The sequence below is a fragment of the Amblyomma americanum genome, chromosome 2, assembly GCF_052857255.1.
Source record: "Amblyomma americanum isolate KBUSLIRL-KWMA chromosome 2, ASM5285725v1, whole genome shotgun sequence".
Lineage (NCBI taxonomy): Eukaryota > Metazoa > Arthropoda > Arachnida > Ixodida > Ixodidae > Amblyomma > Amblyomma americanum.
Window position 1 is genome coordinate 94,557,837 of NC_135498.1, and position 143,831 is coordinate 94,701,667.

The 143,831-nt window shown below is 48.6% G+C and overlaps 3 protein-coding genes, 1 long non-coding RNA gene and 2 pseudogenes across 4 annotated transcripts in view; all 6 read right to left on the reverse strand.

Moving 5' to 3' along the window:
• l(3)80Fj (lethal (3) 80Fj) overlaps positions 1 to 7,994 on the reverse strand; it is a 114,590-nt gene extending 106,596 nt beyond the window's left edge. The window contains exons 1-7 of the mRNA XM_077654937.1: positions 7,923 to 7,994; positions 7,703 to 7,802; positions 4,651 to 4,846; positions 4,082 to 4,190; positions 2,827 to 2,925; positions 1,778 to 1,906; positions 426 to 494 (exon numbers count right to left, since the gene is read on the reverse strand). Of these exons, the coding sequence (XP_077511063.1) occupies positions 426 to 494; positions 1,778 to 1,906; positions 2,827 to 2,925; positions 4,082 to 4,190; positions 4,651 to 4,846; positions 7,703 to 7,802; positions 7,923 to 7,937 (717 nt within the window). The 5' untranslated portion in view covers positions 7,938 to 7,994. The remainder of the gene's footprint in view (positions 1 to 425; positions 495 to 1,777; positions 1,907 to 2,826; positions 2,926 to 4,081; positions 4,191 to 4,650; positions 4,847 to 7,702; positions 7,803 to 7,922) is intronic.
• Positions 7,995 to 25,858: 17,864 nt separating this feature from the next.
• LOC144119903 (uncharacterized) lies at positions 25,859 to 29,128 on the reverse strand. Its single transcript, XM_077652411.1, has 3 exons — positions 29,118 to 29,128; positions 27,094 to 27,490; positions 25,859 to 26,005 (listed from the first exon to the last, which is right to left on the reverse strand). Exons 1-3 carry the CDS (start codon positions 29,126 to 29,128, stop codon positions 25,973 to 25,975), a joined length of 441 nt encoding a protein of 146 aa, XP_077508537.1. The 3' UTR covers positions 25,859 to 25,972.
• Positions 29,129 to 44,860: 15,732 nt separating this feature from the next.
• Positions 44,861 to 92,054, reverse strand: LOC144119904 (uncharacterized; annotated as a pseudogene).
• LOC144118827 (uncharacterized) lies at positions 45,791 to 51,104 on the reverse strand. The gene is made up of 3 exons (XR_013312158.1): positions 51,017 to 51,104; positions 48,975 to 49,001; positions 45,791 to 45,933 (listed from the first exon to the last, which is right to left on the reverse strand). It is a non-coding gene; the product is annotated as an uncharacterized LOC144118827 (long non-coding RNA).
• On the reverse strand, positions 61,918 to 69,151 carry LOC144118420 (uncharacterized). Its single transcript, XM_077651361.1, has 6 exons — positions 68,536 to 69,151; positions 66,139 to 66,417; positions 64,274 to 64,318; positions 63,300 to 63,410; positions 62,456 to 62,479; positions 61,918 to 61,985 (listed from the first exon to the last, which is right to left on the reverse strand). The coding sequence occupies exons 1-6, from the start codon at positions 69,089 to 69,091 to the stop codon at positions 61,918 to 61,920; spliced, it is 1,083 nt and encodes a 360-aa protein (XP_077507487.1). The 5' UTR covers positions 69,092 to 69,151.
• A 21,005-nt stretch (positions 92,055 to 113,059) lies between the features above and the next one.
• On the reverse strand, positions 113,060 to 115,155 carry LOC144119905 (uncharacterized; annotated as a pseudogene).
• Between the last annotated feature and the right edge of the window lie 28,676 nt (positions 115,156 to 143,831).

The window sequence follows — 143,831 nt, forward strand, 5'->3', positions numbered from 1 at the left end:
ATGGCACTTTGTGATGATGCAGCAAGACATATCAGCTGTAATACAGACTTGATTAGATTACTTCTGACTGTATACAAATTGTTGCACAAAGCGTTTTTCTTTTTTTTTTTCCATGAGCCTGGCGATGGAGGAGGAAAAGGGAGATAAGGTAAATCCTGGATTTCTAAGCGATTTCTAGACGACCAGCTAACCTCTCTGTCACCAATGCATGGCAGCATCTAAGAGATAAATTTATACACCTTTCCAGCTCCAAGGATGCAAATGCCCATCAGCTGGCCTCTTCCTATGATGTTTAGACATTGACCGTCAAGCCATTTATCATAGTCTGCATTATAAAGCAGCACATAGCCTGCATTTCTGAGTCATTAATGCATCAACCGTATCGCCGAAACATATTCTCAAACATATGTGCAGTGCCAACTTACAAGGACATGAGTTGGCGGCGGCGTCTTGCTCATCAGGACAACAGTCTTGAACACCTCCAGAAACTTTGCCTGCAAACATAACGAAAGCTCCAGCAATGTTCTGCTTCCCAAAGATTTTCATTTGTATTTCATGCCCTAAATGGAAATTGTTCTCCTGTGACACTAAGAGCAATCTGCTGAATCAGGACTAGTCCCAATAAGGTTGTATTTTGTTGACATGTTTCTCAGTCAGTGGAAAGCAAAGGAAAAAGTGAAGAAATGTGCGTCATGGAGATGTAGCCCAAAACCTTTAAGAGCAGTGACATAAGCTGCAGCTGGAACTCAAAGCTTTACAGAAATTGATGTCCTCAATGCTGAGAGATTTAAAGGAAATCATCAAATGAACTTACAGATTGCACTTCTTTTGAACTCCTGGAAAGCTAGCTACTGTCAGTAATGCACAAAATACAGTCACCGACCGATATTTCGGACTCGAAGGGACCCGAAAAATGGTCCGAATAATCGAACAGCCCAAAAAATCCGTGAAGTACAAAAAAGTCACTTTATTGAGATGAAATCGGCTTAAAAAAAGTCACTGATTTTAACTTGCGGAAAATTTCTCTTGCTGGCAACGATATGCGCCTGTATTTGCGCTAAACTTGTGCTTTCACAGTACACACTAGACAGCAAGGTCACGGGGTTACAGCACCTCTCTCTTCTTTCACTCCCTCCTTTATTCCTTCCCTTAATGCCCAGTGTCAGGTGTCCACCTTCCCCCAACAACCAATTTTCCAATTTTCAACGTATGAGACAAACGATAACTACCTGCGACAATGTTAGCGACAAAAGCAAGTTGACGGCGATTACGATCCGACTGCCACCTCGAAGTGTCAGGGATCACAGGGACCTCTACTGGTAAAAATGAGGTACCGAAAGTATGTCAAGCCAATCCAACTCCAGAGTAAATCCACCTCAATCCAAGATGGCACCTTTTGCGCTGGCGAAAAGCCTATAAGATGGCTGATTTGGGTCCGCAGACGACTGAAATTAGTCCGAAAAATTGAACTTTCGGACTTTTAAAGTCCGAAATATCCGTTGCGAATATGCATGCACTTCTATGGGGTGACTGACGGTGCTTCACCGAAGTCCAAAATATCCTACAAGTCCAAATTATTGGAGTCCGAATTACCCGTCGGCTACTGTACGGTGTGGTTACCCATACCTGCCACAGTGAGTGCGCAGGTAATATTCCATGCAAGTTTTTGTTCTGGTAAAAAAAAAAGAGCAAATATCGGAGCAACTCGGCTCTCCACTCGATTTTTACGCTACAGTAATAGCATAACAAGGTATAGAAAAGTGCTAGAAGACACCACCTTGTGGCTGTGGATGACGTCCCGCTGCTTCTGGGCATCCAGGTAAGCGATGAGGAAGCACCACGTGAGCAGCACTGCGCATGAGGGCTCCAGGCTGCTCAGCACCTCCACATACGAGTTGGTCGAGACCTGCACACATTTACGTGTGGCCCCACGGTCCATGGAAGAGACCTCAGTCATGTGTGCACTGCACTGACATAGTTCGGCTCATCAGGAGAAAGGTGAACGGGTGCTGAACATCCTTCCTCGCTTTCTCTGTCCCTTCTGTCACCTGTGCGGCCTTCCCAGTTTAGTTTTCACAGCACTGTTCGCATTGCATGCTATCCACGAAGCAACGCTCGCTTATAAGAGGGTATGACGAGAAGCAGCAAACAGCTCCCCTAGCACCATATGCAGTCTGTATTCCAGTGGTTTCATCAGAACTTGTCATTACGGGTTAAAAGAGCTTTGAGACTTAAATTCACCGTTTTTTTCCCTATTGTTATCAACTTGCCAAGAATACAGAAATGAAGTGAAAACTGTATGTCTGACGAACCACTGAAGAAGCACCCAATAAAGCTTGCCATCTCAAACCTGCTGCTGCTGAGAACTGCCACTGTGTGCCGACACTGCCAGCTAGAGAAATCCACTTCTAACCCAAGATAGAGAAATCCATTTCTAACTCAAGATGAAACACTAAAAAAACTAGGGAGGAACTTAACGTACCTCAAGAGTGGAATGTGATAACATCAGAGATCTCCATTTTGCTACTTTGTTGTTAGAACTGGCTCTAACCAAATCTTCCTGCCATTTTTTTTCTTGCTTCTCTTTCTTTCATGGGCCGGTTGTGATGACATGACAAGGTCATGTGACCTCTCTCAGCCAATCACCAGATTTTGCAACACGTCGCCATTTTTGCAGAATGTGGATTCTTAAAGCTACCACATTGAAATATTGTGATTTTTGCAATCCCCCGCAGGGGATGGCACACTGGAAACAATAATAAAAACCTGCCTTTATTTTTAAGACCGACCACATTGGTGGGAAGCATAACAATAACGTTACATTACCTGTCTCCACAGGTAGTTGATTTTCCTCTTGGCTTTCTTGTTGAGCGTGGCATTGCATGCCGACGACACAGACAGAAGCAGGTTGGTCTGAGCTTCCACCTGGAACAGGGCATGTCACGTGTGATTAGAACACCGAGAATAAAACCACCACAATGAGACAACGAGAGGCAAAGCAGTCATCACTGTGACTCATCAGCAACAACACATAACATTAAACTGCTCTCACAGTAAAAAAAAAATTAAATCATTGCCATATCCAGCATCCCAACCTGACAAGGGTAATGAAAGAAACTGAACAGAAAATTTTCATCACTGGTTCTGCATCAATGAACTGATGGAGGTGCTAAGATGGAGGTGAGAAGCTTGTGATGCCATTTTCCCCTCATCTATGGGTGGATAATTTTCCATTAGACTGTTTTCATGTCAATGTGGATGCCATCATCGCCAGAACAAATATAATTAACAACTGTCACTTTGGCAGCACAAACACTGCTGCAAACTTGCAAGCCACAGGCTATGATCAATGTCAAACTTTGTCAGCAAGAAACCAACCGACAAGGGCTCCCACAACTGCAGCATTAATCTCCGGAAGGACTAATGCAGAACTCTAAGGCAAAAGCAGCTAAAAGCAAGAGTTCGATTTCAGTTATGGTCACAAACTTGACCAAAAATATACTCAAGAGCAAGCACACATTAAGCCAGATAAAGGCTCGTTGCTTCACTTGACAGTGGAACTGTGACAAATATGAGCGACAGTGATAAAATTTGAGCAATTGTACAATTTGTTGCAGCGGATGTGCTGAACAGTCCTTTCCGTGAATCTTGATCATGCATAACCCATGTCAACTCACAAATTCCGTCTAAATTCCAATGTCATCTTATGACCAGAAGCACAGTCATCATCAATAATGCAGCACAATTCCGCACATGTTCAAAACAAACTGGCAGTTCATTTTGCAGCATTTTCTGCTGCACAAAAGACAGCCACGCTATGGCTCCGAACAGATCACAAGGCAAATGCAGTGAACCACTGAGTACCACAGAAAGAAAATAAGGCTGCTGACTATTCACTCACATTTGTATTTACCTCTGGTTTTGCGGCAATGGTAATAAGAATGTATGAGAGAAGGCAGCCTAGAACAAGCACGACAGTGGCCTTAACTTGAAAATATTGGTTCCATGGTGTCGGACGCCGCAGTCAATGGAAGCAGCAGCTCCCACACCCTTCGATCACCTGCAGGTGTCATTTACTTACCAGATCCCGGATCTTCTCAGGTTTGAGGTCTCCCTGATTGACCAGGACCTGGTGGGCTACTTTACAAGACCAACTGAACGCCGTGAGGCAGGTGCGAGCCAGGTTCTTCCTGCAAACAAACAAACACACACACAAGTAACCCATTTGCACCAAGTGGCAGCCACTACAGGACATGTATTCCAAGTCTCTGGAACACATATTGACAAAACTGCACGGACAACAGTGAGGAACACTAGAACTTTGTCCATTCATAATAAATTTTTGTCGTGATCAGTCAAGCTTGAAAAGAATCATCATCATGTGCAAAAGCAGTTTGAGTCATTTGATTTCCCCTGAACAATGAATAATTTAAGTGTCACACCAACATACTATACGCTACTCTGTGTGGTCACCTAATGATAACCCAGTCAATGCTTGCAGGAAAACGGTTGGTTTTTGAGGTCTACCACCAATCAGGTATAGAAACAACATATGTTTTTCAGAACCAAATGATCATACTGAACAGGATAATGTGACTGAGGTGAAAAGATATCTCGGTGGTTGCGATTTAATCAGAAGGGAACCCTCACGTGATGAAGAGGGACTTGTGCTCGCGGGACACGTCGAGGATGGTTGCAATGAGGTATCCCGCACTGGAGGGGTGGGCTGCAAGCAGGGAGCCCACAAACTGCTCCACAAGGTGGCGCGAGGTACTCCCATTGTAGCGGGAAAGAGTCAGCCGAAGCACTTGGCACAATCCCCGCACAATGGGCTCCGTCAAGGATCCTGCAGCAGACATCACCACCACGTGACACTCGACATATCCCTGAAGAACCACTAGAGTCAACCCAAGACATATACAAACGAGTGCACTGTGAAGTGAATCAGATGAAAGGCATCCCGTGGGTAGAAATAAATCTATTAAAACTCCCACAGATATTGCTAGGTACTAATACGTCTTCCTCTTTTTGTGTTATTCTAGAAATAATTCATGAACATGGAAGGTAAAATTATCGGCAAGTTGGCGCATTGTATACGCCTCAATCTTTACAAGTTTTTATAGCCAAGTATTCCATACATGCAAGATAAATTGTGCTCTCTTTTAATGAGAGTGCAGGAGTCTCCAGGTGACGGATAAGATGAAAATGTATTGTCAAACCTGCTAGCTGCATTTAGTGCAATGTGCCTAAGGTGATTTATATGTGGCTAGTAAGCAGATAGCAGCATCAGGTACTATGGCAGCATAACCCAACTAGGAATATGCTCTGGCGATGCACTTATGACGTGCTGTTTGGCAGCCACAAATGATGACAATCTGAGCAATGATGATGCATGGCTGGCTGTAATGCCTCCGAAATGAAAAACAGTTCAATGTAAACGCACAATGCTTGTTATTTCAGCATAACAAGCGGCATGAATTGGTGACGGAGCCATAATATCCTTGCACACATGCATCTCTCATATCTGAGCTCAGAGGAACAGCATCCACAAGTTGAGAACTCTGCAGCAATACTAAAGCTGTGCAAATGATCTTGCGACTTCAGCATACACTTGCCTCTGCACAACATTTGAACCAAGTGACTGTGTTATGAAAGTGTCAGCTTAAATAGCTCACAATGTGCCAAATACTGCCGTATTAGACCTGAAAAGCAATGTCAATATATCATTCAGCTCAATACTATGAAGTCAACAAGAACTGCTAATACTTTCCTAACGTCAGAGACTTTATAAAACAAAGAAGTGGAAAAACAGCACAAGTAAGATATTTATTTTTTAGCAAATACCCCTGCTATGTTACCTTGAACGCAGTTTGTAAGCAAAGGTGTTGCTCAATTATGGTTATGGCAGCTAAAAAAAAGCATCCGCAGCTTCCTCTGTTCTTTCCTAAGAGCCCCGAAAACTGGCTCAGATGGTCAACATTATTAACAACCACACTAGCTTCCAGCACGCAATCTACAGCATTATCTGTGTCATCTTGTGACACCTGTTGTACACCGACAATAAGCTACAGAAGGCTCTCTTGTCAAACATCGGCCCCTCCAGTCTGTGGTGACAACGGTGCTTATGTAGTCACAGGTCACGCTTGATGGCGTCACGTTAAGATGGTGAAGCTGTTTTTGTTGTATGGATACAACCTCCTCAAACTGCTGCTCGAGGCTGAATAAGCAAGAACTTGGCATGTGCAAAAATATTTTTCCATTACAGCCGAGCCTCGTTATTATGGAGATTTTGGTTTCCAAGCAAAACTTCCATAAAGCAAATAATCCATAATAATGAATCGCAAATAAAAAATATTCAGAAAAAAAAAGCTTACCTCATTCCAGCCCCTGTTATTAAGCAAACTGCTCCGGCCCAACGCTAAGCTCCCCTCTAAAGGAACTTATAATGTACGCATAAGACCACTGCAAAAGTTTTCATATGAACCGAACGTGATCCGACAGAGGTTAATTAGTTTTCCCAACTTGCGCACGAGACCACCTTTGCGAATTTTCCACCCCTTTTCCACCTTATTTTTTGGGAGAGCTAGGCAAAATAAGGTTTCTTGCCCAACCTTCATTGCCAAAATTGAAATGGCAAGTTTTTCATACAGCGGCTAAATGCAGTGGAGTTAGAACACCTTAAGAAAAAGGTGAATTCTAAAAAAATCAGGATTCTTTAGAACTAGCATCACACTGCCAATGAGCAAGACATGAACACAGACAATGCCCTACATCCCGTTGCAGGACTGCACAGCAGGTAAGCATGATGAAAGCCATGAAAACAATGGCCATCAGTAGCTTGCAAGTCAAAGTGAGGGATGAAGATGGGATGGGCCCTTTTTCATGCAGCCCTCCACATTTGCAAACAGTGAATCAGCTGCACCAAACCTCTGTAACAATCCAGTAACCCAACGGATATGTATTACATGCAATCGCAAACGAATTCAGCAAAAGTTTCAAACGACACATCCACGAACCCAGAGACAGGCGAGACAACTAATCGGCGAGAAAATGCGAATTGAGAGAAGTTTTGGCCATCGGATGAATACTAACGGTACATTCGTCACATGGAAGCTCACGTTAGCGCGCTCTCATCTAGTTCAGTCACGTGGTGTTCGCTTTGCCAAAACACGCCGGCCGGTACTCATCGCCGGCGGTTTCGACATCAAGTGGAAACCGCCCACGGTGAACGTTACAGTGCCTGATCCGAGACCTCTACTGCGGAACCGCAGGCCGAGGAATGCAATCGCTAACCGCGCCGTTAAGTAAACAGACCAAACTGCGCACCAGGCTAACGACATCAATCGGTTGCCGCAAAGCACGATCCAGTAACAGGTACCGCCGGCTCGAATCGTCATCGTCTTTGAGGCAAACTCGGTACGCGAGTCTGTTCATGCGGACGGTGAAAGTTTTGAAAAAAAAAAGAAAATTGTTCACGTGAATGGGAAAGAGCTGGCGAAGGTCCACAGACTGGAGAAAGCAAATCTTGATTTTCGGGAACACGTGCATATATCGAGGTCGAAGCCGCATTTCGACGATGCACCGTTAAGGTGAACTGGGCTGACTTTCGCTGACATGCTGTGACACGTCACATGAATGAGATTCTAACCATAGATCGCGCAGCTCCCGCCCTTGTAAAATCATAGCCAGAAGGAAAGTTTACCGCTTTTCGCCGCCTCTTCCAGCTGGAAGAAGATATCCTTGCGAGTGACAAGCTTCGACGTTTGCACCTTCACCGGAAGGTCTTTAAATACTGAAGGAACCTGGAAAACAAATCAAAATTTAATAGCGAGGCCTGAGCCCCCCTCTCCGGAAACTTATTAAATGCGTAAGCCCAACATCGCGTAGAAAACTTTCAAATTCTGCGGAGTAAAAAGACTTACTTCCACCCCTGCCATAACTTCTGCCAGTGCTACCGTGCTACTGCTCACGGCGTGGAAAACATGACGTGCGATGGTGGCTACGGCGATGCGGAAGGTGCCGGCGCTGGAAACAAGAACCAATTTGCAGTTCACAGTGATCATTAAACCACCCATATAAGACAGAGGGTCTAACTCTGCCATAATTTCACTTTATTAACTGTACATATTCGTGATAGCAGATGTGTGTGACAGAAGAAATCCAAGAAAACACATCGCGAGTATCGCGTGTGAGCGTACTTCTTGATACAGCAAAAGGAGCGTGAAAAGACCCCAACCCTTTAAACTGTTTTGTTCACAAGTGCTTCACGCAACCACACTCAGCAACACCTAGCTGTCCTCAAAACATATGTAAAACATTGTTACCCTAATTACCAAATTCACGACAACTTCATACACATATTTCAAGTGCTGACTTCCATGACACAGCTTTATGTTGTTTAATGGTTTAAGTGGCGCTTTCAGATGACATGCTTTATTTATTTTGTTCTATAAAACTGATAGAAACCCCTCAGTATAGTCACAACCGCCGTAATGACAAGATAGAAACCAGAACCATGGTCAAAGTCAAAAGCTGCTTGACATATTTTGTTACCTAATGGCTACGAACATCATCAGCTGGCGTGATGGAGGCGGTTTTTTCGCGTCGTCATAGTACAGTAGCTAGCCACTGTAGCCAGTGTAGTCATAGCTCGAAGTTCGTACTTTGCAAGCGTGTGTGTGTCAGCACAGTCTGTTGCCCGAATTCTGTGCAAGTCCCTTAAGTCTGCGCCTAGAACAATAGTGGTAGCTAGTTTTAATGCGTAAGCATTAGTTGTCTTATGCGTGGCGTGTACAGGAAGTGTCCACACTTCCTGCCCGAAAAGTAACTCGGGTAGGTTCGGAGGAGCGTCGCGCCATCTGCACGAGCAGTTGCTCAGGAAGGGCAACTTATATCGCATAATCTCTACTGGTGGCTGTGACAGGAATTGCCACCTGCCACTGCAGTGGCCCATCGCTTAATCGCTGCGCCACTGCAGTGGTAGTGGTGGGAGGACTCGCCGCTATCTACGAATGTTAAGTAGAAAATGATCAGTTTTGCATATATGGGCATTAACCCACGGAGGTCCGAATGGTGTGCGGTTTGGTGGCCAGCGCGAACTTAAGTTACACAAATGCATAGAATACCACAGACATAATCAACAACTTGCAAAAACATTTTGGCGCAAAAAAATCACATACACAAAAGAGATGACGGACAGGCGCCTGACCGCCGTCTCTTTGTGTATGTGGTGGTGGTAAAACTTTATTGGATGCCCCGGGGCGGGTTTTAGAGGACAGTGGAGGGTTTCACCACTCCCTTGCCTGGGTGGTAGTCCTCATTCCGGGACAGCATTGGCGGTAGCCGCTTCCAGCGCTCTTTGAACCAGAGCCCTTTGGGACTCGAGGTACAAGCAGTCGGAAAAGGTCGCCTTCCAGTCCTCTCTCGTTGGCTGGTTTACTCCCTTTATTTCCGAATTTTTCTGGCAGGTTCATACCATATGATATGCGTCGGCCCAAATCTCACAAAACTTACAGTACCCCGAAAAAGTCGGGTCTATGTGTTTTAGAATCGCAGGGCTTAGAAACGACCCCGTTTGCAGCCTTCTGAGCTATCGTTCCTCAGTTCTATTGGTTCTATCCAGGCCCTTGGTGGGTTCTGGGAACGTCTGCCTACTGAGGCGCAGATATGTTGTAATGTACGCAAATGTGGTAAGCGGTACAGAAGTCCCGACAGAGTCTGGGAATTCAGTGGAACTTCGGGGGAGAGACGCTCGGGTGGATGTGTGAGCAGCTTCGTACCCTTCTATTCCCTGGTGTCCGGGCGCCCATACCAATTGTTTTGTTCTCTACATTGAGCCATGTTCCGCGTTTGCTAAAATTTTGCTGGCAAGCGGCGCTATTCTTCCCCTTATATAATTTCGACAGGTGCGTTGACAATCAGAAATTATGTGCGTGGCGTCAGAGTTAGTGGCTGCCAGAGCTATCGCCACTTCCTCGGCTAACGCAACTTTACTAGTTTTCACCGAGAGTCCATCCACCTGCTTTCCCTCGTGTATGACCGCGACGGTGCAGATGCCCTCTTGCGCAGGGCCCGCCGCGTCTGCATAATAAGTGCCATTTTTGCTGCCGTAATACTTCTCTATAGCTCTATCTCTGGCTTCTCATGTGAATTTTTTACGCCAAGGTGTTTTCCAAGTTTCAAGATGCTAAACCAACTATCCCGGCAACATGCTTTAATAATAAACTACAAACGCACCTACGGAAACAGCAGTAGTGCACAATGCTTTTGCATTCATAGCACTCAAGAAGACTTAAGTGCCCCCGGTACGTTTTTACGACTCTGCTGTCAGCTCGTTATGTCGTAGTCCAGTCGACGAGTCAGTTGCCTTTGCATGGTTCTGGAAGCTAAATTTCCTGGGCCATATTATCAGTTCACGCAGGGGACAAGCATGAGGTGCAGCGTTCTCACCCAGGATAGATAAAGGTGAACCTGGCAGAATTCGGGATTGTCGTATTGGCAGCACCGTAAGACGCGCAATGCTGAACGCCGTACACTTCTTTGTTCAGGTGCTACTGATCGGATGCAGCGGAACGGGCTATAACCACCAGTTATACTGTGTTCCTGTTCTTGCTTCTTATTCATTCTGTGCTATTTATATGTACGCGTGACTTAATCCACTCCTGTATGAGCCTTAAGAAGGCTCACAGTATTTCTAAATAAATGAACAAAAATCCGACGGAAGAGAAAAGGCGACGTTTTCAATGCAACAAGCGCTGCAAGATTTCAGAGCTCCACTGCGCAGATGTTTTGAGCGCCTTAAGCACTGATGTGAAACTTGCCCGGGCAGAGATCATGCATAAGGAGACACACCAGTACGTTTACTGGAGCTCGTTGTAAAAGATTTGAAGTTGAGAAACGACACACTTACGGATTGGAGGCATTACATCCGTAAGATATCTACTGCTATGGAAGAGTTCATGGCGCAGCCGCCTACGGGAGTTGCTGGCCAGCAAGTGTCAATTGGCGAATGCCTTTTGTGGGCAAAACGCAAAGCAAAGCGGGAATATTGTTTCACAAGCAGCGCGATAGGCGAAAAATGGCGGAGTAGACACCACAGGCGCCCTGCTTGTTAAACTTCTTGTATCACAACCCACTCGCAAGATGTTCTTTCTTGCAAGCACGTACTTTCCAGTGATACTCAGTGACGGGCAGTGTTTCAAGTCTGGAGCTCTTCTCGGGTGGTCTAAGACCCCCCATACTGACATGCGATATGAGACCCACGTGCTAGCATGTAGGTGCTTCATGAATCCGAAGCAAGCAACTTTTTTTTTTTACCCGCCGCGGTGGCTCAGTGGTTACGGCGCTTGGCTATTGTTCCGGAGTACCCGGGTTCGAACCCGAATTCGGCGGTCGCGTTTCGATGGAGGCGAAACGCAAAGGCGCCCGTGTGCTGTACGATGTGTGATGTACGAAAGAACCCCAGGTGGTAGAAATTATTCCGGAGCTCTCCACTACGGCATCTCTTTCTTCCTTTCTTCTCTCAGTCCCTCCTTCCAAGCAAGCAACGAACCTCCCCATGTGTGTCCAAAAAGGATGGAATGTCCCAGCCCCAGTACAACAATTATCAAACATTTCCAGACCGTAGAGGCAGGACATAGAAACACAAGTAAAATGGCAGTGCTCCCACTAAGGGTAATAATAATTGGTTTTTTTGGGGGGAAAGGAAATGGCGCCGTATCTGTCTCATATATCTTTGGACACCTGAACCGCGCCGTAAGGAAAGGGATAAAGGAGGGAGTGAAAGAAGAAAGGAAGTAATAGGCGCCGTAGTGGAGGGCTCCGGAATAATTTCGACCACCTGGGGATCTTTAACGTGCACTGACATCGCACAGCACACGGGCGCCTTAGCGTTTTTCCAAAGCTTTTCAGCAAGAAATAAAAATCGACTCCTCGCTCTCTTCTCTCTTTCCCTCGCGCAACAAGCTGCGGGGAGAGAAAGTTTTGCTCTTGCACTCGTCGTTTTGAGAGATCAAACAGTTCGCTCGAACAGCCGGAGGAAGCAGTTAACCCCGCATCTCTCTCGGCGCATGCGTTTCTCGTGCACGTGGGCCGTCGGCTTCATTCTGCAGGCAGGCGACGGCAGTCTGCCTTTTCATCGCGCCGCCGGATGCAGCGGTCAGCAACGTGCCCGTCTTCTATAGTGTTTCCAACTTCAACACGCTGCGGCGGTCCCTGCAGGCACCTCCAACTACCAGCAGTCCTCGTTGCGCCGCTGTCTAGCAGAGGCGCAGTAATGAACCTCCCGTCGCTCGCCCGGCTTCCTCGCTGGACGGAAGCCATCTTGCGCTCACTTATTCGCGCAGCCCCTAGCCGTTCGCGTGCAAGCCCTAGCGCGTGGCAGCTCTTGCTCTCATCACGGGGCTGTCGTGGACTTCGTAGCTACGGATTCACGGCAGCTTGTCCGCGCACCTCGGCGTGCCCATATAACTCCTTTGGGACTGATGCAGCGGCGGCGCATCGCAAGTCCTTTGCGCAGCTTCACGGCCCTACTCCATGATTCCGCTGTTCCAGGCAGCGTTCGCGGCGGCGGAGTTTCAGGCAATGGGCGACTCCTAGCACGCACTCCGCATTCCTTGGCGCCTCCGACGACTGCGGCGTGCTGGTGGTGGCAGCGTGGCCGTCCACTGCGGTGATAGTCGGGAGGGACCTTCGGAGGCCCACCAGACTCTTGCTGCGAGTGCCCATCGATTAATCTGCTCTACCTACATTGCCGTCTTATCGCGGCGGTATAGTTTGTGTTGTGCTCGCGTCGCTAGTGACCCCCAACCCCCACCGGACTATTCGTGCCTTGATAATTAAAGTTGATCTCGCCTCCCAAGCCGTATTGTGCAGCACCCGCGGTCTGCTGCACCATGGGTGCGGCGCGCCAGGGCTCCTACCTCAAGACGTCCCCCGTTCCCGTCTGGCTCCAAGCAGTCTTATCTCCACACTTAGTCACAAGAATATAAAACGGGGTGTAACGAGGATGTAATGCGTATATGTTTGAGCGTTCGCTGTGCTGTGAGAAGGTGCAGGACCGAAGGCTGCGTTGACTTCATGGTTGCAGCTGTCGCAACCTTTTATTTCATCCCTGGGTTTCCGTTGGCAACGTCGTCAAGGTATGTTGGTTTATTCTTTTTTTGTTTTCGCCTCGTAGAAGTAACTTTTTTTCCGGTTTTGATAACAGATCGCTGAAGCTTACTCCGAGGCTCGTGCTTGAGGCAAAGCGTGAGGGAGGTTTCAACCTGCAGAAAATCCGTGACCTGAAACCGCGTATCTGCAGCGTACGCCCATCTCATCTTTTCGTTTGGCACCCAGGTTGCTCTTTACATGCGTTTGCTTTTGCGCGTGCATATATGCTTTTGTATCCTTTAGAATGTTTGCTTAAGGTGCATCAACTTTCAGCCTGTATTATGTTTTTCCTGTTTCATTTTTCAAAGTTCGCAAAGATAGAGAAAAAGTCGCCATCATTATATGCTGGTGCCGCAGTGCTATGTACATTGCGCATTAAATGGTGCATACATTTGCGTCTTCTGTTTGTACTCATTTAAATGCAAAAAGCACATCTTGTAAACTGAAATGACATCTGTATTGCGCTGATTTGTGTGTAAAATGCTAGCATATTTCAAGTAAAAAGGCAAGTCCAGGACGGCTGAGCCAGCATGCATTCACACGAGTGGATATATATATATATTATACCACCTACAGCGTAAGCATGTGCCTGAAATTTGACACATATGTGCGGTTAGATGCCTGAAGGCTGCATGAAAAAGGAGAAATAATTTTATTGAGCCAGAGCCGAAAATCGATCATTAACCTTTTGGGGCTTTCCCTGGGACGCACAACTTTTTGGACACTGCTAGTTGTGGGGATGTTTTTTGGATGTGTTCGGGAAAAATGAGCGCCTCCTGGGGAGATTCCGAATTTCGCGATGGGCTATTTTTGGGAGATATTGAGGAGGTTTTGCGTTTGTTGGGTTTATCCCTTTCCTTACGGCGCGGTTCAGGTGTCCGCCGAGATGTGTCAGATACTGCGCCATTTCCTTTTCCAAAAACCAAAAACCAATTAATTTAATCTCACCAGAAATAATAAATCAAAATTAATTAATTAACAACTAATTAATTTATTTGATTTATTTGCCTCCAAAATAATTAATTCAATTATTTCCCCTCTTTCTATCAGTGGTGGTTGGAACATTCTTTCTCTATCGTTTCTAAAATTTATATGTGATTTTTAGAAAGGACCATGAACATGTTTCCTAAAACCCGAGACGGAGAAAAATACAACGTCGGCAGCACTACACAATAAAAGGAGAAACCCCGTGCCCTATTACTATACGAGTCAGTCCAGAACTGTCCGCTCTGCTCCAAGCCTGCACAACAACAACGAGCACGCTGACAGCGCCTGCAGCTGTGATCACTTGCTTCAAGTCTGTGAGATAAACTTATCCGACAATAATAATAATAATAATTGTTTTTTTTTTTTGGAAAGGAAATGGCGCAGTATCTGTCTCATATATCGTTGAACACCTTAACCGCGCCGTAAGGGAAGGAATAAATAAGGGAGTGAAAGAATAAAGGAAGAAAGAGGTGCCGTAGTTTGCTTGGCTGACCTGTTTTGCTGACTGTTGCTGTTCTCTGCTTCTCCTGGTGGTTTCGGCTTGTTCATCATTGGTGATACGTTGGGGGTTTTGGCCAAGGCGTAAGTTAAGACGCAGTTCATGTGAACCTGAGGGTTCGTTTTGCTGAGAGATGCCGTTGACGTCCCCAGGTGGAGGGTTGGCAGCTTGGTTTGCCAGCTTGCCAGCCCAAAGCCTGCCGCTTGAGTCCTTCCAAAAAATGGCATTGATGCAATTCCCGTGGCTCTCGTCCAGATCGGTGAGGGTGCGATCAAAATTAAAACCCCCAAACTAATTCAACAGGAGTTAAGATCATTGACAGCCCATTATCTGCAGACCTCTGAAGTGCGTCCATTTGGCCGTTGAGACATTGTGTGCAAGTCCTCAGACATCGCTTGTGTTGCTGACTTGCTTCAGTGCAAAATTTCCAGCTCATTGCCGGTGAAACCACTCATTCCAGAAAAGCTTGCATGTGCCAAGGGTATCGTACGAGGTGTCGACCCAGCATCGTCCCCACAAGAAATTCTAAATGAATTTCAGGATGCAGGAGTTGGGGTCCTTTCAGTCTACCGATGCAGTAGAGAGGTAAGCGGCTCGCGTGTTGCTACTGAGTCTGTAATAACAACTTTTGCTGGCTCTTCCTGCCCTGCTGAACTAAAAATCTGGCCGATTGTATACCGTGTGGACCCTCTAGAACCCCGCCCTCTTCAATGCACCAACTGTTGGCGGTTCGGGCATAGCGGCAAAGCATGTAAGTCGGAGACCCGCTACCGTTTATGTGGAAATGGTCATTCTGCTGATAACTGCACCTCAGAGCAGCTTCATTGTTGCCTCTGCAGCAACATTCACTCAGCTGATGATGCCAACTGCGCAAAATTTAGTGAAGAGCGTAGCTTGTTGGACATTATCAAAGAAAAGCGGTGCTCAAGAGCCGATGCTTACGCTGTTCTTAACAGGAAAAAAGACTCATACGCTAGTCGTGTGTGCGCTTTTGCTGGAGACATTGAGTCCAAATTGACTGCCTCAATTGTGACTGCAGTAGAAAAAGCCCTTAATACTGTGGTTGAATGAATGCTAAACACTTTTTCTGAGGCGTTGGCTCAGTTTGTTGCAGTTCAATCTGTGTCACCATCAACATCCGTCCTGGTTGCTAGCTCAGCCATTGACTTAACATTATCAGCAGGTAGGCTAGAGGTGACTGATTGGTCGACAGAGGATTCGGGTACATCTAGTGATCACCTTCCTATAACATTCACTACCCGGTTATCTCCGCTCAAAACTAGTCGTGTAGCCCATAAATTTGTCAACCATAATATTTATAAAAATCTGATGTCCGCCTCATTTGCCTCTATAGTTAACACAAGCCGGGATGACAGAGCTCAGCAGACGGTTTCATTTTTGCAAAATGCAATAGACCACTCAATATTCGCTGTGCCCGCAGCAGCCTCTACTAAACAGCCGTCTCCTTGGTGGACAGAAGAATGTGAGAAGGCCTATCGTTGCAGAAAAGCGGCCTGGAAGAGGCTGTCCTGCAACGAGAGTCCGGCTAATTGGTTAAATTACAAATTCTCTGCATCTTTCGAAAGAACACTTGCAAAAGCCAAGGAGGAGTACAACCAAAATTTAAACACATATCTTTCAAATCCTCGTAATCGGAATGTCCTGTATAGATTCATGGAACGTAACAAGAGTTCTGCAGTCTCTCTCCTCACTAGTTCAACAGTGTTATCTCCACAAAAGGATCAGGAAACCCTGGAGCGTATTGCTCAGGGATTGGAGTTACGTTTCCAGACGCAGAGAAACGTCCCTTTGTGCACAATTCTTCGAATTATAGCGAGGTTGACGCATCAGAGCTCCTATCAGTCCTGGCAATGTTGCATCCTGCAGCTCCTGGACCAGATAGTGTCACTGTTAATTGGTATAATTAAAATTTTAGCCCAGGATTTTACAAGCGATCTTTTAGATATGGGCAATGCTTCGTTGGAAAATGCATGGATTCCAAGCACTTGGAAGACAGCGAAAATTATTTTATTGATGAAAGATGCAGGAAAAGGATACGTCTTAGATAACATTCGGCCAATTGCGCTAGCTTCAAATTTAGTCAAATTAATAGAAATAATAGTACACAGTCGCCTCACAAAACAGGTTCATGATGTCAACGGTATAAGCTCAGACCAGATTGGCTTTCGTCGCGGATGCTCTATATGGTCCGCGCATGTGGACCTAGAGAGCAGAATCCGGCTATCGCTACGCAGAAGGGAAGTTTCAGCTTTGGTCACTCTTGATGTAGCAAAGGCCTATGACAGTGTAGAACATACTGTTTTACTTATCAGACTTGCTCAGTTACATCCTCCAACCTATACATTTATGCGTGGATATCTGAATTTCTGAAGGACAGATGCTTTTATTGCACTGAGGGAACCCTATGTTCTAACACATATCAATCAAGAGGTGTTCCTCAAGGATCGGTGCTATCCCCTATGCTTTTTAATATTTTGGTCAGTGGCATCCCCATTCGTCCTGACATAACAGTTTTTGTGTCTGCAGATGACATAGCTTTTTTCGCCTCGGCCAGGGATATCCACTCCCTTTGCCACATTCTGCAGGGATATTTAGATGCTCTTGGAGTATGGTTGCAGGGTATTAATTTATCCCTGAATGTAGGCAAATGCGGAGTTTTGGTATTTCCTCCAGACAGGCCTTTGCGCATTTCATTAGTTCATCCCTCTAACCAGATTCTACATAGAATCCTTAAAATATCTAGGCGTTACTTATCACCCAGCATTAGATTGGAGCCTTCATATAAAGAGCAATGTGTTTAAACGAGAACGCGCTCTAGGCCGGCTGACAAAAATCGCGAATAAAAAGTTTGGGATGCGCCGCGACACATTATTGTTACTATACAAAGCCTACGTAAGACCTATACTTGAATTTGGTTGCATTCTGTTCTCTGGTAGCGCAAACTACAAGATTCAACCCTTAATCTTACTGGAAAGGAGCGCTCTACGTCTCTGCCTTGGTCTCCCAAAATCACTTTCAAACGCCCTGCTTTATCTAGAAGCCTGTATCCCTGATCTAAATTCCCGCTTTCAAATACTCACGGTGCGGGCCTTACTCAGGTCGATGGACCCAGTGGCTGATGTCAGTACTCCTATTTTTGTGTCTCAGCCGGCCTTATTCTTTTCTCATCATTGGCCATGGTATATGAAATGCCACAAATTAAGTTAGCACAGAACCTTTTAACAACGATTGGTGTTGATCTCAGTTCTTTGCAGTGGGTTGATGACACGTCGGCAGCAGTGGAATTCCATTTTGACCACATCTTCCCATCTCATGCGAAACACATGCCAGCAAACATTTTAAACGGTCTTCTCTCTGATCAAATAGAGGAATACGCCCATTATATGGTGTTTTCTACCGACGCCTCCGTCAACTGCCAAAAAGCTGCTGTTGGCATCTTTTCACAGGATTTGGCATGGAGCTATTCTGTCCGCATCCCAGATTATATTCCTATATTCTTTGAGGAATTTTCGGCTCTTGGCATGGCCCTGCACAAAATTCCATGTCATGTGTCTCACGTTATTATCCTCGCTGATTGTCAGTTTTAGTCTCCTTGAAACTTCACAAAAAGATTTTTTGAGCCGTTTCCTGCGATTTCTTGTCCCATGCACTTTGAAGGAGGTACGTTTTGTCTGGGTCCCTGGCTGTGCCGGTATTCATTCAAATGAGGTGGCTGCTTACTTAGCAAAGTCGGTTCTTTACGGCTCAGTGACACATCCCGTCCCGAGTATCAGCCTGCTGGCGATTTCCAGGTTTCAGCGGTTCCAACACATATATGCCAGGTTACGTGATCTCTTACTAAATACCACTGGTTATCAGCACTTAACTTATAATTGTAACGTCCGTTTGTGTAAAACCAGGCTGTGTGAGGTAACAATGACGCGGTTGCGGTGCAGGATTCCCGGTTTGAATTTATATCTATGCAGTTGTGGGTTGACACCGACAAACCTATATGTGTGACGCATGCGGGGAGGTTGAATCTGGAGGCCATTTTCTCTTCTCCTGTCCAAAGTTCGCACTTCAGAGAAAGATTTACCTGGAGGTCCCTCTCTCCAGGTTAGGGCTCCCGTTATATCATCCAGTGTTATTATCGTTTGGTGCGAGCGCCAAAGGATTTGCATTGGGTTCAACTTGTGGGATTCTCCATGATTACATAATATCAACCGGTAGGTTGATTTGCTAATTCTTTTAATATTCTTCCAGCTCTTCTTTTCCCACCAAAATTGTGTCTGTTATTTAACTTTAAATAATCTTCTGTCGTTTTTATTGATACATTTTTCAAAATTTACGCTTGTTGATAAAATTTTGTCGTAATCACCTTTGGAAATTTCTTTGTTCATGCAACTACACCTTGCCGGATCACCCCGCGTGGGTATGTGCCATGTTTAGTGAGGTAAAGAAGAAGAAGGAGAGGGCTCCGGAATAATTTCGGAATAATTTCAGCCACAGATCTGTTTGTACCGCTGTTCAAAATTTCCTGATAGAATCTCACCGACTGCCTTGCTAAGTGTTCCAACCTTTTCTTTTCTATCAATTATTACATTTTGACTAAATCATTAATGTTTAATTCCTCTCTTTATTATTATTCTTAACATTTTAAAATCAAAACACTCATCCCTTTTCTGTTCATGACGAAAAATTAACCGGTGTTGCGCTCACACGTGCTTTTCCTTTTTGTTAACTGCGTTCAGGTGAAAGCCACCCGATTCTTGGCCGATCCACCAGTGTGGGTATGTGCCATCTTTTGATAGGCTAACAACAACAACGACCACCTGGGGATCTTTAACGTGCACTGACATCGCACAGCACACGGGCGCCTTGGCGTTTTTCTTCCATAAAAACGCAGCCGCCGCGGTCGGGTTCGAACCCGGGAACTCCGGATCAGTAGCCGGGCCCCTAACCCCTGAGCCATCGCGGTGGGTGAGCAGACAACGGCCTTTTAAAAAAATTGGAGGACGCTTAAGCTTCGTCTTCAAGAGTGAGACGCGCGTTGCCAAAGAGTGCATGGAACGCCATCGCCCGTACGGCGCGACGCGTGGCCCGTTGGACAATTTAAGGAAAGGACGCCTGTCTCACATATCTCGGTGGACACCCGAACCGGGCCGTAAGGAAAGGAAAATTAAATGAAAATTTGTTTTAAGGAAAGGAAATGACGCCTGTCTCACAATTCTCGCTGGACACCCGTACCGCGCCGCAAGGGAAGGAAAATCCCTTCTCTTAAGGCGCGGTTCAGGTGTCCACCGAGGTGTGCCATTTTTCGCTCACGGCCAACGCCTCCGACGACGCCGGCTATTGTATAAAACGATGTGTAAAATAGACCTCTTTCTCTCTCTCCCTCTTTATTTCCCTGCCCACCTTTGCTCGAATTCCTAAAGACCCCCCTTCGATGGAGCCATACTTTCAGCACTGGTGACAGCGCCAAGGTACAGTGAACTAGAACATTGGGATATTCTAGTTCACTATCGCCAAGGGGAGACGAGAAGTGGCAAGCGAGTGGAAAGTCTTCTGGATCCGGCCAGCCGGCTAGCCACCTCTTGGTGAGCGACGTGAGCACCTCCTGTGGCAGGCAGTGAGGGAACAGAAGGGTAATAATTAAAGCGAGCTTATCTTTGGTAGATCGCTTTTAAATTTCCGTTTATTCGTCCTGAAATCGCCACATAGCCATTGTGTTTTCTTCTATACTCTCCAAAAAGAAAAATATCACATCAGTGAAATTTGTGCCCACTTATCACGTGCACAGGAATATACGAATACTGGTAGCCGCCGCGGTGGCTGAGTGGTTATGGCGCTCAGCTGCCGGCCCGAAAGACGCGGGTTCGATCCCGGCCGCGGCGGTTGAATTTCGATGGAGGCGAAATTCTAGAGGCCCGTGTACTGTGCGATGTCAGTGCACGTTAAATAATCCCAGCTGGTCGAAATATCCGAAGCCCTTCACTACGGCGTCTCTCATAGCCTGAGTCGCTTTGGGACGTTAAACCTCATAATCATATACGAATACTGGATGGCAACGTGACCTCCGTATACTATCCCAGTGCTCTGCTTTTCGGGACGCCTTGAACACTAAAACTGCACTGCTCTGCAAAGATCACGAGAGAGATTGCATCATCAGAATGTTTGTTTCTAATTCTCAAAAGTACAATGTTGGCTGTTTACGAAAGGAACAATCTTCGGCTGCTTGAGAATATATCTAAGGATTTTGCAGAACACTTTGAAACAATTGGCTCTACTCGACTACGTATATATGCTACTGGCTAACACTTGTGCTTGCAGCAGCAGCAGCTGTAGGATAGATGTCCGGAGCGAGTGCACTCTGGTGCTGAGTTTTAGCACAGTCAGTACTCGGGCCAATGCCACTTCTTTATATTTCCGTAGTGTCGTCCCCACAAGTGCTTCCGCGGTTTATTTTAGACCAGCAGCGTCTAGTTTCTGTCGCTCTAGGCACATAGAAACAGTGTTCGTGCCAGTTTCCCGTAATTAAATACAGTGTGGCGGCCACAGACTAGCCAATGTTTAAAACCCACTTGCACCTTTTCACTCGAAGAATTTCCTCCTTGATCTCCACTATACAATGGCTCGGGGAAGACACAGTCAGGAAAATCTGAAAGCACTTGCTCGCGCGTGACATTTTAAAGGTATTTCAAACTGAATGAATCATTGAGAAATCGGAAAAAGTTTCACTTCTTTAAAAAAGTGATTTGCACTGTATCGCAACCCGTCTACAGCGGACCAACATAATTGGTAAACCCGAAGAAAGCCTCACTCGAATAAACGTCCGCAGGAAAGGGTCACGGTGATCTCGAATAAACCTAAATCTTGACACCACTTACCTCAGATACAAGTGCGGCAAAAGACAATACCCCTTTTCCCAAACGTGCGAAAATATTACCACACTCAGTCTTCTCCCATCAGGACTGCCAAACAAAAACTGCGAAGAGACGATGAAACTTTGGAATGCTAAGCCGAGAGCTCAAAAGGACCTTAACAAAAACCCACTCTTTAGAAACCAAGAATTGCTTGCGCAGAATTAGACAGGTCCCTTCACAGCCATTTCTGTGAACGTGTCAACACTTCTCAAATTTTTTTCCTTCCAAAAGTCATCGTTATCTCAATGCCTGTCGAGAAGAACACCTTCGTAATTGGAAAGGACATGTGACCATTTTACGCATGCATGAAACTATATAGGCGCTGATGCCCAGTGATGAAGATAATGCCAATTTTAGGCGACTCGCAATGTTCCAAATCCCTTTAGAAATGTCTTTGACCGTGCCGGCCACAACATTCTGTTCAAGATCGTCAGACATGTCTGCTCTGGAGAGGTAATATTAAAAGCGGTTGAAATGGCGCATCGCAACTGCACCACGAATCTGGTTGTTAACCGAGCGCTTAGAGACAGAGCTGCGGTTAGAGCATCCGTTCGGCAGGACTGCCCATTGTCACCGTTATTCTTCGCGATGTACAAGCTACTTTGCCTGAATGTAATGAATGAATGAATGAATGAATGAATGAATGAATGAATGAATGAATGAATGAGTTATTTATTTATAAAGAGAGGCTCAAGGTGGTTTGTTGGGGAATTGGGTTGTTAAGCGAGGGAAATATAGTAAAAAATTTAATCAATAGCACCCGTGTGTGCGCATTTGAACATGAGGCCTGCGAAATTAAAGTATTGGCTTATGCAGATGATGTGACCATTTTTTATAGCTACCAAAGCAGCATATATAATATGCGATGTCAGTTGTTCGCAGGTATTGTGATGCAACAAACAGCATATTGCTAATCTGGACAATTGAGCGGGTCTTTGGCATAGAAGCTAGCCGGGACGACTAGGATATGGTAGGGTGAGAGCGAATTGATCAATAACTCGAGCTGGGTACAGTGTTGGCCAAATGCTTAAGGAAATCCCCCATGGCGGAGTAGATTTGTATTAAGAAATTTTTATACTTACTGGCGAACATCGCAGCTTTCGTAATGATTTCGTTTGTAGCCATCTGGCTGCATTTGGATAGATGCCAGTGAGTAAATACTCCTTATTACAAATCTGCTCCACCTTGGGGGATTCCTCTAAACATTCATAACCATCACTAATCTCCGGGCCCGGGCAAGAAAGAGAAAGAAAGAAAAAAAGATTATGAACAGTTTTGAGCCGTTCTAGATTTGGAGAGGTTGCAAGCTTTCTTTACTCGTGAAGGTTGCCGGGAGGAGACTTTGCACTATGCTTTTCATTGTTATTGGGTAGCCATGGAGCTGAGTGGCCAGCTCTGGACTGACTGGTGGTGTGTGGTCAAGGGATTCCCTTTTCTGCCAACCTTTGAGTAGTACTGCAGACCTTTCATTTTTCTCCCTCTGAACTTTTAGAAGAATAAAAAGGTTAGTGATTCATCCTAAAAGTCACGGTGAAATTTTTGGAGCGATAGAGAAGAATTGTTTCGACCACCAGTGAAAAGAAGGAATAAAAAATGGTTGGGTTTTAACGTAGTTAAATAGAGTACTCGTGCGAAAGCATGTGCTTAGCCTGGTATCCTCATGGTTTTGCTTTTCTAGGTAGTCGGCACATCTGGCGACGATATTAGACTAAGGTTAAACTCTGATCGAGGTTAAGTTGATCTGTTCGCGCCTCAGATGGAAGATGATGAAGACGACGATGTGCAATGCACAGCGCAAGTCTGTGTTGGAGTTTACCCCAATAACCCCTGTGTGGGCATGTGCCATTTTATGAGGATAACAACAGCAACAATAAGAAGAACGGCTGCTGCGGTAGCCTAGTGCTCTGGTACAATGGCCAGCGAAGCTGATCTGTTCGCGCGGCCGTGGTTTCGAATCCCAGTCGCGGCATTGCTTGAGTTATTATTTATCTATTTATTTCCCTTGGCACAAACCCACAAACATCGCAAGATCTTGTTCGGAGTTCACCCATCAGAATATTGCTTTCGTCCTAAAAATGGCTGCCTGCTTCGGATTCATGCAGTCTCTACATTCTAGTGTGGGGGGTCTAAGATGCCTTATCAGTACTGGTGGGGCGGATCTGAGACCCCCAGAGACCCTCCTGACAGCAAGCACTGCCCGCCAAAACCTGAATCGGCGAGCGCATACCCCCCTACCACACAAGAATCTACGCGGGATGAAGCGGTACAGTTTGGAGGCTGCAGATGAACACATCCGACACTTTTTTGAATTGAAGTTTATTTCGGAACATTTATACAACGAATATTTAAACAACATCTGGATCCCTAGCTAAAAGCTAGTTGGGATCCATGCAAACCATATAAAATGATACTAAGTGCAGGCATTAGAACAAACTATTTACATTACAAATGATAAAGACTCTTGCATTCAAATAGAAAGTTTAAATCTTCTTAACCTCAGAAGGCATAAGCTGAACAAATATGCATATACACACAAATACGAAGTCTGTACACAATCCGGCATACAAAGAAAAAACAAACTGCAGAGAAAATACACTCTTATCACTCTGATTTATAATATTTTTCTAACAGGAGTGGACAGGAGCCTATCACACCACATACTCCCCACATTATATCCAAACACATGCCCGCTAAGCGGTGAGCGCAGCACACCCTATCACACTACTTGTGCTTGCTTTTTATCATGCAGGCGGCTCGAAAATCTCCAAACTCTCATCATAAAAGCCATGCTGTCCTGCTCAAGCCTAAAAGACCAAAGACAGCTGGGGCGCAGCAAACAGCTAGGGCCGCAGGAGCCATGAAGTTATGCCACTCCCACCCGCTGTAAACGCACATCGGTACCATAACATGTTGGCCTGGCTATCCAAATACTTCGATTCGCAAGTAGTGAGGTTTTCTTTTCACTGTGCAGTTTCATAGCGAGCGCTGTCGGTGCCAGTTTGTCAAGTAATCTTCAGCCATTGTATTCGTTTTCTTCCACAATTTTATAATTTATTCAACATACCTGTGTAGAAGTCGTGCAACACGTACTAATAACACCAATGTCCCCACTTCCATGTCCCATTCTTGTTTAGATCTTAGGCTTTGTTTTATCATACACGCGCATAACGCGTCACATCGTCTCCTTTCACTAGAAAAACCGGCATAAGTTGACGCTATTTTTACCCTAACAGATTCGATTTTATTTTTAATCGTTGCAGCTATAGCACGAAACAGGCACCACTGAAAGACTGTCTGCTGTGACGCATCTGCAGTTATAGCCTCCTAGAAAGCACTCTCATCGAGCTTGCTTGTAGACTCATTTCATATCCAACCAGTCAGGCACGTACTTGACCGGACACGCGAGCCAATAGCTATAAGATGTGCATGCTAGTGCAGGGTTCATTAAGCATGTAACTACAACCATTTTGTTTTATATTTTACGTAGATACCCATATGGGTCCCGAAGCGTCCTTTGTTTTAGCGCGTTAAAAATGAAAGCATCCTCGGGAAAAAAATGTGTCGTCGGTGGTACAGATCACCCACTAGCTCGAGGGATGTACGTCACCAGACTGGAAGTTTTTCATTGGCTGGAGGGAAGTGCCGTCACTTCCCGCGAACGCATCAACAGCTTCTATTGTTATTGCATTGCCATCCCAATGTAGTTAGGTGCCCTTTGGAATTTTTGTTTATTCCTTTTTTTCGTTTTTCCAAAACCTCATGCCTTTTGCTCGCAGGCGAAACCTGGACTGTTAGTTTTGTTAAAGTACTATTTTTTCGCACATTAAAAAAAGTCCCTCATTATTTAAAACCTGTCACGTCAATACCCGTTCCGACATCAAGTATATAGTCACTTTACACGTCATGTAACCTTTAAACGCGCAACGAGTGAAGGAACTCAGAGTAGGCCGCCAGCAACGGCGATGGCTCCGCGCATTAATAGCGGGGACTTCGTTTTGTTAGAATCAAGATTCAGCGCGATTATGCCGTCGTCTGTTTTACTGCACAGCGTAAATCATTCCTCGTATTCTAAAGCGAGGAAGCAATGTTACAGTACACCATAGGAGGTAAGCATTTTGTCCTTTGTTTCCATAAATCACACATCGTTTCGTGCTTAATGGCATATGCTATCACATAATTCAAAATAACCAATATTTTAAATCAGCTTGCACAATATGCGCGCCACCAGCTTCCGCTGAGTCCACACATTGGCCTCAAAGTTCATCGTTATCGTTGTATCTTGTGACATAAAATAACGAAAAATAAAACGATATAGATAAAAGTAAAATGAAAGATTGTTGGACAACTGGAAGTCGCAGGGCCGCCTCAGCTTGCAGATCCCGTCGCCCGTAGCGTCAAAGCGTCGGCTGTTCTAAGGAGAGTTGGCGGGTATTTTCACCAGCATCTACAGAAAAAGAAGAAAACATCTGATTAGGTACAGGAATTACATACCGGCAGGTTCGTTTTGTCAAAATAATACAATACTTTTTTTTTAAACTGGGAAAGGAAATATTCACTGGGAGAAATTCAGGGAGGCAACGTGGAGCCTTGAAAAAAAGGCAGTTTTCATAATTTCACGCCAGGCGTATATTTCATTTAGGTAATGAAGAAAATAACGCTAAGAGGGGACAGGGTCGAAGGGTTGAAAACTTAATCGAAGCCCAGAAAGAGGAAATGAGATGTTCTAGACTTTATTCGTTTCAGCAGATCTTGAGAATGCACGAGAAGCGTAAGCAGATCTCTGATTACACGACGTAAAAATGCTTCAGATTTATTCTTTAAAATAGTTAACCACTTGATGCAACATGTACAGAGCAGTGCACATGGCCAAGTCGCCGCTTTTGCCGAGACATACTTGAACACTTGACCCCAATCTGAATCTTCTGATTTCTGCGTAGTAAGAATTGCATGCAATGTTGCATGGCGTGACAGAAGTTTATGCATGCTACCAGCCAATGACGTGTCGAGCTGTACTGAGCAGTGCGCAGCACTTTTTTAAATTGCTCACTATTACTTTTGTCTTAGGGCTTTGATGGGCAGCTTTGATGAATTTTTCGAAAAAAAGTGCATGGTGCGACGAAGGAGCACGCCCACAAGATATTTTTTATTTATTTATGCATACTATAGCATTTCAAACTGAACCATGATAGGAAAGAGTACAAGCATCAAATTCTGCTATATGAAGAATAAGGCGCTCAGTCATCGTAGATTCTGTGTTCCCATAATCCGCGTAGAATCAGGAAACGAGATATTTTGCGGAAAGCATGTATCAATTACGCATGTTCCAGCACTGAATACTGCGCGAAGGATTGTTTTCTTTGTTCCTTAATCCTTTCGCTATACTTAAACGCCTCCTGATTTATCTTTATCGACATAGTTACCGGGCATTTCTCGTCCTTATTAAAGACTCGCATTTTGTTGTTATGGCGACAAGGTTTCAGGTGGACCGTGCGGTGTGCCTTCAAAGAGACAAAAGGCAGCGGCCGCGCTCACCCGAACATCGTATCGAGCAGAGACAACGGGAGAATCAGGCCCCGGCCGCGGGTCGCAGCCCACTACGCCGCCATCTTCGACGACGGATCCCAGTCCATTGACGGCGAGGTACCCCACAACGAGCGCCCCGTTGTGGCGAGCCCTGGCCGCCAGGAGCCACTTGTTGGGAGCCACGTGACCAACGACGACGACTGCCGTCGCTGGGGCCTCGCCCTCGGCGTGTGGAACCAGCCAATGGGAGCCGGCGCCTAACGATCGCGAGAGGCGCTGCCAGCGGTAGCGAGTGCCTCTGCTCTGCGCCAGGTATTCGAAGGCGGAAGCCAGTCGGCAGCGGCCCTTGGCACGATCCGCCACGAGGCAGCCGCGGCCGTCGGCGAAGCACGGAAGCGTGTCGCCCCTGCAGAGGCAGCAAACGCCGTTTAATGCGAGATCATTACGTGGGCCATGACGGCGAAAACTGTACGCGCGGACATACCAACCGTGCCAGGTGGCGCCGCACTCCACCTGCCATAACAGCGACTGTAATGACACACCGACTATATATGTGGAAACAGCCGCTATAATGAAGCACCGGCGATAGCAACCTGGTAAGGATACTTTGTGACAGGTGATATTGATGGGGTTCTTGTAATGACAGTGACTTGGGTAAGTTAAGAGTTGCAGTAGTCGTCGGAGGTACAGTTCATGCTGCGGGAGGCAGAACGACAGCGCAGATGAAGAGAAAGAGTAGAATGCTCTCCAATTTCCTCATCATCAATTCTCGGGCCTCAGTTTTTGGTGACCGGGATTTCTGCCGAGGTCACAATCCTACAGCGACAGCTGTTAAAGACGCGTATTGCCCATTGTGCGCTGTCGTTACACAAAGGTGTACGACGACGTAAAGGGAGAGGGAGAGATACTCCAGGTGCAGCGCTCTACCTTGATTAGTTCTCCCCGTTCCCCGCCATTGTTTCGGTCGTGCCGGTGGCATTGCCTCGTATGGATGAATAGTGAGTGACGCACGCACACAGCGTGGTGAGGCTTGACGCTCGCCAACCCTACATCTCTACCTTCCACTCCAAACCAGAGTTGTTAAACACTTCCGACTTGCACCAGCAATTCGCACCTTCCTGCGTACACATCGCTGAAATTGACCTTACTACAGAGGAAAGAGGGGGGCACAAACGCCCAGTCAATTTGTGTGAGCGAAGAGCTAGGTTGAGAGTCGGGAGGCTCGCCTTTCAGCGTGAAATATTTCTCCTCAGAATGCTGAAATCTCTCTGCACGACCGTTTCCACATTTCTTCCTCACTGTATTGATAGGCGAGCGCCACAAGTATACAGCTGTCGAAACTTTAACCGAATTGTTTAGCTTAGTGCGAGCCGCATTCCGCTGCCTTAACCTGCTTACGCGTGGACCCTGCTGTACCCACGCAGTAGTGTGCTCCACTCAGGGCCTCCTGCGCAAAAGGAGATAGCGCCCCGCGGTAGCAGATTGCAGTAGCGGAACACGAATCGCGCGCTGCTGTAACTGTCTTTTTCCACAGTGACTGAGCGCCACATTTGTTGCACTAATGTAAGTTCTTCTTTCGCGCTTCACTTCGGGCCAGACTGTGGGTGGCATAGCATCGGTGTAATCGTTGCGTCGTAGCAGCTTTATTGTGAATATCACCGGTAAAAAAAAAGGCCTATACTGCGTCTCTGAGCCAATCACAAGAGGTAAAACAGCGTATCTAAAAGTTGCTGAAAAAATTGGAGCACGCTTAAGCTTCGCCTTTAAGAGTGGAACGCGATAGCGTTATCGCACCCCGTTCGCACCGCCCACTCATTCGCTCGGCATGCTGTTGAGTCAGACAATGGCATAGTTTTCATAATACAACACTTCTAAGTCAACAGCACAACCTTTTCTAATTATTTGTTCTAACAAGTGCTTCTCACTTTCTACATTACTATACCGTGTTGTGCACATTACAACGTTTCTTGCCCGGCTGTTCCTTTAGCGTTCACACGCACTGAGTATCTCGCTCACTCAGCACACACACGTACCACACTGGCATGTTCCCTCATCATAGTGTAAGTGATTGTGGACTCCTTCAAATCGCTCATCTGGCATGAGACACCTTGATGAATGTCGTCCCCCCTATTCAAGAGCACTTTCATCAAACTATGACAGCGATGGTGTCAACAGCACCCGTATCAGCAGCATTCGCGTAGGCATGCCCTCTCAATTCGTCAATTGGTACATCCTCTGGTCCGCGTTCTATTCCTTGTTCTTGCCCCCTTCGACTTGTTGCTCTTCTGCTGGCTTTTTCCGCCCGACCGCAAGAAGCATCGCCTTATGGTCTGTGAAATGGAAACTGCAGTACTTCAACTCTTTAACCATGCAGTGGCTATGGAACGAGAGATCTATGCACGTATGGCGGTTGGTCGAAATTGCGTTCATAGGAGCAGCCATCTCCAAACCAGCCCGAACGTGTAGCATGTCCGGAAATGTTCTAGATATCCGAACAATATGATTGAAATCTCCGACAACCAACAACGTCTCCTTCCCAATCCAGGGCTGCAGCTCTCTCACGATAAGGTCTGCCGCTGCCGTCTCATCGGTTCCGGGCGCGATCTATTTACACGCAACTACAACACTGCCAAATCGCACAGAACAAACTTCATCGTACTCGAAGACCTGTTGGAGCAGGAAAACGTCCTCCGCCTGCACCTCTCGTTTGACATAAATGGCCACACCGGCAGCTCAGTTGTCGGAGCGCTTCACCGCGTTGATGCAGTGATACCCATCGATTTCGTAGGGAGACTTCGGGCACATCCAGGTCTCGGTGAAACACAGCACGATAGTGTTTGCGAGAACAAAATTCTTGGCGACGTCCAGAGTGTGCGCACCCAGGGAGCGCACGTTGGCACAGCCCACGGTGACAAAGTACTCTGCCAGCATCTTATTGCACTCGGCAGTGATGGTGTGGAGACGATGGTTGCCGAGTCTCCTGAACTCGTCGCCAAGAGCGCGATCCGGGTTGTCCTTGAAATTATGGAACCGATGGTCGTTGTCCTTGTTCGTCAGGTACAGCCCGTCGAGGTGGCAACCCTGCTGAGAGCGACGTATACGAGCTTCTGATTGTGCAACTTTGAGTAATAGACCACGCCTCATCCTAGGTGCCACCCTGAGTCTTGTGAATGGTTATGGTGCTCGCTTGGACCACGGGGAATTGCTTGCTCCTGACAGTTATGTGGCCCAGGCCATTTCCCTTCAAGTGGCACCTGATGGTGATGAGCTCGATGGGAACCCAACTACCGCAAACGTCGGGATCGTTGACTACCATTGACGAGGCTGTCCGATACGTCGATGTTCCGTATGACCATTTAGGGCTTCTCAAGGCATAGCAGGATGTTAGGGGCCAAGTTGCTCATCTCAACTTTGGACATGGTGGCGACTGTGGCTTTGGCGTGCGTGTAGTCCTCGCCGGACCTTTGCCCACAAATAGTGCCTATAGACGGACAGCGTATCCCATATTCGGTACAGGCCTCGGCGGTCGCGATGCCAGAGGCGTCAGCATCTTTGTTTTGTGCAGAAGGGGCGCACTCCGAATGGGCACTTGGCGTCATCTTTGGTGGTCACAAAGCGGCTTTCCAAGAGAGACACCTCGTCCAGAGCGAGCCCTATACCGTCCCCGATCTTGGTCAGTATGGTGGCAAACCTCTCGTCGCTCTGGCGCACAAAATCTTTGAGTTGGAAGTAGGAGAGGTTATGCCACAGTATCAAAGACACTCTGGTGCAATTTAGACCTCCTATGCACCTCAGCTGCTCTGAACGCCGAAAGCTGCCTCAAGTCGCCGCATAGAATGACATCGAATCCGCCAAAGGGTTCCGTGTAGCTTAAGGGAGATTGTGCGAAGTTTCCGATCAATCAGAACGAGCGTGTCCGCCGACATTATACTGATTTCATCGACTTTGATACACTTCACGTCTTTGAAGATGCAGCACAACACGTACGTGCTGCTCTCATCCAACCCATCACGATCCATTAACTCCCGACTCTTGTGATGCGAACTCGTTCCTCCGGCCACGAGGTGTTGGCTATGACCCCGACGCGACTCGCGTGCGACATGCCGAGGCCGAGCAGATACCAGGCCGCCTCCTGCTCCGAGGTCTCGGCTGCTTTCAGCATCTTCACGCTGAGTTGTCGGAAGCCTTGGGTGTAGGTTAGGCACGAGTATGGGGATTCGCCCACGACTGCACGGAGGTCTTTGTGCAGGTTCGACATGCCTAGGTTTGTCTTGTTCACATCCTCGACCATGTATGCCGCACACGCGTACACATCTAGGACGATCTGTAGGTCAATGTTAGAGTTCAGTACAGACGCTATCCACGGGTTAAAGAAATTGAAGTTAACTTCATCACAATTCCGTTTCAACATCAGAGTCGGGCGGGAAACGTCGGCACGTACGATTGCAAACTACTCTTAGGCATCTGCGACGTTATTGTGGCGGCGCATATCCTCGATCGATTCTTAGACTTGTTGAAAGGGCGTCTTGGATTTTGTAGTACCTCTCTAACTTTTTGTGAGACTTCTTTTCTTCTTCAGTATGGGCAGGCGGCAGCGGGATGATCACTCATTAAGGCGGAAACTTGGGCTAGTTGGAAATCATTTGAAATAATTTTGCTAGCGCTTTTGTGTCTTTTGTCTGGTGTTCTTTGTGTTCTTTGTCTTGTGTGTTCACTAAGCGCAAGCAAAATGATTTCGGATGATCACTTGAGTTTCTTCCATGGGCCAGAAAGGCGCATTAAACCGACATTTTGTTCTGCCGTTCTTGTAACACGTATGCGTGTGCTGGTGCGTCTGATAGCGAGATCTATGAAGGCTTTCGGCGTCCAGAGATATTAAATGTTCGGCCATACGGACTGTTTCGGGCATTTACGGGCCAAGCTCCTCGTTGGGCGCATTATCGAGCCAGAGCAACAGATGAGCGTGAGCACTGCCCCGATGTTGGAACTCAATGCGTTTGAAGTACTCCTTGACCACAAAGGGGGTGAACGGAGAAACTGTCTTGTGTTGGAGAACCTGCATTATCACCCGCACTATGTGATCGAATTACACTGAGGACACCAACGGGTCATCGCTCACGGGCCCCGCCGCGGTGGCTCAGTGGTTAGGGCGCTCGACTACTGATCCGGAGTTCCCGGGTTCGAACCCGACCGCGGCGGCTGCGTTTTTATGGAGGAAAAACGCTAAGGCGCCCGTGTGCTGTGCGATGTCAGTGCACGTTAAAGATCCCCAGGTGGTCGAAATTATTCCGGAGCCCTCCACTACGGCACCTCTCTTCCTTTCTTCTTTCACTCCCTCCTTTATCCCTTCCCTTACGGCGCGGTTCAGGTGTCCAACGATATATGAGACAGATACTGCGCCATTTCCTTTCCCCCCCAAAACCATTATTATTATTATTATTATTATCGCTCACGAACACGGACATCTCACAGAGGCGGAGCTGTTCGAATGGCACTTGCGGATGGCTTGGATCTATGTGAAGACGTTGTAGGAGCCTCATCAATCCGCCCCAGTGTATTTCAGAGGCAGACAGAGTAAGGAACGCAGTTGGCTTACCGAGGTGGCGGATCATAGCGAACACGTTCTGCTTGCGTCGGTGCCAGTACTGTACCTTGTTTGGCACATCGTTCATGAACGCGATGTCATGATCCACCGCGTTCTCGACAAACTCTCGGTCGTCCAGCTGAGCCTTGGTTACAAAGGCCATGCCAAATGTGTTCCTGAAGAAGACGTTTACCGACAATGCAACTCGCGTGCGCATCACTTTGGCTGCCATATACAGCACGTGGTAAGCTGTCGCACCCCTGAGGTCAGTTCTCCGACATTCGCTCGATGCCATGGTGTAGACACTAGGCTTGCTATCAGGGCTGATATTTCGAGGCTCACCGAGGTAGATTTGTGGAAACGGCAGCTCCTCCGCGCGGTGATCATACACAATGCTCACAGGTGCTATTCCTTCAGTTCGCGCCATAACCAGAACGTTACTGCCGTCGATGACGAGTGTCTGTTGACTGAGTGACATGTCCAACGCTGTCTGCATCGGATTATGGTGGTCTACAGGATCGTCTAAACTTTCGACATTCTCGTCACTTGGCTCTGCCAGGTTAATTGTCGCACAATTTGCCTGCCTTCTCTCGACTGATTCGAATTCCATAGTAGCGATACAACGTAGACTTCTCCAGGAATACAAGCCAGGGAAGCAACTCAGCCTTCTTGGCCATGCCACGAATGTACACACTCTTGTATATCATCCGGCGCTTGATGTGACCACACAGCGCTTGATCTTCTTCGACATTTCGAGGCAGCATTTGGACCGTTGTGTCGACGTTGACAGGCACGTTTACAACCGGCCCTCTGATGGCGAACTGGCCGCTGTCGCTGTACAGCAACCTCCGGATGAGTATAAAGGGGATCCGCGGTGACACAAGTCGCTCACTCACGAGATGAATGTTTGGTAAATGCGCCGGCTTTCGTGAGTGCGCATAACCATCTGTAGTGGAGAAGTTAGGAATGCGATTTCACCGGATGGTCTGCATGCAAGTGCGACATACCTCGAACCCAGAAACATCCGTCCGAAATGCGTCGGCAACCACTGTGGCATGCGCTTCTGGAAGAGGCTTTAGGTCGTTCTTGTGCTAAAGCAGATCGCACACAGAGCAAGAGTAGCCAAATGGATTCAGTGTGAAGCGTTTGTGAAACATGTTTGTCGCACTCTCATGCTGGCTTAACATTTCCCGCGCTTGTTGTTCTGCCTTGGCTCGTCTCCTTAGTCGCTTGACTTCGGCTTCCCTGGCTCGAATTTCTGGACAGTCTTGCCGCTGTTGTCGTCTGGCTTCGGCCTCCCTCGTCCGCAACTCCGAATTTTCCTGTCGTTGTTGCCGTGTGGCCTCGGATTCACTTGCTGTAAACTCGGGGTATGCCTGCCGCTGCTGACGCTTGACTTCAGCTTCACGCGCCCTCAAATCGGGATTTTCTTGCCGCTGTTGTCGCCTGACCTTATCTTCCCGCGCTCGTATTTGTGGATTCATGTCTCGGCGCAGGCGCTTGATCTCCGCCTCCCTGGCTCTCAGCACGGCGTTTGATTGTCGTTGCTTCCATTTGGCTTCGGCTTCCCTCGCCGTTCGGTATGCATCTTCGTCACATTTAAGCCGCATTGCCTCGGCCTCCCTTGCCCTGAATTCCTGGTCCACGGTCCGCCGTTGCCGTTTCGCCTGAACCTCTCGTTCCCGCCATTCAGCGTTTCCGCGCCGCTTTCGTCGCATAGCCTCAGCATGGCGAGCTTTGGTCTCCACCTTCTGTGCCTTCGTCTTTTGCGGCCTTCCTCGTGGTCGAAGACCAGTTGACGGAGATGGTTCGAGGAAGACACAGCTAAGCAAGACACTGTAGTGCGCCCGGCACTGGCAGACTGCACCGCTCCATCACACGCGTCTCAAGAGCGAGCGCTTAAGGCCCTGCAATACAACACCCGTCCACCCGCCAAGGTGTGTAAGACAATGAGCTACGGCTCAGCTATCACTTGCGAGGCGCCCCGCATCGGACTTTGCACCCAACAATCACGCGGTGAGCGGCGAGCAACGCAGCGTTCGGCCCGGCAACGAAACGTGCGCCTGAGCAAGCGGAAGGAACGAAGGAAGTCGGTGCCTCGGAGCGAGAAAGGGTCTACGCGAACCAAACGTCGGGATCGGCACGGACAGCCGGGCCGCGCAGCGCCATGAAGGCGGACGCGGTCACGTGGCTGACGCCCCGATGTGGTCGTCCTCTATCTCGCTTGGGACCACCACGCACACGCATGAGTCCTCGCCAGCAGCACGGCACACATCGCAGGGGACGCTTTCCCACCAGACGCGCAACGGCGCAGCGATCACGTCAGAGGCGTCCCGCATCGGATGCTGCACCTTGAAATCGCGCTGTGAGCGGTAAGTGGAGCCGCGTCACCTAAACACGAGGGTGCGAGTGACGCACGCTGGGAGTTGGAAGGGGAGAGAGAGAGAATAGAAGCGCTGCCAGGCGCCTTGCCGAAACGCGCGGTACGCAAGTTGCAGTCGTAGTTCGTCGGCACATCTTTCTCGACAAACCCGATGCCACGAACGCCAGCATAGCTTCCGCGCCTAACAAACGGGCAGCAAGCCGCAAGCTTCGTAGTGAACTCGCTTTGGATGTGCGCTGCGTTGTTCGCCGCTCACCGCGCGATTCCTGCGTCCCCGCACGGCCCCACTGCGCCGGAACGAGACGAGCGAGAGGCGCTGCCGTCGCGCGCTATCTGTTGGGGCAGTGGCGTGCATTTCAAGGAGGAGGAGGAGGAGTAGGAGGAGGAGGTTGAGATGATTTTATAGCGAGAGCATTACTGGCCGCGAACTCGCTATTTCGCCGTGGCGGTGCTCCGCGGTAGCACATGACGCCACAACGTGCGCCTAGATGCGGATATTTCTCTCTCGCTCCCTAGTCACTATTGCGCATGCGCCACTAGTAGCACCGAGCCACAGGTGTTCCGCCGCTGCGCAGCGCTGCGCCTATCCTCAAAATCCAACTTTCAATTTTCGGCCTTCTCTTTCGTCTTTCCCTCCCTCCTTTATCCCTTCCTTTACAGCGTGGTTCGGGTGTTCACCCAGATGTGTGAGACGGTTATTGAGCCATTTCGTTTCCTCAAAAACAAACAAAACAAGGGAACCGACGGCGTTCATAGAGTTCCTTGGCGTTGACAACTTTGTTAAGGCCGTTCATTTTCACGAAAGGAAAGGCGCACAACCGGCTCCGTCGGTCAGTGGAGACCTCAATCTCGATTTCATGTACATGGCGTTGGTGTCCAACTGCAAAAGCCTGCCTGGATCGCGTTCCGCACACTGGATAGGCAGCGCGCCCTCCCTGCCACCCTGTCAGGTGGCATGCAGTTAATGGTAGATCGCGAGAGATTGGTCACCAAATGAACGCTGCGGCCTAGCTATTGCTGCGCTGCCGCATGTCAGCCACAACGCAGCCAGCGCTAATGCATGCAGGTCACATCTCTCTCTCACTACCGCCACATGTATCAAAGCACGAAAAAGGCGTCCGCGTATGCAGGGAGCCAATTATGCACCCTTCCTTTGCTCAAAAGCCATCGCCGTCTGGAACATTGTCAACGCCAACGCCAATGAACACAGTGAACGCCGACATCTTATGCTTTGTATATCCTGGATTAGCTGAGCTAATCAACATCAATTTTCGTGCCTTAGACCACTTGGCCACAAAACAGCGCGGACTAACACACCTCCTTTTTTTTTTAGCACACGACCAACCTCGCCGACGACACCGACTTTTCTGCGAGACGAGCTCCTTAACGCTGTCGCGGTAAGAAAAAAGCAAAAAAGGGTGAAAGGAAGGAAATATGAGGATGCACCAAGTAGCTAACTATGCGTTCTCTGTTTTACTGGACATAAAAGCTATTTACAAGAATGACTGCGAAATAATAATATCGTGTAGCAATATCTGTCAGTGTTCCTTCGCAGATTGTTGTCCATCTCTTTTCCACCACTCCTCACAAACTCTGGAGGATCGCCAGGAAGACCAGCCAGTCTTGATATACCAGGCGCTTGCCATCGTCATGAGAGGCATCTCCTTTATGCTGACTGTAAGTGATTCATTGCCTCTGTGGCACACTAATACGCACGAACTACACACTCATGAGCGCCCAATGCTAGAATGAGCGAAGGCATTCAGACAGCCCGTGCCTGGTCACCGTGCGGCCCACGATCCGGCCGACAGCCTCATCCGCTCCGATCCTTGCGGGCCACAGAGTCGCACTGTGAGGCAGCACTGCGGGCAGCCATCGCTCGACGGGGAAGGCGTCCAGCCGTTTGCTCAACACCTGCAGCGACCGCGACGGAGGCCTCACCACGCCGTCCGGGCCGGACAGCACCCGCCGCGCTGAAGACAGCAGACCGCCGGACGGGAGGCTGTGCGGCGTCGTAAGAACGATGATGCAACCGCAGCCAAAGCAATTCACATGCACTGTCGTGCGATGCAATTTGGCATAATTATTAAGCAACCCTTTAGCTTTCTTGTTGGCCCTTTCATAGCCTCGAATGTTCTCATGTGTAGCAGTCCGCAAGAGACTGCAATACACGAAAAGTGGAATAAACGCAATTTACTCTCAATCAGGTGGAATTTCTCATGTGGTCACCCTTTCGCGCCACCACTCTCATATTCCAAAACGGACCAGCATGCCCAAGTATCTACTCTGGCAACTTTTCATTGCCAATTTTTTTTACTTCGTTCTGTGCACTGTATATTTTTAGCCCAGGATTTTTTGCGCTGCCATCAGAGTCCTGACTGTTCAAAAGACGCACCCTTCGTCTTCGTACTTGAGCTGCCTGGCGAAGAAGATGACGTCACCCAATGCGGCGGGGTCTGCCCTGACCGCGTTGTCCGGTACACTGCCATGTACACCTACCGACACCCAGGCGAGCACCAGTCCCTCGGTCTCCAGGAGGTATTGGAAGTAGCTGCTGCGCACCAGGCCGGAGCTCAGGCTGGACACGCACGTCGGCCTGAGGATGGAAGTCAGTTTTTTATTGTTCAGAATGTCCCCAAAGGCCCTCACTGCGAGGGCACCTTACCAATGAGGGCCGCTGTAGGTAATCCGAGTGTTTTCGGGGTGTTAGCGGAGGGAGGGGACAGCACGTACATAGAAAATAGTTGTGTGCCGTCTGGTCGTGTCTGGGCCGACGAGCCCACTTTCAGGGCTACACAAGTGGTTATGTGTATGTATTTCTGCGTACAGCACAGCCTTCCATCTATTGTATTGAGGGATACGGGAGTGAGAGGTGAGACCAACGCTTGGGATTTTCGGACATCGTCCGTTCGCAAGCAGAAAAGGAATTCGAATGGTTTATGGTTTATGGTTGCTTAACGTCCCAACGCGACTCAGGCTATGAGGGACGCCTTAGTGGAGGGCTCCGGAAATTTCGACCACCTGGGGTTCTTTAACGTGCAATGACATCGCAGCGCACGCGGGCCTCTAGAATTTCGCCTCCATCGAAATTCGACCGCCGCGGCCGGGATCGAACCCGCGCCTTTCGGGTCAGAAGCAGAGTGCCATAACCACTTAGCTAACTCGGTGGCTTACGGATTCGAATGTTCTCAGAGAACATACATAAGTTTGTTGCACACTCAAGTGCATCTCTCAGCGACAGCTGCACGTGTGACTTTATCACGGGTAGAAAATGTACTTCCCTCCCACTGAACAGCAACTACAAACACTATCGTCTGTTCTCAACACTCCTTGCAAAGCATCCTTCCAGCTTCTCATTAACGCCTCGCCTCACCCGAATCGGCGTTGCGATCGGACAAGGTGTCTTCCATTATCCATTTTAATTCGGTCGCACAAATATAGGGAAATTGCTCGCTTGCCTGACTCCCGGCAGGTCAGCTGGATCCTGGGGCGAGAGGATGTCCCTCCTGTTGCCCTGCCTCCCCGTGTGTCAGTCGCCCCTTCGTTCCAATCCTCGCTTTTTCTCTCTTCCCTGTCACATGCTTCTTGGTGTGAATGACAAACGCAGGTGAGCTGAAGCACATTACTATTCACCGTTCTTACATCCTCAGACCGTTCAGTGCACGGAATCTTGTCTTTCGGCTTGCGCAGACCTCGGCGCAGCATACTACGTGATCGACTCGCGACGCTCCTCACTGGCCGGCCCTTTCGCGTCGTACCCCTCCCTTACCATGCTCTAAGCTCTGTCTATCCAACATTGTATATAGTCTTTAAGCCTACTGCTTCTCACTCGAAAATACATCGTTTATACCGACTGTATATGCCAGACATCAGAGCCATACAGAGGAACTTCCTTCTCGACGATCTCCACTAAGACCTCTTTGCGGTCCTGGACACTCTCTCTCCCTCCTCCGTTAAGGTGGTATTGGTACCTGGCCACTCTGGAATTGTATAGGTAATGAGCTGACGCGATAGCTTGCCTGCGACACTACCCGCCGGGCGTCTGCGATTCCCTGGCCATGCCCCACCCACCACGGAGTATGCATTACGCTACCGGCGGGCCACACGTCATACTATACAAAGGCCTAAGAAAGTTCCTATATGCCGTTCTCCTCCTCCCCCCCCCCCCCCGCCATCTTTACGTGGACACTTCCAGGGCCCATCTTCTGCGTTAAATCCAGCCCAATAATGTCATTACCCTTGCCCGTTTCCGTCCTTATCGCCTCCACGCGATCTCTCCTGCCCTTAAGCCAACCGCGAATGCTGTCTTTACCAGTGTATAGCGGCAACTCAATCCCCTCACATCCCTTATCCTTCCCCTCCCACTTGGGCAGTTGGCTCGGGTCGGACCGCCTGGACGACCGGCGCGCCCTTGTACTCAAGGCTTAACATATCGCAAGCTCTTGATTTGTTGCCGCAATTAAAGTTTCACACATACAGAGACAAACAATTTGAAGGATGTCGAAACTGAGGACTCCCGAGTGCTAGCCGAAGAGAGTATGTGCAGCGGAGAGGGAGTGACGGGTAGTGTACAGCTATTACGTGTTCAGCTGTTCGCCTAGCAGTGCACCCAAAGGGCCTAGAAGTTTAGCGTGTAGGCTTCATGAGGGGGACAACTGGACACCCTTCCCCCCTCCATGCATAAAGCCTACACTTCCTGATGCAAGGCTCAAAGGCGCGGAATTCATTAAAAAAAAAACAGTAAATGACAGTGTTTACAAAAACCGCACGAAAAGGGTATTAAGTCTCAGAATTCCACGCTCCGACTTTTAGAGGCATTAATAGGCAAACACCTTACATTTTTCTTTTTAAAGGTGCCCTGCTATGTGAAATAACCATTTGGTCTTTCTAGGTTCTATGCATAGTGTGGTACACTACGATGCCTAACGCCAAAGAGATCGCCGAAATCGCAATACTTAATATTTTAATCTTCTCCAGAACTACTCGTTTCTAGGCGATGGTGTCGAAATATAGCAGTGACTTTTGGTAGCGGAAATGAGCTGGAAGCCAGATTGGGCCATGCCTTTTTGAATGGTTGGGAATTCATATAGTTCATATAGAACTCAGTCCTTTATATCCGGGAAACGTATCCGGAACGTGATGTCTCCGAGTGCTGAAATCTTTTTCGCACGGTGAAAAATGGAAAAGTAGTAGTTAAAGCAAACAAAACTAATAAAAATAACGATAGGGGCGCCACTTTTTAGCTGGCTTCAAACTTTCGAGGAGGCGAGCGCTGCTGTTTAAACCGCACCGAAAAGGCAGCGATAAGAAACGGCTATCGACGCACCTTGGCCAAAAATGTCAAAACAAAATTCGGACAAGAGGCGAGGCTTGAGAAGGGTGGTCCTGATGTTAGCCATCCAGTGCTACCCACAGAAAAAAAAAGGGGAGCTTCTTCAGCTGAATCAGTCGCCAACAACGATGGTCGTCGCCCTGCACTGTCTGTAGCACGTACGCGAAGGGACGGTGGCGTTAAAATGCGCGGCTCTGTTGCGCCCTGGCAAGGCTACAATTGCATGCAAGCTTCCGCTACGCGTTTCCAATGTGTGGATCTGATGGGTATTGCCCAATTTCATTACTACCCGGGTGAGTGAAATAAGCGAGTGAGACGCGGTTTCGTCTGATCTGACGTTGATCTTCCTAGCTAGAATAACTTTCGTTTGAACCCACCGATTTCCGTAATTCTTTTGAGGAATTATTTTTGAAGAAACATAAGGAATCCATTTAACCCAAAAAAATCAGCTCTTGGAAGAACGTAGCAGTGCTGCTTCAACCCTCCCCTTTCGGGATAGACCCAAACTTGTCGCAACGCATATGAAATGTTCCCGTGACAGGGACACGAATTTCTTAAAGCAGCGCAGAAAAGCGAAGCACTGCGTCGGCTACGCATTCTCGGCAGCTTACTTGGCCTTCGGAGCAACTAAGCACGGCGTCCAGGCGTCTCCCCGGTCGGCGCGGCCCGCGTAGTACAGCGAGTGGCCGTCGAAGCCAGCGGCCACCGACGACCGCGGGTGGTGGGCTTCGGCGACCGTCAGCCAGTGCACTGTGAGGGCAAGACAAGCGCAGAGCTGTCGACTTTTCACGGGTGCGTCGGCTGCGGTTAGCTGTTTACGAAACGTGGTCGCCACAGCGCCTGACAGGTAGCGCCATCAGAGGCAGGGACAAAGCCATGCATGGCCACACATTTCACACACCGACTACGTCATACAACTGTACTAGACTAGTTAAAGAGCATTTAGTCAAAGTTACAAGGCGCACCTTCTTTTTAAAGTCGTAGGTCATCCGTCACGTCGTTTTGATTTCTTGTTTTTGGAGAAAAAGTAAGCAACTGTAAACCTTCTACAGCCATTTAAAGGTGTTAAAAGGGCAGGTTAGTTCCTATCGCAGCACATCCTGGGACGGTATCTCTTCGTACGTCTAGCGGGCCTGCTCCAAAATGGTTTCGAGTTATTTTGTTCAACAAATTCCTTAAGACTAGCTCTCTGCCTGCGGGGCAGAGAGCTAGTGTTGTAAATTACAGGCCCATTTCCTACACTTGTATCTGTTGTAGAAATTTAGTTTTCTGACCAAACCGCTCGAATGAAATAAATTCTTCGCCGAATCCCAACATTGTTTTTCTGGTGGCCGTTCATGTACAACGCAGGTGAATTCACTCATGACCATTTTCCCTACCTTCGACAGCCGGGAGTGGGTTGACATGCTTATTCTTGGATTTCAAAAAGGCCTTCATCGCATTTCCCCATGTCGTGTTACTTCATAAGCTATCGTTTCTTGGCGTAACAGGCGAAGCATTTCCCTGGATTAAAGATTATTTTGGAGGATGCAAGCCACGACTCTTGATCAACGGCCCCTTTTCTGACATAGCAGCAGTCACTTCTGGTGTTCCACAGGGATATGTGTTAGGGAATTTGCCGTTCTTAATATATGTCAATGACAGTGAAAAATGTTTTTTACCAGGAGTGGTTGCACTCGGATGATTGTGTTTTGTACCACTCAATTAAAGCCCCATGTGACAGAGATAATCCCCATCAAAACTTGTACCGAATTCAACGCCGCTGTGAAAACTTAAACATGATTTTGTGGTGGTAGGTCCACATTTATTGGGCATCCCTGTAGCCGCGGCTGGTGAGCCGGCGGAGCGGGATGTTGACGTGGCTGGCTGGGTCGGTTGCCCAAAATCATTCTGAACTGCGCGAGCCAGGTCGCGCTTCAAGCTTCGTCCTCATCAGCGCCGCAGGCGATACCAGCGCCGCTACAGATGCCCCCCCCCCCCCCCCCCTAGCGCGATGCGCGATAAAGGAAAAAAACGGCATGTACAAGTTTGTACAGGTGAATCAAGTCCAGGACACGGTTAGGTTCGTGAAGGCCGCCGGGTGGGTGAAACAAACTCAGGCGGTCGAGCCTGGCTGCCTCGTAGAGGGCGAGGGGAGCCAGAAGATGAGGATGACGGAAGCACAAGGCGGGAAAAGTCATCGAGGAATGAGAGGCGAGCTAGGCATTCTTCAGTCAGACAGCCTACGGGTGGGGCCGGTGGTTGTGGGGCAGTTTTGCGCTGGCTCAGTTGGTGCGGACGAAGATATAGCGTGGGGAAGACATAGAAGTGGAGCCGATGCCTCGGCCGCGGGCAATGGCGAAACAGCGGCGGACGGCGCCTAGCGTGAGGTCTGCGGCGTGAGGCACGTGCTGCCTTGTTAGGTAGTAGTAGAAACGGGCGACAGGGTGTACCGGATGGCTGCAAAAGTAAGCTCACCGTGGCGTTTGGACCGGTTGTTGGGGGCACAAGAAGCAAATCCGGGGAGTATTTGTAGGAATGGGAAGGATACGGTAGGGCGGAGTCCATAGAAGGTGTTGAATTGGGCACGCTGCAATGCATCGCAAGCATGCCACCACCTGCTGAGGCTGTCTCATCTGTCACGGAGGCACAGGCACTGGAAAAGGCGCCAGGTGGGCAGGGATGTGCGGCAGGCGTTTCAGGTGGCGCGTTAGGCGCGACAAGGCCCTGGGGAGGCGTCCATGCGTGCCGCGCGACAGGAAGGGCAGTTGAGCTCACTGTGGTGGGGCTTGAGGTAGCAGGCGAATGTGGGACTAGAGGAGAGTCCAGGCCCGGGTCGAGAGAGGGTGCTGCTGGTGATGGCCGAAGGGTAGGCGCCACAGCTGGGAAGCAGGGCTGGACAGGAGGCGCCGTGGGACGGGAGATCACAGGTGGATGGCCGTCCATAGGGGCCGGTGGAGCAAACTTGAGAGAGATCGGGGTGTAGTTTGAGGCAGCTGGTTGAGAAGGTTGGCAAGAGATTGGCGCGTCCTCGCGTGGCACTTGCCGAACCGTGAGTGGGAGCTGATTCGGTGGCGGCAATAGTCGACACACCGGTGTGGGGAGCAGCCCCGGTGCATAAGCTGGCGGAGGGAAAACCGAAGGAGCTCGGGTCGAGAATGCGGCCAGGGGCGGTGAGTCGAGTGACGCCGCAGCTTCCGAGTCCGGAACAGGAGCGCAGAGAGTCGGCGGGAGCTCCAAGCCAAAATATGCCGTCAAGCCCTTCGTGAAATCGGCGTATATGTCGGGACCGGAAGGCGGCAACCGCAGCTGCGCCAGGAGACCTGGTGGTAGTTCACGGCTGGCGTGCTGATAGCGCAGCAGCTGGCTGGACACGTTGTGAACATGAAAGTGCGAGTCCAGCAGCGCCAGCCACAAAACGGGGTCCCTGGCATAAAACGCGGGCAGGCCGGGCAGCCAAGGAAGGAAGGGGCGTTGATACGGCTGAAGGAGCTCACCGGATGTGATGGTTAGTGCGTACATGGCGATGAAAAACAGCCGAAATCCTGGTGCGAACAGTGGGCGTGCAGAGGCAAGGTCAAGTGGAGGGACAGGACGAGCAGGAGCGCAGAGCCGCTGGGAGCGGCGTTGCGTGCGTCGGAGCTGTCGTCCTACTATACGTGTCGCTACTATACGTGTTACTACTATATGTGTCGGATTATCTATTAACCAACCGGGTTTTATCTAAAACGACAGGATATAAATATATCTCGTAGTTTATTTTTCGATTGACATGACCTGGAGAAAACAGGTTGAGTTCATTGCTGCAAAGGCTTCAAGGTTATTATGCTGTTTAAAAAGGAATTCCCAGGATGCCCCTCAGAGAGTTAAGCAAATGTTATAATTCACTAATATCAGGCCTATATGGAGTATGCCTCCGCAATTTTGGATCCTCGTGTTGGAACCCATTGTGCTACGCTGGAACGCGTTCAAAATCGTGCAGCGCGGTTTGTAACTAACAAGTATTGTTTTAATATTTGTAGTAGCTATATCAAAAAGGAGCTCAATTGGGACTCACCAGCGGAGCGCCGATTGTGAATTAGTTAGGAATTTCTATACTACGTCTGTTGCAACAAAATCTGTATTAATCCTAAAACTTATTTGCTTCCGCCGCATTTCCATCCAGAAGGTGCGACGGCGAATGGAAAATACAAGATACAAAATGCTGCAGTGTTTTGAAGCGCTCCTTTTTTCCGCGTGTCATCAGTGAATGGAACAAGCTGCCCCATCGCGTTGTGGAATGCCAGTCCGAAGCTTTGTTCGGAGCGCTGTTGTCGGACTTGTTACGTGCTCAGTTGCTATTTCCTGTTTTTTTATTTCGTGCATTTTTTTATCAAAAATTTGACGAGTGTAAATGCACAGGTAAATAGGTAGCAACATTATTGGTTCATGAAGGAACCAAGTGAGGGAGGGGGGGGGGGGGAGAGGAAGCAGCACGACGATGGGCTCTCGGGCCGCTCTAGATGGCCGGGCACTGTTGTGCTTCGGCGACCCCTCGGGCCCAGCCCACTGTCCGAAGCTGTATCTCCGGCAGCGAGCTGTGCAGAGCAGCCTCCCATGGCTCCTGTTGTGCCGACCCTTGCCACGGGGGCTTGGGTATGTTAGGGCAGTTCAGAAAGACGTGATGAAAGTCGGCTCTGTTGCTAGGACACAAGTGGCAGCGAGGAGAGGTTTCACCGCGGGTTTTAATTGACAGAAGGAAACGTGTCGTGACTGTGGCCATTTGCAGCCTGCGCCAGAAAGCCTGGTGACTTTTTGGAAGAGATTTATGCGGTGGAGGGTATATATTAGGCGGGAATTTCTATAAAACAGAGTGAGGTCGTGATAAATCGATTCGTGACACCGCGAGACGAAGGCAGGTCGCTCGCAGCCCGGTTGACGAGTGCTCAGGCTTGGGTGTGAGCGGCCGTGTTGCCTGGGTGTAAATGGGTGTAAAAGCACAGTGGAGCTTTTTTTCCGCCATTCATTGTATCTTGTACACATGGTTAGCCCATGCCGTATGTCCGACTTATGTATATACGTATTCCCCCTGCGAATATGCCTTCATGACGCTGCAGGAAATGTAACTAACTAAATAAATTAATAGAATTCTGGATGCTGTGTACCAGCCAAGTTCAGCAAATGCGCTACGCGATTAATCGACGACCGCCTAAGCGTGCCTCATGAATGGCTTGAAGATCGAATGAATAAAGCATATTTCAACAAGCTCACACATGTAGTGCAGCGTGACTCAGCAGTGCGTTGGCAGGTGCTATGCACTGCTCGTCAAGCAAGCTCATAGGAGGATTAAACAAAGCAGATCCTTCTTAGCACGGTAAGGTAGCCAGGGGAACCATTGAACTCTCGACGTATGCGCTCACGTACATTTAGCGGGAATTTCCGGCTCCTCTTCAGTGGCATTCGCATCGTCCCACCAGTTGTCCGCCACGCCCAAGATCTCGCCGCGTAGCGCTTCGCTAGTATTGAAGGTCGGCAGAAGCTCCGTCACATTGACTGTCTCGTAGAATTCACGCCGCTCGGGCTCTTCGTAAGCTGAAAAAGAACCGCGGTTATTGGCATTGTTCCTCGCAAAGTTGCGCGCAAGTGCACAAGTGCGCCTACTGATTGCGCAGTGCATTATAGAAATTTATCATAAATTGCACATCTCCAATCAAATTGTTTTTAAAAATTTTTGGTTGGAGCACCCCAACTTCCGAGACGTCTACCTCCAGTTATTGAGCACCAACGGACTGGCTCGATCATTCTACGGCCTGCCCAAAGTCTACAAATCGGGGATCCCTTTGCGCCCGATTAGGAACTGCCGGTGTTCCCCCCTTCGCTCGTTGCCGGAATACCTTCACAAACTCATATCTCCAATCGCAGGAAAAACAGCGACCAATATCCAACATTCCAGTCACTTCATCGAACTTGTGTCCAAAGCCACCCTCGAGGCCGACGAATGCCTTGACTCCTTCGACGTGGTATCCCTTTTCACAAACATCGCCGTGAAGTTTGCGGTGACCACTACCCGAGACGCCCTACAACGCGACGACACTAAGCGTACGAACCCCGCTGAGTGTAAATGATGTGTGCCACCTCCTGGAGCTGTGCCTATCAAACACATACTTTTCGTCAAATGGGGAATTTTGCCGACAAGTGAAAGGAACACCAATGGGAGCATCCATCTCTGTTGTCATGGCCAATTTAACCATGGGACACGTCGAACAACGAGCTCTCAACTCATTCCACCCGAAACCAAAAATTTTCCTCAGGTATGTCGACGACTGCTTCGCCGTCATCAAAAGATCTGAGATTCAGAATTTCCTTTCTCATTTAAACTCCGTAGAACCTGATATTCAGTTCACGCGAGAGGTGGAACCAGAAAACTCCCTGCCGTTTTTGGACGTCCTCGTGTCCCGAAACCACAGTACCCTTCAATCCTACGTATACCGCAAACCAACTCACTCAGGCCGGTATCTCCACTTCTCTTCGAACCACCCGACAGCCCATAAAGCATCAGTGGTGAAGACGTTGTTCAGAATAGTTGAGACATAGTGCAGCGCACAACTTGAGAGAAAAAAGAACAACGCACGATTTCAAAGAAGCCATCATGAACGGCCACCCAAAAGACTTTATTCAAAAAATCATTCGACGTCAAAAACACGACAACATGCGCCAAGAAATCAACGCACAAAGACCAACGACACCACCAAAAACCGTCACTTTACCTTATATCGGATGTGTCAGCGAAACCATCGCCCGAATTCTGAAAAAAGGGGGTCTCCAGGTTGCGCACAAGCCCACAAACACTGTTGCGCTTTGTTTACCTGTTCCCAAAGACCGGCCGCGGAGAGAAAGAGCCCAAGGCATTGTATAAAAAATTTCTTGCGCCGACTACGACACAAGCTACATCGGCGAAACCAAAAATTTCAAAGAAAGGATTCGGCAACATAAGAACGACGTCCGCAACTTCGCAAGAGAGCGCAATCCAGTAGCCGAACATTCCGAGGACTCAGACCATAGAATCAACTTCGAAGAAACCCGCATCCTCGGAAGCGAAACGAATTACCACAAAAGGCCCCTCCTGGAATCCTGGCAAATCCAAACCACCCCGAACAACATCAACCGCACAGAAGGAAACCTGCCCCCAGTATATGCCTAGGGACTTCGCTCTTCAACTCAACGAAAAAAAGTCGCCCTTGACCGCCTCCCCACAGTGCGACAACGTGACTAACAGCGTTAACCTTCCCTTCCTCCCCCTCTCTTACGCCTTTCGCATCGCAGCTCTCGTTCCTTGGACCCCCTCCTCCCCTCCATACCTAAAGATGCTAGCTACTGCCATCAGTCACCCCTGATGAAGGAGCCGAGTCGTCTTGGAAACGTTGAGTGAATTTTAAAAAAAATTTGGTTGGAGATGTGCAGGATATTATAAGTCTTCAGACCCTACCAGATAGGCACATCTGTCAAAATGCTTAGTTTTCATTACAGAAGTTTTCTTAATAAGCAAACCCTCGAACACGGGGTCGCTAAAAGACTCGAGGGGCTCACAGCACGCCGCGCGACATGCGGATTAACTTCAGTCCCTCCTAGCCCTAGTCTCTTCCACAATTTAACTTCTAAAAATGAAATTAAGCGTGTGCATGTAATTAAAGCTGTTCGTACCACCCCGGTTTTCCAATATCGCAGTGACTGGCGACCCCTTTGGTTTGTATCTAGGATCGAGCAGTCTTAGACGGCGCCAGTAGAAGGAGGTATATCAGTTAGCGGCTTCTGTATCCGTCATTACTTTTGAGGTGCCTCCGAAGTCCTCACCTCACGTTAGTGATGTTCAGGACACAGTGACTACGGAGGGCTGTACTTTCAGATACTTACATTTATAAAGAAAAATATATACATTACGATACAAATATTTTCAACACAAGGCTAGTGCGCTCACTGAGCATAGCAAGTGGGACCACTCAGGTCTCAGACGCGGGATCAGGGCGTCGCCTCAGCCAGGACTGACGCTCGAAGCTCGCGCCTCGGCCCTCGTGGGCGCCTTTTCCGCCTCGTTATTACGCTAATCTTTAGCTACGTAATCGGCATACTGGCGCCTGGGAACTGACAGCGCGGACCACCATCTGCTGTTTGTGGGTTTCAAGGTAACCAACCCATGTGTGCTGGAGGTGTGGGGATCGTTGGACAAATGCCTTCGGTGTGAAAAAGCTAAGGAATACGCGCCATGTCGATTTAACTTTCCGAACACCTAAACGATAAGTTGGGACCGGGGCCGAAGGAGTCGACCTCGCGACATCAGCAACACGTTTTATGTTCTTGGCCGCTTGGGTCCTTAAGGGGGTTACCACTCCATTTTCTTTCGCTATAATCTGCGGCCACAAGAGAACCGTTCCTCTCAAAAAGACTTGTTCTTCGCGCCAACCGCCTTATATATCTCAGAACCTAAAAAGACAAGGAAGGAAGTATATAAACTGAGAGAGCGCTTATCCACTCAAAGGTCTAACTCACTTAGAAACTGCGGCAAATCGAGCACCGTTTCGTTGATTCCATACAGACCTCAGTACAAATTATAGAATAGACTTTCTAAATGTTCTCACCTCGTAGTCCAATGAAGCTCGGGTTTTCTGCGGGCATTTGAAAAGAAATTCAATTAGGGAAGTGAAAAATGGTGATTATTTATGGTCCTAAATCTAATCACTTAAATAGGAGAATTTGTGACTCAAGCTAAAACAGTTGATCTCTGCAGAACCACGAAGTGTTCTTTGGTAAAACAAGAGCTTCAGAAAGCGTCCATACACACGTGTGCTTTCGTCTTTCAATTCAGAAATTTACTTGAACATGAGAAATTGTCTTGTGCACAAACTTATGCTTTCCATTTTTTACTGCTATTATGAAAGAGATTGGGACGTTTCCGGCCAAATATTTTTGGGCGTCGCTGTTACAAGCCACCCGTTCTTAAAAACTGCGCTCTGTTGATGATCGCGGTATTAATAATTCTTTCTTGGAACACATTCCCGGCATATCATTTAGCGCTACACGTAATATAAGCTTCGAATACGGTGTACCTGAGCTGTAATGGAAGTTTCATTCGGGTTTGCACTAATTTACACTCTTCCCATGTTTCGTCGCTGGCAAAGAGAACGCCATGCGTCCCTCTAGCTTCGGGATCTTCCCACTCTTTAGCGGGTGCTAAGAGTGAAGTGCAATGAAAGGAGGATAAAAAAACGGCCACGATGATATAACGACTTCATTCAAGTTCAGCTTCTGTTCTTTTCGTATTTCGTCATCAGCCCAAGCGACAGCCCCCCCCCCCTCCCCCCCCCCGTCCGCTATCGCCGGCGGGACAGGCGATAACTGTAGAACGATACTCAAGGAAAATACCCGTTATGCCACATTCTCCATAGCATCTGTCGGCTACTGAGAGAAGTAATTAAGGGAGGACACTGATCTTCAAAAATGTTTAACGGCGAAGTCACAAATATGAAAACTTCAGGGAAGATGTATTTTTGTGCGCTCATTTGAAATATATCACTCGAGAAACACCTATGAAGAAAAAGCCTGCGCTGCCGTTTCCGAAGTGGCATCTTCATAACCCCATAACTAACCCCATAACTAAACTTCTATGATAGGCGGGATAACTGTACCTTATTGCATTCAGTACAGCCAATAGAAACCAATGGCATGCGTTTTAGTTTGGTTGGTTTATGGGGGTTTAACGTCCCGAAGCGACTCATTTTATGAGAGACGCCGTAGTGAAGGGCTCCGGAAATTTCGACCACCTGGGGTTATTTAACAAGCACTGACATTGCACAGCACAAGGGCCTCTAGAATTTCGCCTCCGTTGAAATTCGACCGCCGCGGCCGGGATCAAACCCGCGTCTTTCGGGCCAGCAGCCGAGCGCCATAACCACTCAGCCACCGCGGCGTCTCCGGCATGCGTTTTAATCAGTTCCCTGTAAAAAGTTTCTTAAAAGCTCGTCACAGTAACTTGCATAGTATACTACATACATATGAGTGTTCAAGGAAGTGGTTTACATGGAATAATGATATACAGAATCAGCGCCCGAAAATACAGGTTCCCTGAAAATTTCATTATTTTCACTTCATTAATAAATTTCTTTTGTAGCGTGAACTACACTGGCCGAGGTTGAGCAGTTTCGCGTGGCTCCTGAAGAGCCGTGCTCCGCATGCGCGAGGAGCAGTGACGTCTCACGGCGCACAGCTGGCGCGCCGGAGCCGCCGCCGCCGCGCACGCCTCTCCAGTCTGCGCATTCCAGAGGAGTGTCATCATGGACCCGGCAGACGCACTGGCGCCGGCGCGTGCACAGCTGTGTGCCTCCGTTGCGCAGTAGCCAAATTTGAGGCTGCGCCGAAACCGCTTGATAGCGCCTCTCATTTCGTGCGCATGCGCAAAGGTATCAGTGGGGGTATACATATAGCGGGGCGTTTGTCAGTGTGGTATAGCCATCGAGAAGGAGAGCGAAATTGCTGCTCAGCGGCTCAGCGTAGGTCACGCTACGTATATCTTGGCAAAGCCGAGGTAAGCCACTGCTAATTTTTTTCTAAGACCAGTGTCCCCCCTTGCGGTCAGTTCCGAGAAACCAGAGAGGAGTCGGCTCGACAGAGTGCGTCCACTCACTGATGCTTTCGAGGAAGAAGAAGACAGCGGTCACCACGATGGCGGGACACACCAGCAGTCCGCAGATGGTGTTGATGAAACTGTTGCAGTTGCGGGACAGAGCAGCATCGCCAGGGTCCCTGCATATATAGGCGGTGCCATGGCGTTGCAGTCAGGCCGCTTAGCACTTATGAGTGGACCCCTCAACGCCTTCCAGGCGGATGCATACAACATCCGGAAGGTGCGTGGGTGAAGTTCGTTAAAGAGAGGAGGCGAGCTTTTGGACATTAGAAGCGAGGCGAGAGCGATGAACTGCGTACAGCCTGGCCAGGAAAACATTGGCCTGAGGGAGGAGGAGCGAGTCCCAAGGAGAGGTGGGCAATTGACCTCAAAAATCTGGACCTCACCTCAACCTAAAAAATATCCCGACCTCACTCAACCTCAACCTCATCAGTTGAGGTTGAAGTCTCCTTATACGCCCTCACCTCACTTCTCCTGAGGCCACTGCTGACCTCGCTCAGGCTCACCTCAACCTCAAAGTTTGAGGTGGAGGTCGGCTGCTCGATTTCATCAAACAAACGAAAAACAAAAAAAGCGAGTAAGAAGTTTTTCAGTTGAAAATAATTCTGAGAATCCTGTGAGACAGGAAAGCCAAAATGATGATGGTATTATTTAATAAGGGGTGTACAGACACTATTGATGTGCACGCAGTAGGAGAAGCTTATAATCTGGGATGAACCCTCCCAGAGTATATGGCCTCCGGGCAGGGGTGTCCCATACGCGTTTACCACCAGTACGCCTGTGAGTACTTTACCAGTGTCAGTATTCAGCAACCTGCTTCGTGTATACTTGTTCGTATTGGAAGCCTCCCGCTCATTCAAGCACGAACAGGCAATTGACAAATACAGACCTTCTACACCATCTACCAAAAATTGGGGGGAGGGAGGTATTCACGATACTCTTTTCAGGTTCGAGAATAATCGCCGAATATAAAGAAGGTGGTCGTCAATGTACTTTCCAATGCGACGGTTATGCAGATGCATATCAGTATATTTCGATTTTCTAGCTCTACCCGGCATAGCGAGAATGCTCCTTCCTCTGTATGTTGCCTTCGAGAACACTTAACAAGCTGCGACTGTAGTACATCAACAGAGGCACGTTGTATTTATGTCTTTGTAGAACCGAGCGGCTTCTTTTATCAAAGCGAAAGCATTAGATGGTTCACTTTCAAGGTCATATCCGCAAAAAAGTGTCCACAAGAAACGGCGCCATGTGACGTCACGAGCCGACGAGTCACGCGACGAAGATGACCACGTCACGCAATTAATAAATGGTAATTAACATAATTAGGTAGCGCTAAGACTAATTATTATAATTAGTGATGACATCATATGGGTGTGACGTCATACCAGGTCACGTGACAGCGATTTAATATACCATCAAACCTAGTCACGTGACGACGCTGTAATATGACATCACACCTACTCACATGACAACGATGTAATTTCTCATCATACCAGGCTCGCATCCACCCCCTTCCACCCGCATTTCAAGATCCATATGGATCCCACATTAATACACATGCGCGCATTACTCATTACAAAGAGTGCCCGCAACCCGGTTCACATTAATTACACTCGGGTTGTCCAGCAGGTAAACGCGCAAGTTCTCATGTATGACATACTACAAAGATCATGCAACGACACATGCCTTTGACTCTCGAGCTGATGGCGATGATGATGATGCTAACAGCGTATCCTTATGAGCCCGGGAAGTCTGATATACCGCTACCAAATTAAAAGTTGCCAGAATATTGATTAAATATTGCACATTACCCAGCAACCGAAGACAATTATTGTGCGGGAACATAGGAATACCTGCCGCTAATAATTAAGGATGATGATGTTGAGGTTTCTGGGATGTCAAGGCCCTCCCCCGTTTCCGCCGCTTCCCTCCAGGTGGCGATGGTAATGGTTTTGAAATCATGGGAATTCATGGGATCTCCCATGACTCGGTGATCCCGCGGCAATTTGAAAGAAAAGGCTGGATTACGTTTTCGAATACTGTGCCAGCTATTAAAATCACACGGGTCAAAACAGCTGGCCTAGAGTGGGCTGCGTGAACCGCTGTCTGTGTCAAGAGCACCATGGCTCTCCGCTCAGATTTCTTCGCAGCGAAATTTTGTTCCGAGTCTCCCCCCCCCCCCTCCCTCCAACCCACCCCCCACTTCGAGAGAAAAAAAAGACTCCTATATACTCATACGCATCTACAGAATTCTGCGCACCATTTCGTCAACGAGTCTGAGAGAAGCTCCTTTAAGCCAATCACTTGTTTTCCTCAAAACTGAACTAATCAATGGTGCGCCAGTATCCTAGACGTTTTTTACCCACGTGCACCGCGCGATCATTGTGCGAAGCCTTTTAAAGTGAACGATGCGTCTCTGCACAATAGTTAAAGGAAAGATAACGTGTAGTGCCTGGTCTTCTACAAGGCAGGCCGAAACCTAACTGATCCCATAAGAGAAAAGGAAAAGAAAAAGAGTATGATTTGAAACATACAAACAAAAATCGCACACTACAAACAGAAACGAACAAGAGTGTGCCCCATTAAACGTCATATTCTAAGGTTTGAAACAGCGACTCAGCGGCACAGCGCGAGTATGTAATCAGTTCTATTCACACATCTTCATTAAAGAAAGGAGAAGGAATCGGCTACCAGATCATCATACATTCATTATAGTGTTGAATTTTTTACCGCTATAACACTGCTATACTGCTACGGTCGGCCAGCGCTGCGGTGTTTCGACATAACATGTGAATTTCCTAGAAGGAACAAAGAACCGGAGACCAAAGAGAGGTTGTCCAGAAGGATAAAAAAGTGAAATATTTTCATCTGCTTGCATTGCGGAACGGGAATATACAGAAGTAGTGCGAGATTCCTAAGGAGAAATCACCGATCAAAAGCTTCGACGGTGTTATACAGGTTTTTCTGGCTTCGTGCTTTTTTAATCAAATCAGCATGTGCATGCTCTTGTTATTAACCGCCTGAATCACATTCTCTCGCCTGTGCTGACTGCTCCATTTCGGTTAAGTCCCCGTGTAACTCACAGTAGGATCCCCTTTATTCGACTGCAAGGCAAGAGCCATGACGTCAGCGCCGGCAACAAGCATGTACACGAAGCAGTCTTGCTTGGGGCCATCCGCGCTGCGACGAATATATTGCGTGCTCGTTGGACTGAATTTATTTGTTCGCGGCATCGAACAAAGCTACCACGGGTCAACGTGAGATACGTGCTTTTCGCGCTCCCGGGAGTTTAAGTAGACCGACAGGCAACTACGGCTGCTACGCCAGCGTGGGGGAGGGGAAGGTGAGGGGGGAGTAGCATTCCGTGACAGCAGCACTCCGACCAGGAAGACCAGAGGGGTGCATCTTCCTGTAGGCTCGGACTGAACGGACATTACGGCGCAGCACGGAAAGCTAAGAGGGAACTGTGGCATCCGGTTGCCCAAACAGGAGAAACCGACAACCAAGCGTCATTGCATGAAAACTGCAGTGGTGCGGTGACACTCCGCTTCGGAAGCGGCACTCGTAGGGATAAGACGTGGGAATGCAAAAACTCTCGACCTCAAAATTCCGACCTCAGTGAATGACGACCTCACTCAACCTCAAACTTACGCGTGAGGTCTGATTTGCTGATCTCACTAACAAAATTTCGAGCCATCACCGACCTCACCTCATGACGTGAGGTTGAGGTAATTTTGAGGTTGAGGTCGACCTCATGAGGTTGCCCGCCTCAGGTCCCAAGCATTGAAGTGAAACGATATGCGTACGCAGATGCGACGTGGTTGCGCTATAGTATTGCGCAGTGCATGTTCCGGGATAGGTTGCATACTTGTTTAGGTCTCTTAATGCCCACAAAACACATATTTTTTAAGGCACCCTGAAAGTTTCAGAACGCCATTAGGAAACGCCGCCAGAGAGAGAGAGCTAGCTTTTGCACCAGACAAGCGCTGTGCTTTCCAACAGGTTGTCACGTTGTCGAACTGATGCACGATGTCAATTACAAAGGCGTTACATGCATGATGTTGAAGAAAATAATAGTATTCGGTTGCTCTTTGGAGTACTGAAACTGATAATGCACTATAAATGCTATAGTCCCTCCTACCACCACCCCTCCCTCCCCCTTCCTCTTGTGACGTCTCACGAAAGTACAGATCCGAGCAAGGGATACTTTGTGAACAAAATAGTTTGCTCTGAGCTTCTCTGCGTTTCGGCATGTTTCGGATGTATTGAATCGGGACAAGCTCACATGTTTCGGTATCTGGCGGAAGTTGTCCGCACTGTTCAGGCGCACACACATGCTGCGATGATCTGGGAGGGCCAACAACATTGAGCCAGGAAACGAACACCAGCTGACATTGTCGCCAGCTCCCAATGGCAGTCGAAATTCCTGGGAGCTGGCCGCATAACTGCGCCAAAGTCGGCTTGCACATGAAAGCACTCGCCTCGGCTTCTGTGTGCAAGGATTAACGTTCAGCGTCTCTCCACTGCTGCGTGTTAAACGTCAACATCAGAGCTCGTATTAGCGTCAGCAGCGTCTGCAGATTTCAGACAGTTCGTGCCTTCGAACAGAATTTGATTCAGCACGCACTTAATTCCTGAAGCATGATATCACGCGCAGTCAACGCACAAACAGAATGAAACACTCCCATGTGAAGTTGTGGCATGACGGCATGCTTACCAATCGGCTGAAAGGGAAACAAGAGGGATAGGGGTAAGAGAGCACCTAAAACAAAATGGCGTGTTCGATATTTATTCCTTTGATGTAGACGACTTCATCGTAAGCAGAGCTACAAAGGTGAGTTATGAACCACGCCCGCCGTATCGACGTTAGAGGGGCATCTAGATTTATTTAAAAATCAAGGGGGGCACTTTGTTGACCTAAAGTGCGGTGGGGCGAAAGCCCTTAGCGCTATGTTGATGCTTGCGTCACTGACGTGCGGTGAAGATGTTGATTAAGTACCCAATTTTTTGTGAATCTTAAATGCTGGAGACACTGGAGGGCATTTGGGAGGCATCCGTCTGATTCGACGCCTTTCCGCAAACATTATCTAGAGTCCTAGACAAGGAGAACTATATATGTGCTGGCAGGAATTAGCGTATAGTCGTCGACAATAAAGAAAAAATAAGGAAGTGGTGTAGTCGTTAGCATGCTCAGCTGAGGAACGGAAGGATGGTGCTTCGAATCCCATCGTGACCTAATATCTATTTTCCTATAGAGTTGCTGAAGAGCGTGACATCACGCGGACAGGTGTCATGATCGCGAGTATGAGTCATTTAAGGCTTTCACTTTAAAATTTCATAAAACCGTTACTCTGTTTCAAGTGGCTCTCTTCCAGTTCCGGTCTTTCATTTGTATATAGGCCGTTTAAAAAAACTTCCCCCAAAAAGCTGCAGCCACGTCATGAAACCGAGAGTCGACACTTGTAGATTTATGCAGAAATGTTAACATTCATCAACCACTGAAATTTTCTGTCCAGTCTTTAGGTAAATTTCAAATAGGTCATTTGAAATACAATGAGGTAAGCCTGCGTTGCACGATTTCCTTGGACATTATATCAATACTCAGGCAAAATAACTTCGATGCATGTGTGGTGAATGAGTTGAAAACATACGGTTCAGCATTGCGACTTTCAGCTTCCTGAGTTCAAAAGTTTCATGCCAATCTCGACAGTGTAACACTTGCTTGGAATTCAAGAGCAGCAGAACTGAGCAAAAAATAGGCTGTAAAGGGCAGCTTGCCCGCAGCCTTTCAAAGGAGCCTCATTTGCTTCGAGTCATAAACTAAAGAATTTCGCTGCTTTCGTTCCGGTCTATATTTAACGTAACCTCGCGCATCAAAATAAATTCAAAAACCGAATATCCCCCATGTTTTTCCTCGCGGACACCCAGAAAATTTTTCCTGTATTTCGTTCAACCGGTTATTAGTTGCGGGTGTACCAAAATCGTTTTTTTCTCTCCTTTAGGGATTTTCTCATTATGACTGAATGAGTGGTCCATGCGGCGCCTATCTGTCATACATTTTCTTTCATGTTTGCATTAACGTATACATGTATCTTTCCAAAACTAGCCATACTTCATAAAATTTTCGGTAAATATTGCCACCGTTTGTGTGAGACAAATTTGTGACAGGGGTGTTCGCTGAACATGCCTTAGCTCGAGACCTCTCTGCGTTATCCAAAATAAATCTGTTCGTTTTATGGCTATGAAAGCTGTCGGCTATGAAGAAATATTAAAAATACAGTTAAAATATTGCCGCTATGTAATATTATAGAGCGTAAAACGACCTCAGAGTTTCGCGTCTGGTGCTCAACCATTTGAGCTACGGTTACGGTTATCCATTCTGCAGCTTTCTGGGGTATTTATGTGGAGCGTAAGCGAACCTTGAGAGTGTTCACCAGCGTCACACTCGCCATAGCGGCGGACGTAGTACTGCCACGAGCAGTATGAGCAGGAACACAGGAGTGCGTGGCAGACAGCCTCAAGCCCTTCCTGTGGCGATGCACGGCGGCCGCTTTTCGCAACACTGTAGAAAGGGTTCTGCTGCGTTGCCTGCTTCCGAGAAATGGAAGGACGCACCTCTCCACTCTGTTTCGGAAAGTGGCCACCAGGTATCGCCACAAGTTGCCTTCGAGGCTGATCGGGCACGTGCTCCGTGTTCCTGCTCATACTGCTCTTGATAGTGCCTCCTGTATTAGCACGAGTGCCACGTAGGAACGCAGCCGAACGGTGAGGACGGAAGTCTTCCGCGAAATTTGGAGGTCGTGGGTTTGGATACCACAGGCGGCATGTGGTTGTTTTTTCGTCTGCTTTTACTAATCTCCCATTCATGAAAAACTACAAAAAATGAGACATCCCCTAAGCTTTTTGGTTTCGCGATGGCTGCTGGCTTCCGTCATTAAGACTGAACTATAGGAATAAAAGTCCTTTGTCATTTACTGTACGCGCAGCCCGGAAGGTTTAGAGTTTTATAAAGCATTCAGACATTCGAACATTCAAATCGAGATATTCATTCAGGGATAACTGGCATTATTATTCTTGTAGGGCACGACTGCACCAACTCTTCACCGTCTCGCGCTTCATGGAATTTACGCGCGGACAGCCGAAAAATGCTGTGGAGTGCACTTACCAGGTCGCAGTGCTAGAGAAACAGATCAGAAGCGTTCGTGGTACAATCAAGCGACTCTTACATGATCGTATCGCACAGCGTCCGCTCTTTCAGGCCCGAAACATAGGACGTTGGCCTACATGCGTTTTCGGTCAGCACATAAATGAGAGCGCAATGCTGTGCAATGTGTCTACTGGAGTCACAGTTTCGCGAACCTCCAACGCGGGTCTGATCTTCAGTCCGAACAACTTGGCGGCAGCATTTGGTTGCCCAGCTCGCATCTTCAATTGGACGTGGATTCTACTGTTTATTTTTTTTCGACACGGCTGTGTCGACCGTGCTGATGTGTGCAAGATTTTGATGTCGCACACGCCCGCTCTGTTAATATAGTTGTCGCTTTCCTTTGTGTCGTTAAGTTACTATGCGAAAGTTGTGGCTGGCTGCATTACCATCAGAAATACGAAGATTCGATTCCTGCTGATTTCATGTGCAGGCACCCGAGATGAATACGACTGAAAGACCTGATTACTTTGCGTTCACAGCCCGGCATGCGAACCACGTCAGTAAACTGTTCGTGATCTGGCAATATCTGCGGGCGCAAAAAAGACGAGTTTAAATCCTTTCAGCAGACGACAAAAGCTGTCCTTAGTATCGATGCATGGCAAAAGACAGCAGCGGCTGATAAGTATGCCAGCGAGGGGGCCGCTAATTGTGTTCCTTTCAAGAAAGAGGTCCCAGCGTTTCGCCATATTGGACACTAGGCTGTGGGCAACAGTTTCCAACAGGAGAGGGTTGAGGCGCAAAACTGCTCCACGTTCTCCCCACCAGCGAAAAGCCAGCTGGCCCTGGTGGACGTGAAAAGGTGAATTGGTAGATAAGCTACGAAAGCTATCTTGCGTCAAGGAGGCATTAAAGCCGTGTGGCGGGTAATTAGAAGGAATATATTTATATGTTCTTACCTTCGAGGCTCTCTTCACCTTGTGTAATAGAAAAATAAAGAAAACGAAGAGTTAAAATTCCACGCTTGTGCTGTATGTCATCAGTACAGTAGAGCGATGCGCAATGCCAATGCGTGCTAAGTGTGACAACGCGCTGCGCGTCTCCGGAGGCTCGCTATTACCAGCGGCATCTTCCCTTTGTGCACGGGACCCTGAAGACGCTTGACCAAGAAGCTCTATGGCACCAGGAATCGTCGGGTGTCGGAGGCCAATGTTCATTAGGGATCCGAATGCCGACAGCCTGGCCCTCATTTTTATTCTCACGCCAACAGTCATTCAACTGGTCCCCCAAAAGGGACAGAGGCGCCGGCAGAAGGGGAAAGAGACCCAAGCCGACGGGATGTCCTGTGAAGACGGAAAAGTCCGCAGGTGCCGGTGCTGCGAGGACAGCGGAGGAGACGCTCCAGCCTGGAAAGAGGGATCGCCTGAATGCAAGGGAAGACCCGAGGGAAGCTAGTCACTGGGGAGACGAGCAAAACCCGAGACGACACCGCTGGGACGTCGGTCCTCCGCCCCTCAAGCGCCCAAGCCACTGGGGAGAAGCGGAGCCTCAGCAAACGAACAAGGTCAACTCAACCGCTTCCCTCCATTCCTTCTGACGAAGAGTGCGGCGCCAACGCAGTGGCATGTAATCTTGGGCACCCCAGCCTGTCAGCGTGGGAATGAAGACGAGGGACTGGTGCTCGGCATTTGGACCTTTAATGAGCATTAGCCATCGACATCCGACAATTCCTGGCGCCATACAGTCTCTTGCTCTAGCGCCTCCGGGGTGCCTCAAAGGGAAGATGCTGCCGGAGATAGCAGCCATCCGGAAACGCGCAGCGCGCTATCACATAAGGGTATGGAAGCACTCATGTTTCCTTTCTGTCAGCGCCATACCACACTGACTAATCTGTGCCCAGTGGTTATGGGACGTAAAAGGTATGCAAAAAATTGAGAGGGGAGGCCCATTGGATTGATGCGGAGGAAATGCGAGAGCATTCTTTTTTACCTTTTCTTCCTTTGTGCTATCGTTCTGCAGCCTGGAGAAAGAACTGTACCAGGAGGACCGCTACCGCTACTTGTAACTTCTCCAAGTCGGTATCTTGATTAAAACCCATTCACTATCACCTGTCATTAAATTGTCCTTGCCAAGTTGCCATCATTGGTGTTTCATTAGAGCCGGTATTTCATTGTAGCCGGTGCGTTATTATAGCCAGTGTTTCGTTCTAGCCGCTGTTATAGCAGGAGGCAGGGAAGCGCGAACTCTAAGCAGCACCTGCCACGTTTGACAGGTGCAGTGTTCTCATAGATACCGACGGCGGAAAGTTGTGTCCGTCAGGGACCTCCTAAGTTTCGCATGAAAAACCTCATTTCAACTGCACTGACGCCAGTATCGGGTCGACATTAGTTATGATGTACAGAGTCGTTTCGACGACGCAAACATAACACGCCAGCTGGGTGGAAGAGAAAGGAAACGAACTAACCTGCAGGAGGGAGGAATGGAACAACAGGGTGGCAGAAGTAAAATTTGAGTGACGGGGAGTCAGCGGTGATGCTTGCATGCTCTCTGGTTAGTTGGCCACTTTGGCCGAGCTGTTATGATTATCCCTGTATAAACGTGATTGATATATGCTTAGGTTGGTGGTATCCCTATACAGCACGCCAGGGAGTCCACTTCTAACTCCGTGGTGTGTGCCATAAGGAATTCCTGTGAATTTTTCTGTTTGCAATTTGTGCCTTCTGATTCGAAGCGAATTTGCTTGTGCTTACTCCCAGCATAATTACAAGATACTACACCCCTTGGACCAAATGATCACTGCCTACTGTGAATATTGAACGCTGGATGTGCTGCATGGTTTCAAATCTGCTGAATGCTGGCCGAGAGCCCAAATTCGCGATGACAAACGTGGACGGAACATAGTCATGTATAAACAACAGCAACAGAGTCATTCCAGTTGTGAGGTTCGAAAATGGGAGCTGTGTTTAGTGCTGCGGCAGTGAAAGCCGTTATAAAGGGACATGCAAAGGTTTTTCGTAGATCTGCTTCCACTGAGAGTCCTCTCTATCACAAGAGCGCCTTCGTTGAGGCCGTCTTGTATCATCGCTCTCCCCTTCGAACATTACTGACGTCATTGCGATTGTTTTGGTACAAACGCTTACATAAGGGAATTTTAATTTTGGCAGCAATCGTGTCCTTGGGTCAGCTTGATGTTGCTGACCCCTAGCTTAAATGCGATACTCGAAACCAACATTACAAAATTGAGGAGGAAGATATACTACGTCATCACGCTAGCGGCGATGTTCTTACTAATAGTTTTTTCTGTATCCGTAGTTCATGAACAAAGGTAACAGCCAGTGGCAAGCGGAAAATAGGTGTCTTGTTGGCTCCCCGCTACCTCATCCAGCCAGAAACGGTATAAATTTCACTACTGTTTGAAAGGAGCGTTTCTGAGCCACTTAGCCTACCCACGGCTGCCTTGGGGAATTGTTTATGAGGACATAACGTCCAAAAGCGAGTCAGGATGCGAGGGACACCGTCGTGAAGGGCTCTACGAATTTCTATCTCCTGGGGTTCTTTAACGTGCACTGACATCCCACAGTATACGGCCCTCTAGAATTTCGCCTCCATCGAAATTCGACGTAGCCCTCTGGAAAAGTCTCATGTCTTGTTTTTCTTCCTTTTTCTCCTTTTTTGCCCTCTGTACGCCGTCAGAGTAACTAAAAGAATAGGGATGTGTGCTGGTGCAGTAATTCTATGATTCCAAGATTTCTAACTAACCCTTGGCTCCCTTGGAGGCAGCAGCTTCGCCAGCACCAAGTGCTTCCGGTTGCTTGTCGCCAGCTGGTGGAGAAGCAACAGCAACGGCAAAAAATGAATAAAGCAGCAGCAAACCAACGTTCTGTGACAGTAGAAATTAATCCGCTAACATTTGGCGGGCACTTACTCGCGATTGTTGAAAGTGGCAGTGACAAACGAGGCAGTGTCACGGCAGCAAGTGACAAACGTAGCTCTAACCGAAAGATTCTATGGCATTTTTTAAACCAAAATCAAGTTCTTCCTTAAATCAGCTGGCATTCGTCAGGAAAATAAAAACAAAGATGGCTCAAGCAGTAAACAACAGGATAAAAAGATAATGTTGTTAGAAAAATTGGGAAAAAGAAGTAAAGCACATTTGGGGAGCAACTTCCATCGCTATAGAAAACAAGTGCCCTGGAATGGGGCTCGTAGCGAATTGCTTGCGTTTTGTGAAGGTTCTTTCCGTTATATCCCGCGTGCATTCAGGGGTATTCAAATAAGAAGTGCACACGTGCCTTCTTCCTCGTCGGAGCCGCTTTCTGAAAATAGGAGACAACAATGCATCACATCAGCATCACGTCTAACTGTAATGTGGCGGCTCGCATTTCTCATTTCATTTCAGTGTCCCTTACAACCACTCAAAAGGGGCGAAAAAATTTAGATAAATTTAGTCAAGCTATCTGCTTGCATCAGATGCACCATTGTGACATCAACATCGGCAAATGGCGTGCAGCGCAGCAAGTTGCAGAAAAGAAAATTATACCTCTACACGAATAGACCAGATTGAGTCAGGGAAAGAACGCGGGTTAAGGGCATGCTAGTCGAGGTCAACAAGAAAAAAACAGGCTTGGGTTGGGTGCGTATTGCGATGGCAAGATATCTGATGGTCGTTAAGGGTAACCGAGTGGATTGCAAAACAAGGCAAAGTTGGCAGGAGGCAGCGCAGAGAGTCAGATAAGCAGATGAGCTTAGGAAGTTTGCGGGAATACAGTTGCCGCAGCTCAGCGTGCGAAAGAGAAATAATCAGTGGGAACTAAGCTTCAGTGGCGGCTGGGGTGCGAATTCTCGTGTGTTGGTGCTTCTTTCCAACATGAATTAGTGTGCGCAGCAGCGATGCGCTTTGAATGTGCTTAGTCATTAGCCAATCAACTACTCAGTGTCTACCGCAACCGGTTCAGTGACAACAGTGACTAGTTTTCATAAATGTACCCGCTTGGGGCAGCGGCAGTGCACGCTTGGTGACCACCACAGAGGCAGTTCCCCGATAGTGAGATCCAGACGAGTGGACAACCCGGAACCCACTTTCTCAGCTATGCCACCCTCCATTTGGCAGCAGCTTCTCCGCTGCAGAGGCCTCACCTTCTTCGTCACTCTCCTCCTCTTCGGAGGCCGTCTCTTCGCTCTCGAGTTGGGAGGCGAACAGGTTGGGAGCGTAGCTCGGGTCTTCGATGATGCGACGCCAGTCGATGCCTGCGCAGTGCACGCGACCATACAGCACTCTGTCTTCGTCGTGCGCGATTTAACGGGCTGCGTTTGAATTACACATGCGGTCAGTTAAGAGTAACCAAGACATAGATTTGTGTCCAGTGCAAGATCGAGGGAATACAATGTAGCCTTGATTGTTAGTGGAGGTAAATACTGGCAAGCGTCAGTTCAGTGTCGCTGCGCTTAACATAAGCGCAACCATCGAGCAGAGGGCGCCGGCGGCATGCCGTTAGCCGCGACTGTGGATGGTGGTGAATAGAACACACAAAAAAGGGCTAATCTCGAATTGGAGTCAGCAGAGGCTAATTCTGTCGAGGTAGGACGACTGCATTCAAGACTGCTGCTGGACTTTCTGCTCGACACATTGCAGCCCACTGGAAGGCGCAGCAGCAAGCGGCCGCGTGCCACTAACCGTAACAGCGGATGACGTCACTGCGCTACTTTGTCGCTGTGCGCGTGTGGTCTGCCAGTATCGCCCGTGACCACCTGCTTCCCAGTGCTCACTACGTACGATGACGTGTCACTGTCTTGGCGATTGTAGGCGTGTCAAGAATGGCGTTCACCGCTAAGCTTCCTTCTCCCACGCATCCGTTGCGGCCCTGAATTGGTTTATTTTGGCGGCCACGGAAAAACGGCGAACACCGATGTTGTGGCGCCGAATATGGCCGGAAAAGATCGAAGTGCGCAAACACGTATACAATACGGTTGTCCGCACAATGCTGTGTACCAGCCCCTCATAGCGATCGGGGTTCTATTGATTTGAAATGGGCATGTTTCGAACACATTTCCGGCACTGTTCAATTTAAAACATCGAAATGCGACGGTGTATTGTGATGGTGCAATATTACCTCTTTGTGACAGGACTTGTAAGATGTTGTCCACGGTGAGGCTCCCTTCATGACGGGAAGGCAGAAAAAAAAGGTTAATCAGTGTTGCACCACGAGTATATCAGTAGGCATCTTAAGAGTTAATCCTCAAACGACATAGCTTTAAGAAAGATTTCTTGAAACACTAATAACTTCAGATTCTACAGCTGTAGGCCTGCGTCAAGGCCTTCGTTGCCGGCCCTTCTAATAGTGGACATACAGCGTGCTTCACCAAAATATATTATACATTTTTAAAAGTGTCTCGTGAGCTAAAACAGCGTATACTTCGCTGCGATATTGTCGCCTGTGGTGGCCACCAGAAAACACCATGGACGTGTTAATTGCAAGCCTTATAGCTAAATTTAACTTTTTAAGCATTAAGGTTGGGCTGCTCGTTTATACTGAGATTTGTAGCTCGACATTGCTGATATCTATTCCGATTTTTAGATTTTCAAAAACTCCATTCTCGTCCGAACTGCCGGGAAAAGAACATGGCCAGTTTTCACTGCCCGAACCGAAACCCAAGAGCAGTGCTTGCATTTGCGTCTACCAGCGTATGTGATCCTTCGACCAGCATGTCACGTGACCAGCTTGTCACGTGCCACGGCCGGGCTGGATGTGGCGGTGGCGCGGGGTACGAAAAAAGAGACGTAACATGCACGTCTCCGAGGGCCGTGGTAATAAGTTGTTGCAGTTATTTGAGGTTTTGAATTAGTAACGCACCACATGTGTTTAACCTCTTTACGAGTACAGAAGTTAGAAATCCCGCAGAATTTCAATCCGGGTCATTAGAAGGGGATTAAAACTGCTATTGTGTTGGCACGTGGCTCCTGTTTAAGTAACGCTCTCGCTCTGCAGAGAAGTGTTCACGAATGCTTATCGAAGCGAGCTACCTCTGCAGGCCGTGACATCTGGGCACGAATATACTGTACAAACGGGACGTGCATAACACACGTTTCAGAGAACACAAACATTCCCTGATGAGTGTCCTAAACACAAATTCGGATACGTATTGTCAAGGACGTTGCTGTTCGGCTGCTTTAACCGGTTACTGTAGCCTCGTCTCGCTTGGACTGCACATCGCAATGTACGAATGGAAAATCGGTATTTAACTGCACACTCGAACAAAACCTCATTTTCTCACCAAACCACTTCAGCAGGTCGCTTTTAGGCAGCCAGAGAAGCGACGTAAACCACGCAGAAAAGTTGTGCAACGAGCACGATGTATACGTGCGGCTCAGGGCCGACATCACCACTTTTGAATGGCGAGAACACCCTCCTTCACAGCGCTATTCATACCTGTCTCTCGCAGCCCTCAGCGCCATGTTGCCACGCATAGATATCTTGCACTTGTCTCGTACCTCACCCCATCGGTGCTCAAACATGGCAAAAGTTGCGCACAGGGTAGTTGGGGTGAGCTTGAAGATTTTTCGACGCTATAGAAACAAGGCACAGGACGCGTAAACAGACCGGTAACTATATTATTATTCGAAATTGACACTTGATGATCGAGGAGAAAGAAGCCGGTAAGACAGGTGAGCAGATTTTTATGATAGTACGACTTCTGTGACGGTAGGAACTCCGTCTGTTTTTTCGGGCTTTGGCCTAACTCACGTTGTGGGTACGTGTCATTTCTACACAGGCCAACATCATCACGTATTCATCCCCCCCCCCCCCTTCATTTAGACTTCAGCTGCTTCAATGTTCGCGTTTCCTCGTGTTGTTGCATCCGAGTCCTGTCTCCTGTGTCTCTAGTGCTGCGAACGATATTCAGTAATCATCGCTTGCCCAGTTTTACAGACTTGAACTACACGACCAAATGACGCGCATTGGTACGCGCTCCGTACCAGGGTCCAGCCCGGCCAGGGCGTTCACTGGCAAGGCCGGCTGTGCCACACCCGCTTGAGGAATGGTCCCCAAGGGCTGCTGGCCGATGTAACCCGGAGCCAGGGGTGCTGTCTGGTACGGCGCCCCGGGTAGCCCGATGCCCTGCGGGGGCAAGGGCACACCTGGTGCGGTGCCGGGTGGAGGGGCCTGTAGCGGGACGCCCGCGAAGGGCGCTTGCTGTTGGGGTGCGAAGGGTACCTGAGGCGCCAGGGGTGCCGCACCGGGCAGTGCCTGCTGCACTGCAAGGACCAATGCACAGGGTGTGACAGGTAGCAAAGGCGCCTGCTTTGGCTTCAGCCACTAGTGCCCTTTTTTCAGAACTTCTAGCGCATGCTTCAGCACATTACGCTTTTATCTTTTTTTTTTCGTAACTGTAGTAGCCTGTCCACTCTTCGCACAATGTGTGCGCAATTGAAGGTATGCAAAATATACAAACAAGGGCTGTGTAGTCCTCCATGATGCCCATTACGGCGTTTCATTCCCCTCGATGCTACGTAAGCGCGTGAACATGAATCGAGACGCAAAGAGACCATCAACTCAGCAGAGGGCATAAGAATGCGCCCGGATATACGTACCTGGTCAAATGCACCTCCTTCGCTCTGGGGCAGGTTATGGCGTTCCAAGGTTGAAAACTGTCTGCGCTGCTAATATCCTAGTTATAAGCCTGAATCTGAACTCCCCGCGGTTGTTAAATCATGTACTCCAGAGCGGTGTTTCCCTCACTTTGCTAGTATAGGTGAATGATGTCGTCAAAGATGTCACTGCGTTCGTCTCAGCATAATCCTCCCGTGTTGGTTATTTATCTGCTGCGTCTTTATCCTTACTCAAGAAGTCTCCAACACTGCACCTGATTGCTTCCCCGAAATGGGCCGGCGCGCCATAGGGAGGGAGTTTTCGCTGTCCAGAGTAGCTGATTTCCATTTCTTTGCCCCGGATCAGTACCCCGTCCGGTTTATACGATTGACGCCACATTTATGTGCAAAGGTGTGCAAAGCACGAGCAGCGCTGCTGTGCAAGGCATTCTCAAATTTACCGCGGAAATAACCAGAAACTTCGGATTTTCGCCCCACAGATTATTCCCTCTCATATTGCTCACGACTGTACGTGCGTTGGCATACATACGGGAATTTCTGCCATTATTTTTCTTTCCAGAATCACACTGTCGTTAAAGCGCCGCGTATAGTCCCACCTTGAGATATACACGAACGAGGAAAACCGACAGCACAGTTGCTTGCGTTCCGCTTAGGATAGAAGCAGTAACTATCACTATCATCTCGACGGATCAGCTCACGTTGAAGCAAGAGTTATTTCCGAGAGCGTTACTAAAATGCAGAAGGGCCGAAATCGACCATTTCAATACTTCGCGAGCACATTACGGAGGTTTTTTGACGAAATGCAAAGAAACAAAGCGAATCTTCCTCAAGTGCTTCAGAGGTCAAGCACGTAATTCCAACTTTAAAAATGCGTGCATTTTCACGTGGAAATCTATATAGCCCAGCCACTTAAAACTGAGTACAAAACTGCTGGCGTCGGCCCGAAAAAACTCTTAGGCGATCTCTGCTGTATCGGTTCAATGTGTTAGCATATCCGAGGTCGACACACTAAGTTCATTTTATCCGAGATGGTGCAGTTAGGTTCGTTACATCAGAGGTTAAAACACGAAAATTTGGTATATCCGCGGAGGCATACTTAGATTCGTTCTACACGAGGTTAACACAGTAAAGTTCGTTTTATACGAGGTGGCACACTGAGGTTCGTTATGCCAGGCGCCAGGCGTGGCGGCTGTCGCAGTGTTCGCTTGCACAGACCCTTCTAATGCCAGAGTATTAAAAGCAGTCACCGCAGACGACTCGCTTCGGCACTACGCGTCGGTTAAGGTCGGTTCCCCAGACGGACCATTGGCCAGCGGACCAGGTGTCACGTGACGTCCCACATCTGCTTTGCGAGGTCCGCGCCTGCCTTGCGCAGGGATGAAACGCACACGCATGATTGAAGCGTTTATCGCCACTCCTCCGAGCTTCACAATTACAAGTAGCGATAGCAAGATTAAGCATTCGCATTGTATTTCACCATGCTGCACTCGCGGCTCAACCGCAAGCGTCTCGGAGAGGAACTGAGACGTCACGTGACCCCTGGGCCGCGGATTACGACACCGTCAGTAGGCAGTGTAAAAGGAACCCTGAGCCATGGTTACAAGGCAGGTACAAAGGCTAATGTGGTCACTAACCGAATCTTTTGAAAGAGCGAAGACATGGCGCGTCACTCTCAACAATATGGTGCCTGTAGACACGCCCCCTATTCTGAACCCCCTTACAACCCGACGCCTTCGTTCTAGTTTAATATCTTTGATCTTTTACCTCCTGGTGCTCCTGGATAGGTGATCGGCGGCGGCGCTCCAGGATAAGTAGCGCCAGGTGGGATCTGGAACGTGGCGGGCTGTTGCTGCTGCTGCTGCAGCTGCTGCTGCTGAAGCTGCAGCTGTTGCAGTTGTTGCTGCTGTAGTTGTTGCTGTTGAAGCTGCTGTTGCGGAAACTGCAGTTGCGATTGCTGCTGCTGTTGTAGCTGAAGCTGTTGAAGTTGTTGCTGTTGCGTAAACTGCAGCTGTTGCTGTTGAAGCGGCTGTTGCTGTTGAAGCGGCTGTTGCTGGAACTGCAGCTGCGATGGCTGCTGCTGCTGCTGCTGCTGTGGCAACAAATACGGCTGCTGCAAAGGGGCGGCCAGTCGCTGTCCAGGCAGTGCGGCGCCCGGGAGCTGCTGCACACCAGCCACTGGTCCCGGCTGCGGCGCCGCCGCGTAGAACGGCCCGAATTGCCCGGAGGTCACCTGGGTCGGAAGCAAGCCCTGCGGCACGCCAGCAGGACGTGCGGCACCGGCCGCGGGCTGGCCTTGTGGCTGGAGGGGGTTGATGGACATGGCTGATCGGAGGAAGGAAGGAAGGCCTCAAACGGAAGGCCTCATCGGAGGCTGGAAGGGATCTGGTCTTCTTCTTTGTTGTCGCCTCTCGCTGCTGGCTCGTGCGAGACTTCAGAGAAGTAGTGGTCGTTGTTCTCAGGAAGATGATGGCGCACACACACTGCGGGGGATTGATTGTCCAAGACACAGGCGGCGACTCACAGGTTGTTTGCCTAGCAAAAGATGGCACATACCCACACTGAGGTATCGGCCAAGAATCGGCAGTCATAGATCGATATTCATCTGTATATTTACGAGGCATATAGGGAAAATCATAGTAATTAAAAAACAAAGAAATGAAGGCAGACGAAAGGAAAGTGAGCGTGGAACACCGGTGGGTTCTAATTCAAGTATGGCATGAACTTAAAAAAATTAAGACCGATAAAAAAATAAAAAGATAAATTAAACTGACACCGGAATGATATTACAGGAAGAAAATATTACAAGGTTTAGCAATAAAGTCCATGAGGTTCCAGCAAGAAAGTTTGAACCGTGGAACAAAGAGACCTGTGGCTCAACCAAAGTGAAGCAGCGTCAATACAACCAAAAGTGGTGTATAAATTCGGGTTTGCGGCAAAATGCTTAGGCGGGAAAAAGCGCCAAACCAGACGAGTCCAGGTAGAATGTTGTAGGAGGGATACGGAAGCGCATCCTGGTAAGAGACTTCTATCTGCCGAGTTAGATCTAATTTCCTCCTTCAGGCTTAGACAACGAGTTTTCAAAATGGGGGAGGGGGCAGTTAGCTCTCTTTTTCATTCGCCCTCCCCTCCTCAGGGCATGCTCCTTGGCAAGGAATAGTTATTTATTTATTTTACTCTCAGGATACAGAGTACACTGCAAAGGGGAACGGCAATTCACAGCAATATACAACCTTTGTCTGAAAAGCATGAGACATGAGTCCATTAAAAAATGCGTTTATCAGTGAAATCATTTGTGCAGCACCCCTTCGAAATAGTCTTCCTTGCAGCCCATACACAGCTCCCAACGCTTCTTGAGGTCTTCGAAACAGTTGGAAAACGCTCCTTTGGCAGGGCTGTCAGCTCCCTTGCCGTGGCGTCTTGAAGGGTCTCGATGCTACCCACCCAGCGACCTTTTAGGGCTCTCTTCACACGAGGAAACGGGAAAAAAGCGCATGGGGAGAGGTCAGGTGAGTATGGTGGATGGGGAAGTACAGTAATGCTGTGCTTGGCGAGAAATTCTGTCACGCTGAGAGCAATGTGCGGCCTTGCGTTATCGTGGAGAAGGCTTCGGCGTCACAGTGCATCACGCATGTGTTGGAGCGCGCGGATATAAAATTCCTGATTCACCGTCTGCCCTTGTCGGACGAACTAGTGGTGTATGACACCTCTGGCATCGAAAAAAACTATCACCATCGTATTTGTTTTGGTCTTCGATCGGTGCAGCTTTCTCGACGCCGGAGAGCTTGTGGCCCGTAATTTGGCGCGGTGGCTCTTTGTTTGAGGATAGTATTAAAAACACCATGGTGCGTCGTCAGCAATAATGCTGTCGACGAATGCAGCATCCTTCTCTGCCTCGGGGGGAGAATAAGCGCTCACTGATGACCGCGTGTCCTGGTCCTGTGTGAGAGAGTGCGGCACAAGTCTAGCATTCAGCTTTCGTTTCCCCAGTTTCTCACGCAAAATTTGGTGGCATGTTGTCTTACTAATGTCGAGAGCATCTGATAGCATGCGGACTGTAATGGTGCAGTCTTGCTGTACGATTTCTCTGATCCCAGCCACGTTGTTTTCATTCCGTGCGGTTGAATGGCGCCCATGCCTTGTGTCGTCTTCCACCGACGTTCTCCTCGAAACGAACCTCCTGCCACTCGAAAACTCGCGCCCGCAATAATGTCTCGTTGCCGTAAGCGTCACGAGGGAGCCCATACATCTGTGTGGCTGTATTGCCAAGCTTCACATAAAATTTTATGTTTACACGCTGTTCGAGGTGGACGTCCATCTCTCCTCATTCACTCATAGTAGAATGCGCAAACGACTAGTGACAGCGTATTTTTTCCATGTAGTGTCATCCAGCGGCTGCCACAGCAATTAACGTAAACAGCTCAGGCCAGCCGGAGAAGATGGCGCTACACATACGCACCAACATCTGTTCTGGGGAATCATTTCTAGAGAAGAAAATAAATCAGTCTCGAATCTTTAAGGATAAAGGTTGTATAAGAAAAAAAAAAGGTAAGGCGGTCAAGTGCTCTTCATTGAGGAACCTCAGAACCAGTGATACAGTAGAGAAATCAGCGTCATTACTGCTGACATATTCAACACGAGAAGAAAAAAGAAAAAATCCACAGATCCAGTTAAGCCCCGCCGCGGTGGCTCAGTGGTTAGGGCGCTCGACTACTGATCCGGAGTTCCCGGGTTCGAACCCGACCGCGGCGGCTGCGTTTTTATGGAGGAAAAACGCTAAGGCGCCCGTGTGCTGTGCGATGTCAGTGCACGTTAAAGATCCCCAGGTGGTCGAAATTATTCCTGAGCCCTCCACTGCGGACCTATTCGTTCCTATCTTTTTTCACTCCCTCCTTTATCCCTTCCCTTACGGCGCGGTTCAGGTGTCCAACGATATATGAGACAGATACTGCGCCATTTTCATTGCGCCAAAAACCAATTATTATTATTATTATTATTATTATTATTATTATTATTATTATTATTATTATCCAGTTAAGAAGTGCAGGGTCAATGTTCAGCACACTTAGTTTATGTGATAGCAGTGAGTTATAAACTATATCGAATGCTTCAGCAAAGCCAATAAATATAAGGTCAGATGAAAAAGCGAAGTCCAAATAGAAGTGCAAGTAGTAATTGAAGGAAAGTAATTGAACTTCGCAAGAGAAAAAATTTCGGAAGCAATGCTCTGTTAAAGAGAAGAAATTCTTATCCTGCAGAAAAATAAGATGTGTAAATATATGTACCATTATTTTGCATTCTACTGATATCAAAGATATGGGTCAATGGCTAGATGGATTCTGTTTATCTCCGGCTAAATTTCTGTACTGGTATGACCACAGCCATCTTCCAGTCTTCAGTAGTACACCATGATGATACAATTGTGAGAATTTGCATTTCATGATGATAAACCTATACTTTTTGGCTTTCCGAGTTATACTGCCATTTATATCATCGACTCCGCTAGAGGATATTAGTTTCAAATCGATAATCGGTATGGCGCCTTGCAAGTCGAACAAGGTGGGATCCATCGCGAAATGATCGCACAGTTGGATCGGGGCGTTGGATAAAATGGATGAAGAAGGAAACGACATAACGAAAGTATCATTTAGTACAATATAGCACAGAGGTGGCCGGAAACAGGTTCGCCGGTGAGTGCAAAAACGACACTTTGTTGGTGTTTCCAGCATTTATTTTTTTCTAGAAGCGTTTTGGAATAGTCTTCGGAATAGTTTCGTTTCCAGGATACCCGGTGTGCGCAGGCACCCATATGAGCTCTACATGGCGGGGTGGGAGTGCATCGGGCGAGGCCAGTATGCCAAAAGCAGGGACGTGGGCTCGGCCTCGCGCAAAATATAGAATTGCAGTTTTTGAGTCCGTTAAAATGCACCGGGCTTCCGTGCGGGTGATGACAATGGTGATGACGGCTTTCTCTGCAGCCTCTGGGGCGGTGTCTGGGGGGAGAGGTAGTGTGAGGAGGGCGGATGAAGAGGAGTCCACCACGACTGCGGTTGCTTCGTCACCTGTGCAGGCGGCGTCCACCCATACGGCGTCCGGCTCGGAGCCGTACACTCGGTGGAGTGCCTTCGCACGGGCTCTGCGGTGCTGCTCATGGTGGGAGGGGTGCATAGTTTTTGGCAGTGGCTTGATGACTAGCTCTCGGTGAAGGGATCGAGGAATGGGGAGGAGGGTTGGGTCGTTGGCCGGTATTCTGATTCCGAGGGAGTCCAGGATATACCAGCCTGTGGAGGTTTGTGTAAGCCTTATGTATTGGGCCTGTCGATGGGTCTCCACGAGTTCTCCGATCGTGTTGTGGAGGCCCAGGCCTAGTAATCTGTCTGTGGGGGTGTTGAGGGGAAGATGAAGTGCGACTTTGAACGCCTTGCGGATACACCCGGAGAGGTGTATGTGTTCTGAAGTGCGTTTATGAGGGCCTCGGGATCGTCAATATGTTGGTGTGTGAGGCGTGTGACGTGGTGTTGTGTTGATGATTTGGTGTCTGTGGGGTCGATGAGTTGTCGGAGGAGTTGCCATGCGCGTTTGCTGGACAGGTTTCCGGCGATGCCGTCACATATCTGTCCCCAGTTGGATCGGCAGGGCTCCTCTGAGTGTTGTTGGCTTTGTGTCTGCAGCGTGGCCAGCCGCTTTCTAAGTGTCTTGTTATACTTATTGCCTTTATACCGTTACAGGAGTCTGTGATAAGCCTCGCAGAGGTGGGCTGGCGTGTGTCCAGGGTAGGGGTTTCGGTTCTCGTTTCAATGCGTTGAGTGTTGTGGTGAACGTCATGCTTGAGTGATTGCATCCAGGTGTCGATGTCTGTGATGGGAGTGTATGGGTGGGCGGTGCGTGCAGAGCGAAGTGCATCCAAGTTAACCAGTTTATGTGTTGTATGAGAGTGACGGGGAGGTTTGTACGGAAGAGTGATTTGCATAATGTAATGATCACTGCCCAGTGTATGTTGAGTTCTGTTCCAGGTAACACCGCGGATGTAGCGGCTCAGCGTGAGGTCTGGACTGGTGTCCATGCTGACGCTGTTGCCGATCCGCGTGGGCATCTGAAACGTGCTGTGAACAGTGAGTTGGAGGTTCTGCAGGAGCAGCCATAGCCTGCGACCTCGATGTGTCGTGTTTGTGTATCCCCAGTCAGTATGTTGACTGCTGAAGTCCCAACCGATTAGTAGAGGGTGTTTCCCTGCTAGGTGGCGTAGCTCGCACAGAAGTAATTCTAACGAGGGCATCGGTTGGGACGGGGGTGGTATATATTTGCTATAAAGATTGAAGCAAGTGTATGTGTGTTATGTATAAGCTCAGTGATCACGCAGGGTGTCTGAGACGTGATGTGATGAGTTTTGTAGGTGAGGCCGCGGTGGATGTGTGGACGCCCTGGGTTTGCTAGTGGTGTCTGAGTGCATTGATGTGTAGCTGGGGAGGGTTGCCGGGTGTGCAGTCTCCTGGAGAGGTGTATGGGGAGTGGGCGTGAGGGTGGGAAGGAGAAGTTGAAGAGGGGCGCGTTTGGCCCGGAAACCGCGACAGTTCCGAGTTAAAATGGGGAGAGAATTTGTGTTACGCTCCGCCATATTGGAGAGTAGAGGTGTTGTGGAGGAGAGTGAGACTGGTGTCAATTGGTATGTGTTGTTCAGCAAAGGGAGTTTGCACTTGCGGAGGTAGGCTGGGAGGAGTAGAGGTGGTCTGAATTTGGGTGAAGCGATGGGTAATGTTATATTTCATGGGCTCCATCATCTTGGTAAGCATAGCGTCCATGTGCTGCTCAAGTTTTTCGGTCAGGGTGGCGGCAAGGTGACTAGATCTGGCCTCAAGGCGAGCGTCTAGATCTTTTAGTTTGTGGTCAAATTTGGCATTCTGTGCAGCGAAGTAAGCGTCTATTTCTAGGGGTATGGGAGGCGGTGTGGCGTGTGAGGTGCGCTGCTTCTTTGCAGGAGGGGTGCTCGAAGTATCTGAGGATGGGGAGGTCGGGTTAACGAGAGTGGTGCGGGTTGAGTAGGCAGTGAAGGGAGGGGGTGCTTAAAAGGGAGGATAGACGGCTTACCTCGTCGCGCAAGGCCAGGAGTTCCTGGTTTCTCGAATATTCTTGGGAGAACTGGGGTGGCGGGGGATGACGGGTGGCGTTGCCGGAAACGCGGTCTGTCCAAGTGAAACGCGAGGAGTTTTTGCTGCTGTTCTGTCGGTTTCTGGAAGTTGACCGGGAAGCTGTCGAGTTGCGTCCGGTGGCGGTCCTTTGTTGATACGGCAAGACAGCCGCGATTTAGACGGAGGATTGAGAGCGTTCCTCGGGGAGGCTAGTATACGGCCCCGTGCTTTGCAGTTCCCAGTTCTAGTCATATGTGGGCCTCCACAGAGAATGCAGCTGGGGGTACATGAGGGCACATCTTCATTGGGATGGGATTTCCCGCAGCGGGGACATTTATGAGATCTTGAATGGGCACACACATCCGCCCTGTGGCCTGGGACGCGGCAGTTCGGGCAGGCGTCTATATGCCCTCGGTACGGTGTACACCTGTGATGGGCTCCTCCATAAAGAATGGCGCGTGGCACAGGTCTAGCACGGAAGGTGAGTAGAATGGAACGTGTGGCCACCATTCGGCGGGCGTCCACGATGGGGGCTTCCCGGCTGCCGGTGCTGAGGTCCTGGAGGAGTGCTGTTGGAGTCTCATTCCAGTACGCATTGGAGATGACTCCGCGTATCGCTCTGTCCGGTGGCGCTATATAAGCTGCGACTGCGAAGTCCTTGGCTTGGTTTTGCATTTGGGTTACGCGAACCAGCGCGAGTGCGTAGGTTGTAGGGGTGTGCTTACTGTGCACGTGTTGTTGAGTGGATGAACACTTATTTGGGTACGCGTTGGTTCTTGAAGCAGGGACGCCGCTTGGAGGATGGTTTCTCGTAGTAGTCGGGGCGGAAGCAGGTCCAGCTGCAGCCCGCCTCGAGACCTGGAGATGTTCTTGTATTCAGCAGCCGGGAGCGGCGGCTGCTTCCGCGAACGCTGCACCGCTGCGCGCGTTGCTTGCAGGTGCAACTTGTCAGGGCCTGCAGCAGGCGACATAGGGCACCGCTTACAGGCGCTGCGGTTTCCTGGTTTGTTGACGTACAGAGGTCCTTGGAGCGGGAGCACACTAAGCACGTGAGTCCAGTTCCTTGGGTCATAGTCGCGGGGGTGAAGAATCTCTACCTGCACCTGCACCTTCGTGGTGGAGCGTGCGCGAGCGAGCGAGCGCGCACACAGGAGGAGGCGTCGTTGGCACAGCGGGCTAGTAATCCAGGAAACGGGGCGCGCGCGAAAGAGAAAAACTTCATTGTTGGAGAGGGAATCAGGGCACGCCCCTGGGTCACCGCAGGACCCCACTGCACTCAAATGTTTATGTCCCTAAGGTCCATAGCACTGGCAGCCCGGCCGGTAGCGACAGCATGGCCGGGTCCTCCGAGCGCAGCAGGGTCTCCCAGCCCTACCAGGTTTGAGGCCCTCTAGGCCGCGCAGGGGAGGGTCCGCCGGGCAGAGGGAGAGGATGTGGAGAGAAGAGGCGAAGGGTTCTGGGCACAAGGTGCAGGCAGGAGTGGGGAAGGAGGGATGATAGTGGGCTAGGGTTAGGGGCCAGGGGAGTGAGTGTGTCTGTAGTTTGCGCCAGAGTATTGCGTGTTTGTTATCTTGGGAGGGGTGAGGCAGGGGGTAGAGCTGGCGCGAGGCTCTGTAGGCCTGCGTGATCTCGCTGAAAGAGTGCATTCGCTCCCATGCGAATCCCCGATCCGAGGCCACCTGAGCCCGGTTTAAAGAACCTCGGGCTAAAAGGTTGGCGGCCTCGTTTCCGGGATTCCCGGAGTGCGCAGGCACCCATATAAGCTCTACATGGCGGGGTGGGGGTGCATCGGGCGATCCCAGAATGCCAAAAGCATGGACGTGGGCTCGGCCTCGCGCAAAATATAGAATTGCAGTTTTTGAGTCTGTTAAAATGTACCGGGCTTCCGTGCGGGTGATGATAATGGTGATGGCGGGCTTCCTGTGCAGCCTCCAGGGCAGTGTCTGGGGGGAGAGGTAGTATGAGGAGGGCGGATGAAGAGGAGTCCACCACGACTGCGGTTGCTACCTCACCCGTGCAGGCGGCGTCCACCCATACGGCGTCCGGCTCGGAGTGTACACTCGGTGGAGTGCCTTCGCACGGGCTCTGCGGCGCTGCTTATGGTGGGAAGGATGCACATTTTTTGACAATGGGTTGATGACCAGCTCTCGGTGAAGGGGTCGAGGAATGGGGAGGAGTGTTGGGTCGTTGGCCGGTATTCTGGTTCCAAGGGAGTCCAGGATATACCGGCCAGTGGAGTTTTGTGTAAGCCTTACGTATTGGGCCTGTCGATGGGCCTCCACAAGTTCCCCGATCGTGTTGTGGAGGCCCAGGCCTAGTAATCTGTCTGTGGGGGTGTTGAGGGGAAGAAGAAGTGCAACTTTGAATGCCTTGCGGATCAAGGCATCCAAAGAATTTATGTCGTGTTTGGATAGTTCAAGGTACGGGGTAGTGTAGAGCACATGGCTGAGGACGAAGGCATGAATCAGGCGACAAAGGTCGCGCTCCTTCAAGCCTCTATGACGGCCCGAAACTCTGCGAGTGAGATGCGATATCGCGCCTAAAACCTGCTTGAGTTTCTTGAGGGTGATGGTGTTTTTTCCATCGAACTGTATATGCAGGCCGAATACGCGGAGAGTGTCACCTCCGGTACCGGGTCCCCATTCAGTTCGATGACAATGGGGGATTGGGGGGTTCGTTGGTTCTTAGGCTAGATGAGGAGCAGTTCGGACTTCTCTGTGGAAAAAGACAGTCCGATGTTCTGTGCATAAGTTTGGGTTAGGGTGGCTGGTTCCTGTAAGGTGTTCTCTATGTCGCCGTCACTGCCGTGGGTGGTCCACATTATGATGTCGTCGGCATAAAGAGTGTGCTTAAGGTGGGCAATAGTTGCCAATTTTCAGGCGAGAGGGATGAGGGTGATGTTAAAAAGGAAGGGGGAGAGGACGGACCCTTGAGGGGTTCGATACTCTGAAGCGTGTAGGAGGGGGAAGAGAGAAGTCCGAAATGTATCTCAGCCGTGCGGTCAGTGAGGAATGCTTGAATGTAGGTGTACGTGCGCGCACCCACATTCAATGGAGATAGGGCAGTCATGATCGCCTGATGTTCGATGTGATCAAAAGCTTTGGACATATCCAAAGCTAAGACTGTCTTTGTGTGACCAGGCAGAAGCGGGTCAAAAATGTCATGTGTGAGTTGCAGCATGGCGTCCTGTGCGGACAGATGGGGCGGAATCCCACCATGCTATGCGGGTATAGATTGTTTTCCGCCATGTGCGTTGTGAGTCTCGCTAACACAACATGCTCGAGGAGCTTTCCGAGGCATGAGGTTAGCGAAATCGTGCGAATGTTTCGAAGTGTAAGTGTTTTGTTTGCTTCGGGTATGAATATTACCTTCGCGTGGCGCCAGGAGTGCGGGAGGATACCCTCCCTCCAGCACTGGTTGAAGTATTGCGTAATTTGGGTGATCGATTGGTCGTCCAGATTACGGAGCATGGAGTTTGTGATTTGGTCTGCACCAGGTGCGGAGTTGGTTCGGAGAGCCAGGAGGGCCGCTCTAACTTACGTCTCAGTGGCGAACGCTCAGGCCAGATGCTGGGAGGTGATTGCCGCCATGATTGGGAGACGTTTCAGCGGGAGCACGGAGAAACTCGACCGCTCTCCTCGGAGGTTCCAGAAAAGAGCCAAATTCTCGAACAGTCTATGCTGCGGCGCGTGCGAGCTTCCTTCGCGCCGCTCCGGCTTAACAGAAATGTGCGCCGATTTTCGTGGCACACGAGCCTCTCAGCGCGATTATTAAGGCGAAAGCCTCTAAAGGGGCAGTGAGGAGAGATCTATCAAATTTTTTCTTGTGTTAGGCGAAAGCCTCTAAAGGGGCAGTGAGGAGAGGTCTATCAAATTTTTTCTTGTGTTAGGCGAAAGCCTCTAAAGGGGCAGTGAGGAGAGGTCTATTAACTTTTTTTGTGTTACGCGAAAGCCTCTAAAAGGGCAGTGAGGAGAGCTCTATCAAATGTTATTGTGTTAGGCGAAAGCCAAGGGACAGTGAGGAGAGCTCTATCAAATTTTGTTGTGTTAGGCGAAAGCCTCTAAAGGGAAAGTGAGGAGAGCTCTATGAAATTTTTTTGTGTTACGCGAAAGCCTCTAAAAGGGCAGTGAGGAGAGCTTTATCAAATTTTATTGTGTTAGGCGAAAGCCAAGGGACAGTGAGGAGAGCTCTATCAAATTTTTTTTGTGTTAGGCGAAAGCCTCTAAAGGGAAAGTGAGGAGAACTCTATGAAATTTTTTTGTGTTACGCGAAAGCCTCTAAAAGGGCAGTGAGGAAAGCTCTATCAAATTTTATAGTGTTAGGCGAAAGCCAAGGGACAGTGAGGAGAGCTCTATCAAATTTTGTTGTGTTAGGCGAAAGCCTCTAAAGGGAAAGTGAGGAGAACTCTATGAAATTTTTTTGTGTTACGCGAAAGCCTCTAAAAAGGCAGTGAGGAGAGCTCTATCAAATTTTATTGTGTTAGGCGAAAGCCAAGGGACAGTGAGGAGAGCTCTATCAAATTTTGTTGTGTTAGGCGAAAGCCTCTAAAGGGAAAGTGAGCAGAACTTTATGAAATTTTTTTGTGTTACGCGAAAGCCTCTAAAAGGGCAGTGAGGAGAGCTCTATCAAATTTTATTGTGTTAGGCGAAAGCCAAGGGACAGTGAGGGAGGAGAGCTCTATCAAATTTTTTTTTGTGTTAGGCGAAAGCCTCTAAAGGGAAAGTGAGGAGAACTCTATGAAATTTTTTTGTGTTACGCGAAAGCCTCTAAAAGGGCAGTGAGGAGAGCTCTATCAAATTTTATTGTGTTAGGCGAAAGCCAAGGGACAGTGAGGAGAGCTCTATCAAATTTTGTTGTGTTAGGCGAAAGCCTCTAAAGGGAAAGTGAGGAGAGCTCTATGAAATTTTTTTGTGTTACGCGAAAGCCTCTAAAAGGGCAGTGAGGAGAGCTCTATCAAATTTTATTGTGTTAGGCGAAAGCCAAGGGACAGTGAGGAGAGCTCTATCAAATTTTTTTGTGTTAGGCGAAAGCCTCTAAAGAGAAAGTGAGGAGAACTCTATGAAATTTTTTTGTGTTACGCGAAAGCCTCTAAAAGGGCAGTGAGGAGAGCTTTATCAAATTTTATTGTGTTAGGCGAAAGCCAAGAGACAGTGAGGAGAGCTCTATAAAATTTTGTTGTGTTAGGCGAAAGCCTCTAAAGGGAAAGTGAGGAGAGCTCTATGAAATTTTTTTGTGTTACGCGAAAGCCTCTAAAAGGGCAGTGAGGAGAGCTCTATCAAATTTTATTGTGTTAGGCGAAAGCCAAGTGACAGTGAGGAGAGCTTTATCAAATTTTATTGTGTTAGGCGAAAGCCAAGGGACAGTGAGGAGGGCTCTATCAAATTTTGTTGTGTTAGGCGAAAGCCTCTAAAGGGAAAGTGAGGAGAGCTCTATGAAATTTTTTTGTGTTACGCGAAAGCCTCTAAAAGGGCAGTGAGGAGAGCTCTATCAAATTTTATTGTGTTAGGCGAAAGCCAAGTGACAGTGAGGAGAGCTCTATCAAATTGTATTGTGTTAGGCGAAAGCCAAGTGACAGTGAAGAGAGCTCTATCAAATTTTGCTGTGTTAGGCGAAAGCGTCTAAAGGGAAAGTGAGGAGAGCTCTATGAAATTTTTTTGTGTGTTAGGCGAAAGCCTCTAAAGGGACAGTGAGGAGAACTCTATCAAATATTTTTGTGTTACGTGAAAGCCTCTAAAAGGGCAGTGAGGAGAGCTTTATCAAATTTTATTGTGTTAGGCGAAAGCCAAGGGACAGTGAGGAGAGCTCTATCAAATTTTGTTGTGTTAGGCGAAAGCCTCTAAAGGGAAAGTGAGGAGAGCTCTATGAAATTTTTTTTGTGTTAGGCGAAAGCCTCTAAAGGGAAAGTGAGGAGAACTGTATGAAATTTTTTTGTGTTACGCGAAAGCCTCTAAAAGGGCAGTGAGGAGAGCTTTATCAAATTTTATTGTGTTAGGTGAAAGCCAAGGGACAGTGAGGAGAGTTCTATAAAAATTTTGTTGTGTTAGGCGAAAGCCTCTAAAGGGAAAGTGAGGAGAGCTCTATGAAATTTTTTTGTGTTACGCGAAAGCCTCTAAAAGGGCAGTGAGGAGAGCTCTATCAAATTTTATTGTGTTAGGCGAAAGCCAAGTGACAGTGAGGAGAGCTCTATCAAATTTTGCTGTGTTAGGCGAAAGCGTCTAAAGGAAAAGTGAGGAGAGCTCTATGAAATTTTTTTTGTGTTAGGCGAAAGCCTCTAAAGGAACAGTGAGGAGAACTCTATCAAATTTTTTTGTGTTACGCGAAAGCCTCTAAAAGGGCAGTGAGGAGAACTTTATCAAACTTTATTGTGTTAGGCGAAAGCCAAGGGACAGTGAGGAGAGCTCTATCAAATTTTCTTGTGTTAGGCGAAAGCCTATAAAGGGAAAGTGAGGAGAGCTCTATGAAATTTTTTTTGTGTTACGCGAAAGCCTCTAAAAGGGCAGTGAAGAGAGCTCTATCAAATTTTATTGTGTTAGGCGAAAGCCAAGTGACAGTGAGGAGAGCTCTATCAAATTTTATTGTTAGGCGAAAGCCATGTGACAGTGAGGAGAGCTCTATCAAATTTTGCTGTGTTAGGCGAAAGCGTCTAAAGGGAAAGTGAGGAGAGCTCTATGAAATTTTTTTGTGTTACGCGAAAGCCTCTAAAAGGGCAGTGAGGAGAGCTTTATCAAATTTTATTGTGTTAGGCGAAAGCCAAGGGACAGTGACGAGAGCTCTATCAAATTTTGTTGTGTTAGGCGAAAGCCTCTAAAGGGAAAGTGAGGAGAGCTCTATGAAATTTTTTTTTTGTGTTAGGCGAAAGCCTCTAAAGGGAAAGTGAGGAGAACTGTATGAAATTTTTTTGTGTTACGCGAAAGCCTCTAAAAGGGCAGTGAGGAGAGCTTTATCAAATTTTATTGTGTTAGGCGAAAGCCAAGGGACAGTGAGGAGAGTTCTATAAAAATTTTGTTGTGTTAGGCGAAAGCCTCTAAAGGGAAAGTGAGGAGAGCTCTATGAAATTTTTTTGTGTTACGCGAAAGCCTCTAAAAGGGCAGTGAGGAGAGCTCTATCAAATTTTATTGTGTTAGGCGAAAGCCAAGTGACAGTGAGGAGAGCTCTATCAAATTTTGCTGTGTTAGGCGAAAGCATCTAAAGAGAAAGTGAGGAGAGCTCTATGAAATTTTTTTTTGTGTTAGGCGAAAGCCTCTAAAGGGACAGTGAGGAGAACTCTATCAAATTTTTTTGTGTTACGCGAAAGCCTCTAAAAGGGCAATGAGGAGAGCTTTATCAAATTTTATTGTGTTAGGCGAAAGCCAAGGGACAGTGAGGAGAGCTCTATCAAATTTTATTGTGTTAGGCGAAAGCCAAGTGACAGTGAGGAGAGCTCTATCAAATTTTTCTGTGTTAGGCGAAAGCGTCTAAAGGGAAAGTGAGGAGAGCTCTATGAAATTTTTTTTGTGTTAGGCGAAAGCCTCTAAAGGGACAGTGAGGAGAACTCTATCAAATTTTTTTGTGTTACGCGAAAGCCTCTAAAAGGGCAGTGAGGAGAGCTTTATCAAATTTTATTGTGTTAGGCGAAAGCCAAGGGACAGTGAGGAGAGCTCTATCAAATTTTGTTGTGTTAGGCGAAAGCCTCTAAAGGGAAAGTGAGGAGAGCTCTATGAAATTTTTTTTGTGTTAGGCGAAAGCCTCTAAAGGGAAAGTGAGGAGAACTCTATGAAATTTTTTTGTGTTACGCGAAAGCCTCTAAAAGGGCAGTGAGGAGAGCTTTATCAAATTTTATTGTGTTAGGCGAAAGCCAAGGGACAGTGAGGAGAGCTCTATCAAATTTTGTTGTGTTAGGCGAAAGCCTCTAAAGGGAAAGTGAGGAGAGCTCTATGAAATTTTTTTGTGTTACGCGAAAGCCTCTAAAAGGGCAGTGAGGAGAGCTTTATCAAATTTTATTGTGTTAGGCGAAAGCCAAGGGACAGTGAGGAGAGCTCTATCAAATTTTATTGTGTTAGGCGAAAGCCAAGTGACAGTGAGGAGAGCTCTATCAAATTTTTCTCTGTTAGGCGAAAGCGTCTAAAGGGAAAGTGAGGAGAGCTCTATGAAATTTTTTTTGTGTTAGGCGAAAGCCTCTAAAGGGACAGTGAGGAGAACTCTATCAAATTTTTTTGAGTTACGCGAAAGCCTCTAAAAGGGCAGTGAGGAGAGCTTTATCAAATTTTATTGTGTTAGGCGAAAGCCAAGGGACAGTGAGGAGAGCTCTATCAAATTTTGTTGTGTTAGGCGAAAGCCTCTAAAGAGAAAGTGAGGAGAGCTCTATGAAATTTTTTTTTTGTGTTAGGCGAAAGCCTCTAAAGGGAAAGTGAGGAGAACTCTATGAAATTTTTTTGTGTTACGCGAAAGCCTCTAAAAGGGCAGTGAGGAGAGCTTTATCAAATTTTATTGTGTTAGGCGAAAGCCAAGGGACAGTGAGGAGAGCTCTATCAAATTTTGTTGTGTTAGGCGAAAGCCTCTAAAGGGAAAGTGAGGAGAGCTCTATGAAATTTTTTTGTGTTACGCGAAAGGCTCTAAAAGGGCAGTGAGGAGAGCTCTATCAAATTTTATTGTGTTAGGCGAAAGCCAAGTGACAGTGAGGAGAGCTTTATCAAATTTTATTGTGTTAGGCGAAAGCCAAGGGACAGTGAGGAGAGCTCTATCAAATTTTGTTGTGTTAGGCGAAAGCCTCTAAAAGGAAAGTGAGAAGAGCTCTATGAAATTTTTTTGTGTTACGCGAAAGCCTCTAAAAGGGCAGTGAGGAGAGCTCTATCAAATTTTATTGTGTTAGGCGAAAGCCAAGTGACAGTGAGGAGAGCTCTATCAAATTTTATTGTGTTAGGCGAAAGCCAAGTGACAGTGAGGAGAGCTCTATCAAATTTTGCTGTGTTAGGCGAAAGCGTCTAAAGGAAAAGTGAGGAGAGCTCTATGAAATTTTTTTTTGTGTTAGGCGAAAGCCTCTAAAGGGACAGTGAGGAGAACTCTATCAAATTTTTTTTTGTGTTAGGCGAAAGCCAAGGGACAGTGAGGAGAGCTCTATCAAATTTTTTTTGTTAGGTGAAAGCCGTTAAAGGGACAGTGAGGAGAACTCTATGAAACTTTTTTTTGTTAGGTGAAAGCCGTTAAATGGACAGTGAGGAGAACTCAATCAAATTTTTTTGTTAGGTGAAAGCCGTTAAATGGACAGCGAGGAGAGCTCTGTCAATTTTTTTTTGTTATGTGAAAGGCATTAAAGGGCAGTGTGGAGAACTCAATCGAATTTTTTTTTGTTCGCAAAATATGATAGTTCGGCATTTCATGGCTTTGTTGCCGCTTGTCCGGGAGCGAAAGATGCATTTATTTCAAAGAAATTTCGATCCGAAGTTGAAAAAGTTTTTCCCGCCGCTCCGATTCAAACTTGGAGCAATCTTATGACGTCGCGGCGTCCTCTTATGGCGTGATAGGACGGACTGACGTGAAACGTGACGTAAACGCAGACTGCGTGATTTTTGCCGGCTTGCGGTGCGGTCTAGCAGCAGCCGACATTTTTAGGTAAGGGCAGTTGGAAAACTTGCTCTCGGGAATCGGCCCCACTTCCGTTGCCGCTTTAGTCTCAAACAGAAGCGAGCGCCATCTATAGAGTTTTGACAGTACTACGCTAGTTTTCTCTTCGCCGCCGCTACGCCCATTGGCTGCGCTTGGTTACGTGGACAGTTTGCAGCATAACCGGCCTACGCTAGCTCACGCCTCGCATCGTCTACGCCGGAGCTTCAAGCCGGGCTCGTCTACGTATGGGAAAGTTCGAGTGCGCTCTACGCCTGGGGTACGAGAGGCCAGGATGCTCAGGGTTGAGTTTTTGGCTGCAGACAAGCGTTGGCTGCCCCACACACTAGGATACTACAACTGCAGAGCTTCTGCATTCTTACGTAGTACTACGCATGCACTTTGCTACTAAAGATGCTTGCAAGAAGCTCAGCGTTTCCGAAGTGGTTGCATTTGCCAGAAAAAAAGCAAATCTAATGTGAAAACCTGTAAACTTTCCTTTACTTATTACATCACTAAAAGTTGAGTGTCTGTAAATAAAACCTGGAAAAACCTTATAAAGACACAAAATGCTTTTCGTTTCTTTTTTCTTACGGCATACCCTCTTTTAATTTTTTATTCAGCCACTTCCTTTGTTTTAATGCGTCGAGTTTAAGGTATAATCGCCCTGGTGGTTGAGGCATTTTAAATAAGTAAAGTGATCGATACTGGGAGCACGGTAGCTTTACTTCTTGAATGCGTATCTAATACGCATATAATAAGCTGTTGGCCAACGCATCTTAAACGCGCCCGTCTATGGTTATGGTTACAAATGCTACTAAGACGTGTTGTTCCATCAGTACAAAAAAAAATAAAGGCCAAACATACATTTGCAATCATTATAAATACGTTTCCGTATGCACGCGAGTCTTCTGCTGACGCTCCTCTAGCTGAAAGTAGCAGACGACGCGCCCAGCCCAAAGCGACTGCAGCGCCACTGCCTAGGCAGCACCCGTTCTCGGTCCGCTCTGCGCCCGCCTGCCCTTATTTGAAAACATTGAGCAACGTTTTTAGATAACGTTGGATAAAACAAACAAAACTAACGTGGAACTGTCAAAACCTTAGAGATGGCGCTCGCGTCTCTGAGATTAAAGCGGCAACGGAAGTGCGGCCGATTCCCCGGGGCGAGTTAGAGGCAAGTTTTCCAACTGTCCTTTTCTAAAAACGTTGGCAGCAGCCGAAATGAAAGCTACCGCCGCCGCGTGTTGAAGGCATCTATCGGGGGTCGCTACCGTCGCTTTGTTTACGTTTGCACCGGCGTCTTGCCAACTTTACGATGGATCCCATTCCCGAACCCGACGACGAAGTTCTCGCAAAAACTCCGGCTTACATTTCAGCGACCTCAGCACCATAGAGCCTGCCATGCTTTTGAGGGAGCACGGTTAGGTTAGGCGCCGACGGGTTGTTTCCCTCTTCCGCCATGAGCAGCCGTTGCTAAATATCGTAAATCCAGTGCGCGGAGTCGCGAGGGGAGAGGACAAGGTCGGCGCGTCGCGCCCATTGGAGGCTGGCCGGGGCTTGGGGCCAATGGATAGTGTTTCCTTCAACGGCGTGGTTGCACGGTGCAACAGGCGGCGTCGAGGAGGTTTCCCACGGTTGCGAGGGCCAGGTTATTTATTTTTTGCCACAAAAAATGGATGGGTGCTCAAGGGCGCTCGCGTTTAAAGTTGGCGACTCGAAAGTAAAGCCGACGCACGAAGCTTCAACGGGTTCAGCGCATTTCCGGAGGTACGGAGTCCACTGGATCGATCTCTCTTGCCCACTCGCATGTAGTTTCAAATGTATACTGTGAATGGACTAATTTAGTAGAGAGCTCGAAGAGAACAGCTCCACCCAAGTGCCTAAGCTATTGAATGGAGCCGCAAACAAACGAGTTGGAGGAGAGCGGAGTCACGGTCTCTGCAGGTTCCAAATCTCTTTTTCTTGACTGTCTTGTCTCTTGTCTCGCGTCCCTCATAAACGATTTCCGTTAAATAGTTTGAAGTTGTCTGGCACAGCCGGGATCGTTTCGACGGGTGAGCGTACGAAGACACAAGGGCTCTTTGTACTGCTAACTGCCTTCCACGATCACCGGTTATCGTGCCGTCATAGTTTTTCGTCGACTGTGGCGATCATCTGACCAGCCTTAACAGGCTCCTTCAAAGGTTAACTAGCACTTGAAGCGGCACTTGCAGTTTCCCTGCTGTTCGGCGCTTGTAAATCGAGGGGCGTCAAAAACAAAACCACGGGCACGCAAAGCTCACAGCCGCGAAGCGCCATAAAAAATCGAAACTATGCCGGCCGCCAAGCATTGGTTTTTTTTGCCTCCCAACATTCAGGTTCTCTTTTTTCTGTCTTCGTTGTGTGATAAAAGTGCACTATCGGTTTTAACACAAAACTTACTTCAATATTGAAACGCGCAACCTTCCTTTGTCATCCTCAGAGAATCGGGGTCCATGTAGGAAGGAAAATTCCTCTAAGGTGGCGTCTCTTGTCCTATAACGTCATCACGCTATAGTGGCGAGATTGACCTGTGGCGGCGATACCTGTATTTTGGTTCTTGCTATTTCCTACCTTAAAAGAGCTTTGTTTTCAGTAAGAGTGGCGTTTTTGTGTTCAGTATCTAGTATTCTATCGATACAGGCCAACCTCTATTTCTCCTCAGTGTCCCTTTAATGGTTCACACTCGCGATCGCGTACGCCCGTGCGCTGGAATCGTGCCAGCTGCGGCCTCTCCTCCGCACAGCGGTGCAACGTCCTCCCCTTCATAGCAACCGGCGCGCCGGTTGGGGGCGCGGCTGTGCATAGGAACCGTGACGTCACAGAAGAGCGGTAGAACAAGCGCGCGCATGTCGGCGGTGGCAGCTGCACCGCCGCTCCTTCGCCAGACTTGTGGTTGCAGTGAGACTCATGGCTCTGAAGCGACACAGCGGTTCGGCGAAGCGGCAGCGGACGCCGGACTCCCCCAACACCAAACGCCGGAAGAACAAGGAGCGAATGCGCATGCGACGACTGAACATGTCACCAGATGCGAAAGCAAGGGAGGCCGAACGAAAACCGCGACTGATTAGATCGCCGGGTAGCAAATGCAGGGAAGCAGGACGAAAGCGACAGGCGATATCGCCTAACACCAAAGCGAATAGATTGGAGCGCAGACGGCAGCAGCGCCAGCAAAGCCAGGGAGGTGGAATGAAAGCGGCTGCAGTGCTTGTCATAACCAGGCCCATTAAGAACCACGTCTAGCACAAGTGGCACACTCCTTCAAGAGGGGGAGGACGACCGACAACCAGGCCCCAGCACGGATGAATATGACACATCGGGTCCTCGGCGAACACTGTGGCCATTCCACTGGGGCACCTATACGACATGGTATATGCAGTGGGTTGACCACAATGCTTTTCCCAAGCACACTTTAGTGTTTCTAAAGTGTCTTCGGTAATTTTTTATACACCCGCCGCGGTGACTCAGTGGTTAGGGCGCTCGGCTACTGATCCGGAGTTCCCGGGTTCAAACTCTACCGCGGCGGCTGCGTTTTTATGGAGGCAAAACGCTAAGGCGCCCGTGTGCTGTGCGATGTCAGTGCACGTTAAAGGGGCCCCGAAACACATTTTCAGTGCATTGTATTGCCTGTTGGTTGCATAGAATGAGTTATAGTGGTGCTATTAGCATCAGTCGTACCGCGTATACTCTGGTTTTTAATATTTTAATTAGCTCGCAAGTACAAATTCGTGGCGCTGACGGTGTCACCATACAGTGGCGGTTTTAGCAGCAGATATGACATCACTTTGCGCTAGCTTGATGATTGGACAAAGAGGAAATATACTGCGAATTGGGTTAATAACTAGAGTTACGTTTTGTCAAGTTTTTATGTTTTATATTACACTAACAAAACCAGCTTGTTTGCCCTGGATAAAAGCACTGTAAATCAAGTAAATCAAAAACACGCCACCAGAGGCACTGGCTACTCTTAGCATCGAAGGACTTTGCGCCTCTCTGTAAACATCCTACGACCTCGCACTAAACACTTATGGCTACTCTCTATGTATCTGAGAGCGGCTTTGTGGAATCGATCCGATCGAGCCATTGCACTCTATAAGCGTTCGTTTCGGTCCCATAGAAGGATGCGTTCGTTTCACATTTAGCAGGCAGTGCGCATCGTCAGTTTGTGGAGAATCACCGGGCGGTGGCGCCAGATGGCGCCACGTTCCCGTCAACTGCGCGCGCTCTCTGCTAGCCGTGGCCAACCAGCGCGCTAGGAGCGACTAAAGAGCGACGGGCGATGGTTGGCGGTAAGCAGTAGCGGTACGCCCTATGCTAAATGTGTCTGATATCTTGCGCAGGCTGTCACACCATCGCAGTATCTCGCGCTCGAGTTCGGATCCATACGTAAGGGAACTTCACTGATCAGTGTTCCCTTCTGCGCCGCCGACGTGACGGTGAAGCATCGCTGGGTCAGCTGGGCGTTCACATGGTTGTAACCATGCAAACGGCGCTGCCAGCCTTGGCATGAACGAGTTACAGAGAACAGGCAACCATAGAGTGCAAACTTCCGCCATGTGCTAAGATAGGCTGTTTTGATTGGTTACCCTCGGTGTCGTCATTGGGAGAGTGAAATGGGAATGGGAAGCTGCGCGAAAATCGAGTTGAGGGCAGCATTTTGTTTGCTTGTATTTTGAAATTTCTCCATTGAATAACTCCCGTTCCTATGCATCGATTCTCGTAATTCTTTTTGAGCCAGCATCTGTGTGACATAAAGAATCCATCTGAAGCGTAACTGGCATCCGTTCAATCGGTGTTTTGCAGCCCCTCACGTTAAAGATCCCCAGGTGGTGGAAATTATTCCGGAGCCCTCCACTACGGCAGCTCTCTCCCTTTCTTCTTTCACTCCCTCCTTTATCCAGAAGGGTAGAAACTCTGGCTTGTTGGTACATTTTCAAGGGTAGAATTGGTAGCGCAAAAAAAACACAGGGACACAGAAAGACAACACCACAAAGCGCTAACTTCCAACATAAGATTTATTTCGTGAAAGAGGGGTGGTTTTTAGACTGACTTATCATGCACTACTATCAGAACACCGCTAGCACCGCATATCAGACAAATATAGGATCTCCTTTGGCAACAGAGCAACTGAAGGACTACTTACACAATCATCATCCAACAAAAGAAATCCATTCCGCTTCAATTATCTCTCTAGCGGAATGGATTTCTTTGTTGGATGATGATTGTGTAAGTAGTCCTTCAGTTGCTCTGTTGCCAAAGGAGATCCTATATTTGTCTGATATGCGGTGCTAGCGGTGGTCTGATAGTAGTGCATGATAACTCAGTATAAAAACCACCCCTCTTTCAGGAAATAAATCGTATGTTGCAAGTTAGCGCTTTGTGGTGTTGTCTTTCTGTGTCCCTGTGTTTTTTTGAGCTACCAATTCTACCCTCCTTTATCCCTTCCCTCACGGCGCGGTTCAGGTGTCCAACGATATATGAGACAGATACTGCGCCATTTCCTTTCCCCAAAACCAATTATTATTATTATTAATTTTTAAACAATGCTGCCTACGGGAGGGCACCAGAATTTGGCATCTTTAGAGATTTTTAGAACTGTACAGCGTCGTAACACGGATTGACATCGAAAATGATTCCCGGTTTTACGTACCCTGAATATGGTGTTCGAATAGCGTGTGACGATCTGGCATAAGTGTTATTGCCTACCGTGTGAAAGATGGCTCCTGATAGCTAGATATGCTGGAGAAATGGATAGGGTGATTTCACGTAAGATCGAAGAAAGCGTGGCAGTCGATCACCTAAATTGGGTTACATTTTTTTATATATCGTTGCCTGATGACTGGAAAAAAGAGATCGGCAATTGTTTTTACCACATAAGGGTTGCCCTGCGCCAGGCCGACTATCGCGAGCGACCATTGTCCGTGTGTGGGTGCATCGACGCTCACACACTCTCTCCCTTGGCCGTCGCGCTCAGGGCAACCCATCTGAGCCGGCGTGGAAGACATCGCGTCGGCCGCAATCAGCCGTTTCCCCCCCCCCCCTACCCTCCCCCAAGCAATTTGCACGCTCCGGCATTGAGTACTCCTTCCATGCGCGGCACAGCACCCAACATTTATTTCCTATTCTCTATTTGTACACACTGTACATTACCCCCTACCCCTATCCTTTCTTATGGATGGATGGAAAAACTTTATTTTCGTCAGAGAGCATGTGTGGACGATTCCGTGTCAGATGGCCATCAACCCATGGCTGACGGCGACCTGGGTGGCCCACTCCACGGCCCTGGTCTGGACGACCGGGTCTGAGCTGGCCAACACGGCCTCCCACTGCTCGAGGGAAGGATCACGCATAATGTCCGCCGGTGGCGGTGCTATGCTACAGCTCCATAATATGTGGTCATAGGTTGCCAATTCGTGACACCATTTGCACTCCGGCGGAATGTCCGGGTAGATTTTGCTCAATACGTATGGGTTGAAGAAACATCTAGCCTGCAATCGTCGCCAGACGCATTCCTGCGCCTTCACCAATTGCTTGTCCGGGAGTGGGTAAATCCTCCGCTCAAGTCTGAAATGATTAGTAATGTCATGAAAGGATACCAGCCCATCTCTCGTGGACCTTCCCGGGACGTCCAGCTCACCTACTCGGCTGACGAAACCTCGAGCATTCATGTGAGCCGTCTCGTTCCCAGGGTTCCCAGAGTGTGCAGGTACCCAGACAATTTCCGTCTCCGTAATCCCTCGCTCCGTGGCCCGATTCAGCAACCGCGCCGCTGTGACAGATATTCTGCCCCTCGCCAAATTTCGGATGGCTGTTTTTGAATCGCTGAAGATCAGGTCAGCATTACTACTAGTCATAGCTAGTGCTATCGCCGCTTCCTCTGCAGTTTCTGGGGAGCGGGTTTTGACTGATCCAGAGGCGTTCAAGCGTCCTCGCCCGTCCACCACCGCAATTGCAAATGCATCCTTGTCCTTATACTCGGCGACATCTACACAGACTGCCCCGTTGTACTTCCCGTACTTAGCATGTAAAGCTTTGGCTCTTGCCTTCCTGCGGTCCTCATGATGTATTGGATGCATGTTCTTGGGCAAAGGTTTTATGGACAAGCCCTTGTGCATTTCCCTGCCTCATCTGAATTTTCGTGTCACCGGCTGGAACGTCAACTCCAATGCCGATCCTTTCCAATATGTCCCTTCCTGCTTTTGTTTTTGAAAGCCTACCGAGCTGCATCACCAAGTGCGCCTCCCGCAGTTCTTCTAGGGTGTTGTGCACCCCTAATCCCAGCAGCCTTTCGGTAGACGCATTTTGAGGCAACCCAAGAGCCGCTTTATACGCCTGCCTAATCATAGCCTCCACCTTTCCTTTTTCCGCCGCGTCCAACTTCAAATAAGGCGCCGCATACACTATTCTACTGAGCACAAATGCCTGCACTAGCCTACACAAGTCTTTTTCCTTAACACCTCTCTTACGATTGGCGATTCTCCTGATTAGCTGCACGGTAGCATTGACCGTATTTTTAAGCCTTTGCAAGGACTCGCTATTCTTCCTGTTAGTCTGCAGATACATACCCAGGATCCTGATCGTTTGGACCTCAGTGACCGGTACTCCCCCCACTTTCACCTCTAAAGGTGGTGGCGGCGTATAGTGCCTCGCATGTATCCCTCTTGGTTTATCCCTCAGAACAAAAAGCTCGGACTTGGGCTGAGAGCACGAGAGTCCTGCTTCCCCTGCTAGCTCCTCCACAATATCCACCACCTGTTGTAGAGTTTCTTCCAACTGTGCGTCACTGCCTCTTGTTACCCATAGAGTAATGTCATCCGCATAAAATGTATGTTTAAGTCCCGATATCCCTTGCAGCCTGGGTGGTATCTTGATCAAGGCGAGATTAAATAGGAAGGGCGATAATACCGACCCTTGCGGTGTCCCCCTGCCCCCCAATGGGAAGGGATCCGATTTCATTTCTCCGACTACATTCTCCGCAGTCCTACCCTCCAGAAACGATCTGATGTACCGGAACGTTCTACCCTCCGGTCCTATGTCTGATAGGTTCCTCAATATTGCCTCATGGGTAACATTGTCAAAGGCCTTAGTGAGGTCGAGCCCCAAGATAGCCTTGGTGCCCGTGCCGTACCCAGGATCAACCACGTCTTTTTTTAGCTGTAACATGACGTCCTGCGTCGATAGATTAGCCCTGAAGCCAATCATTGTTTCAGGTATCAACTCATGGTCCTCTACTAACCCTGAAGCCTGTTCAAGACCACATGCTCCATCAATTTGGCCAAGCACGACGTTAGCGAGATGGGACGCAGATTCTCAATGCAGAGCTTCTTCCCTGGTTTAGGAATAAATGTAATCCTAGCATGTTTCCACTCTGGCGGAATCTCCCCGGCCGCCCAATATTTATTCATCAAATTCGTGAGTTCCCCCACTGACTTGAAATCCAGGCTCCTCAGCATTTTATTAGTAACCCCGTCCGGACCCGCTGCTGACGTGGTACGAAGCTGGCCTATTGCAAACTCCACTTCCGCCACCGTAAAGTCTGCATCCAATTCAAGGTTTTCCTCTCCCGAGTAATCCGGCAAGCAACCGCCCGCCTCTCTGTTTATGTAACGACTTCGGAGTTCGTGTATAAATTCCCCAATCGTGCCTTGATACCGATGCTCTAACCTAGCCATTTGCCCCTTTTGCGCAGATTTGGTTGCCGCCGGGTCTAAAAGGTGCCTCAACAACTGCCATGTTTTTTTGCATCCGAATTGCCCATTCATCCGGTCACAAATCTGCCCCCACTGTTGACACTGCAACTCCAATGTGTAGGCTTCGATTTCTCGTTCTACCTTGGCCATTTTCCTACGGAGGACGCCATTATGCCTTTGTTTCCTCCACCTCCGAAGGAGACTCGCATGTGCTTCCCACATGTGTAACAATCTAGAGTCAGCCGTAAAGCCCTCCTCCTCCGTCGGAACCTCTTCTGTGGTACTCTTCACGGCCTGCTTGAGCTTGTCAATCCAGGCTCCTAAGTCCTCAATTTCCCTGTTCACTATGTCACTCCTGTATTGCCGAAATCGGTCCCAGTCCGTCACTCGAGTTCCTTTCACCGTGTCTTTGTGCTTAGCAGCACTAAATATCGTGGAAAGGATATAGTGATCACTTCCCAGTGGCTGTCCCGTGTTTACCCACTGTGCATCCCTGATACCATTCACAAATGTGAGGTCTGGAGAGGTGTCTATGCTTACGCTGTTGCCTATCCTGGTATGATCTAGCGGGTTGTTTAAGATCGTCCATCGCTGGTCCTGGGCAACCTGCCAAAGCTTATTTCCCTTCGGGCTGGCTCGGATGTAGCCCCACTCCGGATGAGGCGCATTGAAATCTCCCACCACGATGAGTTGAGACCTAGCCGCTAGCCGTTGCGTCTTTATCAGAAGGTCTGGCAGGCCCACCCCCTTATCTTTTGGAGAAAAGTATACATTAAGAACAAATAGACTCTTATCGTCCTTTCTTTTGGGCAAAATCTCCAGCAGGACGTAGTCCTCCCTGCTGCTATCTATGGTATGCTGAATCACTGTGGTGTTGCGATGGACTAACACGGCCGTGAAGACGCTCAATACGCCCCCTCGGTCAATCTCTGGTGGTGTAAATGTCTTAAATCCCGGTAATTTCACCGAGCCGCTAGCCTCCTGCAAAGCTATAATGTCCGGCTTACTATCCAGATTTTGTATGTGCAACTGCAGGTTCCCCCGCTTGCGACGGAAGCCCCTGCAGTTCCACTGCCAAACCTCAATTTGCTGGCGAGGGGCCATGGCGAAGCCCTAGGTTCACTAACATCGGCTCTTGGCCGACTACGGGAGGCAATCTAACCTCTAGCATAGCATTTAGCTGTTTAAACATGTCGATTACCTGGGTCTGGTAACCCCGCATGTCATTGGTGAAGGCGTCAAGACGCTCCTCAATGTTGCCTAGTCTAGCTTCTATCCTGTCGACCCGGCGATCCAGCCTATCCTGTCTTTCTTCCAGTTTTCCCACTCTCTCCGCAAGGGTAAGCATGTCTCTCTTAAGACAAGTGACTGTAAATACTGGCTGCGGCGTGTCCGCCGCCGAAGTTTCTGCTACTCTCTTTGCAAGAGCTCCCTCATCTGCCGGAGGTGGCCTTTTGACCGTCCCCCGATTCTCCACTTTCTCCACTTCCATAGCTGTGTTATCGTCCACGCGAGAAGCGTTCGCCTGCGCCGCTTGCTGTGGGGCTTGGGCCAACGGCGTCTGTACCCTGTCTACTCTGCCGGTTTTAAGCGCGCGTTCCATCTCTGCTATCCTAGCTTCCATCTTTTTGATAGTTTCGGCTTGCTGCAGCACCTGCCTTTGTAGCTCCTTCTCTCGAGCAGTCTCATTTTGAGAGCCCGCGTTGGGCCAGCTCACCTTTTTCCTCGTGGCACTTGGGCTTCTTCCATGACCGGAACCTTGCCCTCCTCCTTTGCCAGGCTCGGGTCTTACAATCGCTCCCCTTTCTTTCCCTCTCCCTGTCCTTTTACTGCTGCTAGTCGGAGCTCAGGTGATTCAGGTTTCGAGGGCAGATGCCGCGGCTAGCAACATCTTTTGGAGCGAGAAGCTTCACAGCGCTAGTCAACACCGTGCTTCGCGCGAGATGGCGTATGTCGGTTCACACACGCACGGCGCAGGTGGCCGCCGCCGACACCGTCTCCTTTTCTCTCCCTCTCTCGCTTGCTACTCACACCGAGCCACAGGTGTTCCGCCACTACGCAGCGCCGCGTCTTTCCTCAAAATGCAAATTTCTGTTTTCTCTCTCTCTTCTTTCACACCCTCCTTTAATCTTCCCTTTACGGCACGGTTCGGGTGTCCACCGAGATATGTGAGACTTTTGTTGTGCCATTTCGTTTCCTCAAAAAGCAAAGAAAACAAGTGAGCCGACGGCGTTCATAGAATTCATTTGCGTTGTCAACTTTGCAAAGGCTGTTCATTTTCACGAAAGGAAAGGCGCATAACCGGCTCCGTGGGTCATTGGTGACCTAAATCTCGCTTTCATGTACATGGCGTTGGTCTCAAAAGCCTGCTTTGATTGCGTTCCGCACAATAGATAGGCAGCGCGTACTCCCTGCCACACTGGGAGGTCGCATGCAGTTAATGGTTGATCACCGAATGAAACTGCAGAGTAGGTATTGGTGCAGTGCCGCATGTCAGCCATAACGCTGACAGCGTTGTGGCTGACAAATTCATTTATTCCACATCTCTCTATCACCACGAATCAAAGCACGAATGCGGCGTCCGCATATCCAGGCAGCCAGTTGTGCGCCCTTCCTTTGCTCAAGGCCATCGCCGTCTAGAACATTGTCAACGCCAATGCCAATTAACACAGTGAACGCCGACATCTTTCGCTTTGTATATCCTGGATAAGCTGGGCTAATCCACATTATTTTTCCTTCCATTGTTATTTTTTATTAAATATTCATTAACTACAAGTACAATAAACAAACTCCTCCCGTCAGCCACTTTATATCAGCGCAAACGTATCGGTCGTCACTTGTTGATCATCAGGACAAAGTTCACTTGAGTCACTGCCACAGAAACTTTTTTTTTATTCTATTGTACCACGTACGTTAAGCGAGTGAGTAGAACCACCTTCCCGTAGGCACTGTGTAAATAAGCGATATTTGTTTCGCCGGTCACTGTCTACATTTTGTTCCGTGATTTGATTTAGTTTTCTGCACAAGTCGCCTGCGCGCGCTTTTTCGCTCCAGTGTACTTCGCTGTCCCTGCCGTGAAACCCGCCGCGGTGGCTCAGTGGTTAGGGCGCTCGACTACTGATCCGGAGTTCCCGGGTTCGAACCCGACCGCGGCGGCTGCGTTTTTATGGAGGAAAAACGCTAAGGCGCCCGTGTGCTGTGCGATGTCAGTGCACGTTAAAGATCCCCAGGTGGTCGAAATTATTCCGGAGCTCTCCACTACGGCACCTCTTCTTTCATTCCCTCCCCTATCCCTTCCCCAACGGCGCGGTTCAGGTGTCCAACGATATATGAAACAGATACCGCGCCATTTCCTTTCCACAAAAAACCAAATATTATTATTATTATCCCTTCCGTGAAGCGTGCGGCTGGAAACAGTGACATAGCTCTTGGCGAATCTCCGTCCCCCGTGTGAATGTGCCAATCCGTAGCAGAAGATATGCTCACCCCTTCGCTCATTCATCGAGGGGTTAGAGGCGGGGGGCTAAGCCCCACCGGAAAAATTTCGGGGGGGGGGGAAGGCTCTAACCCTCCACCCCCCCCCCCCTCCGCTGTCAGCGCCTATGGCTCCAGGAATAGCTCAGATGATGATAAAACGCTCTTAAAAGCACCCCGTTTTGAGCGCTTAATAATGCACTTCGCCGAAACGTAGCTGATGTGATGTACGCTATAGGCTTGCGAACGTGTGGTCGCCCGTTATGGTGCGTGGGAAAATCGGTCGGACGAACCAGTGCTCGCAGCAACTTCGTCCGCGCCACCACTGCACTTGGGTTCGAGCGCCTGTGCGTAACAGCGGATGCGTAAATGTCGGGTGGATCCTGCAGCCGGTGTGAGCTGGTGATGCTGAAAAGGTTAGAGTGGCGAGACTACGAAGGCAGGGCGATGAATCAAGTACCCTTGGAGTCTCTCACGGATCTCCCCGGAGAATACTCGGACCGAAAGAATGGACTAGGCGACAGGTGTCCCCACACAGACGCACATTTAATGCGCCCGACGTGAAACACACTACAACATAAAAATAACAAAACTAACACAAAACACGGAGACTATAAATACACACGACCCGGGAACACTGCTACCAGCGTCTACTATTAGCGTTCTACTGTTAGTTGTCGGCGTTCGTGCTCACCGTTGGTTCGGTGTGGCTGCGGCGTTGTATGGATCCAGTAGCCGGCGCCGAGGCGGCGTTCGACGTGCTTGGGCTGGTGTCGTATAAGCTCCCGGTCCAAGCGCCCGTGGAGGTGATGCCGGTGTTGTAGGCGTTGGGGGCACCACCCGGATGGGTGGAAACACCGCTGGAGGCACCCCTGGCCGTACCTGGTGGTAGCGTCCTCCGTTGACTCCCCGGAACGGGCTCAGGCACGGCAGGAAGTCCACGATGCGAAGCCGTAGAACGCGAGCTCACCGGAGCAGTAGCCGGCGTCGCTCTCTTCCAGCCGAAGCGTCCTTGACCCGCCGGAACCTCCACTTCTCTGTTCTTCGCCCCAGTCCCTCGCCCTTTCATAGCCTTAGGCGTTACTCCACGTAAGCCTTGTCGCCGTCTCCTCCACCAATCATCTCTCTCCACCTCACCGAATGCTTCGTCGTTATTCTTCGGTTAATCCACGTCATCTTCAGACCTCTTTCCTTCATAATTTTATTTTAGACTCCTTATTACATGTGACAGTGACATGGCCTAATGCAAACAGACAGGCAAACTACAATGACACCAGTAGGGCGCGTCCGATTCCATTTGAGACTACCAATCTGCGAATCTCTGTTGCATCTCTAAGTGTTCGCTGTAATTACTCTTCGACAGATGAAATCGTACACTTTCTTCCTTTAGATTTCGTTACTGCCCCCTAGTAAGCCACCCAAATATTTAGACAAACGCTGATTCCCTGCCATTAGCTCTTCGGCATGTAAAAGCATACGGTTTCTGTCTTTGGATTTCGATAAACGGCCTCCCAGAAGGCCACCCAAAAATTAGGCTTGACCGAGCCCCCAAGCGATTAAAACGCCTAGGAGCCGTTATATGAGACAGTGAGTGGCGCACCTGGACAAATGTTGATTGTGAACAGAGGGCAATCCATCAGTGCCTCCAGAGAGGAAGCACGTACGTTGCTTATTCTGTACAATAATGTTTGCCCAATTTTCATCATATTATCAACCTGTCATCGCTAACGTAATTGAAACATATGTTTACAGCCGCCTCTTAAATAGGAGGAGACCTTGATGATAACGCATCCTCTAAGATGTTTAAATTAGTGGCTTATTCAAGACAAAACATTTTATTTCCGATGCTATTGCTCTCTGCCGTATATTTGTGTAAGCGTGTCGCGCTTATTTGGATAGATGGCGCTACATGTCCATATATGCAGACGACATAGCTTTGTGGTGCCAGGGGCCACCGGGCGAGGCGTTCTGCGTGCTGGGGTGCCTTCAGGGAGCCCTGACCGCAATCGATGCCAGCTTGCGCGGCCTTGGTCTGTCGCTGAGCGCGGACAAATCGGTGGTCATGGCCTGCGTTTCGCGCTCGCGCGCGCACCTTGCGCCACTCTCACTGGACGGGACTCCGATTCCTTGGCGTAAATCGGTGCGGTACCTTGGCCTGGACATCGACTGGCGCCTTTCCTTCCGCCCCGCGGCGACCAAGGCCTGTCTGCAGATGAAGAGGATCACCGCCGCCGTGCACATGCTCACCGCTTGAGGCCAGGGCATCTTCCAGCAAGCCGCGCTGCGTCTATACAATGCCGCAGCTTTGGGGGCGGTGCTCTATGCGCTGCCGCTCGTCACGGTGCGCAAGCCGTACTGGAAGAAACTCGAGCTCCAGCACCGCAAGTCCCTGCGCGTGTGGCTAGGGCTGCCTAAAAACTCGCAGTGCGCCGCAACGTTGGCCGAGGCAGGAGCATGGCCAAGAGACCATATGCAAAACTGCTTGGTCATCTACCAACACTGGGCACCGAAAGTCTGGTCGCCATCTTTGTTGCGGCGAGTGTTCAGCCAGTTCAGCTGCCAGCCCATGTGCCAGCCTGTTTGTCGTATTGAGGCCTATTTGTATTTGAGCGAAAGTTTTATACGATGGCAAGACCTCTCGTCACGTATCAGCCGCTATGCTTTCCGAGTCTGAGCAGCTCAGGTTGGACGACGAACTTGACCGTCGTTCCGCATATTTCGGAGCGCACATTTGAATGGTTGTGCGACCAAAAAGGCCCCTCTGCCCGTCAACGCAAGAAGGCGTACAGCTTTGCCATCGAGGCCTACTGTTCGCCGTCATCGCTTCGCACGAACACATGTGACTCGAGGTAAGCAAAATTTTTGCTGTAGACATACTCTGCGAACGGCGTCCGACGCCAGCGTGGCCCCGGCGCTCTGTACTCTTCCATTAAGCGGTAACCGCATGAGGCGATACTGCTTCGCGATACGTCGCGCGATAACGCCGCCGTTCGCTGCCGCTGGCGCAAACCGCACGAAGCGACGGGTCTCGGCGTCGGAGCGGCGCGTTTTCAGTGTTGCTCGATTGCAGCAGCTTCAGCGTTCAGTCATTTTGCGTTAATTAACGCGTAGAACAACGATCTAAAGGCTTTATACAAGATAAAACACAATAAAAACATTGAAAAAATATATAGGTAATAATTTTATTTTTAGTGGACTGCACAAAGTCACGTGACGCAGAAAAGCGCGCCCGATGGACACTGCGATGAGGCGCCAGGCGACATTCCGGCGCTCTTGTGACTTATAGTGCGTGTAGGACATATCCCACAGCACCCTTTACTTTTGAACTTCAATAATAAGCCTTTCATTAAATTCTTGCATAGCTGCCATGGTGTGGGATGCGTCGGCTGTTGCTCCGCTGAAAGCCCGCTGAAAAAAAAAATCGACTTTCGCGCGCAAAACGGATCGGAAGTTACGCAATCGCAAGGCCTACCGTCATTGACTAGTCTCGCACGGCACTTCCGGGCAATGGGCGAAATTTTCTGCAAACCCAGAACCTGGGCGACGCGATGAGCGACAGTGCTTCGGCGGCCCTCAGACCATTGCGCGGCGTGTCGCCGCGAATTGTCGCCTCATGCGGTTGGCGCTTTACGCGCATACCCAAACTCGTAACTCGCTCACTTGATGTGGAAGTTTCGTCGCAACCGAATAGTGGGAGCTTCTCTTCCTTCGTTTCAAAGAGTGTTTGTGGGCGGAAGCATCAAGCGCGAGTAACGCTATGTTAAGATGCGACCGGTTTCTATATGTTGAAGGGGTGGACGCCGAATCGTCGCAGAAACATTTTGCGAAACAGGCGCACCGATGCAATCGAACGGCCGCGTGCCCAGAGCGGTGCATATTGCTTTGCAAATCGGTTCTTGCAGTTTTCTCTCAACCACCGCAGTGGCTTTGTCGGCTAAGGCGCTCTGCTGCTAAGTGCGAGATTGGGGATCGAGCCTCGTTCGCGGTGGCTTCGTTATGATAGAGGCGAAATGCAAAAACGCCCCTTTACTGTACATGTACTTGCGTTCTAGGGCACCTTAAACAACCCCAGGTAGTCTAAATCACTCCGGAGCACTTCACTACAGAGATAGAGGGTTTATTGATAGGAAAGTCAGAGAGGTTGCCCTGAAAAATAAATATCTGGCCTGCTACTCTGCTCTGGGGGACGGGAAGAGGAGATAAAAGAAGGTCACTACAGCGTGCCTTATAATGATATGGTGATTTCGGTACGCAAAACCCCAGGATTTGGTTTTTAGTTTCATCTCTTGGTTTTTCGAGTGGTAACGTTACTTATACAGAAACAAGTATTTGTTAACAGACCTAGAGCCAATTTTTAATTGCAGTTTTAATCATGAAACAAACACTGGTCGTAAGGTCTGTAGCGGCGCTGGAATCGCAAGCGGCGCTGATGAAGATGGTTGGCGCGACCTGCCTCGCGCAAACCAGAAGCTCTGGCTCGTGCAACAGTGAACACTTTCAGCAACCGACCATGAGGAGAAGAAGAAGAAGAGGAACCGACCAGGTCAGCAACGTCAACAGCCCGCTCCGCCGACTCACCGGCTGCGGCTATCGGGACTTTAATAAATGTGGACTTCCTACCACATCTGGTGACAACGGACGACAGCTTCGACGCACCCAAAGCCGCTCCCACCGGCTCACCGCTTCTGTCCGTCCTGTCCCTCACTTGGCCTTGCCGCTGCACGGCCGCAGTTCGCACCCGGCTTTCGGCAGCCTCTCGCCGCCATGTACGCACCTCCCATGACATCCGGTGAGCTCCTTCAGCCATATCAACGCCCCTACATTCCTCGGCTGCCCGGCCTGCCCGCTTTGTATGCCAGGGAGCCCGTTTTGTGGCTGGCGCTGCTGGGCTCGCACTTTCATGTTCACAACGTGTCCAGCCAGCTGCTGCGCTATCAGCACGCCAGCCGCGAACTCCCACCCGGTCTCCTGGCACAGCTGCGGTTGCCGCCTCCTGGCGCCGACATATACGCCGAATTCAAGAAGGGCCTGACGGCGTATTTTGGCTTGGAGCTCCCGCCGACTCTCTGCGTTTCTGTTCCGGACTCAGAAACTGCGGCGCCACTCGAACCACCACCCCAGGCCGCATTCCCTACCCTATCTGTTTCGGATTTCCCTCCGCCCGCTCCTACGTCGGCGTCCCAACCCCCACCGATCCCTCCACTATCGTCGCCACCGTATGTGCCCCCACTCACGGTTCAGCAAGTGCCACGCGAGGACGCACCAGTCTCTTGGCAACCTTCTCAACCAGCTGCCTCCAACTACACCGCGATCTCTCTCAAGTTTGCTCCACCGGCCCCTATGGATGACCATCCACCTGTGATCTCCCGTCCCACGGCGCCTCCTGCCCAGCCCTGTTTCCCAGCTGTGGCGCCTACCCTTCGGACATCACCAGCAGCACCCTCTCTCGACCCGGGCCCGGACTCTCTTCTAGTCCCACGTTCGCCTGCTCTCTCAAGCCCGACCACAGTGAGCACAACTGTCATTCCTGTCGCGAGGCCCGCATGCACGCCACCCGAGGACCTTGTCGCACCTCACGCGCCACCCGCAACGCCTGCCACACATCACTGTCTACCTGGCGCCTTCACCAGTGCCTGTGCCTCCACGACAGACGAGACTGCCCTACCGCATTATTCCCATTCGGACAACTACGCCCCGGACCTACTTCTTGTGCCCCCAGCCACCCGTCCCACTGCCACAGTGAGGTCGTTTTTGCATAAAGCCGCTGCACCTCGTCGAACATTTCAACCACTTTCCTGCAAGGCAGCCGGAGTCCCACGGAGCCGTCCTTCAAGCGCCGCTACCACTGCCTCCAGGGATGCCCCACGCCCCGTGCGCCCCAGCGTCGACTCGGACTCTTCCGTTTCATTCCACGCCTCCGAATCCCCGGGCGCCGATCATGCCACTGGCGGGCACTGGCGCCCGGCCGATGCCAAGAGCGCTGTGTCGACCTCAGTTGTCCCACCCACCTGTGTTGTGCATTCCGGCGCACATGTTCCGGCACAGTGTTCCTGTGAGCTCGACACACAACGCCCTTCTACCCTTGGTCCCACATCCGCTTTCCCTGCGTTTGGACACCTGAGCGGCCGCAGTCGCGCAGCTCATCACTCTGGCCTTTTGCAAGCCCAGACGCTTCCACTTCATTCGAACTCTGCCTCCCATGACATGCGCTCTGTGCCTCAGTCCAGCTCAGCGCCGCCCCTTTCACCTGAAACTTTCGCGCACAACAGTGTCTCCTTCCAGTCTCCCAACGCCTCCTGCCACCGAGACACTTCTGCTTTCAACAGTGATCTTTTATGGGTCACCTCCCAGCGCGCCTTTTCTCACGTGAGCAGTGTGCCGTTCGCCTGTGCCTATTGGGACACCCATATTCTGATTTCATCCTACTGCCCCGTGGCCCTTCTTCGGCCACCGCCCTTCAGCCTTGTCCGATCTCCCGAGCCCTGAGCCCAACGTCGTGCCCCACTCGGATCATCGACTTTCGCTTTCTCCTGGACATTTTGTGATCGCCCATATCTCCAGGCCCTTTACGGGACTTGTACATAACCCTCTTCGTTTTTTTTCTTTATCGCGCATCGCGCCGCGCTATTGGGGGGGGGGGGGGTGAGCATCTGAAGCGGCGCTGGCATCGCCAGCGGCGCTGATGAAGAAGAAATTTGCGCGACCTGCCTCGCGCAAACCAGAAGCTCTGGCTCGTGCAACAGTGAACACTTTCAGCAACCGACCAGGCCAGCAGCGTCAATAGCCCGCTCCGCCGACTCACCGGCCGCGGCTATCGGTACTTCAATAAATGTGGACTTCCTACCACAGGTCTTTATGCAAGAGGTTATCTTATGTTCATTGAGATGTCTCGGTTCTTGGGCACTCTCCCATCAATGCACATACTAGTGTTACAGGATAAGTTCTGAACTTCATGAGTACCACAGCGCTGTTTTGGATTTTCTTTTCAGACTTGGTATCGTCCACGTGCATTGCGCATGTTTCTGCAGTCAGAAGAAAAGTGGCCGTCCCTACAATGTGCAGATGTCTTTTCACATTACCACCGGCGTGCCTCGTACCACTGGCTGCGAATGCCCAGCAGGAAAGAGTGGAGCCTGCAGTCACGTCCTTGCAGCAGTGCGCCTGCTAGCCCCATTGAAGGAGCAGGGATTTGCAGAGCCACCACCAGAGCTTGCCTGCACGGAGCTGCCTCAGCAGTGGAGACGCCCAAGACAGAAAGGCATCAAGCCTGCAAGTGTTCTCGACGTGGACTGGCAAGCCCCACGAGAAGGCGGTGCGCTGTTGCCAGTGACTGCTCGCCTTTCAGGTTCAAGCCTGGACTACCACGATTAAGCTAGCCAAGTAGCCGCAATCCAGTCACTTGGTGCTGAGCTGGAGGCACTGGGTGACCTTCCTTTTGCCGCTGATTTGCGGGACGTTCAGGTTCCTCTGGTAAAGACAAATGCAGGTCTTGCTCCAGTAGGCTCTCCACTGACATACGAGCAGTCGGACAGTCCACACGATTTTAAGACCTGGATATCATCCACCATAGCCCCTGGTGCAGGCACCAATTCTGCTGTCCCACGACTGGAGCTGTTTACTGGTGCAGTGCCGTACACATTCCCTGCTGTCTGCACAGCTGATGAACAACAAATTCTGATGGTTAGCACATTAGTTGTTGCTTTCGTTCACTGCATTTATCGGGTGCTTTTGCAGGTTTGCCATGTGTTTGTGGTGGCAAAAGTGTTTTGTCCAGCATATAGCGACTTTGTACATATGACAGTAAGCATGCTTGTTGAAATGCTTCTGCTGGCCTAGCTGTGCCATTAGTGCATACTATTTACATTCAGGTCTAAGTGAATAAGAGCACACATTGAGCACCATGTTTGGTAAATTTTTGACATTCATTGACGAGGCCTTGCTGGCACTTACACACCATCTACATGCCAGGCCATGGGAAGTGTTGCTGCTGATCGTGCTAAAAGGTTTGAAGTGTAATCTCTCAAAGTTCACTGGCTGTGATAGCACCATCCAGGCTGCAAGGCCATTTAGTCTGGCGATGGCTGTCTGCTATGATAGTGTTCAAAGCTTGCATGTCTGACTATACTGTATATTTGGACCTGCTGCTCTTAATCGCTGGGCATAAAGTGCTCTTTATCTCATGAACTGGCTTACGGAACGATTACTGTTTTCGACTCCTATGTGCACAGCTAAAACTGCTCACTTTATTGACTGATTCACAGCCAGCTGCGTGTTCTTGCTTTTTTTCTGTAGCGTTTCTGGTTTTTATTGGTGCAATTTGTCATTCACATAATGTGCACTGAAAGTAATGAGCATCAGCCAGAGCTCACCTAGCTGCCATATAACTTTTAACGAGTGCCAGGGGCAGTCGTACAGGGTAAAGAACCAGCGTGGTGACCGGAATTTTAATATGCTTATTTACTAACCACAGTGATAGCCATGTTAAGCCATGCAATCAGCCCTTAGCTAAAGGCAATATAGCTTAATAATTCACAAAAAATACCAGTTAGTGGTGAAAGTGAACAACTAATTTCATAATGAAATAGCACTTTTCTTCTCTCTGGATGCGGTCTTGTACTTTCCATTTACAGCCAAGGTGACCATCCAGTTCATGGCTCATGTTTTCTCTCAGAATGAAGTGTTTGAAAATACTAAGCCGTTAAGCATGCCGCATGTTTGCACAGCCAACAGTTCGAACTTTCTATTGCGTGCCTCATGTTTGCACAGACAACAGTTCGAACTTTGTTGCCATTGTCGCAGCCAAATGCTGCTCAGTGATTATGATGCCTGCGACAGAGGGTGATTTATTTCTCCTGCTGCACCTCTTGTATATGACCTTTGTAAGCCGGTGTCTTGTTAACACTTCATAGAATAGGCCAAAAATCTGAAATAACTCTGAAGCATAATATAACAACACAAACAGCCATGCGGCGGCTGACAAAGGCATGAAAGATGACTGGCTTGCAGTGAATTGTGAAAATTTCAGTTTGGCCATTGAATCGATCAACATTTTGCATGCTCACATTAGCGTCATCTGATGCACTTTTACTAGCAAAAGTCGAAAAAGACTGGATGTGCACCAAGCAGGATTATTGAGAACTGCTGAAATGCAATAAAGTGAAGACTTGCGGGAAATACATAATATCGTTTTTCTTTCCTAGCACCTTCAGCTTGGTCCTGAAGAGGCCCAGGAGCTAGAAGCAAACACCAGGCAGCAGGCCCTGAGCGACAAGTGGCGCTCGGCACGACGACACCGCCTCACACCATCTACCTTTGGCAACGTCATGAGGCGGAAAGAATGGACAGAGAAAGGTTTTAAGGAATCTCTTGGACCCAAAGGATCTATCCCGGGTACGGGCTGTACAGTATAGGAAAAAAATGAGACTCTTGCAGCAGAGCGGTATGCCGCTACAATGATAGCTGCAGGACACAACGTGACCTTGCAATATTGTGGCCTTGTTGTGCACCCTAGCTTTCCATGGCTAGGTGCAAGCCCGGATAGGTTGGTTTTTGACCTGGAAGAAGGCATCTATGGCGTTGTGGAGATAAAATGCCCCTACTCTTTGAAGGACAGTGAAGCTAACACTGTAACCAGCAAAAACTTCTGTCTTGCATTTGTTGATGGTACACCTCAGCTCAAGAGAGATGATGAGTATTTTTACCAAGTTTTAGGACAGATGGCTGTCACAGAATGCAAATGGGTAGACTTTGTAGTCTTTTCTGAAAAGTGGATGGCTGTGGAGCGCATTTATTTTGATCAAGGGAGGTGGGACAATGTTAAGGTACAGTTGGATGAGTGCTTTTTCAGTACTGCTGTGCCTTACTTTGCTGCTCACAACATTACAGTGGTATAATTCTGAAACTGCATTCATCTGTGGTTTGAACACTCGTTTTCATTGTAGTGATCTACACTTATTGCAGCTAGTGATTTTTTATATATAAGGCTTCTGTGCTAGACAATGGCTTCCTTTGTATTCCTGGCCATTCCTTATCTTTTCATCACCTATTCTATATTTTTGCATTTCCTGAATAAAGAAAATAGACACATGAAAGCTATTTTTGAGTTTAACTAGATGCAGCAGCAGATTATACCTTCAAAAACTAGCTCTAGTTAGAAGCAGGCTTGGTGATATAGAATAAACCGGTTGATTTTTGGGCTAGTTTGTGAAGCATATTGTGCTGAAGGGGGGCAGGAAAGAAATGGGAAACATGCTCACTTATTGATTACTTGAAATTTCATCAAAATCAATAAAATTTCTTTCAGAGTTACGGATACTGAGGAAAACGAAGACAAAAAGCCAAACAAGGCTTGACGAGGTCTGCGCTCCCTTTCAAGGCATACAGTGCAACAGGTACATTTGGTCATCACAATTCACTAACGGTTGACATAGATCATTGCAACTGACAAATTCCCCGCAACGCTATATATATATATATATATATATATATATATATATATATATATATATATATATATATATATATATATATATATATATATATATATATATATATATATTGTCACGGAGTTCTCACGGAGAGACGCTTCAACAGCTGGAGTCGGCAAGAGGAGACGGTAATGGCGGCCGATCCACGATAGCACGATCGCAACCTCATCGTCTTCGCGGACAGCTTGCGCCACCTGGCAACACTAGGTGGCATTATTCCCCCCTCCGAAAAAGAAGGGCATCGCAGTGGTGCCGCCAGCAGCGTAGGCGCGCTAAGGTTCAGAAGGGAAACAGAGAAGAACGCGAGGAAAACGGAGCACACACAGAGTCACAACGGAGGGCCGCTAAGCCGTTATCGGGCATAGTACGGCTTAAGCCGCACAACGTGCACAATGTCAGAGCTGTTGGGCTGTCGACGTCTCGGTTGCGCGGCACCGTCGGGAAGCACTTCATAGGTAACATCACTGATACGCCGTAGCACTTTATAGGGGCCAAAGTACCGGCAGAGTAGTTTCTCGGACAAGCCCTGGCGGCGGACAGGTGTCCACACCCAAACTTGTTCACCGGGATTGTAGTCGACCTGTCGGTGTCGAAGGTTGTAACGGCGCGCATCAGTGCCCTGCTGCTGGCCGATGTGTACGCGGGCAAGCTGACGGGCTTCTTCAGCGCGTTGGGCAATTTCATGAACATCGGGTGCGAGTTGGTCGTCATCGAGGCATGGTAGCATCGCGTCAAGCATGCTCTGGACTTCACGTCCATATACAAGACGAAAGGGAGTAAAGCGTGTAGTCTCCTGGAGGGCCGTGTTGTACGCAAATGTGACGTACGGTAGCACCTCATCCCAAGTTTTGTGCTGAACGTCTACGTACATTGACAGCATGTCCGCAATGGTCTTGTTTAAGCGTTCGGTTAGCCCATTGCTCTGCGGATGATAAGCTGTGGTCTTGCGATGGCTAGTGCAGCTCAACGTAAATATATGGTCGATTAGCTGCGCTGTAAACGCTGTGCCTCTGTCGGTAATAACGCACGAAGGGGCTCCGTGCCGCAAGACGATGTTTTGCATAAAAAAGTCGGCGACCTCTGAAGCTGTGGCACAGGGTATCGCCTTGGTCTCGGCGTAGCGAGTCAAATAGTCAGTAGCGACTATGATCCACTTGTTTCCTGAGAGTGACAACGGAAAAGGACCGAGAAGGTCCATTCCTATTTGATCGAACGGAGAGCGGGGTGTAGTAACGGGCTTGAGAAAACCCGCCGGCTTAAGCGGTGGCGTCTTCCGGCGCTGGCATTCACGGCAGCTTTTTACGTACCTTTGGACATCGTCCGAGAGTCCGGGCCAGTAGTACATGTTGCGTATCCTGGCGAGCGTCCGGGAAAAACCCAGATGGCCTGAAGTGGGCTCGTCGTGGCATGCCAATAAAATGTCGGCGCGAAGATCGGCCGGAAGTACCAGAAGGTAAGCTCTTTCTTGGCCTCTCGAGTTCTTCTTGTATAAGATACCTTCGCGCAAACAGAAAGAGCCGAGACGTCGAGCGAAGTGTCGTGGTAGAGGCATGGCGTGACCTTCAAGGTTGTCAATCAGCGGTCGGAGGTCCGTGTCAGCCCGCTGCCGGGCTATTATGTCCGATGCATTAAGTATACCGAGGAAACCGCTGTCGTCGTCGATTTCGGGACCGGAAGAGTCGAGTGGTGCACGCGACAGCGTGTCGGCGTCTTCGTGTTTACGGCCCGACTTATATACGATGGTAATGTCGAATTCTTGGAGCCGTAAACTCCAGCGGGCCAATCGTCCAGACGGGTCTCGCAAATTAGCCAGCCAGCATAGGCAGTGGTGGTCGGTTACGACTTTGAATGCGCGGCCGTAAAGGTAAGGGCGAAATTTCATGGTGGCCCATACGACAGCAAGGCATTCCTTCTCTAACGTAGAGTAATTGCGTTCGGCGCGGGAGAGAGTACGGCTAGCATAGGCTATAACTTTCTCAATGCCCTCTTGGTGTTGGACAAGGACAGCTCCAAGACCGATATTGCTGGCGTCGGTGTGGATCTCGGTGTCGGCCTCTTCGTCGAAGTGTGCAAGAACGGGAGATGTCTGAAGGCGTTGGCGGAGCGAAGAGAAAGCCGTCTCTTGGTCTATTCTCCAAACGAAGGAGGTGTTGCTCCTGGTGAGGCGCGTCAACGGCTCTGCAATCTTTGCGAAGTCCGCAATAAACCGTCGGTAATATGCACAGAGACCCAGAAAACGCTGGACAGCTTTCTTGTCAGTCGGAGTAGGAAAATTGGCGACGGCGGCTGTCTTGTCGGGGTCGGGTCGAACTCCGTCGGCGCTCACAACGTGACCGAGGAACCTGAGCTCTGTGTAACCGAAGTGGCACTTCTGGGGCTTCAGCGTAAGGTCAGCGGAATGGAGGGCTCTGAGGACAGTTCGCAGGCGCACGAGATGCTGTTCAAAAGTTTCTGAAAAAACGACAACGTCGTCCAGGTATACAAGACAACTTTGCCACTTGAGGCCGGTGAGGACAGTGTCCATCATCCGTTGAAACGTCGCTGGCGCAGAGCACAAGCCAAAAGGCAGCACTTTGAATTCATAGAGGCCATCTGGTGTAACGAAGGCAGTTTTTTCGCGGTCCCGTTCGTCCACTTCAATTTGCCAATAACCGCTCTTCAGGTCAATGGATGAAAAGTACTTAGCACGCCGTAATCTGTCCAGGGAGTCATCAATTCGGGGCAACGGGTAGACGTCCTTTTTAGTCACATTGTTTAATTTACGGTAGTCCACGCAGAATCGAAGTGTTCCATCCTTCTTTTTAACAAGGACAACAGGCGAAGACCACGGGCTTTGGGAAGGTTGAACTACACCGTCGTCAATCATCTCCTGAACTTGCTTTTGGATTACTTCCCGTTCTTTGGCGGAAACACGATAAGGCTGCTGGCGGATAGGGCGAGCGTCGTCATACGTAATGATCCGGTGTTGCGTTAGGGGCGTTTGACGAACTTTCGACGAAGAAGCGAAACACTGTTTATACTCCAATAGCAAGTGCTCTAAAGCCAGGCGCTTTCCTTCGGGGAGGTTGCAGTTGATGTCGACATTCGGAACAGATTGGTCGTCAGTGGCGCGCGATGATTGGTCGTCAGGGGCCGCTGCCGCGAACGCAAAGCAGACCGGAACATCCACAACCGCTTCAGCGGTAGCGATCGCAGTTCCAGAGAAAAGGTGCCGGTGCTCTGGAGAAAAATTTGTAACAAGGATCGCAGACCGGCCAGCGCGAATTGTTAGTAAGCTTCGAGCGGCGCAGATGCCTTGAGTCAGGAGGAGCGAATGATTAGCCTCGGCGACTGCTTCAGCGTCGTGCAACTCAGCACAGGCGACTTCAATCAAAACACTGCTACGGGGCGGAAGTGTGACGCTGTCGGCGAGAACGCGAAGTGCGGCACTGCGTTGGCAGGAGTTGTCGAGTTCGGCGGCTTGCTCTGTGGAAAACATGACGATTCGGTTGCGCAGATCGATAATTGCTCCATACTCCCGCAGAAAGTCGATGCCGAGGATTAGGTCCCGAGAACACTCGCCCAGGACGATGCAGCTGACGACGAACGTGGACTTGCTGATCTGAACGCGAGCAGTGCACATACCCTTGGGCGTAACCAGATGACCGCCGGCAGTTCGAAGGTGCGCGCCAGGCCAAGGGGTAATCACTTTTTTCAGAATGGTCGCCAGTTGTCCACTTAAGATCGAATAATCGGCCCCGGTATCAACTAATGCGCTTACTCTGCGACCATCGATAAGAACGGGTATTTCTAAAGAAACGCGGTTTTTTAACTCTGGTGATGGCGTCGGCGGGTTTTTGTAGGATTGTAGCGGCGACGACGGGAGGTCATCAGCACAGCGCCCCCCAGCGACCTCGCCCCCGAAGGTCGCGGGTTTCAGTTTTCCCGACGAGGACTTGGCGATCGGCCCGGTGCCGCTCGCGAGAAGCCGGGAGGTGTCGGTGAAGAGCGCCTCGGTGAGGGTGAGCGCGACTGCCGCTGCGCTCGGGATGGATTGCGCTGGTCCGCAAGGAATTCTTCAATTTCAGGGGGTCGTTCACCTTGACGGGGTCTCGGTGAGTCGGTGCGGAAGCCTTGGATGCCGATGCGTCGGTAATAACAATTTCGATAAAGATGACCTGGCTCTCCGCAGTGAAAACAGAGCGGTCGTCGGTTAGGTGTACGCCAAACGTCGGCCTTTCGGAGGGGTGCTCGACGATCCTCGAAGTACTGCACCGGTTGCACAGAGGGCCGCGGGGCTTGAGGCGTGGCGTGAATTGGTGGCGGCGAAGCGGGAGCCGGACGCCTTGCAACTTCGGCGTACGTCGGACGGTGGTAGTCCCCAGGCAGAGGTGGTACATCGACCACAGGAACAGGGCCCCGGAACGCCTGTTGCACCTCCTCTCGTACAAGAGCGGAGATGGAACCGAGCGCAGGCTGCGACGGGCTACAAAATTTGTGAAGCTCCTCACGCACGATTGTGCGAATAAGTTCCCGCAAATCATCAGGATGCTGTCCGATGGTGGCAAACGATGATGTGACTGCAGCAGCATGCACGGGCCGGTCGTAACTGGCGCAACGCTGTTGCAGGACCTTCTCCATCGTTGTGGCTTCCGAAAGAAATGCAGCAACTGTAGATGGTGGGCTGCGCACGAGGCCTGCGAACAGCTGCTCTTTGACGCCTCTCATTAAGTGCCGAAGTTTCTTCTCTTCAGGCATGGCAGGATCAGCTCTCCTGAAGAGCCGCGTCATGTCCTCGACGTACATTTGTACGCTTTCGTTCGGTAGCTGGACGCGGGACTGGATTGCCCGCTCCGCTCTTTCGCGGCGATCCGCGCTGGTGTAGGCCTCCAGCAGGCGACGGCGAAACTCTCGCCAGGAAGTTAGAACTTCCTCACGGTTCTCAAACCACGTGCGGGCGCCATCCTCTAGGCTAAAGTAGACGTTTCTTAGTTTCGCGGCGTCGTCCCACTGGTTATAAGCAGCCACACGCTCGAAGTGAAGGAACCAGTCCTCCACGTCTTCGAAAAGGTCCCCGTGGAAGGCCTTGGGAACCCGCGGGGTCTGCAAGGTATAGTGGGCAGGTGTAGCACCGGCAGCTTGCGTGAGAATACCGGTGGCTGGCATCATGACTGTCGCGAGTGGTCCAAGCTCCGGTGAAAGTCCCTGCAGCCTCCGGCTGAAGCGGTGTACCGGGGTGTCAATCGGCGCAGGGCTGGCGGCACGGCTCCCTGGAGGGGTTTCTTGCATGGGATACTCGTACCCAGCAGGCTCCACCAAATTGTCACGGAGTTCTCACGGAGAGACGCTTCAACAGCTGGAGTCGGCAAGAGGAGACGGTAATGGCGGCCGATCCACGATAGCACGATCGCAACCTCATCGTCTTCGCGGACAGCTTGCGCCACCTGGCAACACTAGGTGGCAATATATATATATATATATATATATATATATATATATATATATATATATATATATATATATATATATATATATATATATATATATATATATATACAGTAACATTTATGGAACAATGCAAACGTATTAAAACAGGCACGCCTGCATAGTCTGCAAGCCTGCATTTTGTGGCCACTTCCCAAACAAAATGAACCGAAATTCCTACCGCCGTGATGGCAGCAGCAATATTAAGGAGCAAAATTTTTGTCATTCATCTAGGTGCCAAGTGGTCGCGTTCATGAGTGTGACCCATCAGTACAGCACAGTTTAGTGCATCACTCTAGTCTCCCTTTATTACACTTGTTTTTCGTACAGGATTGCATATAATCTGAGTCGTAATACTCTAGTCCTTGTGCCCTCTGTGGCGGTGAGGGAAGTTTCTGCTCCTGTGTTATCTTGCTGCATGGTTTGAGGCAGTGAACAGAGGTCATCCTCTAAGTTATTCATTCATTAGCTCTGTTGGAGGTGCCAGCTGTTGCCTGCTTGGTTGTGAAGGTGTGCTCAAAGGGCTTTGAAAGTTTGTAATAGCAGCCACAGTCCAGATTTGATTGATTATGGGAGCCAGTGTGAGTGGGATCGGCCGATCAAATATATGAAATGATTTGACCCTTCTTATTCTCCTTTCTACATGGATCCTCAATGAAGCAATCTCCTTAGTTTCCCTGACTTGTTGTTCAGAGAGGGCATTCCTGTGCAGAAATGGTGGAATGTTCAGCTTAACATTTTTGCTTGCCAAAAGGTCCTTAATCAAGACCCCCTTGTCTGCCATAACAGAATCATTTTTGTCAAACTTGAGGTTCAGAAATCCACTTTTCAGTACGGCCTCCCTGTTTGAGATAGAAGCTGTGTACAGCTCTGACACAAAGCTCACTAAGCCGTTTGGTGAAACACCAATGAGGCCTTTAAAGGTATTTGAAGTCTTGTAAGCAGAGTAGGAGCTCGACTGGAGAGACAGTGAGGAGGGCACCTCACACATTATCTCTGTTGCATCCAAAATAACCCTTGTTGTTGAATACGTGCTGATGCTGCAGGCATTGTTGCGTCTATTGCAGCTCTTGATACCCAGAGTGGTAGTTTGCAGAGTCTTATGTACATGAAGTTAATCCATGACACACATATAGGTGACACTGTTGACTGAGTGATCCCAAATCTGTGTGCCAGGTCATGCTCGAAGAGGCCCAGGCGAAGCCTTACAAGTACAAGGAACAGTTCATTTTCTGCCGTCGGCCTCTGCTGGCCTTGATGCCAGCATTCCTCAAAACATTACTCCTATTCTTTCCGGGGTTTATGTAAGTCATTAATGCCAGGAAGTGCTGGTATGATGGCATTCCTGCGTAAGCAAGGAAGTCCTCATTTGAGGGTTTAAAACGGTCAATGCCAAAGCTTGTTCTAATTTCTTTTTCTTCAAGACGTGCAGTGAGGCGGCGATTTTCTTGGAGTGAAAAGTACAACTCTTTCTTCGTCTGGAGCAGCTGCTCCTGGAGGACTTCACATTCATATTTATGTCTGTCTATTTCATTTGCCTGTGCGGCAAACACACCCTCGAGACGTTCCACTTCACTGATAGGCTCGCCACTACCTAATAAAGGGGTTGTACCAGAAGCAGGTGAACAGCTGGCGGTGTCTCTCTCTGTTTCAGGTGCTTCGGACTCTAGAGCTGCTGCAGACGATCGATCAGTAGACTGGTCACCAAACAATTCTGCTGCACTGTCTTCTACAGTCAGTGCTTGAGCAACAGCTTGATCTGAAATCTGATGTGCTTGTGGACAGGCGCTCAATGTACGCTTCTTGGATGATTTGCGAAGCTGTTGCTTTTTGCCAAAGCTGAACACACTGGGGCAGGCTGTTTGTCGCAGTAAGTTGTTGCCGCATGATACACCAGGAATAAAGTATGATGGCAGGAAATGCCTTGAACACACTCTTGTGCATTTTGTCACCTTGAAGTATTTCCCTTCGTCGCGCTTGATGGCGATGATCCACTTTTTGTATAATGTGGCATCTCTTGGGAAGCGATGATAAGAATCCTGCAAGTTTCAAGAGATGTACATATAATTAAAACCTGTAACAACAAATAATTCATCAGTAACCTATATTTGCTATACATGAATATTTTGACCAGCGTGCGACATTTAAAAATACTCCGCCTGATAATAAACATAGCTGAACCGCAACGGTGCAAGTGTTTGTTACCAGGCTGTTGTGGCCAATATGCATATTTGTCCAGCGAACACTTTCGATCGCGATTTTTCGCGATGCGCATTATTAAACAAATTGCGATCGGCCGCAGTCGTAGGCGATCGTGTTGCGCGCTAGAACTCGGCAAACTCAGTGCGGTTCGGTTAGTTGGACCGCGTAAGAGCGATAATTGATCACGATCGCAAGCCCCCGTGTGCCACCGGCGCGAGAATGTGCGTCCACCGCTTTATCCGCACTATCCGGCATATCAATCGCAGCGCGAAGGTTAGCCTGTACCTGAGCAAAGCTCGGCATTAATGCACGCCCTTGTAACCACGGGCTTACAAGAGCGAGCGCCATGTCCCTAATATTTACAGCCCTTGCACATTCACAGCATCTGAATTTGCTCTAACGACACGGCTGCTGTCACAGCTGTTGGGTAAAAAAAAGTCGTGCTGCAGTACATGCAGATAACACGGGCACACCGAGGGGTTAACGCGAGAAGGAAAGGAAGCCTTTCACAACTTTCACTAACATCGTTTAAGGTACAACACGGTACTTCTCTAACCGGTATTGTCATTTGTAGTCAACTCCAGGTTATTTATCTTTTTTTCACCGAGGCCACTATTAATAAGGGGTACCGGGTACGTCCGATTTTTCCCCACCTCTCGGGCACGGATTACACGGGTGTGAAAGTAAATACCACGCACCTTGTTACCGCCTGGATCCTTGGGTCCTCAATGTTTACACCAGGGGACACAGCAGTGCGTCGGAATTTTCGCTATACGATGTGGGTCGATCTGCGGCTTGTGAATCCGCGCGGGCCTTGCGCATACAGTCTCCGCTTCCCATAGAGTAATGGCGGTTATGCTGCTTCCTCGCCGTTACCAAGATGGCGGACCCAGCTTTCAACTTGTGAACGAGATGGCGCTGCGCATTTCGCATATGGTCTATTGAGCTCCAAGCAGCGCGCAGGGCACTGAATCACATCGACCGGCTTCACTGCGCAACGGACGGCGGCTCGCTACTGCAGCGTATGCGCTCGCACCCGCGCTCACGAATGGGCGCGGCGCTGCTCCAGTATGAGCAATGGACACAAGGCCCGCCCCCATACGGCTCCTGCGCGCCCTGGCCTGCGGCCTCGGAGGTACAGCGAGAGATCGTCGGCATTGCGGGAAAGCGGAGCACACCCCTCTGTGCTGTGCAGCAGCTGGCCAGAGCCGTCATACACGAGGAGCTTCAGGACCATCTCCTCGTGTGCACCGACGGCTCAGTGGCCCGCGACAGCTGCTCCCTTGCTGCGGCGGCCACCATCCCCGCCCTGCGACTGCACAGCCAGCAACACGCAGCCTTCCTGGGCTCCTCCACCACGGTGGAGTTGATGAGGATCCGGCTCGGGCTGGACCTGCTGCTCATCCTCGGCCCTCCGCCGCCCAGGAGTACTCTGCTGTGCGACTCCCGCGCCGCCCTCAGCCGCCTGCAATCTAACGGCCGCGGTACCCCACTAGTGCGGGAAATTCGCTCGCGCATCGAGCGCCTCATGCAGAGAGGATATGCCGTGCGTGCACAGTGGGTGCCCGGTCACTGCGGCATCGCCGGCAACGAAGAAGCTGACGACCTCGTGACCGCTGGACACCAACTACCTTCAGCCTTTAGATGTAAACATTTCTGATATCCTTCCTGCGCTTCGCAATGGGCCCGCTATACACATTGTTTTCGACGACATATTCCCAAAAAATGCAGAACTTTTGCCACCGAGTATTCTAAATGGTCTACTAGAAGATCAACTGAGGACCCTACCTGCAGATATAGCAATAGCCACTGATGCATCGCAATGCAATGAAAAAACAGGTGTGGGAATATTTTGCTTGTAGTAGTACTAGGCGAAGAGACCGAGGACGAACCCGAAAGCAGGATTGGCGCTTGCGTCCTTTGAGAGCCTGTGAGTAGTACTGCTGTGAGACCATAGGGGTGTGGGATGAAGCCCACACTCGCACTTCCCGGGACGTAGGCGGTAGGCCCTGACTTAGTACACCAGGGCCGGCGTCAAAGCCAAGACGCTTAATAAAATTTGGTAGAATCGGGCTCTCGCTTGGAGTGCGGCACGAAGAGATTACCCGAAGTCGAGGGCGCTTCGTCGTCTGGCAGGGGTGCGCAGCATGGAAGCGCACCACGGGGAGTAGCGACCCCGCCTATCCGAAGCTCCTGGGTTGGACCCAGACACGACCAACGAGGTGGCAGTAGTGGACCAGCCCGCCACGCTCGATGGGAGGGCTTTCGGGCCCGAGGATGGCCAAACCTAAATTGGTACAAGAACAGTCTCTGGTGTGGCGGTCCACCAGTTGTCGAGCTTTGCTCCAACTTACAGGACTTGCTTCTTGGGAAGTGGTCTGGCCCCGGCCTACTCCGTGTATGGCTGGGGGGAACTCTTGTGGCAGACCGAAACCTTCTTGAGTTCGGCGACAGTGCACAGTGAACACGGACCTAATATCTTTACTACTATATGCAGTCCCTGTCACGGATTCGTGAAAAGGGCCGATCGCACAGCGAAGGCAGCTACTACTTCATCGCTCTGGGCCAGCGTTCCCACGCTTATCTGGCTCATGCGTGCTCTGCAAAGGAGTTCGCCACGACTGCCACGCCCCACCAGCCTACTTAAGAGGGACGACTACCAGCTGCTTCGTCAGTTTGGCGACAGTGCACAGTGAACACGGACCTAATATCTTTACTACTATATGCAGGTGAGGTTATCTGCACTTTTCTAAAAAAAAACATTCTATTTTTGTGCACTGTTGCCGAACACGACGAGTGCCATGCGTGTCGCGCTTATTGCTTGAAAACGACAGTGTACAACGAACAACTTTCTTTGTACCCAGGCCATTTCCACTTTCTGTCACAGTATGAGTAAGGAGGCCAAAGAATTTTATAAGGCACTTGATGACTAAGCGCGAACTTCGAGCGGACCTCAGGACATTGAAGGACAGCGTGAAATTCTGCAGTGACACATGCGATGGTGTCAATGATATTCAGAAAGAACTGAAAGAACTGCGAAAAGAATTTCAAGAGTTAGTGAAAAGAAATGACCAACTTACAGCCGAGAACCGCAGATTGAGTGATAGAGTTGAAGAGCTAGAGCAGCAACAGAGATCTAATAACCTGGAAATCAAGGGTGTTCCAGCAGAGGGAGATGCAACTGATGTCGTTAAGAAAATTGGCACCTTCTTGGGTGAACCAATCACAGACACTGATATCGATGTCTGCCATCGTGTCCCTGTGCACAATTCAGAAGAGAAAAACATTGTGGTGCGTTTTGTCCAGCGCACCAAGCGAAATGCAGTCCTGCAAAAGAGCAAAAAACAAAGGATCACCACCAAGGACCTTGACTATGGAGGACAATCTTGTCCGGTATATGTGAATGAACATTTGACCATTCTGAACGAAAGGCTTCTGGGAGCTGCAATTGCCAAAAAAAATCTGCAGGATGGAAGTTCGTGTGGTGCGCGGGAGGAAAAATTCTTGCACGGAAAGACGAGGGCGCCGATGTCATCAGGATTGCTAGAACATCTGACCTCGAAAAAATAAACTAAAATTGGTGCCGCATCTGCTGGATGCAATTCAGAGCAAATATGGCGGGAAAGATTATTTGCCAGTATTACGACTGTCAAGCTTTTAACCAAAAATTCAGTTCGAACAAAAGACAGTTTTCGGCTATGCGTTGTGTTGTGTTGGGTTTAATGGCACATAAGCAGCTAAGGCTATCATGCGCCAGGCTCAAGGTATATGAACACTTTTCTGTAGGTGGGAGGAAATGTGGTTGTGTAGAGGACTTAAATTGCTATTTCGTTCTGGTAGTAATAAGAGAAAGAAGAAATTTTATAAATGGCTAAAAATAAACGCTTTCAAGAAGGTCAGATAACCTCAGTAGCCATCCTTGGCTGGGCAAGAATCCTGAGGCTCCCAACCATTCAAATAACCACATCAGCCCTCTTCTCATGGAATGAGAAAATGGCTGAAATGCATCACATTTTAAAGCAAAGCTGTGGATCAAAGTTTACAGTTTCTGAAGAACATCTGCTTCTTTTAAAAAGCTAAAAACGGAAGATATGTTAACAATGGCATTTTCGCCTAAAAGCAGCGCTGGGTGTAAAGGAATATATTCATTATAAAACTTCGTAAAGTGCTTATTTCTTGGTTTTTCGAGTTTTGCACAAGAGAATAAAATATGGTTTATTGTTAGTTCGTCTCCACATCTTTCACAACGAGGTTTGTCTTGTTTCGTTAGTAAGAAATTATGTGTAATGTGTGTATGTCCAATGCGGAGACGATATAAAATTACTTCAATAAATCGTTCCTGGTGCCTACAGGTCTTCCATTCACCCAGGACAGGTTTTACAAAGTGCAGCTTGTTAACCTCGTTGTCCCAAGAGGCCTGCCATTTTTCTCTCAATTTATTCTGGACTGACTTGACGCAGTCCTTATGCGGTATGTTTACTGGTTTTATTTTTGCGTTAAGGGCAAGTGCGGCGCTTGCATCAGCGCTCTCATTTCCGCTGATGCCCACGTGACTGGGAACCCAACAAAACTTTATTGTATGTCCTTGTGAATCAGCTCGTATTACATTATGTATTATGTTTCCTATTAAGGGTTCAGTTGCATTTCTGGGGTTTATTGCTGTAATTACGCTGAGAGAGTCACTGTAGATAACACTGTTCTGTATGTTTTTCTGCAATATTTGTTCTACGGGTAGAGCAATGGCGTAGCATTATGCTGTAAAGATTGAAGCGCACTGAGGCAGCCTGACTACTTTTTTCCATTTCCCTTGCACTATCGCGCTCCCTACATAGAGTGCTGTCTTAGAGCCATCTGTGTAGAAAACTGTGCAATTCTTGTATTTTTCACTTACTCCAAGAAACTCTTGCTGTATATATTCCAGTGGGGTATGTCTTTTTTGAATGTGTGTCAGTGCGAAATCGCATACACCAGGAAACAAGTACCAAGGTGGCAACCTATCGGGTCTCTGGGCAACATCAGGAAGTGCATCTAGTATGTTTATTTCTTGGCATATTTCTTCAAAGCGGAGGAGCAATGGTTTTACAGCTTGAGGTTTGTTGGTGAACGGTGTTCTGGATGGGCATTTTGTAACTATGGTGTAACTAAGATGTTTCGGCAGCGACCTTATTTTCAGTACGTATGCACAGGTAAGCATTGTTCTCCTGTTGGTGAGGGTCGGTTCATATGCTTCTACGTGAAGGCTATTTATGGGTGATGTTCTGTAAGCACCAGTTGAAAGGCGCAACCCGAGGTTTTGTACTGGATCTAGCTTTTTAAGGTATGATGGCCTCGCAGATCCATACACTATGGATCCATAGTCTAACGAAGAGCGTACTAGAGAGCGATAGATGTGCAATAGGCACCTCCTATCGGATCCCCAACGCTTCCGTGAGAGTACTTTGAGTATATTCAGGGATTGGGTGGCTTTCTTTTTTAGGGTGTTTATATGTGGTAGAAACGTTATCTTTTTGTCAAAAGTTAAGCCTAAAAATTTGTGTTCTTGTTTTACTGGAAGTGTGGTGTCGTTCAAGTGGAGGGTGGGATCAATCTGCAGTCCTCTCTGCAGCGAGAAAAGAACCGCAGCAGTTTTCTGTGGAGAAAACCTAAATCCATTTCTGTCTGCCCAAAGTGCTAATTTGTTTATTGTGAGTTGTAGTTGTCTCTCACAAGTTGCCAGGCTAAAAGATGTGCACGCAATTTGAAGGTCATCAACGTAGACCGAGTACATAATGGACCGTGGAATTATACTGCTTAAAGAATTCATTTTTACTATGAACAATGTAGTACTTAAAATGCATCCCTGAGGAACGCCGTTTCCCTGAGTAAAATTATTTGAGAGGGTTGCGCCGAGACGAACTTGGAAAGAACGGTTGGATAAAAAGTCGCTCAAATATTTCAGCATCCTCCCGCGGATACCAAGCTCTGCCAGGTCGCGAAGAATCCCGAACCTCCAGGTCGTGTCATATGCCTTCTCCATATCGAAAAAAACTGAAAGGCAGTGTTGTCTGTGTATAAAGGCCTCTCGGATTGTGTTTTCCAGGCGGACTAAATGGTCGACTGTGGAACATGTTTTTTTAAAGCCACATTGGTGGACATCAAGAAGCTCTCGGGATTCCAGAATAAACATTAATCTAATATTTATAACACTCTCAAAAGATTTGGCAAGACAGCTTGTAAGGGTTATAGGCCTGTAACTGTTAAGGGAGGTTGGTGGCTTTTCTGGTTTTAGAAATGGAACAACAATGGCTTTTTTCCAAGCAGCTGGTATTTTCCCTACTACCCATATTTTGTTAAAAAATTTTAACAGAAATTCTACAGATTGCTCAGATAGATGGGACAGCATTTCATAATGAATTTCGTCGGGGCCTGGTGCAGTTTGTTTACCTATAGATAGTACTCTCTGTATTTCTTGAAGTGTAATCAAATTATTGTAAGGCTCGTTTGTGTTACCTGCCGTAGGGAGTCTTTGTTTTTCGGTTATGTTTTTGTATTTTAAGAATGACTGTGTATAGTGGGAAGAACTAGAAACTATAAAAAAATGTTGCCCCAAAATGTCTGCTTGTTCTTTAATACTTGTCTGAATTCCAGGATCCGTCAGCAGAGGAAGGGTGAATGGGGAATAGCTGCCATTTACTTTTCTGACCTGCTCCCACAGTTTTTTTGATGTTACCGAGCTGTTTATGGACGACACATAATTTTGCCAAGACATTTTTTCCGCGTTCCGCCGTATATATCGGGCTTTAGCTTTTGCCTTTTTGAAAGTTATTAGATTTTCGTGAGTAGGATACCTACGAAATACACCCCAGGCCTTATTTTGTTGTTTTTTGGCTTCCCAACATTCTCGCGTCCACCATACCTTGTGGTTCTGGCGCACCACGCCTGTGGACCGGGGAATAGCTAGCCGTGCAGCATCGATGATACATTTTGTGAGAATTTCATTGATTTCATCTATGTTAAGTGTTTCTGAGTAAATGTCCTCTAATCTGGCCTTTTCTCTAAACAACGCCCAATCAGCTAGATGTAGCTTCCATCGCCGTGGTTTGGTTGGGATGACTGCAGGTGAGGATGATAGGCTTATAAAAACTGGTAGGTGATCACTCCCAAACGGGTTGTCTAAAACGTCCCACTTAAAATCGCTAAAAACAGAAGGTGAACAAAAGACAGGTCTAAACTGCTCATTTTCCCAGACGTTGGGGAACAGTATGTGGCCTTTTTCGTATTTAAAAGACATACATTATTCGTCAGGATAAAATCTTCGATTATTTGACCTCTAGCGTCACAGCGTTCGCTTCCCCACAGGGAGGAGTGAGCATTAAAATCCCCAAGTAACAGATATGGCTCCGGAAGTTCTCTGATCAGTTGCTGTAGATCATGGAGTGTTAACGTAAAATGTGGAGGAATGTATACGGAACAGATTGTTAGTGTTTTGTAGCTTACGATACTGACTGCAACCGCCTCAAGTTTTGTTTTGAGTTTAATTTCTTGAGCAGGGACACCGCTTTGAACGACTATCGCGACACCTCCCGATAGCCGATTTGCCTGCACTCGATCGCGTCTAAAAGTTTTATAATGTTTCAGGATATGTATATGTTGTGGACCAAGATTGGTCTCCTGAAGACATAAAGCTATGGGTAACATTGACCCTAAAATATGTGTTATATCGCTGTAATTCCGCATAAGTCCTCTACAATTCCAATGGATTAAAAAAGCCATGTTTATGTTTTTGAGAGGAAATGAAAGGGGATTTACTTAAGTAGTGGGCCCGTTATTAGGGGCCTGTCTTTTTTCCGCTCAAGAGAGCTGTTCCGCCTCTGTAGTGGAGGCGGAGTGGCAGTTATATCCATCGCCTCACGAGAGGCGCTGGAGGACCGCGGGGAAGCCGCGGGTTTGTGGGTTTCAGTCCTCCCCCGGTAGGGGGAAGTCCTGCGGGATGCCGACGCATGGACCGGCGCTCCCTGCTTTGACACTGGCAGGGCAGCTTTCGCTGACCCTGCCTGGGGTGTGAATGGTCCTGCCATTGGCTCGATGGAAGTGGCCTCGGCAGGCACCGGGGTGCTGTGTGGTGCACCGCCCCTGCGCACCACATCAGCAAAGCTGGATTTTGCTGTGAAGGAGAACTGGTTGGTAACAGCAAATCGCCTTCTTGCTTCTCTAAATGAAATGTTTTCCTTGGTTTTTATCGTGATAATCTCTTTTTCCTTCTTCCAGGACGGACAGGCCCTGGAGTATGCAGCATGTTCTCCTTCGCAGTTTGCGCAGCGCAGGGCTGCGTCACATTCCTCACAAACGTGATCCTTGGAAGCACATTTTGCGCACGTTTTGCGGCCGCGGCAGCTGTGTGAGCCGTGGCCAAACCTTTGACAGTTGAAGCATCTTCGTGGGTTTGGAATGTAGTGCCTGACATTTACTTTTAAGTATCCTACATCAATGGTTTCTGGTAATGTACTTGTATTGAATGTTAGAACCAAGTGTTTTGTCTCTATTTCTTTATTGTCTTTCCGGATTTTGATTCTGTACACATCTGTGACATTTTGGTCAGACAGGCCTTCCAGCAATTCTTTCTCGGTTAGGTGTATGAAGTCGTTTTCAGAGATGACACCACGAACTGAGTTTAGGGATCCGTGCGCTGTTATTGAAACTGGGATTTCTCCGATGGATGCAATGTTTGCGATTTTCGAGTTCTGGGTGTTGTCAAGGAGTTCTAACAATAAGTCTCCGCTGGCCATTTTAGACACCTTGTAGCCAGGGCCCAGGGTATCTGTTAGGCATTTAGACACAAGGAACGGAGAAATTATTCTTGCTTGTTTTTCATTACTTTCGCTGTGGATAACATAGAACTTGGTGAATGTCAATGTCGGTTTCTTTTTTGAAAAAAAAGGCTGCTGCTTCGTTCCGCCCTCTCTTGAGAGAGCGATCGGGTTTTGAAAGGGGGGAGCCATAAAAAATGAAGTTTTTCAGTCATGGTGCCAGCCACACACCATGGAGTCCAACAAGGGGACGGGACAGGAACTTGAACGCAAGTCCTACCCACGCCAGCTGTACACCTCAACTATAACCAAATCCTACACAACTCAGGGTGGTTGGCCACACAAGGTTAACCCTCGCCGCCTATGAAAAGTGAAAAAAAACTAAGAAGTGAGTAGGAGACAGGAGAGTTGTGAGAAAGAGATAGGAAAGTGAAAGACAGAGTGGAGGATAGGAAAAGGCGACTGCCGATTTCCCCCGGTCGGGTCAGGCCGAAGGTGCCGTCTACGTGAAGCTGGGGCCAAAGTGGTGTGTTGCTTCCGCCGAGGGGCTTAAAGGTCCAAACGCTCAGCATCGGCTCAACCACCAGGATCCCCTTTTTCCCGGACACGGCGATGCCACGCACGGCGAAGCGTGGGTGCTCGGGTCCGTGGTGATGCACAGTTCACCATCATCCCCTTGCGGGGATGTCCCTGCGGATGCTCGGGAACCCGCGGTGTCGCCAATCACCGTCGCGACGCCTGCAAGCTGCAGGCGCCCCCCTGCGGGGAGTTTTCGGCTATGCATATAAACATGCGAAGCATGAAGAACAAAGTGCACACTCTTGAAATGCTTCTCCAGTCACTAAGCATTAAATTCTCATCAATAGTGTTAACAGAAACCTGGCTAACACAGGCAGACACGGTACCGCACCTTCCTGGTTACAAGTGTGTGAGACTTAGTAGGGAAATAAAAAGAGGCGGCGGCATAGCAATCTTTATGAAAGAAGAAATACGGTATGAAGTGCTGAGCGACATGACCAGATGCGATCAAGATATTGAAAGTCTGTTCGTGAAATTCTCGAACCTCACTGTCGGCGCGATCTACAGACCGCCCGCAGGCAAAGCAGCAAAATTTATTGAATTCATCGACAACGCGCTGTACTCTTTGAAGAATGCTAACAAATCATTTATGATTTTCGGTGACGTCAATATCGACACGATATCAGACAGTGCATATGCACGAGACTTTCGTGACATCCTGAATTTCCACGCCTGTGCTAACCTGATAACGCAGCCAACTAGGGTCACAGCAGATACTGCCACATGTCTTGATGTATGCATCACGAGCTTGTATGATACAGATGTTAAAGCCAGTGTTCTGTCATATGACATCAGTGATCATTTACCGGTCTTTTGCTTGGGTTTTCCTTTTGGCAAAAAAAGCGCTTCTCCTCCGGAGAAAATTTTGTATCGAGCAATAACTGACGAAGCTTTGATGCGGTTTCACAACCTTATGGAACAAGAGAACTGGGATGACGTGTTCAAGCAACGTAGTGTTACACTGGCGTACCAGGTGTTTTTGAATATATTTAAGCACTGCTACGATGTGGCCTTTCCGCTCAGAGAAAGTGGTAAGAAACCCAAACGGATTCGGAAGCTATGAGTTACGTGTGAGCTCTATACCAGAATAAAAGAAAAAAAAAGAGGAAATTTCAAGAGTTCATTCAGAAACGAGACCCATGTTTATTGAGGGAATTTAAACAAATAAGAAACCAACTAAATTCTGGTCTCAAGATATCCAAGGATAATTATTTCCAAAATAAAGTCCAGGATATTCAAAATGACAGCAGAAAGACATGGGATATGTTGAATAACATATTAGCAAGAAACAAACCTGGTTGCAGTGTCAAGAAAATCTGCGTTGACGATGTGGTGCTAAGTGGGAATGATCTACCAGACACAATGAACCGGCACTTTATCAAAACAGGTATTTATTCAGGAAAGTATGACAGTGCAGACTACCACATACGTGTAAACAGATTTCTAGACTCTATTATGCTCACCCCTGCAACACCTCATGAAATTGAAGAAATAATAGGAAATTTAAAAAATCATGTTGCCTGCGGTGATGACGGGTTAAAAGCTTTGCCTGTTAAGCATGTCTCGCACTTGATAAGCCCTATATTATCGCATATAATAAACCAGATGCTTCTTAGCGGAGAATTCCCAGATGAATTAAAGGTTGCAAAAGTTACACCTATCTATAAAGGCGGTAGTGAGACCAATTTAAGTAATTATAGACCAATTTCAGTTCTAACAATTTTGTCGAAGGTATTTGAAAACGTCATCAACTACAGGTTAAGCGATTTTTTTGAAGAAACATCGCGTGATAACAGAATCCCAATACGGATTTCAAGCAAACAAATCAGCAGAGCAAGCGCTAATTGACATCAAGGATAAGATAATTGAAAATATAGAAACAAAATTGCTTACTCTTGGCCTATTTCTTGATCTAAGCAAAGTCTCTGATACAGTTCAACATAATATTCTGCTAAGAAAACTAGAAATATATGGCATTAGAGGAGTGGCGCTAGAACTGATTCGCAGCTATCTGGAGAAACGTTATCAATATGTGTGCATCCATAACTGGTCCTCAAACAAACTTGAAGTGCAACATGGCGTTCCGCAGGGCTCCATTTTGGGACCCCTCCTTTTCCTTATTTATATAAATGATATTACAGTAATATCTGGATCCCCACAAATAATAATGTATGCAGACGATACTAATGTTTTTTTCACCGGAGAGAATGCTCAGGATCTGCAGAACTCTGCTAATGATTATTTAAAACAGTTATCAAAATGGCTTCAAAGTAACCGCTTGAGTCTAAATATAAATAAAACTAAGGTCTTAATATTTATATCTATAAATAAACCAGACTGCAACTCAGTCAGCATTAGATTTAAAGGACGCTCGCTGCAGCAAGTTACTGAACAAAAATTTCTGGGTGTCTGGTTCAGCCACGACCTCTCATGGAATACCCATGTTAATCATCTTAAATTAACCCTGTCTCGCACCATTGGATATATATATAGAGTACAACATCTGATACCCAGACGCTTAAAACAAACCTTATACTATTCCCTGTTATACTCCAAAATGAGCTATGGCGTCTTAATTTGGGGTACGACAACAAGTACTAACTACTACTAACTTAACCTATTACAAAAACGAATGTTACGCATACTGGAAAATTACAAAGGTCATAAGCAGTCTTTGAGAACACCACTATTTATCAAATATAATATGTTAAAGGCTGACCAAGTGTACCTCTTCAAACTATTTCAATGAATTCATAGACACAAGCTACATAGTACCCCGTATATAGTTCCAGTTCTTACAACATTCGTAACCCAAAACAGAAAATGCCACAAGTTAGAACTAACTACGGAAGGCAAACATTGGGTTTTCAAATAACTAATGCGTTGAAGAGCAAAGATTTACAGTTGAACTTCGATACAGGTCTCCAGGCTTTTAAAAAATGCTGCAGGAAGCTTCATGTGAACAGTGATATTAAATTTTCATTAACGTAAATTATTGCAAAAGTTTGTACATGCGTTCTCGTATTCTCTCTTGCCATGTCAGTGTCATTACCCGCAATTTTCTGTACTGTCTAAAAGACTGCCATAGTGTCTCGGCTGCCCAATCAATATCATGGTTGTGCGTGATTGTGCGGTGACTGTTGGTTTGAAACCAATTTGTTGTGTTTTATGTTCCTGTTGCAGACATGTTGCTATTTACCATTGAATTATTGCATTGTTTTATACTTATTATTGCATTGCTAACAAAAGTGTTTGTGATGACATGCTATTCTCGCAAAGATTAGTCCCTTACAATTGCAACATCGACTGCCTGTCCGAACATTATTATCTTTTTTGTTCACATTGTGTAAGGGGGCCGAGGCCTTTGTCAGGTGCGTGGACGCCTTCAGCCTCGACCCCCTCTTAGACTGTGTCTAAGGAAACAATAAAGAAAGAAAGACATTAAGACTTGTCCTTTTCACTGCGCCTTCCAGATTTCACCCCTATTTTTCAAGCAGAGTTCCTAGCAGTTGTACTTGCTCTACGCAAGCTAGACCCCTCTATTACAGCAGTTGCAGTAATTACTGATTATTTATCTTTGTGTTCGTCTCTCGCTGCACATGTTGGCGGTCCCATTTTAACAACTTTCTTATCCCTACTTCCTCCGCATTTGATCCCTGTTCATTTAGTATGGGTTCCCGGTTACAGCAGTGTGACAGTAAATGAGATTGCTGACAATCTCGCAAAGGCTTCCCTCAGCTGCCCCGTGTACCAATCATCCCTGCTACAGCCAATATAACAGCATCTAGATTTCGGCGACGTGCGTTGTTAAGCACGCAAGACACAACACTTTTAACATCGGCGGAATATGAGCACCCTAAATATTATTGGAACAGGAAAATTTGTTGCTCTCGGCAGCTTGAAGTATTACTGACGAGGCTGCGCTGCCGCATCCACCCTCTAAATTTCTATTTACACAAGTCTGGTTTGGCGCTCTCTCCCCGGCCCCGCCGCGGTGGCTCAGTGGTTAGGGCGCTCGACTACTGATCCGGAGTTCCCGGGTTCGAACCCGACCGCGGCGGCTGCGTTTTTATGGAGGAAAAACGCTAAGGCGCCCGTGTGCTGTGCGATGTCAGTGCACGTTAAAGATCCCCAGGTGGTCGAAATTATTCCGGAGCCCTCCACTACGGAACCTATTATCCTTTCTTCTTTCACTCCCTCCTTAATCCCTTCCCTTACGGCGCGGTTCAGGTGTCCAACGATATATGAGACAGATACTGCGCCATTTCCTTTCCCCAAAAACCAATTATATAATTATATACTCTCTCCCCTTTTTGCATTTTACCGTGAACCTGAATCTATAGAACATTTTTGGCTTTATTGTCGCCGATTCAACTCTCTGAGAAAAAGGTTGCTGGAGGAGCCCTTGCAACATCTTGGCCTTAGTCTGAGCAGCCCGCTCTTGCTATCATTGGTGGTGGTAGTATTTTTATTAAAAATAATAGTAAAACGGAAGGAAAAGATTTTTGCTAGCCCCGGCATATGCCATCGATACTGAAGCACCTGAGCTGGGGCAGCGGAAATAAAGGACAGCAGGCAGAATGGAGAAATGAAATGAAAGAGGATAGGGGACTGGAATAGAGGATAAGGGGAGAATATGTACAAACTGTTTGGTGGTGGTGGTAGTGGTTTTATTAAAAATAATAGTAAAAAGGAAGGAAAAGATTTTTGCTAGCCCCGGCATCTGCCATCGATACTGAAGCACCTGAGCTGGGGCAGCGGAAATAAAGGACAGCAGGGAGAATGGAGAAATGAAATGAAAGAGGTGAGGGGACAGGAGTAGAGGACAGGGGGAGAAGTAATATGTACAAACTATTTACACAATAAGTAATGTGTCCAGGTTGTGCGCGTGAGTAGTTCAGTTTAGAGAATAATAACAAATGTGTCCAGGTTGTGCGCGTGATTAGTTCATTTTAGAGGAATTAAATCACACACGCGCACAGCGCTGTGTTGGTTACAACTGGAGTGGGGCGTCCAGTTATGAATCGTTCAAGGTAGAACTCGCGGAGCGTTCGGTCACTGCGTGTAACTACCTGACGGAGAACAGACGGGACGTCAAGCCCGTGTGTTCGAGGAATGCACAGAGGCTCACCAAAGTTCGCTCACGAGTGCGCGCACTGCCCTGCGGCCACAATAGCGTCTTGGTGGAGTCTGGTAGTATGCCCTGCGCCCTATAGGCCGCGAGCATATCGCGACGAGCATCGGCGAACGCGGAACAGCGAAGGAGCAGGTGTTCGAGTGTTTCCATTGCACCGCATCCGTCACACACATCACTCGTCGCGATTCCGTGACGCACCCGTCGTTCCCTTGGCCATACGCAGCCAATGCGCGCGCGGGGGATCATTGCACGTTGTGACCGTGTAAGTGCGCGACAGTCGGTGATACTACCGATGCGCTCACCTCCCGCGATGCGTGGGTCGGGGTGCTGCTTTCGGAGATGGTCGTGGATGGCCGCACGCACGTCCTCCAGCGCAAGGGGCAGATCGCTGGCAGGTAGTTGGTGTGCAGCGGTCGCGAGGTCGTCAGCTTCTTCGCTGCCGGCGATGCCGCAGTAACCGGGCACACACTGTGCACGCACGGCACAACCTCTCAGCGCGAGGTGCTCGATGTGCGAGCGAATTTTCCGCACTAGTGGGGTACCGCGGCCGTTAGATTGCAGGCGGCGGAGGGCCGAGGGTGAGCAGCAGGTCCAGCCCGAGCCGGATCCCCATCAACTCCGCCGTGGTGGAGGAGCCCAGGAAGGATGCGTGTTGCTGGCTGTGCAGTCGCAGGGCGGGGATGGTGGCCTCCGCAGCAAGGGAGCAGCTGTCGCGGGCCAACTGAGCCGTCGGCGTATACGAGGAGATGGTCCTGGAGCTCCTCGTGTATGACGGCTCTGGCCAGCTGCTGCACTGCACAGAGGGGTGTGCTCCGCTTTCCAGCAATGCCGACGATCTCTCGCTGTACCTCCGAGGCAGCAGGCCAGGGCGCGCAGGAGCCGTATGGGGGCGGGCCTTGTGTCCATTGCTCATACTCGAGCAGCGCCGCGCACATTCGTGAGCGCGGGTGCGAGCGCATACGCTGCAGCAGCGAGCCGCCGTCCGGTGCGCGGTGGAGTCGGGCGATGTGATTCAATGCCCTGCGCGCTGCTTGTAGCTCAAGTGGCCACGCTCCTGCCTCGGCCAACGTTGCGGCGCACTGCGAGTTTTTCGGCAGGCCTAGGCACACGCGCAGGGACATGCGGTGCTGAAGCTCGAGTTTCTTCCAGCACGGCTTGCGCACCGTGACGAGCGGCAGCGCATAGAGCACCGCCCCCAAAGCTGCGGCATTGTATAGACGCAGCGCGGCATGCTGGGAGATGCCCTGGCCTCGAGCGGTGAGCTTGCGCACGGCGGCGGTGATGCTATCATTTGGCGCCACCGCATTTGGGTTCAGCCACAGATCTGTTTGTACCGCTGTTCTAAATTTCCTGATAGAATTTCACCGACCGCCTTGCTAAGTGTTCCAAATTTTTCTTTTCTATCAATTATTACATTTTGACTTAATCAATATTATTTAATCCCTCTCTTCATTGTTATTCTTATAATTTTGAAATCAAAACTCTCATCCCTTTTCTATTCATAAGGAAGAATTCACCGGTGTTGCGCTCCCACGTGCTTTTCCTTTTATTAACTGCGTTCAGGTGAATAGCCACCCGATTCTTGGCGATCCCCCAGTTTGGGTATGTGCCATCTTTTGATAGGCTAACAACAACAAAAACCTGCTAGCGATCTGCCCCTTGCGCTGGAGGACGTGCGTGCGGCCATCCTCGACCATCTCCGAAAGCAGCACCCCGACCCACGCATCGCAGGAGGTGAGCGCATTGACAGTATCACCGGCTGTCGCTCACTTACACGGTCACAACGTGCAATGATCCTCCGCGCGCGCATTGGCTGCGTGTGGCCCGGGGAACGACGGGTGCGTCACGGAATCGCGACGAGTTATGTGGGGCGGATTTCGTGCAGTGGAAAGACTAGAACACCTGCTAGAACGCTCGCGCTATCACCAAGTCCACACAAACCCCTCCTGTACCCTCTGTCACCACCCCAAAGCCACTATCGATCATATCCTTTTCCTCTGCCCGGCGGATCCTCCCCCGCGGGGCCTGGAGCACCTTACCACTTGGGGGGCTTGGGAGACCCTACTGTGCTCCGAGGACCCGGCCAAGCAAGCAATCGCCACAGGCCGGACTGCCAGCGTCATGAGCCTCCGGGACATGAACGTTTGAGTGCAGTGGGGCCGTGCGGGGGCCCAAGGACCTGTGCGTCCTAAACTCGCCTGTATGTAATAAAATTTACACCACCACCACCACCTGCTCCTTCACTGTGCCGCGTTCGCCGATGCTCGTCGCGATATGCCCGCGGCCTATAGGGCGCAGGGCATACTACCAGACTCCACCAAGACGCTATTGTGGCCGCAGGGCAGTGCGCGCACTCGTGAGCGAACTTTGGTGAGCCTCTGTGCATTCCGCGAACACACGGGCTTGACGTCCCGTCTGTTCTCCGTCAGGTAGTTACACACAGTGACCGAACGCTCCGTGAGCTCTACCTTGAACGATTATTAACTGGACGCCCCACTCCAGTTGTAGCCAACACAGTGCTGTGCGCGTGTGATTTAATTCCTCTAAAATGAACTAATCACGCGCACAACCTGGACACATTTCTTATTGTTTAAATAGTTTGTACATATTACTTCTCCCCCTATCCTTTCTTCCTGTGCCCTCACGTCTTTCACTTCATTTCTCTATTCTGCCTGCTATCCTTTATTTCCGCTGCCCCAGCTCAGGTGCTTCAGTATCGATGGCAGATGCCTGGGTAGCAAAAATTTTTTCCTTCTTTTTTTACTATTATTTTAATAAAAAAACAACTACCACCATCACCTACTCTCTATTTGTACATACTGTACATTACCCCCACCCCTGTCCCTTCTTACAATCGCTCCCCTTTCTTTCACTCTCCCTGTCCTTTACTCCTGCTAGTCGGAGCTCAGGTGCTTTAGGTTTCGAGGGCAGATGTCGCGGCTAGCAATACTTTTTCCTTCCATTGTTATTTTTATTAAATAGCCACTAACAACAACAAGAAGTACAATAAAACTCGTCCCGTCAGCCACTTTATATCAGCGCAAACGTATCGTTCATCACTTGTTGATCATCAGCACAAAGTTCACGTGAGTCACTGCCACAGAAACTTTTTTTTTATTCCATTGTACAACATACGTGAAGTGAGTAGAACCACCTTCCCGTAGGCACTGTGTAAATAAGCGATATTTGTTTCCCCGGTCACTGTCTACATTTTTGTTCCGTGATTTGATTTTGTTTCCTGCACAAGTCGCCTGCGCGCGCTTTTTCGCTCCAGTGTACTTCGCTGTCCCTACCGTGAAGCGTGCGGCTGGAAACAGTGACATAGCTCTCGGCGAATCTCCGTCGCCCGTGTGAATGTGCCAATCCGTAGCAGAAGATATGCTCACCCCATCTCTCATTTATCGAGGGGATTCAGGGGGAGGGGGGGGCTAAGCCCCACCGGAAAAATTTCGGGGGGGGGGGGTGCTCGAACCCTCCAGCACACCCCCCCCCCCCCTCCGCAGTCAGTGCCTATGGCTCCAGGAAAAGCACAGATGATGATAAACCGCTGTTAAAAGCACCCCGTTTTGAGCGCTTAATAACGCACTTCGCTGAAACGTAGCTGATGTGATGTAATAATTGTTTTTTTGGGGGGAAAGGAAATGGCACAGTATCTGTCTCATATATCGTTGGACACCTGAACCGCGCCGTAAGGGAAGGGCAAAGGAGGGAGTGAAGGAAGAAAGGAAGAGAGAGCTGCCGTAGTGGAGGACTCCGGAATAATTTCGACCACCTGGGGATCTTCAACGTGCACTGACATCGCACAGCACACGGGCGCCTTGGCGTTTTTTCCTCGATAACGCTATAGGTTTGCGAACGTGTGGTCGCCCGTTATGGTGCCTGGGAAAATGGGTCGGACGAACCAGTGCTCGCAGCAACTTCGTCCGCGCCACCACTGCACTTGGGTTCGAGCGCCTGTGCGTAACAGCGGATGCGTCAATGTCGGGTGGATCCTTCAGCCGGTGTGAGCTGGTGACGCTGAGCGGATTGGAGTGGCGAGACTTCGAAGGCAGGACGATAAACCAAGTACCGTTGGAGTCTCTCACGGATCTCCCCGGAGAATACTCGGACCGAAAGAATGGACTAGGCGACAGGTGTACCCACACAGACGTACATTTAATACACCCGACGTGACACACACTATAACACAAAACTAAAGAAAAACTAACACAAAATACAAAGAATAAAAATACACACGACCCGGGAACACTGTTGGATCGGTGCGGCTGCGGCGTTGTATGGATCCAGTAGCCGGCGCCGAGGCGGCGTTCGACGTGCTTGGGCTGGTGTCGCATAAGCTCCAAGTCCAAGCGCCCGTGGAGGTGATGCCGGTGTTGTTGGCGCTGGGGGCACCACCCGGATGGGTGGAAACACCGCTGGAGGCACCCCTGGCAGTACCAGGTGCTAGTGTCCTCCGTTGACTCCCCGGAACGGGAGGAAGTCCACGATGCGAAGCCATAGAACGCGAGCTCACCGGAGCAGTAGCCGGCGTCGCTCTCTTCCAGCCGAAGCGTCCTTTACCCGCCGGAACCTCCACTTCTCTGTTCTTCACCCCCATCCCTTGCCCTTTTATAGCCTTGGCGTTACTTCACGTAAGCCTTGTCGTTGTCTTCTCCACCTCCTCTTCTCCGCTAATCAACTCTCTCCACCTCACCCAATGCTTCACCTTTACTCTTCGATTAATCCAAGTCGTCTTCTTCACACCTCATTCCTTCATAATTTTATTTTAGACTCCTTATTACATGTGACAGAGCCTAATTCAAAACAGACAGGCCAACTACAAAGACACCAGTAGGGCGCGTCCGATTCCATTTGAGACGACAATCTGCGAATCTCTGTGGCATCTATAAGCGTTATCATTATTATCCATTGTACACGGGTTGATGCGACCAGTACCGATTCGCTGTTTTTGCTCTTCGACAGATGAAATCGCACACTTACCATCTATAGATTCCGCTACTAAGCCTCCTAGAAGGCTGCCGTCGGCAGACAAAATGTACGGCTTCTGTCTTTGGAATTTGTTAACTGGCCTCCTAGAAGGCCACCCAAAAATTTTGCTCAAAAGCACCCCCAAGCGATAACACCGCCTAGAAGCCTTTATATGAGCCACATTTTAACCTAGTGCCTCCGTGGAGCACATAATGTCCCCTTGCTGATAGTCAACAGAGGGCAATCCTTCAGGCCACCAGAGAGGAAACACTTACGTTGCTTATTCAGTACAACAAAGTTTGCCCAATTTTTATCATGTTTTCAATCTTTCATCGCTATCATGATGGAAACGTATGATTACTGCCGCCTCTTAAATAGAAGGAGAGCTTGATGTTAAGCCAACCTCCAAAGATGTTTAAATTACTTGCTTTTTCGAGACAAACCATTTTATTTCCGATGCTATTGCTCTCTGCGGAATATTTCTGTAAGCGTTTATCTGCGTGTCGCGCTTCTTTGGATAGATGGCGCTAGCATTTGAGCGCGTTGTTAAATGTTTAGTTGAGAATAAACGGTGCTGGTCGCAGTAAACCCGCATGACAAGGGCCATTAATGATGAGGCTTATGAGCTTAGAGCTGTCACTAAGCTTCGGACAAAAATTAATGTGGATTAGCTCAGCTAATCTGGGATATACAAAGTCAAAGATGCAGGCGTTCACTGTGTTCATTGGCGTTGACAATATTCTAGACGGCGATGGCTTTGAGCAAAGGGCGCCTAACTGGCTCCTGTTTATGTGGACGCCTCATTCGTGCTTTGATTCGTGGTGAAAGAAAGATGCTGACATGTGGCATTGCAGCAATACCTAGGCCACAGCGTTCATTTGGTGATCAATCTCTCGCAATCAATCATTAACTGCATGCGACCTCCCAGGGTGGTAGGGATGGCGCGCTGCCTATCCATTGTGCGGAACGCAATCAAAGGAGGCTTTTGACACCAACGCCATGTACATGAAAGCAAGATTGAGGTGTCCACTGACCAATATAGCCGCTTGTGCACCTTTCCTTTAGTGAAAACGAACAGCCTTTGCAAAGTTGTCAACGCATATCAATTATATGAACGGCGTCGGCTCACTTGGTTTGTTTTGTTTTTGAGGAAATGAAATGGCACAGTAACCGTCTCACATATCTCAGTGGACACCCGAACCGTGCCGTAAAGGAAGGAATAAAGGAGGGAGGGAAAGAAGAAAGACAACACTGAAAACAGAAAGTTGCATTTTGAGGAAAGGCGCGGCGCTGCACAGTTTCGGAACACGTGTGGCTCGGTGTGAGTAGGAAGCGAGAGAGAGAGAGAGAGAGAAAAGGTGACTGTGTCGGCGGCGGCCACCTGCGCCGTGCGTGAGGTCACTCGTGCCCCGACGTACGCCGGCTCGCGCGAAGCGCGGTGTTAACGAGATGCTACGAGATGTTACGAGATGCTAACTGTTCCATTGCTCTAGTTTCGCGAACTGAAAGATTACGGTGGAAAGGTACCTTACTCTTGCACAGTTGTAGAATATCTTTCTGCACAGCACCAATATACAACTCTAGGCACTTTTCCTCTTTGTGTTGGGGGAGCCCAGTGCTTGTAAGACAGCAATGAATTTCGCGGGGCGTTAGAATTAGCTTTGTCGTAAAAAAATTCTCGCAGGCGCAGGTTGCGGGCAAAATTGTCCAAATCTTTCGGCAGCTGGAACTCGCTGTAGCCGCCTATAGAGGGGCAAAAACTAAGGCCACGGGACAACACGTTGTTTTCTTCTAAGGTTAATTTGTAAACAGAGAGATTCGTTACGGTCGAAGTATCTTGACTACTACGTTTTTTTTGATGGCGGGCACTTCCGAGAAAGCAGAGGGCCAATCTGTGGCTCTCGATTGAGAACCGAATTCATAACCATTAAGTTGTTGCTGGGGAAAAGAGCACTCCACGTTGTCACGAAGTAACTTTCTTGTTTTTAAGGCGCTAAGTTCATTTATATTTTTGGTTTCATATTTTTCTAATGCAGCTGATTCGACACAACCGAGCTTGTAATGAGAGCGCATTTGGTACTCTTTGTTAACAAGCACTTTCTTGGAAGAGGCATAGTTCTCGAAGACAACACTGGTTAGTTCAGGTGAAGCGGTGGCTAGTATTGTGTTCCGCTTTGTTTTATTTCTGACGGACATTTCACGTATAGCTGGTTTTACTGTTAACCGAAGGCCCTTCGGGGCGATTGAAGCTGCCAAGTAGGTGCTAAGGGTGGAAATATGCAAATCATGACGAATACGTTTTTCGGCAAGTTTTCTAAGCTTTAGAAATCCGAGTGAAAAAGACGTAGGTTCACAGTTACCGGAAACTGGCGTGGCTAGTCAGTCATGCTTCCCAGGCCGGGAAGAGTTCCGATTGGTACTGCGGATGTTGTGGTGGCTACCTTGGGATGTAGCAGTGGTAGTCCGACGTGCTGCCGCGGAACGTGGCTTAGGCTTAGAAGTGGTCGACGAACCGCTTGAGGCTGAAATAGGTCCTACACTTGCACTTAGTGGGCCAGTCGGAGGCGCACTCGTTGACAGTAGTGTGCCAGACGGGGAGTTCTTTGAGCGTGGGGTGCTCTGGGCTGAAGAAGCTACTGCATTTTCATTGTGTGGCTGAAGTGGTGTCTTGTTCGTCGACGTTAGGTTGCTAGTGCGGATAGTAGATGGGCGGTTGCTGCTACTTGTAGCAGCAGGAGTAGCAGGAGTAGCAGTTGTGGTGGCAGGCAGGTGGTTGGGATGATGCTTTACGGAAACAGTGGACGCTAATGTAGATCATTTGTTGATGCTGGACGGAGGAGCAGGAGGCTGGTTTTTAAGGAAGGCCCACTAGAAGTGGGGCTCGATGAAAGACTGGCTTTGCGGCTGGTTACGTGGAAGAGTAGTTTCAGCACCTGAAAATTTGGTGCACGGTTGAGGTGCAGGTGCGCAGTCATTCCAGGAAGGTGATAATATTAATTGGTTTTGGGGGGAAAGGAAATGGCGCAGTATCTGTCTCATATATCGTTGGACACCTGAACCGCGCCGTAAGGGAAGGGTAAAGGAGGGAGTGAAAGAAGAAAGGAAGAGAGAGGTGCCGTAGTGGAGGGCTACGGAATAATTTCGACCACCTGGGGATCTTTAACGTGCACTGACATCGCACAGCACACGGGCGCCTTAGCGTTTTTCCTCCATAAAAACGCAGCCGCCGCGGTCGGGTTCGAACCCGGGAACTCCGGATATATATATATATATATATATATATATATATATATATATATATATATATATATATATATATATATATATATATATATATATATATATATATATATATATATATATATATATATATATATATATATATATATATATATATATATATATATATATATATATATATATATATATATATATATATATAGATTTAAGAGAAGTGGGCACTTCTACAAACACACTTTTATTTATCAACGTTGCGACCGCGGTGCGGTCTTCTTCAGGACTGTAGTGGTCTCGCGTCAGATGGACGTTTTAAGTTTGTGAGCTCAAGAGGAGGGAGAAAGGAGTGTAACACGCAAATAGCAACAACAGTTCGAAAAATTGAAAAAAAAATAAATAAAGATGGGGGTGCGGGGAGCAGACAGGGACAATATTGGGGGAGGAATAAAAAAAATACACGAAAAAAAGGGGGAAAACTAGTATAGTAAGGAAGGGTGGGGTACAAAAGGAGATGGCGAAACGAGAGAAAGGGAGAGGAAGACGGTGCGGGGGACATGGCAGCACGGCAACCACAGGCGTACGAAAGCAAAACGTGCAAACAAAACACACAAACAAAATGCACAAACACAAAGGGCGCCGCTGCAGATGCGTGGCCAAAGAGGAGCCGCTGCGCAAATGACACTGGCAGCGACGAACAGGCCAAACCAGGCGCCTTTTGGGGTCTCACTAATTTCCGGTGAGCCGAGGGCTAGAACGTTAAGGAAGGAGTGGGCTACGTTAACGAGCACATGTGTAAGAACTTACGGGGTCTGGGTTTCACTGAATGGTGCACCCCTCTCCCTGGGCGGGTCGTTGAACCAACCTCGCCGGGAATACTTGTTTGTAGGGGAGGAGTGCTGGGCTAGCTGTGTGCAAAGATTTCAAATTGTCGGAAAATGTAAGGAAAGAACGTCAAAAGCTTCTCAATACTGCACGAGGCAGGATAGTGTAAGTAAGGAGGGCTATGATTGCCTGGGATATACACTAGGAGTTATAAAAGGTATATCTGAGTTAGCCAATTAACGAGAAGTGTAGTATTATTTTGTTTGGAGGTACTAAGAAGTACTAAGTGCGGTTGGATCAAATTCTCCCAACCCCGATATCGCTCAGTCAAAGGTCAGCCAAGGGCAAACACTCTCAACACAGGGCCATCACAGTGTAGACAACATCACCAATCTATCTCTAACACCGCTCACAGAGTATGAGCGAGCCGTCCTATCTACAGGGCTGACTTTTTGCCCCCGCACAGGAAAATTCAATGAATTCCAACTCCTGAAAGAACATGACGACTTCGCCAGAAACCTTCGCCTGAGAGAATACTTTGATAAGACCGAAAACCCCCACCAAAACTCGGACTTCCACCCAGCAAACCAAAATAGGACTCCCAACATAGGGCGGGAAAAACACTTGGATATCTATATTAAGGCAGTTCAAAATGACATTATTGAAAATTTTAAGAACCGCAGGTTAGGACCAGACAATCTTCCTAAAAGAGAACGTACTGCTCTCGAGGTGCTCAGCAACCGTACCGACATCGTCATAAAGCCAGCTGATAAGGGCGGAGGCATTGTTATCTTGGACAAGGATGACTATATAGCAGAAGGCATCCGACAGCTTTCTGACAACCATTTTTATAAACAACTTCATGGCGACCCCACCGACGAGCACTCAAAAGCTATATCTGACATTCTCCTCGACCTCACAAAACACAATGAAATCTCCCCGAAACTATGCAAGTTACTCACGGCTACCCATCCTTCTCCTGGGCGTTTCTACATGCTCCCTAAATTACATAAAGCCGGTATTCCTGGACGGCCAATAATTTCAGGAATCGGCACTCTCACAGAACCAATATCAAAGTACATTGACACTCTAATTAGCCACATTCCAGCCACACATCCATCCTACATCAAAGATACAAACCACTTTCTCCGTCAGATAGACAATATAACATTACCAGAAGGAGCCTTTCTTGTGACCATGGATGTAACATCTTTATACACAAACATTCCCCATGCCGACGGCATTGCAGTCCTTTTAAAATCTTATGAACAGCAGAGACCTCATGAATCTCCAAGCCCAAACGTGTTAGGAACACTAGCCAAAATTGTGTTAGAATATAATAGCTTCGAATTTGATCTTCAATATTATCTGCAAGTAAGTGGCACCGCTATGGGAACAAGAATGGCCCCAAATTATGCTAATATCTTCATGCATCATATAGAGTCAAAATTTCTTTATGTCGATTTTACTTTTGAGACACCTAAAACAGGCCCCCGATAAGTTGGGAGAAGCACCGAAGGGGTCGACCTCGCGACATGAGAAACAAGTTTTATGTTCTCGGCCGCTTGTGGATTCCCGCACTGTAAAAAATAAAACACATTCAAAGAGTTTTCAGGTCTCTATAACTTGCACCCAGCCCGGAAGGGATTCTTGTGTTTTCATACACCTCTCATTTGGGTGTTTCAAGAAAGAACCAGCCCGAAAATGACAAGAAGTGACCTGAAGGTGTTGGGGCGACACGTACGCTATTACTGCCGAGCCATTGGCATTTTAGCGCTTCTTACACCCCTACACCCTTCAGGAAAAATGCATGCAATGGGTTCATAACTTGTTCCTACTATTATTGCTTATCTTAAATGTTCTTTAAATTTACCATTATATTGCGTACATAATGTAATATGCCTGTATTACTGGAGCTCTTCATAGCAGTAGACAGGCTGTGCGCTAATAAAAAAAAACATTCATTGACTCGCAAAGAGAATGCGGTAGAAATGTGGAAGATTTTTATTATCAGAACAAAGACATCCACAAAGCATAAGAAGCTTCGCCAATTAATTACTTACTGCCATCCCAGGAACGGCTGCACCATGCCTGCTTTATTGGTGTTATTGTGCTGCTAAAATACGATCCAATTGCAGTTATTTCTAGCTCCTAATTTTTTCAGAGGAAATGATAAAAAATTCATAACCGTGCATCATTATAAACGAGCTTGAGGAAGGCTTTGACTGTGACAGGAACAACCAGGAATAGCTTGTATGCTAACATAAGGTAGCTTATGCTGAAAGCCTTCAATCTTGATAGTATGGCAGTTGTAGAGTGAACCGCAGTGGTGACCCTGCTGAGTAGTCATCCTCCCTCGACAAACTGGTTCTCAGCCACCTCAGGATTTCCTTCACAGAACGGCATGCATGGTGCGTGTCTGCATTGTACACAAAACCAGTACCATATTTCATATCACTTTACATTGCTCCATGATCCTTATAAAATATCGACATACTTCTCATTAATGACGTGTGATATTACGCATGCTAATGCTAACAGAGAATAAAATCTGCCCATATTGTGAGCAAGCGCCAGCTGATACTCCCTGAACCATTCCAAGGAGGCCATTGTGGTTTCAGAGAAAAAAACTCTAAACGGCATTATAAAAATAATGTTTGAGCTAGAAAGCGACCTGTTAGGAAATGAAGTGAAAATGATCAGGCGATGCAACTTAATTCCACATGAAGTGCTACATGCTATGCAAACCAGCGGCCTTGACGTATAGTGAACTGACTATAAAAGGCCCAAAACACCACGACAACAGAAGAAAATATAGCGCAATTCATAATGCTTTACAATCACACCAACAGCAAGTCAGGTGTAACATTCACTGTGACAGAAGAAAATATAGTATCTGTGTCAAAGTCAGCGATGCAAACCCTTCCATGACAGTGGTCCGCTTCAACGCAACACAAAGCAGGCATTCATTATTATACCAAGTATGTGACACCTTGAAAGGCAGCCAACAGTGCCAAGATAGCATATCTTCCATGTCTGCAGCAAATAAGCACAAAAGCCATTAAGAAAAATTTGCACGAGGTCTCTAAACTGCTTCACAGAAAGCCGCCGCGCCAATTGGTGCGTGGTTCTTGGCAAAACCGCGCAGGGTAACAGGACACCGACAAGATGACACATATACAGCATTGACTAACAATTGAAGAATTTATTGATTTGCTCGCAATAACTACAGGAAGCATCATCCAAAATACCGAGAACGAAGGCCACGGAATCATATTGGGACATCTGTCGTGATTATTTACCCACATACAATCACATATTATATCCGTGACTAAATTATATATCCAGTTCATTTCTTTTTCATTAACATTATCGACGATCTGCTTACGCCGGTTGAGGAATTCGTATTATGATGTAGACCTCATATCTCGCGCATGCGCTATCAATTTTATCTCAGAATTGTACAACGTCGAAAGTGTGTAATGCATTTACTTTACAACACGAGTCTTGCCAAAATGCTCCATTAGACAAATGTTGACATGCCCGCTGTTCTTCCCCACATGTGATGCTCTGCATGACAAAGGGATTTTGTAAATCAAGTCCCTGTCAGATCCTCTGCATGACAAAGGGATTTTGTAAATCAAGTCCCTGTCACAATATGTGAATTTGTTTCTGCTTCTTATACACCGGGCGGTTTTTGAAGCACATTTGCTGAGTGTGTTGCATACTAAGTTCACAGGAGCCCGCCCGACCACTTTTTTAGCGCGTGGCTGACACCGTGCACATATGGCATGACAGCTAACTTCTATTCCAATTTATGAAGCCTCGTTGGGGTAGATCGGCAAATTTCTTTCATTACCTTGAAGCCAAGGCTGAAGATGAGGTCATCTGGGAAACTAGCTTCACGTAACCGTGTCAGTTGGGCCTCGACACTTTACTGCTGACGATCAATACACGGTCTGTTTAGGGCGTTTTTCTGTGCGTCTGCAGCCACAGCATTTTTTTACTACGGATGATAACTCAAGCACATATCGGCCTCTCCGATGTACAGTCATAGATCGAGAAACTGAAACTCTACCTCCACTAGCATTTTTTTGGTCAGCTAGAAGCTGGAAAGAACTTCAGAGGTCTCAAAGATGTCAACTATGTCCTTGTGTTGCCCTTGCTTAGCTTGTGGTTAACTAGTAAGTCGTACACAAATCGGAAGGTCGTTATCATATTCGTGTCACAAAAAGCGGTGCATACTCCTTGCCACTGAATGTGCAGATCATCATTAAACTTTACATAGGTAGAACGTAAATGGCTAACAACTCCAGGAATCCATCCGCATTAACTCCGCATTGGTTCCGGAACAGTGTTGCTCACATGGAATCAATGCCTTCTCTTACCATCTCAAACAAGGCGGTATGTGGCAGCATGTAAGTCCCTGATTACAATGGAGTAAGCACTTCTTCTGGGTAGCTTTTCGAGAGTAATGCAGACATTTCTGGCTTCTTTGCCAGTAAAAGGTCTTCCGCAGTGAGCAAGCAGAGCAATTCTTACAGATACCGCCCTAAGGTATGCTGCCACGATTCTTGTTCAGAGACAATTCCACCAAAAGGCCAGTTATCCTTGTGTGTTTCTGCCTTAAACAAGGCATAGGCCCTCACCCTTCTTCACAGCCAGCCTTAGTTTGGTCAAGTTCTTGGCTTGACACAAGTTTTTGGGCTTTTTGCTTCAATGTTTGGCACTTGACCTTTTGCAGCTTGCACAATTTCTTTGCAATCGCTTCATTTGTTTTCGGAGAAAGTAGTTGAATTTATTATGCAATATGCCCAGCAAAGGTGCTTCAAAGACAGCCCCGTGCAAGACAAAGCACAAAAAATTAAATTCACTATATGCGACAGCGGCTTACAGTACAAGATCCCTCTGTAACGAGGAGCGTCATATGTTGGGAAATAAGGTCGATGTGTCAACATACCTCAAATGGAAGATGTCAGCAACACAGGCAGGACATGGCAGTATGGTAGCAAGACACTTGTCGGATGATAAGTGCATTCCAGAATTTCGAGGATGTAAAATCCTGAGGAAATATAATCGATAGCTCATGCGCGAGGTATACAAGACGTACATCATACAAAATAATTGTTCACCCTGCGTAGGCACATCATAAGTAATGTTAAGGAAAAAAGAATTGACTATCTGAAAAAATAATCACACAAAATGTGACAAAATGACGATTCTAAGACTTTCCTCTTCTGTATTGTGGATGATGCTTCAGGTATTTATTTTGAGCAAAGCAATAAATTTCTCAGTTGTTAGTCAGCGTTGTATCTGTGTCTTGCCTGTGTCCTGTAACCCAGAGTGCTGTTTTGCCAGGACTAAAATACAGTCACACATTCTTAAGAGATGAATTCTACATCTGGAAAACGACCACAAGGGGTAACAAGCAGATGTTTTCTTTCTGCACCCACTCTTGAAGAAATACACACAAATAAACGTGTGCATTTGGAAAT

Bases quoted from the DNA above. Each gene is read 5' to 3' on its own strand.
- LOC144119903 (XM_077652411.1), bottom strand. The intron at 26,006-27,093 runs GTGAGCGCGGCC...CTTTTTCTGTAG, and splicing joins CTGCTCGATACGATGTTCGG to ATGCTGGTGAAAATACCCGC.
- LOC144118420 (XM_077651361.1), bottom strand. From the start codon at position 69,091: ATGTCCATCAACCCCCTCCAGCCACAAGGCCAGCCCGCGGCCGGTGCC. The intron at 66,418-68,535 runs GTAAAAGATCAA...TGGTCCTTGCAG, and splicing joins CTATCCAGGAGCACCAGGAG to TGCAGCAGGCACTGCCCGGT. The intron at 63,411-64,273 runs GTAATATTGCAC...TGCACTGCGCAG, and splicing joins ACAAGTCCTGTCACAAAGAG to GCATCGACTGGCGTCGCATC.